The following is a 144179-nucleotide window of genomic DNA, read 5'->3' on the forward strand; positions in this document are numbered from 1 at the left end:
TAACAATAGAGCCATTAGCAGCAACGATTAGAAATAACATAGATATTCAAGGGATAAATATTGGACGTTCCCACTATAAAATCTCCCTGTTCGCGGATGATATAATTTTAACACTCTCGAGACCCCAAATTTCCCTCCCGAATTTACAAAAAGAGCTTTCAGACTTCGGAGCGATATCGGGTTATAAAATTAACAACGATAAGTCCGAAGCACTGAATCTCACCCTGCCAGAGCCAGAGATGAAACTTCTCAAACTAAATTTTAACTATAGATGGTGCTCCTCCTATATCAAATATTTGGGAGTAAAGATATCGAAGAACTACCATTCCCTCTACCAAAACAACTACCCCGCCCTCTTACACAAAATAAAATCCGACCTCGATAAATGGGGTTCGTATCAAATTTCATGGATCGGGAGGATGATCTCGGTGAAAATGAACATCCTCCCCAGGTTATTATATTACTTCCAGACACTCCCGATCCACATCCCTGGCACTGAATTAAAAAACATCCAGAAGCAAATTTTCCACTTTATCTGGCAGGGGAAAAAACCAAGAGTCCCACGTACGGTCCTGTTGGCTTCGAGGGGGAGGGGGGGCCTTGGGGTCCCCGACATTATGCGGTATTACCAAGCCGCCCAACTAAGACAGGTAGTAGTGTGGAATGCGGACCCCGGCCAATATTGCTGGCTAGATATAGAGATGCAATACGCCGGCACGCCTTCCCTGCCGACATGCCTTTGGTCACTGAACAAGGAGGATTTGCAGAAAAATAAATTCCAATTAGGACCAACGAGGCTCACATGGGAGATATGGACGAAATGCAAATTAAAATTTAAGCTCACAACCACCAAATCTCAACTTATACCAATCACTCAAAATCCAAAATTCCCACCAGGTTGCGAGCCCAGACAATTTGATCAATTTACAACCAAAAACATTCGGACGATTGCTGACCTCCTGAGCTTTGGAGAGTTCCTGAGCTTTCAAAGGCTACGAAGCAAATACGAAATAAGAGGACTAAATGTCTTCAAATATCTCCAAATTCGGCACTACGCACAATCAATTTCCCCAACGTTGGAATTTCCCCCTCTCACAAGATTCGAAAGATTATGCAAAGAGACAGCACACCAAAAAGGTCTCATAACGCAAATATACTCAGAACTAGAACGAGCAACTGATGCTCCGGTTCATGACTACATGCTCCATTGGGCAGCAGAATTGGGCACAGTTATAGACCAAGAGGATTGGGAAAGTATTTGGGAAGCAGCCTCAGGAACCTCCATATGTACCACAATCAAAGAAAATGTTTATAAAATAATGTTCCGCTGGTATCTTACCCCAGTTAGACTAAATCAAATCTACCCTCTGGCCTCCGATCTATGCTGGAGAGGCTGCGGACAAAAGGGAGACATGGCCCATATATGGTGGTCATGTCCAGAAATTCAGAAATACTGGGAAACTATACAAACTCTAATCACAGAGGTCACAGACCTCACAATACCCATTGATCCGTTGACCTACTTGCTGGCCAGGCCAATCGAGCATATTGACCGCCCAACAAGTAAATTGATCTCCTTCATTCTCACGGCGGCTAGATGTGCGGTGGCCGCCTCGTGGAAGAAAGTGTCTCCCCCCCCTAAGCAAATGGTCATAAAAAGGCTACAAGAAGTCATGCTAATGGAAAGGCTATCAGCCTTCCTCAAAAGGAAGACGGAGCCTTTCTATAAGATATGGGACCCGTGGATAACCCACATGCGGGACTAAAAAGGATCGCCCTGTACCACAAAATAGGGATTACATAGCTGACTCCCATGTAAGACTAACAATTGCTACTCCACGCTAAAGAAAACAACGAAGATGGATGGGCAACGCGCAATGGACCAAGGGGGTAGGATCTCCCTCCCCCCCCACCCCGCAGCCCCACCCCCCCCCCCTTTTTTTTTCTCTCTCCTTTCCCCCCCCATCCCCCCACATTCTGTTTCCACCCTCACGCCAACCCTACCGACCCATGTTTGAAGGTCGGGGGCGCGTTGAGCCTTTCCTTCTCTCTGTCCTTAAAAAACAAAGAAAACCTGTATTAGGCAACTTGATGTCTATTTTGTGTACAACGTATTATGAACAATGCCTAATAAAAAAAACTTTGGAAAAAAAAAAAAAATAAAGGTTCCTTTTTCTCTGGGTCCTTTGCACCCAAGCACACCAACAAACTTGGGTTCATCTGTTTGTTTGATTGTTTGAGTAAATTAATTCTAAAACCAAAATTTAAAAGCCAGCTCTAGTTTTGACTGCAACGCCTAGATTTACTAAGCTGCATTAAATCATGGCAAATATATGACGTTACCAAAAACAAGTCAATGGGCCCTCTCATTGTTATTTCTCAGGGGCTGATGTTGGTAACATCCAAAAGAAATTAGCGAGTAATTTTTTTGTTTGCTGTAGAGTCTACACATCTCTGACCCATAGAAGAACATGCATTACAAGAAAAAGACAAAAGCACCTGTATAGTGTAGTATTCACTTCCAATTCTGTTAAAAGTAGATTGCAAACACAGAGAAAAGGATTTGCATCAATAGATCCTTCACCAGAGTGTCCAGCGTATGGGATAAAGCAGCCCTTCAAACTTAGGCCCTCCATAACTTTGTGATCTGGTGTTAAGCCCCCTTGTTGAACATCTTGCAGCATGAAGACATCACAGCAGCATGTTTCCCAATGAATTTTGCAGCCTCCCACAGCTTCTGTGTGATATGCTACCAGACCCTGCAAAATTTGTACCCCCCCCCCCCCAAAAAAAATAGGTCCAACTGTGATTCCTCTACTTCTGCTGGATGGAGGTACTTTCAAGCTGTTCCTAAGGCCGCGCGCATGGTGAGGGCATCGCTACGTGCTCGCACATTCGGGACTCTTCTATGCTTCCTTATTGAAGGTAGCATAGTACTGGCGGCGATGTAGCGTGTCGTTGCTGCTGCAGTTTGGAGACAAGTAAATTTGTCTTTCCAGGCTGCAGTCGTCAGTTGGTTCAGCCAATCAGGGCGAACCAGCTCCGTGACGCATTCGCCACGTCCTCACCCCCCCAATCTCCTGCAGCCAAGTGCACAGAGCGCTGTGGTATTTCTTTAAAGACCTTTCACTGTATGCAGAACACTGTGGCCTGGGTAATTGGTTAACTGGAATATGGCCAGTTCCCCTACATGTGTATAAGTAGGAATGTTTTGTTTACTGTTTCCTCATTGACCGAGACATTTAAAGCTGCAGTTCAGTCAATATCCTGCATGTGTTTTTTTTCATAAATCAGTTCTGTAGTAAGAAAAAATACTTTTAGCATTTTCTGTTTTTAAAAAACAACGTTGAAAGACCAATTTTCTTGTATTCTATTTTAACAGCTATTTGCTAAGGCACTGCCCCTTCATGTCCTGTCACAAGCCCTGGCACACCCCTTTGTGAGCCCTGCCCTCCCTCTAGCACATGTCAGTGCAGGATTGCTCATGAATATTCATGAGCTTCCACTGACGGACTGAAGCAGAATATAAACAGATCCCTTCACTAATTATGTCACCAAATTTCGCCGATCAATACATGGAGAACGAATTGACCTGTAGCTATGCAGTTCTTTAGGTAATTAGAGATTGCCCACATGAAACTATTGAAGTAACAAAATAAATAAAAATTAAAAAAAAGACTGAACTGCAGCTTTAAATCATGAACATTATAGCAAGAGTTTAGCACAGCAGGGAAGGGACAGATTGATGGACTTCATTACATCCTAGAAATAAGTAGATTCATGTATGGCGGCTGACTTTGTACTCTAAATGCTTCACCAAACAAGGTACCTTGTTGCAAAAAAAATAGTTTATTTCAAAATACATTTTTTGTTTTTAGTCCTTTAAATGTTTCTACACAGCAAACATTTACAGCTTTTTTTTTCCACACAAGAAAAGTCAATTCTGTTTTAAAATAACACTAAAAACCCATCAGGTCACCAAAAAACTCTTAAGTTTACATATGTACATTTAAAGGCACTCTGACCTAATGAAAAACATTTGATGCCATTTTGTTTGGTGAAGGAGGCTGTATATAAAGTTTGTGACATGAACATAAATTGATGATAGGTGGAATGTGACAATACCTAAACGTGAAGATTCCATTCTAACCAGTAAGAAAAAATAAAGAGTTTAATGCCCACTTTACTATAGTGCTAATATAATGCTTTAACCTCTTTGTCTGGAGGGGACAGCAATACACTACTTTCGAATGTATTGCTGGCCCTCTGGCAGAAAAGGAGTTAAAGCAGCATCATCACAGAACGCAATCTATACCGAATGACAGTGGCACATGGCATCTTTCCTGTGGCTTTATACCAAGCTATTGGTCACATATAATACAAAAGAACATGAACAAAATATGTTCTTTGGCAGAGCCCAACAATGATGCAGAATAAGTGCCCTATGTGCTACAAGATATCTTACCGTACGTTATTCCCAACACTTTCACTTAGCATTAAAATGACAGATGTAGTTCCCATGAGACATTACCTCTGTACATTGTTACTTTTGTTAATATTAGCGGTGACTTAGACTTTAAAGGACAAACTCCAGTGTTTCTATCCCATCTGGTGGTGTAGACTTACCAATGAAGATTGCAGCAGCAAGGGTCAAAAACGTGCTTTACAGAAGAAAAAAATAAAATATTCATTTTTGTATGGCTGTATTAAAAAAAAAAACCACATATACATACATACACACACACACACACACACACGAAGCCACAATATTGCAGTGCATTGATCATCTACCATTGTATTCAACACAGCAAAACTATGTAATCAATGTCAATAAATACTGGTCTATTTTGCAGATTAGTTTCAGCATTAAATATAAAACATCGGATGCCATTATTCAGAAAATAGAAATTCAGTCTTCTTTTGCTCCGAAAGTAGTCTAGAAATCGTTCCATGTACATAGTTCTGTTCATTTGGGGACAACAAACAAAAGGTGCTGTGGCAGTCCAGCTGCGGGGAACCCCTGCTATACAATGCAAGGGATGATTACTCAAAGTCATCTTCATATTCATACTCCTCCAAATCTACATCGGATGTATGGGACGGCATCTCAAAAAATGGTCTTTTATCCACTGCGTATTTATGATCACTTGTCATCTGGGGGTCCAGGGGGTTTAGTTCGGCATCACACCTGAAACAGAAATGAACGAGTAATAAAACAATAGTATTGGCAGGATTATTTAAATTTTGTTAGTACTAATAAAATCCTGGCTTCTGGAAGTCAGCAGCTTTCATGTCACATCATTTTGATAGGATCCACCATCATGTATTTTTCATAAACCAAATATTAAAATGTATTTAAAAAAATTCCGCTTTTTAAAATCACTCAGTCACGAGTTGATTCTCCTCTGAAATTCATGCTTCTCATATTTTTAAAAACCCTCCAACACATTTAACTTTTAATATTTTCATGGTGGCCATATCATATTTAAATATACGTATATGCAGACAACTGCCCACAATTTAACCGGCCCCATGTTCACTTTGGTCCAAGGTAAAACTTAAATGTGGTCATCGTGATTTTTTTTTTCTTATAATAATTTAGCACTAGTCATTACAACTTTGAATCAATACCACGTTTGTACGTTTAATTATGATTCTATAAATAGTCAGTAATGAACACATTTTATGTAGAATATTCTGTGTAAAACGGTCTACCAGTTTGTAGAGGGAGAGGGTGTTGGCCGGTATTAAAGGGGTTGCACCCCATATGGCCACCCCCTGACCTCACCAGGGAGGCAAGGGGGTTAACTGGACTACGGTCCAGTAAGGTGGGTTACACCTTGTCATGTCATGAAAATGTATGTTCCCCTGTTCCCATGTTTCATTATAATTCTGTATTTTAAAGATGTTTTAAAGTGCATTTCTGTATCTCCAGTTCTGGAGGTCGCAGAGAGTTGATATTTGGCCAATATGTGGAGTCACTGTAGGCATTAAAAACTGGCAAATTTCAACCCACTGAGCCCACCAGAATGGAACTTATTAATATGTGTAGATATTAAAGTATATATATGGTATTTTGGATCTGATCTGAAAATGCAGACTCCGTCTGCTAGGCTAATAGGTCATGAAGGGCAGCCGGCTGATTGAACCTAAGCACCGTGATCAAAAGTTAACTGCCTGATTGTTTACACTAAGTACTAATCAACAGATCCTGCCACTCTAATTGTTACCTGAGGGTGGAGAATCATCAAACTGGAGTGGTTTATAAGTGTTATGTCTACACCTACAAACAATGCAGATACTTCATTTGGTAAACTGGTCGTCGCCCCTGATCTAATTATGGGGCTACCCATAGAGTCCCAGTACACATGGGCTAATTAGCTGGGGGGCATGGGTTAATCTGTGTCTCCACGTTAGGGATTGGATACCGATAATTGTTCACCAATAGTCTGTATTCAATGTTAAGAATAGGGTTACACAGGTATATAAACTGTGTCAACCCTACAGTTTTTAGTTCTTCTTCTGATACCATCTTGAATGTCACCGGATTGCTGGAGAATTGCTAGCTGATACTTCTCCATTACCCAACCCTAAGTAAGTGCTACCTTCTTGTCTGTTAATTGTACTATATTGCTGTGTTCACCTTATTTAAGGAATAAATTATATTTTATTATATCAAAGCCTCGTTCAGTTCAACCCAGATATTTGGTGTTCATTATATCTTGTCATAAGTTACCGTGACACAGTTGTAATGTTTGTTTTATAGTTTACATGTGTTCACCTCATTGCGCTGAAAGCCTAGTTCTACTTGGCAAATTATATTGGATTTCTTCCAGTTTTATGTAGCAGTCAAACTGTGGCAGAAAAGTAAAGTAGTGATACTCTCGCCCTCCAACGGATTTACAAAATGTACAGTTCTCTTCTTACAGACAGTTATTTTATATTGGCTTTGCACCTTTCCGTGCTTAGACCACAACATATTGTATGAAGCAAATACATAAAAAAGTTAAAAAAAAAAAATATTTTAGAAATTCTGCATGAGAAAAGAAAATGGAAACACTGGAAGAACAAAAACAGCAATGAAATACAAATAGTTACATGAGAAGCTGCATTTTGTTACCTAATTTGCCAAATAATTCAGACTTCACCAGTGAGAACCCTCTTTATTTACACTCCAGGGCTAGTGGGCAGTAATTGTAAGGGGGGCATTCACATTACATTCCACTTGCTGTGTGTAGGTTCGTGTTAAACGCCAAATCCCAAGAAACGTTAGGAGATGAGCATTAGCAGGGCTCGACAAACTCACTTGCCCAGGGCGAATGGATTTTGGGAGCTGGCGAGGCTGCCTCCTCTCCCCTAAGTGTCTGTATTGCTGCTACCGGCTGCCTGAACCTCCAGCCAATCACAGTGCCCTGTCGGCAACAGTCCTGCCCCCAGTGGTGACATCAGCGGGCTCGCCCATTCAAGGCCGCAGACAGAGAGGAGGAACCAAGCGTGTGTGGAGGCGAGAGATGTGCTGAGGGAGAAATGTAATGTGCAGAATGGGGGGGGCAGGAGGGGGAGAGAGATGTGCGGGGGGGGGGGGAGGGAAAGATGTGCGAGGGGGGAAAAGATGTGCGGGGGGGGGGGGGGGAGAAAGATGTGCGGGGGGGAGAAAGATGTGCGGGGGGGGAGAAAGATGTGCGGGGGGGGAGAAAGATGTGCGGGGGGGAGAAAGATGTGCGGGGGGGAGAAAGATGTGCGGGGGGGGAGAAAGATGTGCGGGGGGGGAGAAAGATGTGCGGGGGGAGGGGAAAGATGTGCGGGGGGAGGGGAAAGATGTGCGGGGGGAGGGGAAAGATGTGCGGGGGGAGGGGAAAGATGTGCGGGGGAGGGGAAAGATGTGCGGGGGGAGGGGAAAGATGTGCGGGGGGAGGGGAAAGATGTGCGGGGGGAGGGGAAAGATGTGCGGGGGGAGGGGAAAGATGTGCGGGGGGAGGGGAAAGATGTGCGGGGGGAGGGGAAAGATGTGCGGGGGGAGGGGAAAGATGTGCGGGGGGAGGGGAGAGATGTGCGGGGGAGGGGAAAGATGTGCGGGGGGAGGGGAGAGATGTGCGGGGGGAGGGGAGAGATGTGCGGGGGGAGAGATGTGCGGGGGGGGAAGATGTGCGGGGGGGGAAAGATGTGCGGGGGGGGGGAAAGATGTGTGGGGGGAGGGGAAAGATGTGCGGGGGGAGGGGAAAGATGTGCGCTATGGGGGGGAGAGATGTGCGCTATGGGTGGGAGAGATGTGCTATGGGTGGGAGAGATGTGCTATGGGTGGGAGAGATGTGCTATGGGGGGGAGAGATGTGCTATGGGGGGGAGAGATGTAGAAAGGGGGAGTCTGGGACGGGAGATTGGAGAAACTCCCTCCTCCCCCTCCTCTGAGCAGGGAGGATTTGTCCTGCAGCCTGGCAGAGGTGTCCCAGGCAGCATGGGCAGAGACTCTGTAGTGCCCCACTCAGGACAGCGATGAGGAGGTAGGAGACTGGAGCAGGCTCTGCCCCTCCTCATATCTCAGATCTGTGCACTCGGCTCGGGGCTGTCTGCTTTCCTTCTCCCAATGGTTCACTTTCTCCCTGTATTGTATAATGTGTCACTGGGGTTTTTTTGTTTGACTTCCGCTGGATCAATATACTGTTAGGGATATAGGATAAGGTATCTGTCGTCTAAATGTAATTTTTTTCCAACCTCATCAACTATGTAACAATGACTAATTGTAGAATTGTATAAATGTAAAACAATTAATAAACTATGTTATCAAAAACGAATGTTATTAGATTAGGAATGCATTAAAAAAATTAAATTGGGGGCGGGGCCAGGGGGGCGAGTAGCTTTTTTGGTCAGACAAGTAGCTTTTCTTCTAATTTGTCAAGTCCGAGCATTAGTATGGGCAATGTGACTCACAAGAGCCACTGGGACGTTTCTGTACATCTCTGCTGTCAAAATGTATATTTTGAACGTGAAGAAAGGTGTCGCTTGTGGATAGCATGTCAGTAAGAGACCACTTTGTTGCCATCAAATGATTGTGTCCTTAAAATTAAAGCTCATGCATAGCCCAAAAGCACAATCTTTTGGACAAATGTATTATGCCACATCCAAATTCTCCCTCCAGCAGAGGTAAATGAGAATGTTCACAGTGTTAGGACCTGCTTACTGTTCATGCCGTGATGTGGCTTGCAGGCTTATAACGCTTTGGCCAAAGGGTTTAACTAAACGACCCTTACGAGAATATTGAAGTATTTTACCATGTATTTTTGTCACATTGGATGTAGCATTGGGCATTTCTATCTTTTGTTGTATACAAATGTATTTGCCTGACTCCTACCTTACAAGACCATCTCCTTTATACATAAAAAAAAAAGTTTGAAAAATTACTCAAAATAGAAGTTCAAGTGTCATGTCTTGGGTGCTCATCTCAGGGAGAAAAAAAATACAACGATTTGACAACGTGGATTGAACACTCACCCAGCCATCTGGAACGGTTGGTTTATGGAGAACTTTCAAAAAAGAATTACAATATGGGAATAGTTTTATATGCTCTTTAGGGCATGTATAAAATAACTAGCAGTGGAGCGAGTAGATGCTCGTCTCTGGAATTCAATTCTTGCAGTAACATTTTGACTACAAAAAAAAATTAAAAGGTGGATGCGGGGAGTAAAGGAGGATGCGGATTAGATTTAGGCACAGTAGCCAAGGCATACATAATGAGAGAAATGTGATATCACTGCTTTGCGGCAAATATCTCTCCAAAAAAAAGCAAATTCCAGATACAAAACTATATTTACAAAGTGTCACTGTTCAATCTAGAAGAGAAGAAAGGCTCCCTGCTCAGCTTAGTCTTAATAGAAGAGAATACGTGTTAAGAAGTTAATAATGCACAACAAGAATCAAGTATTAGAGCAACAGGAGAGGAAAGCACCGTGTGCTCCACTCAATTACAAGATGGGATATGACTGGGTTGCAGACTATTGTTATCAATGCAGTTCTTTTTCTGCACAGCAATTTAAAGAAAACTAGTTAAAATTAATTACCGAGTTTTGCATAAGAGGTTGCTTTAAAGAGGCAAGTCAAGAGACACTTAAAACCAAAAATATATATATTTTTTCATTATATGCAACTTCTGATTACCTTTATTGAAAACGAATGACCTAAGCGGATGATCGATTTGTTCTCCTGTAATCGATCAGCAAAGATCCAGCTCCCCAAGGTCACCAAATGGCTGTCTTCCAGTATTAATCAATCCTTCAGTCAGTGTAACTAGGCAGCTACAATTTATTCTTATACTGTATTATTAAGGTAACTGTCACGTACGACACACCTGTGAGCACGTGACCTGCATACAGGACAAGGGTTAATACACTGCTCTCAAGCTGGCCCACTTTTCCCCTTTGCAAAGGTCCCTCAAATGAACAATATCTCCCATCAGTCCGTCACAATAGATCATGTCACGAACAGCACACAAGTGAGCATGTGACTTAGATATGCAACCAGGGTTAAGACACACGGCTACTCTAGCCAACTCGCCTTTCTCCTGCGCAAGGTACTTTGAATGAGTTCATATTAACCCCTTACTCAAATGCATCCAGATACATAGTAGATGAGGTTGAAAAAAAGACGTTCATCAAGTTCAACCGAAGCTAAATTTAGACGACAGATACTTTATCCTATATTTGTACTTGCAGTATATTGATCCAGAGGAAGGCAAACAAAACTCCCCCGTGAAAGATCATCTAATGATATCTCATAAGGGGAAAATTAAATTCCTTCCTGACAAATATTGGCATTTCAGATGACTCCCTGGATCAACAGCCTTCCCATGTTTACTTATTTGGTATATCCTTGTATACCTTTCCTTTTTAAAGAGATGTCCAACTTTTTTTGAAGATATCTATTATATCTGCCATCACAGTCTCCATGGGTAATGAATGCCGCATTTTAACTTCCCTTACTGCAAAGAACGCTTTCCTTTATTGCTGGTGAAATCTCCTTTTCTCCAACTTTAAGGGATGGCCCGAGTCCTTTTACTGCCCTTGGGATGAATTGTTTATTTGAGAGCTCCTTGTATTGTCCCCGAATATATTTGTATATAGTTATCATATCCCCTCTTAGGCTGCGTCCAGGGTTGCAGCAGCTGTGCGGAGGCGCGCTGAGGCTGAGGGAAAGCGGGTGCTTTCCCTGGCCTTGGGGCGCGCGCTGTCCTGGGCGTGTTGCTGGTGAAATTTCCTTTCCTCCAACCTTAAGGGATGGCCCGAGTCCTTAGTACTACCCGTGGGATGAATAGTTCTTTTGAAAGCTCCTTGTATTGTCCCCGAATATATTTGTATATTGTTATTATATCCCTTCTTAGACGCCTCTTTTCTAATGTAAATAAATCTAATTTAGCTAGCCTCCCATAAGTTAGAATGTCCATCCTCTTTATTAATTTGTTGGCTCTTCTCTGCACTCTCTCTAGTTTCATAATGTCTTTTCTTAGGATTGGTGCCCAAAATTGTACTCCATATTCAAGGTGTGGTCTTACTAGTGCTTTGTAAAGGGGCATAATTATGTTTACTTCCCTTCCATCCATTGCCCGTTTGATGCAAGATAAGATCTTGTTTGCATTTGCAGCTACTGCATGACACTGGACACTTTTGCTAAACCTGCAGTCTACAAGCACTCCTAAATCCTTCTCCATCAAGGATTCCCCAATACATCTCCATTTAATTTTTAAGTCGCCTTTTTATTCTTGCATCCCAAATGCATAACCTTACATTTATCTGTATTAAACCTCATCTGCCATTTACCTTCCCACGTTTCCAGTCTCTCCAAGTCCTTCTGAAGAGAAATTACACCCTACTCTAACTCTATTACCTTACACAATTTAGTATCATCAGCAAAGATGGAGACTTTGCTCTCGATCCCTACCTCAAGGTCATTATTAAACAAGTTAAAAAGCAGGGGTCCCAGTACTGATCCCTGAGGTACTCCACTCACGACTTTAGCCCTACCTGAAAAAGTTCCATTTATGATAACCCATCTGCCCTTTAACCAGTTTTCAATCCAGGTGCATATATTATTACTGAGTCCAATTTTCTTTATTTTGTACAACAACCTCTTGTGTGAAACCGTATCAAACGCCTTTGCAAAATCTAAGTAGACCACATCAACAACATTACCCTGGTCCAAATTCCTACTTACCTCCTCAAAGAAACAAATAAGGTTATTTTGGCAAGATCTATCCTTCATAAATCCATGCTGACTATTACTAATAATTTTGTTTTCCATTAGGTATTCCTGAATATTATCCCGTATTAAACTTTCAAGTAGTTTCCCTACTATTGACGTCAGGCTTACAGGTCTGTAATTTGCCGGTTGTGATCTAGTTCCCTTTTTAAATATAGGCAACACATCTGCTTAACGCCAATCTTGTGGTACTGAGCCTGTGGAAATGGAGTCCTTGAATATTAAATATAATGGTTTGGCTATTACTGAGCTTAACTCCTTGAGAACTTTTGGATGTATGCCATCGGGGCCAGGTGCCTTATTTACTTTAATTTTTTCAAGTCGCTTATGAACTTCTTCCTCAGTTAACCAATTGTTCATTAATATGGAGGTTGTGGCTTCCTCCTGCGGCACTACTATTGAACTTGATTCTTCCCTGGTAAACACAGAGGCAAAGAATTTGTTTAATACCTCAGCTTTTTCTTTATCTCCAATAATCTGCCTACCCATCTCACACTGAAAGGGTCCTATATTTTCTTTTCTCATTTTTTTGTTATTAAGGTACGTAAAGAACTTTTTAGGGTTGACCTTACTTTCTATTGCAATCCTTTTTTGATTATCCATTTTTGTTAATTTGATTGCCCTTTTGCAATTTTTGTTACATTCCTTATAATTCTGATACGATGTCTCTGTCCCGTCTGACTTAAAGAATCTAAACGCCTTCCTCTTCTTGTCCTTTTCCTCCCCTACCTGTTTATTTAGCCACATTGGTTTTGACTTATTTCTTTTATACTTATTACCCAAGGGTATACACTGATAAGTGTGCTTTTCTAACAATGTTTTAAAGACTGCCATTTATCTTCTACATTTTTCCCTGCAAAAATATCATCCCAGTGTATTACTACTAGATTAGACTTCAGTTTATTAAAATCTGCCTTACTAAAGTTTAAGGTCTTTGTTGAACCCAAGAAATCTATTTTTTGATAATTTATTTCAAATGAGACCATGTTATGATCAATGTTACCCAAATGTTCCAGGGCTTGAATATTTGTTATTACTTCTACATTGTTTGATATGACCAAATCCAGTACTGCCCCTCTCCTGTTGGTTCCTCAATAATTTGGGTCATATAATTGTCTTTAAGCACCCCCAAAAACCTGTTTCCTTTTGTTGTAACGCTAATCTCATTGCCCCAGTCTATGTCTGGATAATTAAAATCCCCCATTATGCAAACATGACCCAGTTTTGATGCCTTTTCCATTTGCAAAAATATTTTAGCTTCCTCAATCTCACAGATATTTGGTGGTTTATAGCATATTCCCACAAACATTTTCTTTATACTTTTACCTCCACTGCTAATTTCTATCCACAAGGTCTCTACATTTTCATCATTCCCTTCAGACATCATCCCTTATAATAGGTTTTAGATCCGGTTTAACATATAAACATAGTCCACCTCCCCTTCTATTTGTTCGATCCTTCCGAAAAAGGGAATAACCCTTTAAATTAACTGTCCAGTCATGAGTTTCATCGCAAACACACCTCTGTTGAATTATGATTTCATAACTCCAGGACAAGACTTGTATACCATTCTTTTCCCATTGAAAACCCACTTAAGCCGACCCCTGTCGTAAATCCACTGCTAGGCTGACTGTTTTACGACAGAGGGAAAAAACACAACGCATTAGAGACGTTTAAATTCTTCCCTCAATATATAAACGCACTCAACTTCATTTCTCCAATACTTAGACAGACGTGAGTCATATCAATAGATTCAGGTGATTATGACGGACGTAACCAACTTGCTCCAAAATTAGAGCGACAAATGGATCTGTCCCTGGCTACATCTTCCAGACCTCAAGTGTCTGGCTTCACTGAGTGTTTCGCCTTGCAACGATTACAGATATCTGAACGGTATACTTAAGCTCTATCCTAATCACCAGATATCCTAATTTTGAATAATTTCACTCTTTTGCTGAATACTTTCTTAGCCACGCCCCCTGAACCTTGCAGAACCCTCCAGAGAATGCTTTTGAAAGTACCTCTAAAAGTGTCCTGTTTACTTGGATGTCAGAGGGGCCATAAATGAATCCCCTCTCTGACAAAACAGATGCCCTTATCTCCAGATTCTAGCAGTCCTAAATCTAGGCCTGGCCAAGGGTTGAACAGGCCATTAAACATTTCTTTGTATATTAAAAAAAACTAAACGGTAACCATATTAACCCCTGAAGCACCAGATGTGATTAAAATACATAATATTCCCTGCCATTTTCATTACAGTAACATTATGTATTGTTACAGTTTGCAGCTCAACCTGCTGGGAATAGTGGCAACAAAATAAAAAAACAGGAAAGTGTTGCAAATATCTTGCACTGCTGGGGAAGACTGTTAAAACCTGCTTCAGAAATCAAAGGATGCGGAGTATATTAAAACTCATTAAAAATGGCACTAAGAGTTGAAAAAATTATGTAGTTAGTATTATTGAATACTAAAGAACTGATTTATTAAGAAACCCACATGTAGGATATTGCATGAACTGCTCCTTTAAATATGATTAAACACAACAATTTTAACCATTAAAGGCAACAGGTACCCAACAGGATGCTAATGTAGGTATAACACTAAGACAAGGTAGTGAAAGGGAAGGGAAGATTTGACATGCCTCTACTGCTCTAAAATGTGTTCATCTTACTCATCATTCCACTGATCGTTTACTGCCTCTTCTGCAACCAAGATGGCGTACTCTTCAGCAGCATACTTTTCCCAATCAGAAAGTTCCTGTCCTTCGTTTTCACCAACCTGGAAACAAAAAAGTATTGTTTAGCATCTGTTTCCTGTGGAAGGTCACTGCTGTCTCAAATATGCAGCCTGTTGGCCACCTACCCTCAAAATAGAGAAAGGGTCTTTCTGCTCATGGTCCAGATACTTTTCCAGATTTAAGAAGGTGTCAAAAAACAGATTTGCCTGCTTGCATTTCTTCAAGTCATGGAGAGTAATCTTCCCTGTGGAAAAGTTACAAGGATATTATATATTTAAACTGCTTGCAATTTCATCGGCATGCAATATAAAGAGAGAAAACTCTGGTAATGTTAACCATGCACCCAGTGTATGCTCCGCAATCGGAAAAGGTAATTGCATTTATCATGTTTAAGTGTTCATGCTACAGTGTTTAATGTTACATACCGCAACCTTGTGAGCCAACATCTCTTGCCTGCTTAGCTAAAGGCGCACTCAGCGAGACACACTTTTTTTTATAGTCCGATTGATGCAAGGGGCGGGGGGAGGGAGTCTCCAGAGCTGACCCGCTCCGGGGTCCCCTGCACCCCAAAATATTTACCTCGGAAGGGGGGTTCCAGTATCTCTGCGCAGTTTAAATGTCCCATGTCACGCAAGCCAATAGAAAGCTGCAAAGGGATGATGTTACGGCTTTCTATTGGCTCACAGGACATTTAAAGCCGTAATTTTGACGCCCCAACTGGTCTTCTCTGGGCTGCTGCCGGCATCCCCTCCTGGAGGTACGTATCTCGGGAAACGAGGTCCCCGAAACTGAAATGAACGCAGTTCAGCTATGGAGAACTCCTGCTTCAAACCCAAGAAGAAAAAAATAATCGTCGCCAGCAGTGCCTCTTTAATTGCCAAGACAGGACTGTCAGGAATCCACTTATTGGTATCCAGGGCAGTTGGGAGACTGAATTTTGCAGACGTACGAGCACTCGCATCGCAAGTTGAACGACCGCGGTTACACGGGGTAATCACTGCAAGCTGGATCCTGCCAAGAAAAAAAAAGGCACTTCAGAGGACTTTTCAATGCCAAAAACAGAGTTTTAGTAGTTGATGGATCCACTTTTAAAACTCTGTTTTTGCTAATGAATAGTCCTGTGACGTGCTGTGTTTTTTCCTTGACAGGATCCAGCTTGCTAGTGAATCTGGCCAACAGCAATTTTCTTTCTTTCTCCCATTTACAACTATGCATCTCCACACATACTGAGTCGCAATTCCAATGTGATAATTTCCTTCATCCCAAAATAGTGGTGGTTGTACACACATTGAACGTAATAGACCAAAACACTGTTCATAATAGCACATTTACCAATCTCTCCTCAATCAAAATTTTGAAATGAACACATCAAGTCTTCTGCAATTTATCAGACAGAGAGAACGACAAAGTCACACCTATGGCGTCCATGCTCTTGGACGGTCATTCAGGTTTCTAACATTTACAAAAATCATCTAAATGAGGGCCAACAAAAAGAATACACAAAAATAGAGCAGAGTCTGCAGAGAGTTCATAGTTAGTACCTTCACACTGGGGCTTCACAACATCCAGCATCTGGCAGAGGCAATCCTCAAAGCGTAAGGGGTCAATTCCCATGTTTTCCATTTTATGGCACTGCTCCTCGTAGAAGTATTCTAGCTCATACATTGACAGCACTCCATCACCATCAAGGTCCATGCAGCGAAACCAATACTCAATACTGTGTGTGGCAAACAAAGAATGTTACTAACTAGGGACATCAGGAGGAACAATTTTGGGGACAGAGAATTGCACTGGCAACAGTGTCAAGGATTCTAAAACCCTAAAAATACTAATACTTTTTGGAAGCGGCTCAAGATATTCGGTAAATCATAATTGTGTGCGTGTATAATTTGATTTATAGTGCCAACCATGTACGCAGTGCCTTACATTGGGCGGTAAATAATCTACATTACAAACAATAGGAATAAGCGTCACAGGCATATTACAAGATAAGGCTAAAGGAGACCCTGGCACAAAGAGCTTACAATCTAAGTGTTATGTTGGCAGGCTTAAGGACATTAGGAGTGAAAAGTGCATTATTAGAAGTGCAGGCGGGAGATCAAGCGCAAGTGAAGTTAATAGCAGAGGCGTAAAACATTTAATGAGGTGCTTCTTTTAATCACTGCACCACTCACGTCTTGTGACACACAGATACACACGATATACCATAGAAACTAAAACACAGACAATACATACTATTTTAAATGATGCCACGGTACAGTATTTGTTTTTGTACCGTTGATCAAATTATGAAGAGAATGTAAAAAATAGTAAAGGTCTTACATTAGTGCAGTGTTTTCCCTTTATTGCAACTCCTACATAATGTACACGATGGGAGTACACAAGGAAAGTACTATTACACCTTCAATGGTTTTTGTAAGTATCAATAAGCAGTAGCAGCAATGTTTAAATAAAATACAGAAAAACAGAATGTATCATTTTTACAGTACTGCTGTAACCCACCTTTACTATGTATTATTCGACAACAAATGAATAGCATATGTTTGGTACCGATGTGAGATTACATATTGGCACCTGCAAGACATGCAGTTCCTTATTTACTCAACACGTGCAATTTTATAAATATTTACTGTGATGAACTTCATGAGAACACTCTGCCTTTTTTTTTATGAAGAAAAGGTTTACTAGCTCACCTTGTTGGTGTCTTCTTGTCCTCTTCAGATAAGAGAAACCATACAAAATCAGCGTAAGTAATCTTTCCTTTCTGTTCTTTTTTGCCTCTAGAAAAATGGAGCATGGAAGTTTAAAACTTGTCATCTATTTAGCATTACAAACTATTGCCTCAACGCAAGAAACATCACAACATGCATAAATATTAAATGGGTCAAAAAGTAAAAAGACCACTTGAATCCATAACCAGCATCACCGAGGGCTTGAAATGCTCGGTACGTCTGCAGTAAACAGACAACTGCACATTAAGCACACAAATATGCTGCTGGGAAGCAAAATCATTGCATACATATTTTTTGTCAAAGTGTTATAATCCTATTTATGCTTTTAAAACATGCCACTTATGCATTGAACATGATCAATTTTAACAAGCATGTTTGTTGCTATAGCAACCATTTGCTAAGGCACAGCCCCTCCGTGTCCTGTCACAAGCCCTGGCACACCCCTTTGTGAGCCCTGCCCTCCCTCTTGCACATGTCAGTGCAGGAGTGCTCATGAATATTCATAAGCATTTCACTCACACTGGAAAAGGGGCGTTTATCAGATACCAACTTGTAATGACATCACCAATCTTCACTGATCAATCAAACGAGAACGGATTGATCTTCAGTAGGTAAGTTGGTATTACACACATTTAACTATTGAAGTAAAAAAACAACACTTAAACAGCTTGAAATACTTTTTAGACAAAACATTCTCAATTACCGTGTTACGGCGCCTGAGAATATTCTCTCCAGGATCCTACTCGATATGGCTGTGAAGAGACAAGTTAAACACATAAGTACACAACAGAATCATTTTGTATGTACTAATTTACACATCTGGAGTTTCTAATACAGAACACCACAAAGCCCGTCCCCTCATAATGCTGAATCCACGTATAAAGATTTGAATTTTCCAACTCCTCAAAAACGCCAATATAGCAAAGCAATTATTACGAGGACTGTCCTTTGTTCAGAATTATTGTAACAATGGTGACAGCAACTACACAAAATACACGTTCTTTACCTTAATATTAACTCCTTAAAATTGGGGGTAAAAAGAAGGTAGTGTATTGAGGGTAAAAAGAAGGTATATTGTGGTCAGTTTCAAATGGGAAGAGATGCGTGACATTTCTCTTTTGATAAAAAAGATGGTTAAAATGAGCTGAAAATAAGCGGTAATCGGTTTTAAATATTTAGGCGAAAAAGGAGAATATATCAGATACACCTTTATTTTACAACAAAACAAGCTTGTTTACAGCACCAAAAACTAATTTGAAGTGACAGGTTCTCATACCGTGATCGTTATGCCTGGATAGATCCCTCTGATCAATGTACAAGTCATGATCAGTGTCAAGCTCCCAGAATTTACAATAGATGACATAGAAATGTTCATAAGAAAAGTAATCTGCTGACTGATTAATATCTTCCTCCTCTAATAAAGCCACGTGCTGTAAAGAGAACAAAAAAATACATTGACAATCAGTGCCCTGTAATGCACACAGCAGCACCTCATCTCTGGATAAAATGTGACATACAGGAGGGTGCTTTGCAGGGAAAAGCCTGTACTTCTGAGGTAAATGCATTCAACCGCATACAAAGAGAAGAGAAATGCACTTTGCACACCAACAGTTGTGAGGAACTCATAGGCTAGGATTCACTAGGTTCCGATAAGGGATATTGGAGCTTGATCCAGAATTAACAGCTGTTGCCTTTAATTTGTGAATCTCCCCCATTGGGGCAAATTTATCAAGCACCGGTATGGGTTAGTGCAGGCGTTGCCGTGACGTTACCATGGCGTCGCGCCTCCAGCAGCCGGCTGAGCCAAGGTAAGTGCAGTTTACAGAGGCCTTCACCGCTTCCCCGACACTTAGCCTCGGGAAGCGCGCAGGGCCTCTGTAAAACCCGCGGCCCCCGCAGACAATCTCACGCCCCCCAGTTTGCGCACCACAGGGTTAGTGCAACAGATCCAGTGTTGCCTCCCATTCCCATATCTTGAAAAGTAACTTCAACATTTTAATGAGAAAATAGCCGTGATTCAAAATAACTTCTCTCCTTAGCCACGAGGCATTTACCAACCATTATGAGGTTTTGCATCCTCCTTCCCCTACTTCAGTGTTTTTCAACCTTTTTTTCGCTAGAGGCACCCCTAATTATAGTGCTCAGTTGTTGTCACCCCTACAACAGGACAGGGTCACAGAAAACGCAGGACAGAAAAATGGAGTGTCACACAAAACACAGGACAGACCAGATACACACACCACAGGACAGACACCAATCCTCCCGTCTCTCCAGCCCATGCTGCTAATTCCTGGCTGCCCGGCTTCTAACATCTCCTCCTGAGATCCATCTCACCTGCAGAAAATTACTTTTCCTGAGTTCCGCACATGTGATTCGACCAGACCAGGATCTGTTCACCATATAAAATATCCGCTGTACAACCTACAAGAACAATACAAACTGCAATGAGAATAAAGGACTGGCACATGAAGGATAATAATCACCGTTGCAGCCGAGACAGCACCGTGAAGCACGTGCTGTGAACACTATAGTATCTCAGCATACCTACGGACATATTTTATCCGCACAATCACTCTTAATGTACAATGTATATGGAAACCATTTCATAATAATACTTTGAAGCTGGGTTTGAAAGTCTCCACTATGCGCTGAAACATTTAGTACAGAATGTCCATAACCTATTCCTGGTACGGGAAGCCAGGCCTGATTTCAGGAAGAAGCAATGAATATGCGAGTGCATGGAAAAATGGATCTCCTTCAGACTTCCAAGCAAGAGTGTTTTTTTAAATAAACGAGCCACTTCTACTAAAAACAAATCTTGCCTGGAGGACTCAAAGAAAACTTTAGTGTGCGCTCAATTGCATCTTTTGTATTATTTGTGAAATCCAACAAAGAAAGTGTTACTACTCTACAGAAGGCAGATAAGCAGAGTACACTGTCATTTTTCACAGCATTTTTTTTTTTTTTTTTTTTTTTTTAAGTTCTCCAAAATGTGAAATGGGACAGCTGGCCAGGAGTCCAGACATGAGCACTCCTCAAATACACATGAAACTTCATTAATTCGTGCCTAGCTGCAGGGCTCATGGAAAGACCATTTCTGGCTTGAACTACAAAGAAATTTCCCCTAGCACTAATACTTTGTCTTGAATGTCAAACAGATGATTTAGTAATATGCAGATGGATCAAGTTACAATATACAACTGGTGTGAAAATAAAATTAACTGCCACTCGCAATATCAGTGGGTGTTTGGGCATTTCACAAATCATTTAGACAACTGGTTGTTATTCCCCTATGTTTTTTAGACAAGCAAGAGAGCAATTATATGGGGGTTGCTTACAGGAAATAGTACATGAAATGTAATAGTGACTTCTGCGTGTATACCATCTACATAAAAAAAACCTTCAGAAATCTAAACATACAGTACATGGCAATATTTTTATGATCAACACAGACATATCCGGTGTGTCAGGCATTGATCGTGAAGTGTGAGGATTCGCGAGAACGTCAAAGCTATGTTGAGAGGAGAAGAAACTAAAAACATTGCATTGTTCCATGTTAATCTGGTCATTGTTGAGAAAGGTATAGTATATCACTACTGCACAGCTGTATTCCTGTGATGGAATACTTCACAGAAAGACAAATAACACAAAGAACAGCTAGTTATAGCCTAATGCTCACGGCCGGCCATCATTAAATTGTTTTTCATTTATAGACACAAATGAATAAAAATAGGTATAGATTCATTAAAAAAAAAAAATATATGATTGGAGAGAATAAAGGCTGGGAAAACTTTCGCTATATGCATAATAATTGTTACTGTACTGAAGGTTGCCCACGGTATAAAACTAAAAACCAAGATGTTTTTCCATTTAAAAAATAATACATTTACAAAGGAAGTTGCACTATACTGGTTATCTAAAATCATTTTTTTTTTTTTAAAAGATCCATCATTATCTATAAAGTAATGGTAACCAAGAGATGCACGGGCAGCTCTGCAGGATTTTTTAAATCTCAGGCTCCCCACACACAAGCCACACACTCTGCGCTACCTGCACCCTCACCAAACACAAACTCACCCCTTTCTTATATGCATACACTTCATACTCACCCTTATTCATAACACACTCCATATTCACATCCCTTCCCCCCCTTGTCACAGAGCACCCTCACCCTCTTTCTCAAACTGCCCCCCTTCACATGTAGCACATTCATCACTTTCCTCCATCACACATGCCACATTCACGGTGGGAGGCAGCGTTCTAGCTTTCCTCGCTCTCCTCTGTGCTGGGCTGAGAGAGAGCGAGAAGGGGCAGATCATAGCCTCTTGGTCTCCAGACAGAGCGGGATGCCCCAGCTGAGCAGCAGAGGTCACGGCACCTTTGTTGATAAAACACTAAAACTGAAAGACAAAATCGCTACGAAGCTGAATCTTTTACGCAAAGGCAGGCTACACCGTTTACAAACAATATGTCTCATAATATTGAAGTGGATTAGCCGAAAAAAGAAACCGGCAATAAAAGAAGACCCATTCACATGTGCTCTTCTGGAGGCCAGATTTCTAATGCTGGTTATGCCACTTCAAGGTTGAAAAGCAGGAGTGGCCAACTCCAGTTCTCAAGGGCCACGAACAGGTCAAGTGGCCATTGAGGACTGACAGCCACTGAGCCACCTATGCTGAAGCAGGGATATCCTTAAAACCGGACCGGTTGATGGCCCTTGAGGACTGGAGTTGGCCACTCCTGTTGTACAGCTTAGAACATGTATTGCTGAATTGTTCCGACTTCTGCTTATTCTGGAACAATTTCTTGGCTGCTTCTTCATAGAATGCTTTAGATGGCAAAAGTCACCCAGAAGAAGCAAAAACTGTAGGTATTTTGTAATGAATCTCAATGCACCTCAGTCTATGATGCCTCCAGTATCAGAACTTTGTTTTTTGTATAGCTGCTATAGTATGTGTTTGATTTTATGAAGCACTATCCTTGAAAAGGTACCGCCTGCTTTTGACAATACGGTGCTCTGATCTCTCTAAAACTCAGTAGGTCTGACAGAACAAGCAAAGTACAGGAAATACTAGAGACCACCCAAGCAGAAATAAGAATGCTCAAAATAAAATAATCACTTACTGTGGTGATGTAGCGAGAATGAAATTCTGAGGCTTCCCTCAAAAATGTTAAGTGTGGATGGCTGTTCACCACGTCCTGTGTAGAAGAGTGGGAAATTAATTACTTGTACACAACATAATATTACACAACGTAGGGAACTTAACAATCATCAACAGCAGAGAGGTTCTGTGCAGGATAGTTCCAAAATAACATGACTACTTCCATGTTTAAACTACTTGTACGTTTTACCATTCAAAAGAAGAACAGAGAAAAGGACGACACAGCAGAAGGATAGCATATCCAATTTCCCTTTCTGCACAGCAAACCTAAGCCCATACTTCCAAAGCAAAATGGAGGAGTGCTATGACGTGTAAACTTTTCAAAAACATCCAACAGAAAAATAAAGACACTTGGAAACGGAGAACTCTTTCACCGCACAATGAAAGGTTAATGCTTACTTGTAAAAATGGAATGAAGTCCTCCTGCTCCAAATAAGTGCACCCAGGCTTTGCCAGAAGCTGCACGAACCTCACGGCGTCACTGTGACAAGTCTGCAAGATCCTAAAATACAGATGCACGAAAGCCACAAGGAATGAAGCAAAGATCTCAAGCAACGACATTGCCAATCATTATGGCACCATATTTGATTGTGAAATACTCAGTATTTTTTTTTTACCAGTTTGGACAAACGTTAATCTGTGGGAATCAGTAATAGCCATCTGAAGTTCCCAAAACAATAACTCACAATAAAAATGCACATGACAGGAGTTCAAAACAAACTTCAGATTTACCATTGCACCCTTATTGCAACATTATATAATGTGCATAAAAGTGAAGGAAAAAGGCGCAAGAACGTCTGAAAATATCCGTGGACAAACTAAATTATTATGTGAATAGTGATCTAAAATAGTGGACATAAGTAATAAAGAATATAATACAAATGTATGAAATAGTTGTTTCTTATTCGGTCTTTTGTTTCCCTTATACGGGTGCTGCTCCTTGACACTCCTTTAGGCCTTCAATACTGCAAACACACGGCAAAAGAAGCGCAATTCAAAGGGAAAAAGAGAAATGCAGAAAACGATCTAGTGCAGATTACTTGTTAGTAAGGGGCAACCCTACTTCAAACTGTAGGTGACACATTCACATTTTACAGATGGACCTAGAGCCTTGTAACAAGGGTGTCCTGATCTGAAGTGTGGTATGCAATAGGAGAGAAACAAATAGTATAATACTGGTTTAATATTTATGGTCTACCCTCAGACATATGTAACTGTGCATCCACCACCCGGTGGGAGATTTCGCCATTACTACATATGTGGTGCATGATACCTGCTGGTAAACAGGAGGGCAGAGTCGTCCGCAGATGGTAGTGGGGACACAGGATCAGGTTTCTGGGGTACATTACCCACATATCTTTAGCAGTGCAGCACCTCCATATGCCGTAGACTCCAGGGAACTGAAAGTGATCTCCCACGGTAGAACCGATTACTGTAGTGACCACGGTTATTCTAACACAAACCAGTGGCAATCGCCAAAAAGACCCAGGTACACCCAGGTACATGCCTTAAACTAGACCCAACATTTCTGCATTGATTAATGGCCCATCAGATTAACAACAGGGGTCCCTGGCAGTCCCATTCAAACTCAATGGGACTGCCAGGGACCCCTGCTGTGTTAATCCTATGGGTCATTAGTCAATGCAGAAATGCCTTAAACTAGCCAGGTTACACCCAGAATGTAACTGGGCTAGTTTAAGGCAAGCCTTAGAATACTCGTGGTCTCTGTACCTCTCCCCCAGTAAGATCACACACCAGGCAGGAGGTATAATAACAGGAACGGTTTATTCTCTTACTCTGTGCAGCACAGTACACGGCAGGATTCTGCCCAATACAGCAACTGTCAGCTACTCACTGAAGGATGGTCCCTGGACCTTCACTACAGGCCAAGGGCACCAAGCTCTGTGTGACCTGCCCCTCTCGTAGGTAGAGGCACTCCCGAATTTGGGGTGGCACTGCCCTTAAGTACAGCCATGAGGAGGGCACCAGGTCTGGCTCATGAATGGTCATGCCCAGGCAAGATGTCAACGGATAGCGCCGTCACTCAAGTGCAGCTCCTCGGAGGGGGAAGACTCCATATCAACTACTGGCAACCTGATTGTACGAGGGCTTACTGCCAGTACAGGGGCAGAATAGTAGCCATCAGGTGACCTGGCTTCACATACATACAGGCCCCACAACAGGCTGTGCCACCGTTGTGCACTTGCTGACCCCCTGATTGTGACGTCACTTCGGGTTCTCGCGACGAGAGACAGCACAATCAGGGGAAACCGAGTTATGGTGGCACCTGTTTTTATTACATGTCTGAGTAGACATCGGCTGAATTTGTCGTTTACATTTTTTTTTATAGTATTATGCTATTATTTCTCTCTATCCTACTGCATATCACACTATGGAGCATGAAAGATTTGCAAGTGATAAGACACCTTTGTTACAAGGCTCTATGTCCATCTGTAAAATATTGTGAATTAAAAGAATCACATTGTCAGTATACTTAATTCAATAGGAATACTGAATACTACTAGGTAATTAAAATGTTATGTAAGTGCAACCAGTGCATGTTCATGAGCACTTACTTCCTCCACATAGCAACAAACTTATGGACAGACACGTATCCTGTCCTATCTCCGCCAGCTCCATAAAACAATGGCGCTTTCCAATAAAGAGGACAGTCACAAGCCTTAAAAAAACAGTAAGAATGTAATATTAGTAAGTCACTGGAAAAAAAGGATAGAATTGTAAAGCTAATATTATACACAGGTTACCGATGAACGAACAATTAATTCAGCATTTACGCAGACAAGACCCATCATATTTTGTCAATTGAATAGCAGAAACCCCCACAAAGCAGATAACGATCATATGCAGGCTATAAAGCATACAGTCTTCTGTTCAGATCCGTTTACCAATTAAGCGGTCCTAGAAACTTACAAACCCAATGTCAAATAGGGTCATGAAGTCATAATAATGGTTCTCAACTTGGTTAAGGATCCCTGTCATATTGTGAGATTCTGAGGAACCCCAGCAGCCCTCTCTAATAGCGCGTCTGAGATCAGATGCATTTTAAGAAGCCCCAACCCTCTCTAATAGAATGTCTGAGATAAGATGCATTTTAAGAAGCCCCAACCCTCTCTAATAGCGCGTCTGAGATAAGATGCATTTTAAGGAGCCCCAACCCCCTCTAATAGCGTGTCTGAGATAAGATGCATTGTAAATTCTTCTGTATCTGGTACAATTTTCAAATATGATCTGAAAATTGCAGGGAACCTATTAGGGGTGCTCAGGGAACCCAATGGTTCCTAGGAACCACTGTTAAAATACTGTAATAACGTAGTAGCTGTATCTTTATCCTTTGTGCCACGGCTTCGGCCCGTAATATCGATGGACACTGGCATGTAAAAAAGACATTGGGGGACAGAATACTTTGCACAAACCTGCATCATGTTCCAAGGTTTTACAAGTTATAGGAACCACAGTAAATTCCATCAGGAAGTATCAATTTTTTTTCCACCCTAACACTTGCTCTGCGATAAGAAACCCATGTACCGTTATGAAAACTGAAACACTGCAATTACTGCAGCACAGTGTATTGGCAGATGAAAAATCATGCAAATATGTAAACCCATACTGATAGAATAGTTATGGAGCGCTCTTCTTAGAATACTTTGAAAATATTGTAAACTCTGCATTTCTATGCAAAATTAGTTATAACAAAGTTAGTATACCAAGTTCATAAATGACAAAATGGACTTGTTCTTGCATTATATGTTTGAAGTGGCCATTTGGGCTGAAAATTCCCACTGAACGCAGGGATTTTTTTGCACTTATTCACTTGTATTTTCAACAAAAACCATTACAATTCCAGTATTTTCTTGATCAGCAAAGGTAACTTTGTATATGCAGGACAGTGTTAGCAGTGCCAGGAGAAATAGCATTGACACACTTTGGAATGATAAGAAAAGGCAATTTGTTTGTATCACTGTACTTATGGGGCGATGGCTGGTTCGAACATTTATTTTAAATATTTTGGATGCATTTAGTGTTCTTATTGAGGCAATGTTTTACCAAAATAATAATAATAAAGTTTTTCATATGATACAGTGGCCGAGGAGTCTACAGTACAATTCAGCACTGAGGGCGTCCCCTAACGTTATTTTGTAATCATCAGATGTAATAATGTAATGATGGCAAGTTACAGAACAGGTTTTAAAATGTTGGTGTGAATCCGCTTTGTTTTTTAAATACCACGCGCTCTTTATAACAAAATAACGCATTACTGTTACACGCGGTAAGAGGAGGATTCGTGATACAGAGGATTAGGGCAGCCGAGGCGTTCCATTGTTTTGACAATATCTGAATTAGGAACTTTTACACACCGATAGTGTATTCTACATTGGATATCCAGAGACTTGGTCATTTTGTTACGATTGCGCTTATATCCACATAGATACGCAAGGACACAGTTCAATCAGTGGTTATTAGCAGATATACTGCATTTTAAATTGTGTGTGTGGTCACTTTCGGATACACCAACTGTTCTACACAGGCATTCAACCCACAATAGTTAATACACTGCAAAGCTACCTTAAGCCCCACTCAGGACAGGGAAGAAGGACCAATTCTACCCAGCGCACTTAATTTTTCAGTTTGTTTTAGTAATTACTGTTACAACCCTTGCACAATGGGCATTACTCAACCTATACAAACTTTTTTTCATTGTAATACGGAAATCTACATGCCACGCTATTGCAAAAAAGCATTTTATACTTCCTCCCTCATACGCCCTTTCCACAATTTCATTACCGTTCAAGACTCTTGCATACTTCCCATAGAAGTAGAATGATAGTTGAGCCACTGAGTGAAAAAAAAAAACCTGCACAGCCTCTCAAACTGAGAAACGCAGAACATGGCAAACAAACCAAATCTATTTTCATCTTGTACCTATAAAGGCTTTGGAGTACTTCATTTTGTTTAATCACAAGCCACATTTATAGAAGAGAGCATGTGGGGACAGCAGGGGATAAACTAGACGCCTTGCAGAAGAAACCAAACATATTGCCCTTTGCCCATATATGGACTTTTGGATTCACATTGTCTAATACAATTTCATGATACAAGGCAGGCCAGGGCACGTACTCCTAAAGCTACCAATCACTCACACAAGCTGTGCTGGTCTACACTCTCCTGGAAATAAGTCCCACTAGGGAATTCTGCCATCACCTGCTTAATTAAGCTATTATAAAATGTTCATTGAGAGATATACCAGTACAAAAAATTAAAAAAAATAAGATAAGCTCTCCCGTGTTTTGCATTAGGAGATTAAGACCACTACATGTGCCACGCGTAGCAGGAATGCATCGTGATTTTATTTAATAGGTCACTTCATTTTTATTTTGTATCTCTTCAAATTCTTTGATTAAAAATACTCCTAAATAACACCTAGATTTGTAAGAAATGTAATTTTAGTACCCAATGGTCTTACTTTTTTCTTTTGAGCCAATGGCAAAACAGCACTTAAATAGGTCAATATAATTTGACCAAAATGGTGTGTGCTTTCCAAAGTAAACACCTGGAGATTTAGATCTTTGACTTTGGTTAAATTAAGACGCTTAAATTGTGGAATAGTTTTTTTTTTTCTCTCATAACTGCTCTGAGAGTTATCTTAAAAAGTTACAAGTGAATGGCTTCCGTTATCTTAGTCATTGCTTTCCATGTGTAGTAAACCATTGCAATGGTCCTGGAGTATAAGAACACCGAAGGAAACCAGCGATCACAAATTCTATTTCCAAGCAAGATGCTGTGGGAGTCCGCAACTTAAACAAGTACGGAATTGTTGGTTATTTAATACGTTTGCAGAGGCAAATCTATGCAACACATGTGGTAATAAATACAATTGGAATCGCACAGCTGTAAACAATCAGTCCTATAATAATATTGGTTATACATCACTTGTACATTACCATGGCAGTGCGATGTATTTGTTTCCAGAAAATAAGCATAAACCAAAACAGAGCCCATACTCTATATTGTCCAAAGTGGCTGTTCGGCCCGTTTCCAGACGAAAAACCCCATTGTAGCCAAGGGGGAATTTTCAATCAATGGAGATTTTCGGACAAAAATGGCCCAATTGGCTGCTTTTGACTATATAGAATTAACCCCTTAATCAGAAAAAGTGATAGAAACAATACCTTGGCTACTTTCCCCATATCTTCTGAGGTTGCTCTTTCATTTGGGAAGAGAGAAAAAGCCTTCTCTATTTTAGAAATGACTGCATCAATGTTGATGTTGGCATTCGGGCATCCTTTAGGAAAGTAAAATTTTGGAATGCTTTGGCTTAAGACAGGCGTCAATGGCTCTTCCTTCTTTGGCTGGACCTAAATTATAAAGAAAATCCATGATTCATCATATAATGAAGACAGAACAAAGACAACAGAAAACCACACTTGAAATCTATACACATTTCTTACGAAACAGTGAAAGACCGATAATAGTAGTAGAACTAATCTTTTTATTGCCGAACGATTAACATATAAATAATTGTGACTGGTATACTTGCATTACTCAAACGCCATGGTGCTGTGGAGATAAAACACTGATGTATGGATTTCTGTGCAATAACAAAACAAGCCTTTTGCCAATATAACTGCTTAGATCAGTGTTTCCCAACTCCAGTCCTCAGGGAACCCCAACAGGTCAGGTCTTTAAGGATATCACTGCTTCAGCAGAGGTGGCTCAGTCAAAATGACTGAGCCACTGATTGACCCACCTGTGCTGGAGCAGGGATATCCATAAGTGTGTAAAGACCATACAAATTACAAGATGAACAATATACAATAACACTAGTACAGTAGGTGAGGATCCCGCTACAATCTAAAACCAAGGGAGAGTGCAAATATAAGGAGACGGTATGCATGTTTAAAAGAAATGCTGGGATGCACTAAGCAACAACTTCAGAATTTTGTAATTACAGCATAAAATATAAATGGTAAATTCACTAGTGTCTAAAAATAAGATTGATATATTTTACTTTATTAGCATATGCTTCTAAATCAGAGGAGCTATGTTGTAAAAGAGTATTTGAGAAAGAGCTCTCGCAAGAAGGCAGTCAGAAACCCCCTAGATGCAGAACGCAGAATAAAAGGTGGCCTGTACGTATGGACAAACTGCAGAGGATAAAGAGGCAGGAACATGCCGTTCCATTACCCAACGTAAACAACCACTGTAAGAAACTTTATTTTGAACTTTGTACATGTAACAGTTCAAGAAAGGGAGTCAAGGCAATGGTGAAGTTCAACACGACAACCTATTCAAGGAAGCCATAAAGAATGAATAAGCAGCCAAACACGGAATGGGACATTTGGTCGCAGCCGTTACGCCGCAACCAAATGGCCACCGGCACTTCGCCGTGACTCACCACACCGCCCTGCCGCTGGACACTTAAGGGAAGTTTAATTACGGTTTAGGGTAGGGAGTTAATGCACAGGGTTTTAGTGGTTTGGGTAGGGGTTAACGCACGGGTTTTTGTGGTTCGGTTAGGGGTTAACGCACGGGGTTTTAGTGGTTCGGGTAGGGGTTAATGCACAGGGTTTTTTAGTGGTTCGGGTAGGGGTTGTAGGGTAAGGGGTTGCGGTGAAGCGAGGGCCTTTTGGTCATGTTGAAACGGCTGCGACCCAATGTCCGAGACCACCAAAACAACATTTTAGAAACCATACATACAAAATAAACCTGCCCCCCGGTACTTTTGGGTGGATCAATTGCTAAAACCGTTTCAAACATGAGACAAGATTTTTGTGTTTTGACCTTACGAACAAGTGTACTGACAACCATGTAAAATGTAACTAAAACAAAGCCTTCACATCACATTATTTAAAAAAATTTTTTTTTTTAAACTAGATGTTACCTTATATATCTTCTTAAGCAGTAATAGTTTGTTTCAGGTTTTATTAATTACACTCTATAGCAAAAAACCATGAGCGATAATAAACCTTTTATTTCATCCTTATGAGATCTATATTTTGATACCCCCCATTGTAAAGATCACATTAATTTACTGAAGGTTATGGTTTATTTTGTATAAAATCTGATATAGGTTATTATAGGGGTGGAGGAAACAGTCTACCTGCCAAAGACCAAGCAAGGAATGAGGAGGGAAAAATGAGGGGGGATTTTATTTTTATTCTTTTTTTTAAAGAGGCACTATACATATAGTAAGAAAAAGTACAGATGATTAGGGAACTAAAACAAATAATTACACTTTTTTAGGCTCAGAGCCCATACACTTAAATGGAATTTCAAATGAAAATATTAGCAATCTTACTTTGGGTATGTAATTCTATAGGGTAGGAGGAACATCTAAAGGCAAATTCCCACAATGGAACCTTAAAACATGGACAAGATATGGATGACAAACAAAGCCTCTGAGATGGGAATGTGTCCTCACTCTAAGGGCACCAACTGCACATTGCTGAAGGATGAGTGTTGGTTAGCACTGTCCTCCCTAACATCAATTATCCTAATTTGCTGGACTTTTATAAAGGGTCAAGAGGTTACAGGTGCAAATTCAGCAGGCGTTGGCTGTGTAGACATTACATGGAGAGTTTTCACTGCCTTTAATATATACACACTTTAACACACAGATTTGTGCCGAATAAAATGTGTACAGAATGCAGACGTGAATGCAGCTATTTAAATATAAAATCACAAGTTGAGGTTTTTTTTTGTGTCTTTGCTTTAGCAGGAAATGAGATTAGACTCAAACTAAATTTCATTGCACAAACCAGAAACGCATGACAATTATATCCCTCGCTACGTTTCACATACACATCTTAAAAACAACTGCGCCTATGTTTTTTTTTTTTTTTTTTTAAATAACAGTTTCCTTTCTGGGGACCCCCTGGTTCTATACCTGTATAAATAAAACGTTTAAAATCTCTCTCCTGCAGAAACAATATGGCTACCAAGTTTTGTGGAATCTGCGGGCCGATAGGAAGATGCAACATCAGCTAATGGATGACAACGGTGGCCATGTTTTCTCCATGAGGGAGCACAAGCATCTAAAGCGATATTCATCTCGGAAACCCGGGTGTCCTTGGAGCTGAAATTAGCGCCGTTCAGCTCTCGAGTACCCGTTACAAGCTTAGCACCATTTTGTGGATCTGGGTCATTGAGCTATACAGTTAATCAATTCTCTATTCTGAGCTGGCTGCATGAAAACCAGCATTTTCTCCGACTGTTCAAGACCTACATGCATTAAATAAGTCAAACGTGTTTTAGATGTCTGATATGAAGCTACTTTAAAGCAGTGTTTTGTTTACATTGGAGAATAAAAACCTGTAAAACAGGCGTGAACACTTAATTAGTCCTGTATTTGCTTGCACCATGAACTTTACATTTTCTTTTCATTTAGTTATGGCGACAGTCAATTTTATAAAACATTTACTTTATAATTAAAAAAAAAATGAACATTACCTGGAGCTCAGAGGACCAACGAGTTCCTCAGATATTGGCTGTTGTAGCCCCTGGCACGTTTTGATAACGTGTGAACGGTTACTACATACAGAAACACAGATAGCATCTCACTATGCATAAGCTTCTGGATAGCAAGTGTTTACATATGCTTTTCTAGGGGAAGCCAAACAGAACTACATTCATAGCTTGTTCAAGAACTTTATCTTGGAGGAACAGCAGTGCGGATTAGAGAGACTGCTTTAGGCAGGTGCTGCTGGTGATCTTTGTGTGGGATCTAAACCACAGAAACCCCCTCAGGCTCCTCTCGTCCCCAACCTCAGCAGGTTGGAGGACAGGTCCCTGGCATGCCGAAGAAGGGGCTGTACTGGCTCGTGCACTATATAATGCCTGTACACAGGGCCCCGCACTCAGGCACCGGTACCATAGATCAGGGGAGCGCAAATTTTTCCTGCTGGGCCCCCGTGCCGTTCTCGCGCGCCCCCCCTACCTGGTATCAGCGACAAATGACGCTGCGGGGTCATGTGACGTCACCCGTGGCGTCATTTGACGCGTGTTGCCATGGTGATGCATCACAGCCGGCTGAATCCCGGTAAGTGAAGTGTTGCAGAGGCCTCACGCGATGCCCCGGCAATTCATGTAAATGTCGTGGGGAAGAGCGCGGGGCCTATGCAACCACCCGCGCCCCCCCCCAGCAAAATCTCCCGCCCCCCAGTTTGCACACCCCGGCATAGGTGTTGCCTCTGCACACTGTGCCCCTGGTCCCCTTCCACCTATACAAGTAGTCCAGCTCCTAATGTAATGCTACAATTGATACAAGTAGCAGAGTCTCACAATCTGTCTCTCTTTGCCCACTCACTGCCCATTCTCCTGCAGTCACGGACCCTCTCTGCCTCTCATACGGTATACACATTTTATTCTGGATTTAATATACATAGAAAACAACAAATTAAAATACAGTAAGTTTCCCCTCTCTCCCTTCCCAATAATATAAAATAAATGTAAAATTGTTATTAAAACTGTCAATAAAATACAAGTAAAAAACAATAAAAAATAGTAAGTCTTGGGGGGGGGGGGTTCAAATACACACACTTAACCCAATGGGACAGGTGCGCAGGTACTAATACACAAATGTCGCACAGGGACCTGCATATGTTAAGCCAGGGACAGTAGGAGGCAATAATAAAAGCGCCACTAAAAATGTACAGGAAAGGAAGAGGTCTCATAAGTGTTATAAGTGAAAGAATTAAAAACAGAGGGTCGTCCCCTTTTCAACACGACACTCCATCAGAGAAAAAAAAAAAAATTAACGAGAATAAGAAAAAACCTTTTGATGCGGTCTTCAAAAGTGCTCGTGGTTAGTGTTGATGTACAGAATTCTTGTGAGAAAGTAAAGCGGAATCTTCCTAATTTGCAACAATGCAGAATGTCCAGCAGATAAATGGTATCAGTAGTGCTTGGACAGTTAAATGGGGAGACAGGTTCAATGCATACGTAACAGCTGCCGGAATCACTCTGTTTTCCCATTTCCAACAGACCCATGCATGGGACATTTGCACAAATAACAGAATAACAATTAGGATACTTTTATTTAGTAAATATCACTAAATCAACATGCAACAGAGTCCTGACTTCTAACCCTAACGCAGCAGTCTATGCCGATCGCCTTGTTTGTGTATTAAGATTTGCTTACTTTCGAAGATATGTTCTCTTCCTTTCCAACACTTTATTTTTTTTAAAATTTGATGCTTGGTTAAGTATGTATGTACATATACGTATACACACACATACGTATGTTTGACATTTTATTTTTAACGTAGTATTGAGGCAGGGGTCTCCATGAACTTCAGCTCGGGGACCCCCTACTTCTGGAGATACAGGCCTCTGTATGGGGTATCCGCTGCGCTAGCAGGGTTCATGTAATGGCAGAGTTTGACTTTATCCGGTGAGGTTTCCTATTGTATACAGAAATAGGTTGGAGAGAGCAACCCAAAAGACACCTGACTGTACTCAGTATAAACCATGTTTTTGACTCCGATATGGTGGCCGGAAATATTCAATCCGTGGGACAGTAGTATCCCATATAGCCACTCCAGTAACTATAATAAAATATTTTATTAGGTATAAGTAAACAACAATTCAAACACACACATACATATAAAAACAATTAAAATAAAGAAAGCTAATACCGGACATATACCACACTTTCCCTTACAAGGGCTATGATTTCCTGTTTAACCCTTGTGAGATAGAAATACAGCATGTTATCAATAGTAGTCAGCGACTGACAAATTAGTCTCTAGATGGCATGGCATCTATAATCTAATGATAATTAGCACCGGATATGTATTGTCAGTTGACGCTGTATCTTCAGACTAATAACTAATGGATAGCATATTAATCTATTAAATACCATTAGACATGCGCACGGTGACAACAGGAATATACATTGTATACATAGCCAAAGCAGTGTATTAATATACAAGCATACATTATTGGATCAATATCCCTGGGAGCAGCTTCAATGTGGCTAGGACACACGCAAGTAGCCTGTTAGCATGTATTGCTCAGAGGCTCTCTGCCACACACTGAAAGTAGCTTGACACGCCGTGTAGCCACAATGGTGTCACTATTTGGATCAGGTTGTATACTCTTCACTTTATTGTGATCCGTTATCCACACATGGGTATGTTTTTACTACTCGGTACACTCTGATCAATTGTATCCTACTCTAGTGAAGCAGACACATTATACAACCTTGATATTTATTGTGGCTACACGGCATGAATAGCTACTTTCAGTGTGTGGCAGAGAGCCTCTGAGCAATACATGCTAACAGGCTACATGCGTGTGTCCTAGCCACATTCAAGCTGCTCCCAGGGATATTGATCCATACATGTACGCTTGTATATTAATACACTGCTTTGGCTATATATACAATGTATATTCCTGTTATCACCATGCGCATGTCTAAAGGTATTTAATAGATTAATATGCTATCCATTAGTTATTAGTCTGAAGATACAGCGTCAACTGACAATACATATCCAAGTCTCGTGTACTAAACATTGCACACAGGCTATACGGTGCTAATTATCATTAGATTATGGATGCCGTGCCATCTAGAGACTAATTTGTCAGTCGCTGACTACTATTGATAACATGCTGTATTTCTATCTCACAAGGGTTAAACAGGAAATCATAGCCCTCGTAAGGGAAAGTGTGGTATATGTCCGGTATTAGCTTTCTTTATTTTAATTATTTTTATATGTATGTGTGTGTTTGAATTGTTGTTTACTTATACCTAATAAAATATTTTATTATAGTTACTGGAGTAGCTATATGGGAAACTACTGTCCCACGGATTGAATATTTCCGGCCACCATTCCAGAGTCAAAAACATGGTTTATACTGAGTACAGTCAGGTGTCTTTTGGGTTGCTCTCTCCAACCTATTTCTGTATACATTTCGTTATCCCTTGTGCACCAATTTACCACATTAGTTCCTATTAGGATTAGGAGAGCATTGGGTACCCCCCTTGTCTGAGGTTTCCTATTGGCCTGTAGGAGCTTAAAAACCTTTGCAGCGATGCTGGCACCCCTTAGAGATCTGCATCTGAGGAAGCAGGGGGTCCCCGGAGATGCGTTTAATGCGATTCAGCTTTGGAGGCGCCTGCATCAAACAATACATTTTTTTAAGAGCATAAATTGCTCCTTTAAAATGTCACACAGCCCATTGCAGTCTAAAGGTTACTTACCATAATAAACATGATTTTTAATCTATAGCTTCCAAGGATAACACTAGAAAAGCAATACAACTTTTTTTTTTTAATAAAAGGAGCAGGACAGAACATTAGTTCAGCTCATGTAGGCTTCTGGGGAAGGGGGGGGGGAAAGAGGGGGAATTGCCGCTTTAAGACCATTCAGCTCCACAACAACAGATGGAAAAGAGTTCAGCCATTGGCAGCAAAAGCATGATAGTAATAACAAGCAGACGTTACGGACGAAAATAAGGGTTTGCATATGAAAACTGCTTTTCAAGAGAAACAGTCATTTGAAGCAAAAGATTATTTATTTACAGGTTATGTCAAACGTTAAAGACGTCATAATAATAAAAACAAGAAAAAGTGAACTAGTGGCAGTGACATGTAGTTTATGATTCATGCTTTTATAGTGTGTGTGTGTGTGTGTGTGTGTGTGTGTGTGTGTGTGTGTGTTTGTTTAAAGGTGAAGTACATTATATAAATTATTGTTAAAGTTGAAAAAATCTAATTTTACAGAACACAAGAGTGATTATATTTTTGTAAGACAGTTATTTATTTCTCATTTACTTCAGCAAGTTTGCTTTTTTGTGTGCCAAGTCAGACTACCTATTTAAGTCAATATTTGTTGCTTTTACCTCTTCAGTAATTAAAATGGCTCCATTGTAGAGTATAAAGAGTCAGGCTGCGTCCAGGGTGAATGGAGCCGGGCGGAGGCGCGCTGAGGCTGAGGGAAAGCAGGTGCTTTCCCTGGCCTTAGACCACGCGCCGTCCGGGGGGTGGGAGTGCCGTGACGGACCCGGAGCTGGTTCGCCCTCATTGGGCGAACCGCTCACGTGACAGGCCCTGCGCTCCCTTGAGCGCTTGAATTTAACATTTTGCTAAGACTTACGCTTACACATCCTTGCGGAAGCGTGTGCGAGCCCCTGCTAAAGCCGCTCTCATTGCGGCTGCAGGGGCTCATTGCCGAGCAGCAGCGCGACTCAGCACGGGTCAGCGCATAAGCGCTGACCATGCCCGAGGCCTAAATGTGTGAAGACCAGGTCAACTTTAGGATGCAAAGATTCAAAATAGACCAACCTCGAGATTAATGTAAAAACTGAAAAGATGATGTTTGCTTAGAAAAAGCAGAGACTTCAACTGGGCCCTCTAGTGGTGTTAAATACAAACCGCTTTAAAAGGGGAAGTCCATTGTAAGACATGTACAACTAAGGATAGTTGCATCTTTAACAGGTGAAATGCAGCCGATTAGACATCAGAAACAAATGCTTCAGGAATATTTTTCAGAATCAGTAGGCTCTTTGACATGAAGCCATTCCTCAAAGCCTCAGGTAAATAGTCATTACAGCTCTGTTTGTGTTTGACTAAAATGATGGCATAATTCTGATCCGTTTGTAATATATGCTTAAATGCATCAGACTTGGAGAAAACCACAAAAAGATACATTTTTTTCATGCTATAACTAAAAGTTACTTGAAAGTTGATCAAATCCAAGTTGTACATAAAAAGAAAGTAAAACACTTGACCCACTATGCGGGATTGCTGCAATGAATTAAGGCAATGGAGAAAATACTTGCTTCCTTAATCCACCTGTCAAAGTGTAGCTTTTGAAATATAGGTCCAGAAGGCTAAACTCTGAATAAAGTCAAAACTACAGGAAATTCTATATTTAATATTCAAATTTGGGGAAAGTTAAGGGTCCCTTTATAAATCCAGTATTGCAGAGAATTCATTGGGAAAATCACAATGGCATTTATTTGAAGAGGCTCTGAAAATAATGTTTGTGTAATAAAAAAAAATGTACTTGGGTATTTTACGATACGAATGCAAAAAGTACAATATAAAAGACTAAAGTAAATGGGGCTTCCGGATAAAGAGCAGCGGGGGAAACGTCAGAGCTGCACGATTACAAGGACGATGTATGTACAGTATGTATGTCTTTATTTATATAGCGCCATTAATGTACATAGCACTTCACAGCAGTAATACACGTGGTAATCATAAATAATATAAATAACACAAAGGGGAGAAGTGCTTCAGACAAACATTTAGGAAAAGGAATGCTCCGAAGAGCTTACAATCTAATTGGTAGGTAGGAACGTACAGAGACAATAGGAGGGCGTTCTGGCAGGTGCGCCTGCAAGGAGCCAAGGATTATGTATGAGGTGTTAATTATCAGCCATCGAGCTACTCATATGCTTCCTTAAGCAGGTGTTTTAAGGTGGGTAGAGAGGGTGCTAGTCGGATAGAGGGGAAGGGCATTAAAGAGGTGTGGGGCAGTCAGTTAGAAGGGTTTAAGGCAGGAGAGGGCTTTAGAAACAAAAGGGGTAGAGAGAAGACATCCTTGAGCAGAACATAAGAGTCGGGATGGTGTATAGCAGCGGTGCGCAAACTGGGGGGCGCAAGATTATTTAGGGGGGGCGCGGGCTGCGTGCGGGGAAACCTGGGGGCGGGCAGAGCTGTGCACGGGCGTCCAGAAGCTCTGTGCTGAGGCTGCTTCCAGTTCTCTGCTGTGTCTGCCTGCAGAGGGGGCGGGGCCTGCAGAGGGGGCGGGGCCTTGCTGCGGGGCCTTCCCTGCACACAGATAAGCCCCCCTCCTCCTGTCTGTTACCCGCCCGTTTTCCGCAGCACATGGGGGACCTGAGCAGGCTTAGTTACTCCCTACCCCCACCCACCAGAGGTGTGTGTGATTGAGTGTGTGTGGGGGGTTGTGTGTGTTTGTGGGGTTGAGTGTGTGTGGGGTTGAGTGTGTGTGTGTGGTTGAGTGTGTGTGTGTGTGTGTGGGGTTGAGTGTGTGTGTGGGAGGGTTGTGTGTGTGTGTGGGGGGGGGGTTGTGTGTGTGTGTGGGGGGGGTTGTGTGTGTGTAGGGGGGGTTGTATGTGTGTGTGGGGGGGGTGGGGTTGAGTGTGTGTGTGGGGGGGGGGGTTGAGTGTGTGTGTGTGTGTGGGGGGGGGGGGGGTTGAATGTGTGTGTGTGTGTGGGGGGGGGGGGTTGAGTGTGTTGTCATGATTGTGTGGGTGTTGTAAATGAAGGCAGCGGTGCACAAACTGGGGGGGCACCCCGGGCGCAAGATTTAGACGGGGCGCATGCGGCAAAACCTGGATGCGCAGGCGAAAAAGATGTGCGCGGGCAGCCGAACAGGATAGTGCAGGTGGCGGCCACGTGATTCGGAGGTATGAGGGAGGAGTGAGCGCTGTGATGTCAAACGCCCCTCCTTCCGGTGTCTGCCCTGCAATAGCGCTGTGTTCCTGCTCTCCTCCACTGGCAACCTGCTTCGCTGCGATCCTCTGCAAGTGAGAGGGTAGGCTGCCACTATATCAATCATACTATGAATGTACAGAAACAATGGGGGGGGGGGGAAAAGTGAAAACACTTCCCCGCTCGTGCTTGCAAACTTATGCAGGACACCCTGCGCTCATGCTTGGAGAGTTGGTGATGTCACTGCTTTAAGCGGCAGCGTGGACGCAGCCTAATTTTGCAAGAGCGAGCTGTTGAAGTATGTAAGTATTTAGACTGTGATAATAGTGCTGGCGACGCGACGTCGCCCGCAAAAAATGCATTGTCGCCGCCGTGTGCTCTTATAGTAAGTGCGACAGGGCGACGCGATTTTTTGAAGCCGGCAATATTTGATTATTCAGGGACAGTCGCCTCATGTGACAGCCCCTGAACCAATCAATGGCCTGGTCGCCCGCGCCGCCACAAAGCGAAATACAACTTTCACTAGCGACGACGGGTGACGTCACGCGTCTCCGTCGCGGGCACTATACGAGCGGCCTTAGACATATTTGTATTTACATTGTATACCGTTTAATAAAGGTTTTTTTTTTTTCATGTGATTTTGATTACATCAGGCAGGGGGGGCCCGAGAAATTTCATGAATAAAAAGGGGGGCTCTGCTTAAAAAGTTTGCTCACCCCTGGATATAGCATGAAATTAGGGCTGAGATGTAAGGAGGAGCAGAAAAGTGGAAAGCTTTACAAGTGAGGAGGAGAATTGAGTGGGTGATATGGGATTTGATAGGAAGCCAGGAGAGGAATTTCAGCAGGGGAGACGCTGAGACAGATTTAGGAAGGAGTACAGCGATTCTGGCAGCAGCATTTGGGATAGATTGTAGGGGAGACAGGAAGGCCGGACAGCAGGAGGTTACAGTAATCGAGACGGGAGAGAATGAGGGCCTGAGTCAGAGTTTTAGCAATCTAGCAACAGAGGAAAGGGCGTATCTTTGTAATATTGTGGAGGAAAAAAACAACAGATTTTAGTTACTCTTTGAATGTGAGAGAGGAGTTTAGTGAGACCCCTCGGCAGCATGCTTGGGCTACTGGGTGAAGGATAGTACTTCCAACAGTAATGTGGAAGAAGGAAATAGTGCCAGGTTTGGGAGGAAGTATGTTGAGCTCTGTGATGTGATTGAGCTTCCCATACTAATTACCCAGTTAAGCTTATAATACTACTTCACTATCCTACCCATTAGCATTGTATTCTTTTTCCACACTACTAAATTGATGCTTATATTGGATTCTTATTCCAAAAAAAAGTTTGACCACTCCATCATTATGCAATCTGGATGCATACCTATCAGACCATAATGTATGTGTATCTTGTGACATTGTTGGTTTCCCGGTAATCTTAAAATAGTCAGGTCACCAGTGAACAATGTGTTGGGTATTTTGCACCTTTCCAGAAAGGCAGCTAAAATGAAAGAGAAACTCCAGAATTTCAGTCTGAATATGGGTCATGCATCATATAAAAACACAGCAGATTAAGCATATTCTGCACATTGAATTGTGCAAGACAATGCATGAAAGCAAAGTACTGCATAAAAAGACATTAACTGTTTTTATTATGTATTTAATAGTGCATTGATAATTTGGTACAAATAGTGAATACTCAACTAGACAGATTTCTGGGAGAACCTTTTTTTTTTTTTAATGCCAGTGGGAATGTTGTCAAGACTGCATTGAAACTCCCAAGCATGCATTGATACTCAATCTAGCAAGGCATGAGCATGGTTAAATCTAATATCTACATGCATCATAGAAGTCACACACTGGAAATCAGACCTATAGTGAAGTAAAAAAAATAAATACTTTAAATGTATAGGTCTGCATGACCTTGCCATAAACCCTGATATCTGGTGCATCCCTACAGAGGCCTAAGGCTGCGCTTATAGTGCCAGCGACAGCGCGGCAAAACAAATTACCGCGGTCCCTTGCGCTTATAGTAAGCGCGACTCGACAGCTTGGTCGCGATCGCTGTCAGTCATCTCAATTTGATTTTTCCAGCGACCGTAGCAGCACTATAAGCGTAGCCTAAGAAGCATTTACATAATCAGGCGGTGGGCTACTTTGAGAAAAAATAAAATAAAACACACAAGACAAACTTAAGCAAAATAAGCTAACCTGGATTTGCTGAAAAGCCTTGAGTCTCTTTTTGAATCTGGAAGGCAAAACAAAATCACATCCACGAGCCAACAATGCCAATTCCTTCCTTAAATCCGGGTCTTGCCGCAGGGAGATCTCTTTTATCCTCATACTTCCAGATTTCATATAAAATCTTGTATGTACAAAAGGTCCCAACGCTTAGAAACTCCCCCCCAAAAGAGCAATCCCTAGTTCTCAAACAAATCTGCCACTTAAAGTAGTACAAAGCAGCAGCTCTTTACTCCTGCAGTTAGCTGAGCAGCAGCACAGCTTGAGTCTGCTGCTCCATACATTCAGGGAAACTTGTCTATAACTAGAAAGACAGAGCTTGCAGAGTCACTGAAGGGGACTGCCCTTTACAAAAGGCATTCCAGAGGCTCAACAGCACGAGCAGAATGAACCTGTTGCTTGAAGAGCAGACTCTGTAAGTAAGCTTCTAAGGAGAGAGCGAGAGAAAAAAAACTACACACGGTCCTGAAGGGATGTAAAACGAATACAGCCAAGCTCGGAGGCTCAACTGCGTTTTCCGGCTGTCTTCCCAGTCTGTCAAAAGTCAAATCGAAAGGCCCAGTGAATGAAGTGTCCTGTGCTGGCTACAGGCGCTCCCCCTAGTGCATTTACATTCCTCTTCCCTCGAATGTGGCCTCTATCACATTAGCAAATATGCAGCAACTGATAAACCAGAGAGGGACAGGAGAGGTATGCAATCAGCTAAATCTACAGTAGGCTAGCTGTCAATGAGGCTTCTGAAATTTTGTATATACAGTAGGAATTAATGGAGCTTCTTGTAACCCAATTCATAAAAAAAAAAAAAAATCATACGTCAGAATGTAGTATTTTGCAATTATTGCCAATTCATGCTAGACACAGTAAGGTCTCGGCATGTTTTTTAATGGGCCAACATAAAAAATACATAAAACTCTGCTCTCTGGAAACACGACTATTATGGACACCCTCTGTACTGCAATAAAACGTAGGGAGCTTTTACATTCGTCAGCAAACAAACCCTGCTTCAAAATAACACAATTTTGGCTCTCCTATTTAACTAGATTTAAAGCAGCAATGCCGCCTACTCTGAACTTTCTTTTTCTTTGAACCGGGCTCACCCAGAGCATAGTCAGGCGATGTTGGTTACCGAGAATGTTTTTGTAGTGTGAAAATGTTTTCATTTTGTTTACATTTTCAAACCTAAAAACAGCTTTGTAAAGGACAAGAGATCTGTTAAAAAAACAAACAAATATGCAAAAAGCAAATTAGTGCAGGCTGCTGCTTTAAAGTCAGTTGTTAGACAAAGCTTGACAATTGCGGCCTCGGGCATGGTCAGCGCAGGCGCGCTGCTGCTCGGCACTGAGCCCCTGCAGCCGCAATGAGAGCGGCTTTAGCAGGGGCTCGCGCACGCATCCGCACGCTTGGGGAAGCGTGTGTCTCACGGAGGTTTCAAATTCGGCGTACGCCGGAGCGCAGGGCCGGTCACGTGAGCGGTTCGCCCAATGAGGGCGAACCAGCTTCGTGATGTCACTGGCCCGCCCCCAGACCCGCCCACGGATGGCGCGCTATGTAAGGCCAGGGAAAGCACCGCTTTCCCTGAGCCTCAGCGCGCCTCCGCCCGCATTAATTCACTATGTCACAGGCCTAACACAGCTTCATAATTGAAATGGGTAACAAAACTCAGGAGTCCATAAGGAGTAGGTGAAATTGTATACATTCAGGAGCTGACAATCAAAGGACCTTTTCACAATCCAGATCCACAGAGCGCCATACGTCACATTGACCAAATTGGTAACAAGTTATATTCCCTGAGGTTAGCACATATCAACAAAGTTAATTACTGTATATACAAATACAATGGCCGCTGTTGATCTGATTAGTACAGGCTTAACATCACATTAGGCTGGGACCATGGTGCCTTCGCCCGTGCGGAGGTGTGTGCGGCTGTGACGTCACCCGCTTTAAGCGGGCGAGTTTTTCGGCCATGGTACGTGCGCCGTCCGTGAGCGTGTCTAGGAGCGTGCCAGTGACGTCACGGAGCTGGTTCGCCCGCATTGGGTGAACCCCTTATGTGACCGACAGGTCGCTACAAGAAATCAGTTTCCGCCACATGGATGCGAACACTGCCTTAAGGCAGTCTGTTCGGTCATCGTGCGGACGCGTCCGCAAAGTCTGCGGTACCATGTCCCCAGCCTTACTGTAGTGCAACCTTGCATTCACTTCCAATTACGTAAAAGGAAGTCTTTGCCTTACTCCTCATGTGAGAAAATCCTATAGGCTTCTGGAGGGATTGCTGCTTTAACTAAAGTAAAAAAATATCGTGAAGGGGAGGAAAGTTGAGGGAAATAACGATATATTACTTACAATCATACCCAGCTGTGGTGTTACACCCATGGAGACCCTGTAAAACCCCCTTGGGGTTTGGATATGGGGAAAAGAGTCTTCTAATGCTGCACTATTCAAAGTCGGTTTCATCACAAGACATCATATTGATATTAGCTTTCTTAGTTTTTCTGCTAATAAAGCATTATTAATATGAGGTCTTGTGATGAGACCTACTTTGAATAATGCAGCATTAGAAGACACTTCCCCAGTACTACTATTTATGGCAGAAGTGCGACCACAGATTTTTCTTCAAAGCCAGCACTAGCACATACTATAGTCATCCAAAAAGAAAAAGGAGCGCAGCAAGATCAATATTTACCTTTACTATGAGGGTTTGGACATGAGTATCGCAAAGTTTAGCCGTTTACCTTAACGGACCTTTGTGGATATACCCTATTAGGGAGATCGCCTGTTGCATCTATGATCACGAATAGCGGTTATAGTTAATGCAATGCTGTATTCGGGAGAAAACAATGTTACGTGATTAGCATTTGAAGATACAAATTAAGGCATAATGTAACGTTAACTTGGGCTCAAAAAGAGCTTTGTGGCTTTGAAAGTGTTAACACCTGTCACAGAAGAACACCTGAGATCAACTAAAATTATAGTACAGCAATGCTCGGGACATTTTCCTCCCTTAAAATCAACATGCTGTAGTGCATAACAAACTGAAGGCATTTGCTCTGGGTAAATACAAACGTAACCCTTTGTTTGCCAGAAGGACTGCGACACTCTGGCAAATTGTGATCACGTGACCACTCCTCAGATCCTTTCATTCCCAGCATTACAGATTGTGTTTAAAACTAGCACAATAAGGGACATGATGTAGCCACATCATCATGAAGTGCTGAAGAAAATGACCCCATGGACGTAGTGGCAACATCTTGGGGCACGCAAAGGGTTAACAAGTGACAGTTCCACCTACGAAGCCCGACGTCTGTACACATTGTTAACCCTTTCTCATGCTGATCATACAAATCTGAGTCAAATTCGCCAGCAGTGTGGTTTTTATTTTGTGTAATAAATGTGGCTATTCTAATAAAGGAAAGCCAGGCCATTGTCCCATCGTCTTGATAAATATTCAGGGTAGCCCTGTATATTCATCCTATCATTTATCTGGACAAAAATATATGTGGAAACGGCGCATCACCTTTATTACGGTGGAACTGTTTGAGTGTTTATGTAAACGGTGTATTCCTCGGTTCCTGGGCATACTAGGCTGGTAAAACACTTGCCCAGCATGCACGACCAGGAATTTGGATTCAGCTGGTCCCAGGAGGAGGTTTTGGACAATGGAGGGTGGCGATCAGCAGCCCCCCCCTGGCTGGGAGCCGTTAGTCAGGTAATCATGGCCATTGTCTGCCCAGAGAGGCGCCGATCTCCTCAAGAGACTAGACCGTGTGCTCAGAGAAATTCACACCACTTGCAATTTTAAAATGTAACTTTTAATCATATTTACTTAAAACATATATTACCGATTGTGTGTATAACAGTAAATAAAAAATAAATAATTAGTAAAACGATATGCGCATGAACGCCTTATTCCACTCAGATATTATTATTATTATAATGTTTGCTGAGATAGGAGATAAATTGCGTAATTCAGTGAAGATCGAAATACCATCAAGGAGCCAGAGCAAGATTGGACAATAGTACACCAAGGGATTATTAGGATGAAAAGTGAACTAAATATAGGATTTAGTCAATGCTGACTTGAATAACAATAGGTGTAGTTAATAAATAGGATTATACCATATCAACCCTGTTGTCAAACCAAAAGGGTGGAAAGAGAGGAAGGTAGATTTATTGTATAGAACATTGTATATTGAGCTATCTATTATAGCTTCTACTATCTGCTTTAGCTTTCTGTTTACGGGCATTTTACAACTCGCCTATACCCTATATATATTTAATATATATTGGAAGGTAGTATACTATATCTACCTTACTCTCTTTTCACCCCTTTGGTTTGTCAACAGGGTTGATATGGCATAATCCTATTTATTAACTACACCTTTGTTATTCAAGTCAGCATTGACTAAATCCTATATTTCAGCGTTTCCAAAATGGTGGGTCGCGACCCGGCACCGAGCCACGGAACCAAAATTGCCGGGTCGCAGCGAGGCTGGCCGTGCGGTGTGTCCTCCCCACCCCATTCTTTGGTTATTCTTTAAAAATAAGTATATATTTCAGTGACCATCACAGCCATTTCTCCAATCCTACCAATGGTGAATGAGAATGTTGCATTTAATGCATAAATAATAAAAATACTTCCGTCCTGTAATCGAGGTATTATACAGGTCAACAATTTATTTACATCTCAAATGTACAAATTTGTTAAATAAGCACCCTTCTCATTTCCTTTTACAGATAATTACCACTTTCAGAGACAATGGTGAAATTATCCTTCCTCACAACTTCTATTTCCCCCTTCTTTTCTTTCCCGTTTTAGCTAAATGATTACTATGGTTATACTCTCAAGCCTGCGATATTTATAGGGAAGGCAGGCGGAATGCAATTTATCTCTTCCCACCTGATCAATGACATCACTTAAGGGACATCAAACATTCCTAGTAGCTTTGTCATTCGAAAAGTAAGGGGGTAATTAAAGTGCAGTCCAACAGATACATTATCATTCGTTTTGTTTGATCCTATTATGTTAAGTAGGTGAAAAGAGTAGCTTGAAGTTTATGGTAGTATATGCAGCCCTGATCTTTGGAACAACGATATAATTTCTGTTCTCTAATTGTTCCTTATAACAAGGGAGAGGGTGCACATAAACCAGATAGTTGTTTGCACAATGAAAAGGCAAACACCCAGTGGAAAAAAATAGACTAAAAATAGACTAAAAATAAATCCGCAAAATACAATGTTAAACATTTTTTAAACAAAAGGAGTCACCAATATGTGCTCCTAAAATATGGAACTGTCACACACTAAATATATTAGGCAACTTTGGTCCTGATGCATCCATCTTGAGGCTACTCACACACTGTAATTGCAAATGAGAAAATGTAAGTTCTAAAGAAATATAAACTAAAATGTTTTCCATAAATTTGGTTTCGCATAGCGCGAGAGCAATCGGCACTTTAAAGAAACATTCCCGACTATGTTTTTGTTTTAAAAAGACCTAAACTAGGGGGTCCCACAGAGCTCACTGGTTGTCCCCTGAATTCCAGGACCTCTCCCCTTCCCACCAAGGTTTCAGGGATGTGTGTACCGGTTCTATAAACATGGCCGTCGGGGTCACCAATAGAAAGACACTATGACATCACAGCTTTTCTATTGGCTGCCAGGCCGAGTCCTGATCCCAGCAGATATATTATTCCCTATCGGGAACAGGCTCATTGCTTTTGAACCGGGGGGTTCTTAGCCTTTGTGGGAGAAAAATAACCAGGAAATGTTGCATAGTGGATTAGGTTGAAAAAATACATATCAAATTCAAACTACAGTATGTTAAGTTTAGACGACAGATACTCCCCCTATATTTGTATTTACGGTATATCAATCAATCAAGAGGAAGGCAAACAAAAGCCCCCAGTGAAACATTATCCAATAATATCTCATAAGGGGAAAAATAAATTCCTCCCTGACTAGTAATTGCAATCAGATTTCTCCAATTTCTCCCTTGGTCAACATCCTTCCAATGTTTACTTATTTGGGATATCCATGTACAGTATACCTTTCTAAAAAGATACCTAACCTTGTCTTAAAGATATCTATTGTATCTGTCATCACTGTCTCCATGGGTAATGAATTCCACATTTTAACTGCCCTCACCGTAAAAATAACATTTCCTGTGTTACTGGTAAAATCTCCTTTCTTCCAATCTTAAGGGATGACCCAATGTAATTTATACTGTCCTTGGGATGACTAGGTCTTTTCAATGTTCTTTGTATTGACCCTGAATATACCGTATTCTCCCGATAAGGCGACCCTGAATATAAGGCGACCCCCTCGATTCCAGCCTTTGTTAATGGTAATAATAGGCAATATGCCGCCTGCTGTGTTGCTGCCATACACACCATTAACCGTCAGATCGCTACTGTGTTAATAGTTTACACAGGATTGAAAGGAGTGTGAGCGCATGCGCAGACGGCTACTGTGTTGCTGCCTTACACAGGACAAGACTGTCAGCAGCAAAATGTGCGGAGCCCAATTATAAGGAGAGTATCGCGTTTCCAATTTAACTTTATTGAAAAAACCTTGGCTTATCGGGCAAAATCAGTACTTGTAAATAGTTATTATATTCCCTCTTAGAAACCTTCTTTTAATGTAAACAAACCTAAATTTAGCGAGTCGTTCCTCATAAGTCAGACCGTCCACCTGATTTATTAAATATGGTTGCTCTTTTCTGTACTTTTTCCAATCCCATGTCTTTTATATTGAGTAGTGCCCAAAACTGTACTCCATATTCAAGGTGTGGTCTTACTAATGCTATATACAGTGGCATAATTATGCTTCCTTCCATCCATTCTCTGTTTTAGGCTAGATATGTTTTTTGCCTTTGCAGATACTGCCCGACACATTGAGCACTATTGCTAAGCCTGCTGTCTACAAGCACTCCTAAATCGTATCCATTAATAATTTACCTAATTTTGTCCCATTTAATTTATAATTAGCCGGTTTATTCTTGCTTCCCAAATGCATAACCTCACATTTATCCGCATTAACCCTCACCTGCCATTTCCTGGCCAAGTTTCCAGTTTACCCAAGACCTTCTGTAGAGAAATCACGTCCTCCTCCGATTCTACTACCTTACATAATTCAGTATCAAAAGCAATGGAGACTTTGCCCTCTATGCTAACCTCAAGGTCATTAATAAACAAGTTAAAAAGCCGGGGTCCCAGTACCGATACTTGAGGTACTCCACTCACAACTTTAGCCCAACCTGAAAAAGGTTCTATTTATGACAACTCGTTCAATGTAAGTGCACATATTTTTACCCAGACCGATTTCCTTTATTTTGTACACCAACCTCTTGTATCAGTGTCTGAAAAGCCTTTGCAAAATATAAGTAGACCAACTGCATTGCCCTGGTATAGATTCCTACTTACCTAGTCAAAGACGCTAATCAGGTTAGTCTGGCACGACCTCTCGCTCATAAATCAATGCTATTACTAATAATGTATTTATTAATTTATTATCCCTTAATAAGCCAAGAAGCTTCCCAATTATTGATGTCAGGCTTACAGGTCTATAATCCCCTAGTAGTGATCTTGTGGCTGAGCCTGTGGAAATTGAGTCCCTGAATATTAAATGTAATGGTTTGGGTATTACTGAACTTAGCTCCTTAAGAACTCTTGGGTGTATGCCATCGGGCCAGGTGCTTTATTTACTTTCATTTCTTTAAGCCACCTTTGCACTTCTTTGACCAAATGTTAGTTCAAGCTGCAGTTTATAAAAAAAAATAAAAAAAATCCCATTCAATATCTGCATCAATACAATCTGCACACTGACAAATGATTAGCTAAGCTGCAGATCGATCCGTTCTCCTGTAATCGATCGCTTGCTCCGGGTTATTTAATTCAGTTCTTGCACAGCATTGTGGTCAATGTAGTCCTGGAATATGATTGACTGGGCAGTTTCTAGATACGATTGGTGCTCTGCTAGAGAGAGGGCGGTGCTCAAGAGCCTGAGTCCATCAGAAGGGGAAGGGGCTGTGACTTTGGAAATGCTTACTACATTAGAAACATTAAAAATGTCGTTAAAACATTTTTTATTTTAAATGCTACATGTATTTTCTCATAGTACAGAACTGATTTATTAAAAAAAAAAAAAACACACATGTAGGATATTGCTTGAACTGCTGCTTTAATATGGAGGTTGTGGCTACCTCATGTTCCAATATGTTTGCAATTGACTGCTCCTTGGCAAACAGAGGAAAATAATTTACCTTCTCTTTATCTCCAATCATTTACCTTCCTATCCCACACGTTTCTAATCTTTTTGTTATTAATGTACTTCAACCCTAAAAAGTTAATCTCTATTGCAATTTTTTTTTTAATTTTTGCTAATCTGACTGCCCTTTGGCAACTTTTCTTACATGCCTTATAATTCTGATACGATGCCGCCTCCCTTCTGACTTTAAGAATCTAAATGCCGGCCTCTTCTTTTCCATTTCCTCACTTACCTGTTTATTTAGCCACATTGGTTTAGACTTGTTTCTTTTATTACCTAAGGGTATATTGTATATTTATATCTAGCAATGTTTAAAAATTGCCAATTTTTCCTGCGAGAACTTCATCTCTGTGCTAATGTTAGCGTAATTGTTCGTCCCATTGTTTTTAGACGTTTACTAGTATTATCTGTATTTAATATGGGTGCATCCCTGCTAGCTAAACTCCCTCTCGCCCAAGACTTGCATTAACCTTTTTAAGCTTCAACTGTATCACTGGTGCTGGTATTTCTGAAAATACTACCCTGGGAGGTCCTTGGCTTAAGTTTTCAGCCTAGATTTCGTAGTTATTTTTTTAGGACCCTCCATATTTCCTTAACTTTATCGTAATTGGTGCCAACATGCACCAAGACCGCCAGGTCATTTCTAGCACCTCCCAACAGTCTATCGCAATCCTTGCACCCGGGAGGCAAAACTTTGACTCATGCAGTCAAGATAAGACGTCCCCATCTACCTTCCTAAGAAATCGAGTCCCCTACCACACAACCTGTCAAGGTATCAAAGAATCTAGAGTCTGCTCTGGGATATAGGGACCAATTCCTTGGCTGCTAAAGGAATCAGTCTGCCCCAGGCTTGTCATTCCTGTCCCAACACCCCCAATATCTTCACAATGCTTCTTTAAAAAGTGGTGCAGGAGGCGGCATGGGTAAGTAGCCCAAGTCAGATATATGAGTACAGGCATAGAAAAAATACAAATGTTACCTCTGGCACCTAAAGCTGTGCCGCATATGCTGGCTGACAAGCCCTCCTTCCTGCGAATGCTGACAGAGCTACACTGGAGGGGGAGGGGTGTGTCTCACGGAGCTGCCACACACTCCTCTCACTCCCCCCACCTTCCTCTTCCAGCCATGCTTCTTTCTTCCTAGGGCTAGGACCCCGGTGCCTGCTGCAGCACGCTCTATCGTGTGCACTGCAGGGACAAGAACTGTCCCTCAATGGGGCCGGGCTCACTACCTGCCTTGGCCGTTGCGTTGTGCGAGCAGATTTGTCTGAAGACAGGAAAACCGTGTTCAGGACTTGCAACGGAACGGTAGCCACGCCGCCAGTGGTTCAGCCAGTGAAAGCGAACCTGCCGGGTGACATCAGGGCCGCGCCCCCTGCCCGTCTTTCCCCCTGCAGCTCACTGCAGACCAGGGATCACAGCTGCACTCGCCGCCAGCCTGGTAGGCGTGCATGCAGCGCCGACACCGGCGCCTCGGCGAGAAAGGAAGAGCGTTAGGGAGGTAAGCTCCGTGAGACAGGCAGCAGCTGCAACAAGAATACACATCTTATCTCCCTTGACAGGCATGGACTAGAGGATCAACCTGTGAACCCCAATATCTAGCTTCTCCTGGGACACCCCTTCCCCACCTATGGTTGGGCAATATACCGGTATTCAGTAACATGATTATTTTCTGGATTGTCGATATGGGAAATTACCTATTATCGCGATATTACGGAACGCTGGTGGCCAGAGGTGAAGCTATGAAGCTGCCCATGTGTTGTCTCTTCCAGAGTCCCCCTCCCTTCTTGCTTCTTAACGCTGACTCAGAGTGAGAGGGAGCAGATTTGGGGAACATGGGAAGAGAGCATGTGAGTAGCAGGCTGCAGCAGGGAAAGGTAGGAACCTCTCTCCTTCCTTTCGTTAGGCCCTCCATTCTCTCTCTGGGGCCCTTAACCCCTTCCTCATATCAATACAAACCCCCAAGATGACTACCTCACCCAAACTCCCCCTGGGGCACTGTCATGGGAGAGGGGGTTTGGCTTGGTATTAAAGGGGTTGCACCCCAATTGGCCACCCCCTGCTCTCACTTGGGAAGCAAGGGGTTAACTGGACTGCGGTCCAGTAATGTGTTTCACCCTGCTTCAGAATCACAATGTATATTCCCCTGTAAAAATGTATTGTTTATGTTCCAGTGTTTGCACCAACACATACACCAGGATTGATGCGGGAGGGAAAGGGTTAAGGTTAACTTAGTGTTTATAGCCCTTTGTCCCATTTTTACCACCTTTTCAGGCTCCAGTTTGCAGCCTCCCATAGGTCGCCATTGCAGCTCGATTCATTCCAATGGCCGATCTGGCGGTTTTGGACCGGTTTAAAGCAAAGTCCAGCAGGTGGCGTCTGAGAGGAGCGGCGGTTTCCCATTGTAAGTCAATGGGGCCATTGACTTCAATGGGGATTCCTCGACGCCGACCTCCAGGAACAGGTTGGCAGCCATCCAAACCGCAGACCGCAAGAGCGGAAACATTTTCTAAAAGAGAGCTTTGATCACTGTTAGTTCAAGTTCAACGACAAGTGGCGTGGGAAACTTAGGTTCTAGGTCAACCAGAAATAAAATTCTTTTTGCCCCTAGCCCCTAGGAGCCCCCACACACGACCCCCATCAGGTCCGGGATTGAGGGACCCCCGTAGAGGGTCGCACTCATGAAGCGGGTCGCGCCATTGACTTTAATGGCGGAGCGGAGGTCCCATTGAATCCAATGGCGGCGCGCGCCCATGCATTGCCTATGGCGGCGCCGGCCATTGATTCCAATGGGGAAAAGCCGCATGGCGTTAAAACGGCTAAGTCCGAAATTGTGAAAAGTGTAAGTCCATATCCCCGGTTCTGGAGGGACCAGAGGGCTGGGATTTGGGGCGCATGTAGCCACGGTTCCGGCATGAATGCATGTCCATTTCCAGTCCTCTCCGACCAACCAGACGGAGTGTGGTCAACTGTAAAGGTTGGTGATTTTTCCCATAGACATCAATGGCGGCGTTCCTCCATTGAGAGGCTATGGCGGAGAACTCCCATAGACGTCAATGGCGGAGTTGCTCCATTGAACGCCTATGGCGGCGGAGCCCGTTGATGTCAATGGGGAAAGAGTGAAAAACAGAGATTCATTTTTAAAGGGAAGAATCCTGTATTAAAAAAGTGTTTTAAACTGCATTTGTGTATCTCCGGTTCTGGGGGTCGCAGAGGGCCGAGACTTGGCCACAATGGAGAGTCACTTCCGTCAGGAAGAATTGACAAGTATCAGCCCACTGGGCCCAACAGGAACCGATTATGTTGATATGTGAAGATATTAAACTATGAATGGTATTTTGGGTCTGGGATAAAAACTCAGAGCCCATCTGGTATGGTAATGGTCAGGATGGCAGACAAGTGGTCTATCATAAACCCTCTGATCAAAGGTTGACCGTTCTGATTGTATACAATAGGGCAGAGGAACAAAGGGTCTGAGTGGTCTGTAAGTGTCATAATTCACATTTGCAGATAAGAGAGTTCCTAACTACAAAGGAATCTGCTAGACAGCCAGGCGCCCCAAGGTTAAGGGATAGGACTGAGATTGCATATAAACGAGGCTCAGCCCATACCCATTGTCTTTTGTGCCATTTGGAGATTGCTGCATGAATTGCTAATCGTGTAACCAGATTACTTCATCATTCCAACCCTAAGTAAGTGTATATTTTGCCTGTTTTTTGTATATCTTGTGTGTTCACCTTTTTCAAGGAATAAATTATATTTGATCATATCTAAAGTCGTGTTCAGTTCAACCCAGGTATTTTGGTTTATAATACAGCCTCTCACAAGTTACCGTGACAGGCACTTAACACCTTCCTCTCCCTCTTTTTCTCCCATGTAAATAGAAAAAAATTATTTGTTTTGAGAACACATTTTATTAAGATTTACTAAAACATTTCTAGACTTATTTTAACAAATGTATCACGCTGTATAACATTATCGTGGTGAAATTTTTTATATCGTTCAACCCCATCCCCACCCCAGGATTGCCTCTTAAAAACACTCTCTTTCACGGTCTTGCCTCTGAGAAACTCCCTCCCCTTGCTTAACAAACCTCCTAAATATCCCAAACCCTCAATCAACAACCCCACTATCAATATCCCTTTGCTCATCAAATCCCTTAAAAGCGCACCCTAAACACCCACCCTACACTCAAACTTCTGGATTGTACATCTTCCATTTTTGTTATATCTCCATTCCCCACACAATAAACTGAAGAAAGACGAGTGGCCGCCATCTTAGACAAGTTATTGTTTTCAATCTTCATAAAACAGGTAATAAACCTATAGAATCAAGTTATGGCTCCAACACCAAGCCACCTTGATCTTGCCCTTCTACACGATATGGCTATCTTGGGTTGATAGAGTGGCAGAGAAGAATATTTTCCAAGAGATTTAAACAAGATCGGAAGAGATTCCTTGGTGGAAAAATATTTTGCAGTGGTGATAGCTTTGGTATGGCATTAAAGGCTTGCTTGATTTTCTGCAAAACAATCCCAAGTGACCATCATTAGGCAAGTAATAAAGTTCACTAATAAGTAGTAGTACTTTAGTAATGTACCATGTTTTGCAATCTTTATTACTTGTTTTAGTGTCCCACTGATTTTTGCACACTATGAAGCCCCATGAACGGCAGAAGGGACGACAGATACTCGGTGACAAATAAGTGTATATGTTACCACAATTTTTGGACTATTCTGATTAATTGTGCATTTACATGTGTGTACATAGAACTGAAAGAAAAAGTAAATGCTCTTGCTCCTGGTTACTATAATAGGCATTTAAAGACCCCCTTCATGCTCAAGGTTACAGGTCAGTGTCGTCTTCGATTTAAAAGACTTCACATATCTACTTACCATATAAGGGGGGCTCCTCATCATAGATTAAAAAAGGAAATTGCTTATGTCATCAACACCTCTGAGCACCAGTCTATCCAATACAGACCACTATGAGGCACACTGGAAACTTTGGAACAGAACTCACACAAATCAGTATGATACCACTTTCTTTTCCATGCTGCAGTCACAATGCTGGTGCACTATACACTACTTTTACCCTGCAATTTCCACCAGCAGCATAGTACCATAGGTCGGATAACTTGACTACCACACACCCGATGCCCAAAATACATTTGTACTAATGATTACAGATTCAGCTGTCACTGCAGACTTCCAGCTTTTAGAGATGGGTTGGAAATGACAATACCCAGGTATAGAAAGACAAATGAATAGAGAGAGAAGAGAAAAAAAAAAAAAGAGGCCCCCATAGTTACAGGGGGATCTAGATCTTACCCAAATGATCTGGGGAGGATGCCGGGTGAAGCCTCCAATAGAAATGTGTACCCAATGTGGGATAAAGCGTAGCGAATGTTTGTGTGAAATACAAGGATAATAAGGTTATTTTGTGGTATGTGACCTAAAGCACTGTAACAGGTTGACATGAATCACTGAGCTAATGATTACCAGTCCTGTTTGGCAAATGGAGTTGGATTCCTTGCACCAAGCTGCAAGGGACACAACAATGTAGTCAAATGTGGTGCACTAGCAAGAGTAAATTACTGGTTAAACATAAACAAGTCCTGCTGATAAAAGAAAAAGGTCTGTAGTTGCAGCCCCAAAAAAACAAAACCACTCCAACGACAGTACCACAAAAAAATGTTTTTGGGGGGGCTCTGTTCTATGGGATCTCTTTGATTCTCTATTTGTCTCGTTCCCCAAATCAGTTTGATTTGAAAAGAAAGTTGTTTCGTTCCAGACCTTGTGTTTCTCCCTAAAAAACAGGCACCGGGGATGTGCATCTTGTATTATCAATCCTACATGTTTTGGGAATCGCTCCTGGGTGCATGTCTGTATGGGAAGCCTCTTCTGACCGAAGAGTCTAAGAGAGGGGTCTTTCCATACAACCCCTGATGTTCTCATAGGAGGACTGATTGTACTTTCTATTTGTGGTGGGTGTGTTCAACCCCAATTAGTGTGTATCATTAAAATTATGTCGCTTAGTTGTCTGGTCAAAATTGGGGGCGCGTTTGTTTCTTTGCAACGGTCTACTACTCAAGTGTTGCCTTTGTGTATTTCTTTGTGCAGCCCAATTACTCTGGCTATCCGTGCTATAGTCATGCAGATCTCTCCGAAGTGTTTTACTCTTATTGCCAATTCTCACTTTCAAATGTTTCCATTCTCTTATTGGTTACTTCTTTATACTCCGACTTCTCATTAAATAATTTGAGTTCTTCTTGGAGCTTATTTATGTCTCCCCCTAAAATCTCAATTTCTCTCTCTCTAAAATGTAATAAGTAACCTAATTAGGACAAATTAACTCATACCCTGCACCTCATTCCATGTTTTCGGAAAATCTTTGAATGTTTTTTTTCCTTAAATTAATATAAGTCCCCTACTCTACTACTACTCCCGAAGCCCTCGTATGACCTGTATTCTTTCTGAGAAGACCTTGGGCCATGAAGAAAATATCTGTAGGTTTTGGGGGACCTGTCTTGGGGTAAGGCTCTTGCCTTCTCATCTAACAACTTTTCCACCACTTTATCTAGTTCCACTCCAAATAATTAGCAGCCTTTGATAAACACGGAGTGTGTTCTTACAGAGAGACGCCAGCTATTCAAGACTTGAGGTACAATGCCCTGCGTGCCGCTGTTGAAGGCGTCATGCATTTAGCCGTTAGGTAGGTGGACTCCATAGATGCGTCACAAGTAATGAATGCCCAGGCGAATCAACAAAAATAGTTGCAAAATTTGATGTCTGGTAACTTTTGTCATTAAGCCTTCTTCTACCTGGGTTACCCGTGCACTTAGTGACATGGTAACGCAAGCGGACGAGATACTCTGCTTGCAAAGTGTCCCTGCCATCAAATACTTTTCTTAATGCATATCCTGCTCTCTTATCCATTGGATCCCAGAAACTTCCATCGTTTAGGGGAATGAATGATCTTTTGGATAGTCTTGCAACTGGTGAGTCTATATTTGGAGGGCTCTCCCTAGCCTTGGAATCCTCTGGATCAAATGGATACATTTGGATAAATTGTCTCGATAAGGATGGTCTCTTATATAGATGCTCCCAATCCTCACTAATCCATTTTTTTGATTGCTGTATGCATTTTGAATACCGCACATTTTAGGGACAGTTCAACGGCACATAGAAACCTGTTTACCATATCATGCTCTTAAAGATGACCGAAATGCACCAACAACCATTTGGCTGCCAGAAGAGGCGGCAACTCATCGCTGACATAAAAAGTTTATATGCTTTTCTAAGGAAACAAGTTGGTATATTCTGTCCAAGATGCTGAAAATGCCAACATGAGAAAGATGCATTACTAGATTAGCATTATGCATGTTTTAAAATAATATATTATAGGCTACAAAGGATTGTAACTGGGGGTCCTCCATTTTCTGCTCTAAGAACCCCAGGTTCCTCTGATATTTACAGATTAAATTACCGGTATTACTTCCTGCTTTTAAAAATGCGATTTAAAATATCCATCCAATAGGCAGCTGCTACCAATGGTGACTCAGCTTCCTATGTGCCTGATATTTCGCATCCATTTTATTTTCCCAGGAGGACATTCAGTGTTTATCAATGATCTTCCCACAGCTTGTAAGGAAGCCTCAATACACATGTATGCAGATGACACAATCCTATATGCACACAGCCATAGCCTACCTTACCTTCAACACATACTTCAGTCTGACTTTTTGAGACTCGAAAACTGGATTTCCCACAACAAACTGTTTTTAAACACTGACAAGACTGTAACAATGGTATTTGGGACCAAGACTAAATTTTTAAAGCTTCTAGCGACTGAGCTCCAGACTAGAACTAACACTAACACCACCCTAACCCCTGTCACTAGTTTTAAATACCTGGGCATATGGTTTGACTCCCACTTAACATTCGGAATGCACATTGCTACCCTGACAACCAAGACCTATGCCAAACTAGGTGTACTTTACAGCAGGGGAGCGCAAACTTTTTGTGCTGCGCCCCCCTGTCTCTCTGCCCTCGGCTCTCGCGCCCCCTGCCTTCCTTCAGCCGCGTCAGATGACGCTGCGTGGGCGTGTGACGTCAAGTCACATGGTGCCGCGGCGTCTATTGACGCCGCGTTGCCATGGCGACGCAACACAGACGGCTGAATCCCGGTAAGTAAACAGTTGCAGGGGCCTCACGCGATCCCCCGGCATTTAATTTAAATGCCTGGGGGAAGAGCGCGGGGCCTCTGCAACAGCCCGCGCCCCCCCCAGCACAATCTCCCGCCCCCCCCTGGGGGTCGCGCCCCCCACTTTGCGCACCGCTGCTTTACAGGAACAAATCCTTCCTAAGTCTGCTGGTCAGAAAGTGTATCGCACAGCAGATGCTAATGCCAATTATTGACTATGGAGACATAGTATATGGCTCGGCACCTCAAACCCACCTTAGCAAACTTGACACCCTCTACAATTCAATTTGTCGTTTTGTTCTCCAATGCAACTATAACACACATCACTGCGAAATGCTCAAAGAACTAGATTGGTCATCACTAGAGTCTAGGCGCAAAGTACACCTTTCCTGTCTTGCCTTTAAATTCTTTAAGGCAAGCTACCCAGCTACCTGAACAAGCTCCTCACCCCACCACATGCAGCACCTATCACCTGAGATCAGACTCCAAAAGACTGTTCATGGTCCCAAGGCTCAACAAAGTATCCGGCCGTTCCTCCTCTTACCATGCACCCCAAAACTGGAACAACCTACCGGAGACTCTCACATCCACCACCAGTTTAAGTTCTTTCAAATCTAAGGCTGTCTCACATTTTAATCTGGTCTGTAACTGTTTCATTCGCCCATAACATATATTTTCTTTAACTGTGCATGCAAAGTCTTGTATATAATGTTCATTTATGCAACTGTATTTGTAACCTGTATTATTTGTCTTAACTCTGTGCCCAGGACATACTTGAAAACGAGAGGTAACTCTCAATGTATTACTTCCTGGTAAAATATTTTATAAATAAATAATCAATTTAAATTTAAACCTGGTAACTTCACCTGTAAGCATCTTGCTGTCATGATAGCTGCTAGGCTGTCCCTCTGCCGCGTTATGCAACGGTACCTGGTGTGCGCGCAGACCCCTGTCTGCGCACCTACCTAATAATACACCTGCAGAGACATGCCTCCGGCACGTCGCCATGGCTCCTACTGGCAATGCACTCGCCCCACTACACGCGCGCACGCAGCGCGGCAGCTGATCCCAAGAAAGGCATCAGCTATTTCTTCCTCCTATCGGTTCGTGGTCTATGTCTGATGTCACTCCACTGCTGCCTCCCACCTCCTTCATTTACCCTGTCTGTTCCTGTGCAAGTTGCTGAGCATAAACTGATGTTTATGTGCTGTGCTCACTGCTTCCTGAGTTTCGCCTGTTCTTGCCTGACCTGTGTTCTGACCCCTGTTCGTACCTGGGCCTGTCTCTTCTGTACCCCTGGACTTCGGCTTGTTATTGGACCCCCACTCTCTCCCCGACCACGGCTTACGGATATCGACTACTCTTCTCTCTCCAACCCCGGACCATGGCAAGTACCACGACATACCCGAAGTCTCCTACCCTGACCCGGCTACACAACTCTGACCTCCGGACCTGATCCCGTGGTTGTAGGGTGGCGGTTATATACATTCCCACCTCAGCCCAGCGGTCTAGTCCAGTTTGTGGTGAGCACACGTGACAATTGTGAACCAAAGGGTTGCCAGAGCTGAAAATAGGACGTATTTGCTGCTTTAACCGCTTCAGTGCCCTAATGATGTATGGTGCACATCAAGAAAAGTGGCACCCCAGGGGCCTTGATGACACACACCATTGGCCTCTGCGCTAAAAAAATAAAATAAATTATGGCTGTACATGATCGGTGCTCCATTGCGTACCACACTGCCCATCACATTCGATCCAACGGACCTGGACAGAAACAGGTCCAAAGAGTAGTCACGTAATTCAGAAGTGCCGGATGGTCCATGCTCACGGGTTGTGGCATTACCCACCGGCACTGAAGGGGTTAAAAAATAAAATTAAAAAAATTATAAAAAATATTTTACCAGGAAAATACATTGAGTTATTTCTCGTTTTCAAGTATGTCCTCGGTACAAAATCAGTTGATAACATACCAAGTTATAGTCACAAACATGTTTAAAGTAGGATACAGACAAAGTCTTTAAAGAAGTTAGAGGAAGTGGCTTTGCGATATGAAGTAAATTGTTCCCGTAGTGGGATGTTCGGTAAGTGAAGGAAGCGCGACCGCATGCCAGACTAAACCTCGGAAACCATAAGCAGGTACATTTATTACTTTGCAATAAGTAGCATATACAGCTCTATAGTCTACATAAAGTATGTCCACAAAACTAATCACAAACATAACAGGCTTTCTTTTATTTTATAATGTGGCAACACTCAGATTAATGTGAATTCAGCAACTGCATGGAAAAAAAATTCCCACCAGAATGTAACAAACACGGGATCTCGCCGTACTCTTCTTCAGAGCTCTCGATACAAATCTAAAACTCATACTTGCTCTACTACATCTTTACAATAATGCATCGCTGAAAACAAATCTGTGCAGCCAGTCAGGAGTCATTCTTTCAAAAAGTTAGTTTAGTTTATCGACTATATGTTTTTACCACCTATTCTGCCACTTAGATATTACTAGCATTGAACACATACTCCTGTCAAATGAAAATGGCTAGTTCTGCAAGACCTTCAACAAAAGCCAGGGATTCATAGTCAACTGTGTACTTTACACTATTCAAGCAATGGCAATTTAAAATAATTTAATTTAAAATAATGTTTTTGTTTCACTTGTGGTGATAAGTAGGTGCTAGAAGTTACTGTAAAAAAATTAATCACAACTAGAGAAACATTTCATGCCATTTGCATTTCCCACTATAAAAAAAAATGCCATATTTGTCATAAAATATATTTGTGACAAGTTAAACAAAAAAACAAATAGAAATCTAAAAAACACATGCCAGCATTTTAATCACAAAACCCAACAAATCTAGGTTTGTACAAAAAAAAATGGTAAATTTCACAACGATTTCTGACCCGGAAAAGATCCTTAAAATATTTGCGAATTTTCTAATTTTATTCAAAAATCCAAAATTGAACCCGTGAAGCAAAATAACACATTTGTCGATCTCCAATTATGACATCCTTCCTAATAATTACCACCACAACTATGTATTACACCTTGGAAGCATCAAAAGTAGGTAAGTAGCATTATGCACGATGGGGTAAATAGATGGGTTTAGAGGACTAGGTTCCCATATTTTTACACGGTCTAATGTTGGAAATTACCTCAGATAGAGAAACCAGACATGACTACCGTTGCTGGACAATAGATTACATTGTCAATCCAATTAGTGAAAGTTTTTGTTCTCCCCCCATCGAAAACTGCAATCATTTATCAAGTACGATAAGAATGTTTTCATGTAACTGAATAGGACTACATATTGAGGACACATGATCTCTGCTTACAATAGACATTACAGCCCTTCAAAACTATTATCCCACACAAGGAAGGAATACAAGTTATTACATGCTGAAACATCAGAAGGGGCCACACACTAAATGTTACACTACCAAAGGATTTTCAGGTTGAACCTCTGCATGAATACACACACAAAGCTCGCTAAAGGGTGCAAAAAGCATAAAGCTCGCTAAAGGGTGCAAAAAAAAAAAAAAAAAAGAGAAGATGAACAGGAGCTCACTAAAAGGAAAAAATATAGAACAAACAACAAACCATCATATAGGAGCCCCCTCCGAGGACCATATTAAAAATCTAATATGTATAAAGGCACGCCTCAAAACTTCAATTAGTAAACACCTACCGGGATAAAACGTGATGAGGGATCCATAACCGCCGTAGTCCAAGTGTTCACGGATTATTCCCATCACAACCTCAGCACTAATATATACACTAGTGATGTACCGAGCACCGGGTAATAACTCGGTGCTTTTTCAGCTACCCGGGCATTACCCAAACATGGCAGCAGGGGGCAGGGCCCGGTATTGGGTATCAACCGGCACCGGGTAATGTCAGAGTTGCTGAAAATACTTCATCACTTACCTGCAGCCGGCGACGGAAGGTGAGGAAGACCGTGGCGACATCTGGGAGCAGCAGCAGAGGTCCTGGAGGCGGTGGCAGCAACAGAAGTCTGTATTCAGCCGGCAGGAGCAGCAGGAATACAGCACACAGCTGATACCAGTGTGAGCCGGGAGAGCGTGCCTATTGGACAGCCGGCTCCTCCACGACTGTCCAATAGAAACACTCCTGCTTCGGTCACATGGTTCCCAGCCTCACACTGGTATCAGCTGTGTGCTGTAGTCCCTCTGCTCTTGCAGGCTGAACAAGGACTTCTGTTGCTGCCACCACCACCAGGACCTCTGCTGCTGCTCCCAGATGTTGCTGTGGTCTTCCTCACCCTGCAGGTAAGTACCGTCTGGGTAACTGGCCAGGTAAAATGATTAATTTTGCTTGTGTACCCGTTTTTCAGAAAACGTAGGACCCGGTACAACACTAATATACACATCAGGGAATACAGCAACAATTTACTTATTTCACCCAACCTTTTGGGTGCCGTATAGACATAGCTACTACGTCGTGGGTTCTGGCACACCAGGGATCCCATGACGTACAGTAGTAGCTACGTCATAACCTAACCTGCACGGTTTTGTGGGGGGTGGGGGGGAGGGCTTGCGCTCTGAACGCGATTCGGCACTTCAGCTTCATCTTTGGTGACAGAGCGATCACATGATTGGGAGTGCCGGAGGGGCCATGACACTGGGGCTGGGGTCCTTCCGGCACTCAAATAATTAAAGCACTTCCACAAAAACAAATCCAGACCTTGTTACATTTTATATACATATGATCTGCCAAAATTAGTTTTGGAGGAGGAAAGGTGAACTGATCCCTTCTCTGTTCCAAAATGACTAGTTTGGGAGCATCATTTAAGGGATCCTTTATTAGGACTGCTTAATACACAAAACACTGTGAAAATACATACCAAACTGCAATAATTTTCTGCTGGCTTGCAGTTTTTCTATATGGTAATGTTTCCTGCTGTCAAGTCAAAGCAAATCTGCCCATATATCATGCAGTAGGTGGTTATTCTAGAAAATATGAATGATGGCTATCTTTAGTGTCTGGTGCCAGTGTTACACCAGCTGTCAAAAGCAGAGGCAGATGGATGACGTGAACTGAATTTGTAACTAATCCTTTCAGGAATGCATTTGTATCCTGGAATTTTCACTAGGTTTCCTAAAATAGAAGATTACTATGTGAGGAGCAGCCACAACTTCAATTCAAGAGCCTCAAAGTGCCAGCACATGCAGTTTTATTCTTCAGATCACAAGGCAGCGGTTTTTGTCTAATTACAGTTGCAGTACTATCCTGTAGACTCATGTTCTCTCCAAGTTTTTCCACTGAGGTCACGAGAACACTTTCCACCTCCTTGATAAAAAACGGCAGGCAAAATATATGTAATTATGGTAATACAGTCAGCACCACTTAACCAACAACTTTAAATACCATTAAAACTTTAGGAAAACAAAAATAGGAGGTTAATTCAGATATTTTCGGTCTTAAGTTATGTGTGTTTATAAAAACACTGCACATTAAAAGCGCAATTGGGGAAGATAAAATTAATTTACTCTGTTTATATATCTTGTGGTTATAAATGTGATGTCTGCTGGCCAACTGACATTTATATTTAGATGTCCAAAACTGATTTGGCTGGTCCTGCATTTAATAAGTGGTTAAACAATTGCAAGTTGGTCCTCTCAGGAAATTACATGTTTGAGTTTGCTTAATTAAAAATAAAAAATAAAGGGGGGGGGGAGGGGACCACAACTAAGCATCTATAGATTTCATATTTTGTACAGTACTTAGTAACTCATCACTCAGGTGCTGGATATAAGGAAACCACCGGGCTAAGATTTTTTTCAAAACGGACTTTCAGGTAGTATTAAAGTCCTTGGGTAAGCCTAGTGATCCTTAACCACTTCACTGCCAGAGTATTGTCATGAGTATGGCCAAAACAAATTTTCACGTTTTTGGCATGTTTTTGTTAACCAGGATATCTGTGTTTAATGTATCCAAGAAGACATAAAAACTCTTCCCATTAATACCACCCATGAATGCATAACTATATAAAACTATAGAAAATGGTAAAAGTCTATAATAATTTAAAAAAAAAATTAATTGCTACAACAAAAGCTATAGAAAGTTTTCTGTTCTGAAAGAAACACATTATTATATTTGCTGCTTTTATGAACAATGTTTCTACTTTGTAACAAGTACCACCAACAAAGATTCAAGACAGTCTCTGCCTCCCAACAGCAACTAATCCAGTATGAGAAATGCATGCCTTTGAGACTATGCACACTTGGGGGAAGAAACAGAAGGCAGGCTCCCTACCACTGGTCACCCCAGCAACCTGCTCTAGTCTCCAATGCAGAAGGAGCAGAGATGTTCCTGGCATGGATTGCAGAGTCTTCCCGCTCTCAATAGAGTGCCCTACGCCCCTCCTGTGCTAACCACTAATTGCTGGAGCGGGACGGTATTCACCAGCGCGCCGGCATTATGCAGCTCACTGGAGGGGCGGGTAGACACTCCTACCCAAAGCTACAACGTTCCCGGGAAGTTAGATTGAAGTTTTCCCTAGAGCCCATTGCAGAAGCTAAGAAAATGTTTAACTACAAAAAAAAAAGTTTCTAAATTGCAGGACGTGGCAAGATACTAACCTCATACGAGTTAAAAAAGGTATAGGCTTCTGGGAGAGAGTCTCTGCTCTAAAGCAGCCTAGACACCTAAACCTGGGTGAAGGAAGATGCAGAATCGGTGGATCCATTTCAAGTAACTTAAGATAAAATATGCATGAGGGTGTTTTGCAGGCCTTCTACAGGTCCACACACACCTGATTGATTCCCTCTATTTTGAAATACAGGTAAAAAAAAAGGGGGGCAAAAATAAACTATTACCAAATACTTCTAAAACATAATATTTTTTTCATTTTAAAAGTTTCGCGTTCTGGTAAGCTATATTGGTCCTGGAGAAGTAAAGACTTTTATATTGTATTGTAATACCTCTTATTAGACCAAAACAACAGTTCACAGATAAAAGCTTTGTGCACATTTTTGGAACCTCAGAGGTCCCTTCATCTATGAAGAACTTATGTTGGTCTTGTAGCAGGAATCATAACAAGTCTCTTTTTTTTTTTCCATAGAAAAAAATGTAAACAAAACAGAAATGGTAAATTGAAACAAAAACCACAAGAAAACTACCCTGTATTTGCCTCAGCATTACCCAGAAACAGACGTCTTGCGTTGTGTCAGGCATTATTGCATGACCTATATTCATTTGTGGTTAGAAAATTGGAAGTAATTTGCTTTGCTTAGCAAAAATGATTTGTCAAATGATAGCTTGGGGATAAAAGCAATTTTAAATCCTATTCATCACTCTGAAGATCCACAACTCTCCCTCGTTGTGCTTTACAGGTTGCCTGAGAGCATGCTTTTGAAACTGGGAGTACAATGTTTTGCAGTAGTACAGTAGCTGAAGACCGAAACAGAGACTTTTCTTTAGACATTTCTTGTACATAATTACAAAACCCTAAGTGGCGGCCTTAAGGCCAAATCCACCAGTTTAACCAGTCACACAAAATTACTCAACTTCTAGTCACAAAAAAAACAAAAAAAAACCACACACCCTTCTTTACAATCAATCAATATATATAAAAAAATAAATGACCTGTATTTTAAATACAAACACATCGTTCCTCCTTTGTCTACACAGCTATCTTCCTTTATACATGTGTTAAATCAACATTCCCAGTTATTTCTTGACTTGACTACGCTGGCATAAAGAAAACGTATATTGCTTCATACAATGCACAAAGCTGATAGAAGTGAACTTGTGGCTTAGTATACAAAAGGTCCAGAGATCAAAAATCACAATGAAAACAGAACAGTTATATTGCTAAAGTTCAAAAGAATATATCTCATGAATAGAAAAATGCTAATTTCAGCAGATGTTATTTTACCAATGTGATTCCCAAAGATAAGTTTAAATCTATATTCAGTGTTACAATGGGCACCAAGCCAAAAGTGTATAGATAATATATAGACCATGAGAGTCAAGTATTCTTGTCAAGACATGGAAACATAAAAAATACACAGAAACATCTTGCTCACCAACTACAAAAGGATGATATCAACGGTGCATAGGGAAAAAGTCGTAAAGAAAACACTGATAAGTGAGAGGTTGTCACTAAAGGTCCCTATAAACTGCACTCATTGTAAATTGTGATTATACATAAAGTACCAGTTAAATAACTAGTGGGAACGCGACGGATAACACTTGCAGCTTCTGATTTTGATCTATACTGAAGACGTGTGAGCCACTTAGGACGTCTATCCTACTGGTGTCTTTGCAGCATTTCACATCAGGTTGTATGCTCTCTGCCTTATTACAGGCAACCTTGTTCCTAACAGCAGTCTCATTCACTGTTGTCTGTGTGGGCATTTGTTCAGTCCACTTTACAATTAACCCCTTAGGTCCACTTTGTACCATCATTATGATGGTTACCAACCTATAAGTGACATTAACTGTTACTTCTGGATATGCTTTATTTTGAGCTTTTTTGGGGAACTAATTATTATTGTGATATGCTGCTATTCTGCAGTGTTTTGTGGTGAAGCTAATTAGCAATGTTAGTATACTTTGGACACTGGCCCCTTATGTTCTGACGGGGCTTTACACGTGTTCATACTAGCACTCTTATTTACCCTATACTTTCCGTCACGGGGACTCTTTTAGTTATAGTTAGTTGTCATTTTATGCATTTCGTCATTTTTTAGCATGTAATAAAATTGTATATGTTCATGTTGTGTTATAGTTATGGTTATGTGGATATTTCCCATTTGGTCTGCAATATTTTCGAATTAGTGGTACTAGTTATTTAACTGGTACTTTATGTATATATAATCACAATTTACAATGAGTGCAGTTTATAGGGACCTTTAGTGACAACCTCTCGTCACTTATCAGTGTTTTCTTCAAGACATGGAAACACAAGCAAACACGTGCATTTGCACACATTCAATAAATCTATATATTGCATAGTTAAATTTAAGCCCACACGGTGCTGGTCAACAGCCAGCGTGAGTAGTGCAGCATTCCAGAAGCCATTGATTTTGTGCAGAGGAAGTACTAAGCATATACAGTAAGTAGTTTCCAGATACTGCATGACCATTAAGGATCAACATGCATTTACATAGGCAAGACAGAATGTGGACTTAAAAAAACAAAAAACAAGCTATCACTGAAAGCAAAAAAAAAAAAAAAAAGTGTTAGGATCAAGAAAACATGCAAACTGACTCCCCTAAACAATTTTGATCATCACAAATATTTTGGTGCTTTTATCTTTTTTTTCCTCTGTATTAATTACACGTTGAATTTCTCAGGTGCCTCTGAATGGGAAAATGTTTTATTTCCCATTAACCCCCTCCATGCCCTCATCAGAAAAACAATAAAGAGAAGGGAAAGGGGAGAGAGAGGGCTCTGGCTTTGCAATATACCAGGACATCACACAGAAGTAGCCAGAAATCAAACCTCATCCCTCTCTTTTCCGTTCCGCTATGCCAAGTCCAACTTAAAAAAAAACAAAATTAAAAATACTTCTGGTGTTAGACCTGAGTAAAAAAATAAAAAAATTAAAATAAAACACACAATGCCATCAATTACAGATGTAACCCCTTAAACAGGTCACTGGCATTAATTACTTCATTTTGGTCCAAAAAGAGATATCCCCTTTAAATGGGCAATCCCTCACAAGACCAAAAGTGAACTAATTATAGTGACATGTTTTAACAGGTCTTATCTGGATGAAAAAAGCATGTTTGTATCCAAATCTGACAAGTCATTTTGAATTATTTTTAAACTTTAGACTTGGGAAAGGTTTAATTTTCTCCGGCTTCTGACTGTGTTCTCAAGTACAGTCAGCCCCGCTCACTCTTCCCGTCTCCCCTAAACATAGGTTCCCCAAGGACAGGGTGGGCTAAGGGTAAAGAAAACACTTTGACAAACACCTATTCAGAGATGCCCAAGAAAGTCAGCTTGTAACCCAGATGCCACAAACGAAATCAGGCAAACATTTGCTATTAATATTGTTAATTTTGTTTAGGGAAGCCAGTTAACCAAAATGCAACAGGTCTTTCTGTCAGACTGTGGGATTGCACCTTTAAATGAAAGTGACGATCAGCACATCACAGTGTAAAACACTAGTTTGCATACATACCACTTTTGTGCCAGTAGACCTTCGAGTTCTAGGAGTATGTCCACTCCTTGGACTTCCAAACATGCTTAGACGAAGAGAAGAAGGAGAATGAGATGGGGGACTACATGAAGTCAAAGGTGATCCAGACAAATCATCTAGCACAGTCTGGGTTGAATGCAGATTTTTTTTGCTAGAAATAAGCTGCTCTGCGTCTCCAGGGTCCTCCGTGCCAATAGAAAGTCTCTCTCCATTCTTAGTCCTTCTTAAAAAGTCCTTCAGTAGCAACTGTGTTGGTGTTTCGCTCAACCAACACAGGAAGACTTCATCTACTTTCATTTTTAATACAGGCAGGAGAACTTTGTTCATGGGCATGATGAATGTTGCTACTCTTGTCAGAAAAGGTCAGACCTTTCAGAGAATACAGCCTCCTTGAGGGGTGTTTCAACCTGTCACACAAAAAAAGTTGAATATATTAGCATAAACGCAAACAATACACCTTATGCATTTATGATCCTTTTTTTTTTTTAAATGCTTATAAAAAAGGTGGCTGTCATTTAGAATAGGCAACAGGAACCTTCCTCAATACGTGAAACAGAAATGTAAACATTTCCTACAGGGAAAAATGGTGTGTGGAAAGCACGTGCATTGTGGGCCTCGGGCATGGTCAGCGCTTAGGCGCTGACCCGTGCTGAGGAGCGCTGCTGCTCGGCACTGAGCCCCTGCAGCCGCAATGAGAGCGGCATTAGCAGGGGCTCGCGCACGCTTCCACACGCCTGCGGAAGCGTGTGTCTTAAATATTAAGTTTCAGAGCTCGCCGGAGCACAGGGCCGGTCACGTGAGCGGTTCGCCCAATGAAGGCGAAACAGCTCCGTGACGTCACTGGCCCGACCCCAGACAGCGCGCGCTCTCTAAGGCCGGGGAAAGCACCGCTATCCCTGAGCATCAGTGCGCCTCCGCACGGGCGAAGTGTCTATGGACTAAGCCTAAGTCTTTGTCCCCGCTGGCGCTGAGCTTGCTCATGCTTGGAGAGCTCTCCAAGCATGAGCGCAGGTTGTCCTTTAAAATTTCGCAAGCGCTCGCGGCAGGGGGGGGGGGGGGGGACACGAGGCAAAGGAAGCTGAGCGCGCTAGAGTATAAAAATTTTGTTTAGCTAAGTGCAGAGCGCTGGTGAACGTGTGCACGCGCATATGCGCGCATCGCGTGAGCGGGGACCTGCATATATATTTATATGCAAGTCACCTCGCCAAGCACCGCCCGCTCAGCGAGCTCAGAGCTAGCGGGGACGCAGCCTAAGTGAAACCATGCATTTTTGTTTCCTTAACGTTTTTTTTCAGGGAAATTGTAATTATACTCAAAAGTCTTTAATTCAATCAAAAAACATCAAAATACAATTTCAGTGACAAAACACTAAGAAGTTTTTTTATTAATCATTAGTTAATATATTATAATCTATATAGAATTCATGTGTTATATGTATACCTTGCATCTTTTTCACTTTTGTTTATTACAGTATTATAAGTGGTATATTTGTAGAGAACAATTGTATTTGCAGTTACTGGCAATTCCTCAAATATAGTGCATATGTGAGTCTCTGCGCATGCGCGAGCGACGTTCATTTCTGCGCATGCAGCACAATTCACTTATGACACTTCCAGTACACATAGTTTGGCGTCGACGTCACTTCCATCACCATGAAGGAGATTTGCCCAAGTTAAATTTTTGTAGGTGCCACCAAAGAAGTTTGACTTCAAAAGTGTACATTTTGTTTCATTAATATGTTTCCAGGAATCATGGAGCGATAGAGTTGCATTGGTTGAAAGGCCGCGCTTATAGTGCGCGCGACATTGACGGGTGACATCACCCATCGCCACTAGTGAAAATTGTAATTCGCATTGCGGCGATGTCGCGGGCGACCAGATCATTGATTGGTTCATTGATTGGTTCATAGGCTGTCACGTGGCGACTGTCTCTAAAAAATCAAATTTACCCGGCTCAAAATGTTTGGTCACTCCTTCGCTGTCGCTCTTACTATAAGCGCTTGCGACGGAGTCAATGGATTTGTTTCGGAGCGGCGTCGCCAGGCACTATTAGTGCAGCCTAAGGCTGCGGCCAGGGTGACTATAAGCGCAGCCTAAGGCTGCGGCCAGGGTGACGCTGAGGGGCTTGTGCTTAGCGTGATGAAACACATTTGTACAATGTGTTTGTCCAGCGTGAGCGTGAGCGCATTGCACTCAGCTGCTTGCAAAGACAAGTAAATTTGTTTCTGCCGCGTCATGTGAGCGGTTCGCCCAATGAGGACGAACCAGCTCCGTGACATCATGACTGCACCCCCAACACGCCCCCCAAGCGCGCAACGGGCTGGCCACAAATCCCCCAAGTAAAGCTGGCATTATACAAAGCTCTGGCGCAGCAATGATAAATACCTTTCTCCCTATGACATTTTAACCAGTGCTGACACGCGTGCACACGGCAGACAGCATTCGCGCAACAGCTGTGTGGAAATACAAAGAATACCGCTGTGATGTCATGGCCACGCCTCCTAGCCACACGTCACAGTTTGGCCTGTAGGCACTAAACGCATGATCCACGCTGTACGCGCACACACGCCTGCGCTTACTATAATACATGCCTTAAATTAGCGCAGAGCTCGAGCGTCAGCGCGCTCCCATTCACCCTGGCTGCAGCCCAAGGTCTGTTCTATAGTGCCTGCGCTTGCTGCGCCGTGCGCGCGGTATTTATAGTTGGCTGACGTTAGAGAGGGGAGTGGAAGCGGCCGACAGGGGGGAAATTGAAAAAAAGAAAGCATTCGCGCCGCTACCGCCGCTGAAAATGTAAGTGTGTGTGTGCGTGTGTGTACAACGTTATTAAAAAAATATTTACAGGATTTATTTGAAAACACACACACACACACACACACACACACGCGCGCGCGCGTGTGGCACGTGCACGCGCCTTCACACAGGCGCGCGCACGGTCACACACACTATATAACAGCCCTAATGCGTTTCACACCCTTGCTGGGCGCTTTTTCAGAGACCAACAGTAAGTGAAGTCATACATACATTTATAGTGCAAAACGACTGTATCAGAAAATTAGACTCCATATCAAAAACATAACAAGTGCATATTTAAATTATTGACCAATGATTAGAAATATTCTAGTCGGACAGTTCCTTAGCATTCAGTGGAATTGCTCTTACCGGAACACATTTCTGCCATTAGCAGAAGAGCCCAGGCGTGCAGTAGGTTCAGATACAGAGGGCTTCCAGGGTGGATGGGAAGGGCGTCAAGGGTTGGAGAAAACAGATCAAAGGGCATGTAATTATGACAGGGATCACTGACAAAAAGGTGCATTAAAATTACCCTTTTTGCTACATTGTGAATTTTCCAATCATTTGGTGTGCTTGGCTGCCTTTTGCATATTGCTACTCCTTGACCAGAATTTCTTGCTTCTAGCACCCATTTTTTACTCTCCTTGGGATGCCCCTTTTTAGGGGCATCCCAAGTTGCTTTAACCGATTCTCCTCTTTCAGCAACAGCTTATAAGGCTTGTTTTATAGTTCTTGCTGCTGCGCATGCAGGCGCGTTTAGTTGGTAGGCTGCAAGCGGTGTCTGACATCACAGCGTTAGGCTTTGTCCAGGGTGGCGCCGAGCAGGCGGGCGTGCTCATGCTCGCCACGATGAGACGCATTGCGACAATGTGGGTGGCCAGCGTGGCACTTAGCTGCTTGCCGAACAAGCAAATTTCAATTTGCTGATTGCAAGCGCGTCACGTGAGCGGTTCGCCCAATGAGGGCAAACCAGCTCAGTGACATCGTGGCCGTGCCCACAGACGCGCATACACCTAGCCACCACGAAATCGCCCGGCCGAGCAGGGCGCAGCGCATGAGCACCAGCGCGCCCATTGCCTACCTGGCCGAGGCCTTAGGCTTGGCTGACTGGTTCGCAGCGTGGCAGCAGCAAAAAAATACTATTTTATTGTCATTTCCCTGGTCTGCCGCGCCACCGCTCACGGCCCTGCGCGTCCCTAGTATAGAAACGTCTGGCTAAAACACAGCCAATTATAACTGACGCGCGAGCGCGCACTATATTACAGGACATGGAGAAGACACTCCGAGCGCCCCTCAGTCAAAACTTGCTCTACGTTTTCCACTTCCTAATAACGCATCCACGTGCAAGTGACCCCTGTGTGTGTGTGTGTGCATGTCGGCGTGTCTGTCTCTGTGACACAGGTGCTGGCTTCCATAGCAGCCGGCGGCACGGTGACGTCACGATGCTTCCCCGACACTGCGCGCGCGCCCTCGCTGCCATCGCCTCGCGCCTGCACGTCTGCACCCCATCTCGCATTGGGCTGGCGGGTGCTGCAGCTCCCGACCCCGGCACCATCCCTTCATCTCCGCTCCCCTATACCCCGTACGAAAACCTTTGCACCATTAAGAGCGCTCTGCGGAAAGTCCCAACAGAAAGAAAACCTACTTTCAGAAGTCGGTTCATCCACAGTTTAAACACGAAATACCACCATGTAATGGTTGGCGCCGCTCAGTGCTGGCTCCTAGAAATCTCGCGCCTTTGCCAAGTCTCGAGCGACCGAGCTATCGCGTTATTGTGACGTCACGGCGGCAGCCTTCAACAGACTTGCAGAGCAACATCACCAAGGCAACCGCTTCTCCCTCACAGGCTGAGGAGTGACAGCGTGGTCCAGTATAACAATACACAAGAAGGGCTGCTGCCAGCAAGACCACGGCCAACAATAGCACCATCTCAATCATAGAAAGGCAGAACCTTGGGATTTTGTCCTTTTCATATATATATTTGTTGAATTCTTTTGCTCTAGTTTTGCAGCAGGGAGGCTTTAGTGAATAACAACTCCCTGTAACTGAGAAACAGAGTTTTATAACGTCTAGCTTCTGCAGATCCCATAATTACACCGGTAAGGATACGCTTAAAGTGCCAGTGACGGTAACGTCAGGCTGCGGTCGCTGGAAAAATCAAATTGAGATGACTTCCAGCGATCGCGACCAAGCCGTCGCTCCGTTGTGCTGCACTTACTATAACCGCACGCGACGGCAGCAATGTATTTGTTTTGACACGACGTCGCCGGCACTATAAGCACAGCCTAAGTTTCTGACACTTCCATACTGACCCAACACATAAAATCCTTATTTAGAGAAAAGGCAGGTACAAAATGCTTCATTTTTTTTTTGTAGGGAGTTTATATTAACACCATTTTCAGAAAATTATAAGGAAATCTCCTCATTAAATAGGAATATGCTGCTGGGCAAAATATTGCTTCAAAATTAACCTGGCTCCCTCAAAAGAGCAAGTGATGATATAAGGTGTCACGGAAGACCAGAACTTATCACCCAGATCAGGCAAAACATGAATAAACAGTGTTTATTCTAGCCACAGACAGCAAGCACAGCTCAAAATCACAAACAGAGCGTACATTCACCAACAATGAATTCAGGTGAAATCCTAGCTACCTAGGTGCCAGGCACCACTTCCAAGGCTTACCATGTTCCACTTCTACTCCTGTGGGGATAGAGACTGTCCGGACCTTTCTGGTGCGATTTGCGGAATAGCACTTTCAAATCTCCAGCTGAAAATCCTGCTCTCCACTTCTTCGGCTCAGCTACAGTCCTGGATCGCAAAGCAAGTTCAAATTTCCTGCTTTTCAGAGCTCTCCTATTCGTCTTCAGGTGTCCGGCACAGCTTCGAAGTACACCACTAAGGCCTTGCCCCCGCTGCCTACTACAGCGCCCGCTGTGGCGGACGCTGCACGGACTAGAGCCCTCCCCTCAATGGCGCCGGGGCCGCAGCGCTGGGGCGAGAGTTGCTCCTGCTCTCATTAGAATTGAGAGCAGGACTCGCGACGAGCGATAAAGCACGCCCCCCGGCGGTTCAGCCAATGAGGGCGAACCTGCCGGGTGATGTCATGGCCGCGCCCCCGTCACTCCCCCGCCACACCCCCTCCCCTCCCCACCGGTCTCTCTTCCTGCAGTGAGCTGCAGACCGGTGAATCGTCTGCACGGGCTGCCAATCTCGCGGGCGGGCGTTGCAGCGAAGTTACCGGAGCCTTAGCCTTAGTCAGTTTACACGACAGGCTCAGCATTAACCTCTGGAGCGCTGATCGGGTCCTCTTTTTCTATCTTCCCCTCTGCCATAAGAAATCATGGTAGAGGGGCTGGCAACCATGAGAGCAGATTTAGCTCACGGACCAATCAGGAAGCGAGGGCTTGACTCCATGGACAATTCAGGGCTGAGGGCGGGTTTTTAGAGTTAAAGGGCTTTGTGGAGGGAAATTCAAACAGGACAAAGAGCGCAGCACAATGAGCACAGCACCTACCAGGGGGACTTGGCAACGGCTTCCCCTCCCTCTGTGCTGGCACTGTTCTGGCTGGGGAGGCAGCAAATGGCTCCGGTCTTCGGGCGGATCCCCCCCTGGCCCGATCTCCGCCCCAGGGTAACATTTCCTTTGTCCCCTGCCCCTCTCCTCCCCCTCCAGACCCAACAGCAGCCATTATCTCTGCTCATGCAGGCTGCACAAAATGTTTCTCAGCCCTGCATGTCCAGAGACTCTGGCTCTGCTTTATTGTTGCACAAATCAAATTTTATACTTTATTACACTTACACAACAGGAATAAAAGAATCACGGTACAGGTATGCAAGGGCTTACATAGTACATTAATGCCTAGTAACCCTGGGGTCTGGTAGCCAGATGAGCCTCAGGGAAGGGAGGATGGGCCAGGGAAGGGAGGATGGGCCAGGGACTGGGCTTAAACTTTATTATACATGTCCCTGGGGCCCTTTCTGTCACACCTTCCCTCTATGCCAAGAGCTCTGAGACAAGACACCTCCAGGGTTGAACCTCAAGATCGAGACCAACTGGGGCTCCAGAATCCTCCTCTGCCCAGGATACCTGGTAGCAGAAAAGCAAATCCAAGTCCTCTGGGGTTGGGGTAGCAGGATCGGGACTACACAGGGTCTGGATGGCACCCATGATCAGTTGGCATCGCTGGTGTGCCTGGGTGAGCCCTTGACTGATGCAGACGGAGGCTCAGGGGATCAGCCTGTGCGGCTGGGGAGGGGATGCTGGGGGGTTCGGGATTGAACTCTCACAAAGCAGAGCCAATCACCCCAGAGATGGAGTGGGGGTGGGTGGGGTTACAGCTGCGATGGGTGCTGCTGGGCGCTCCTGGAACCCTCAAGAGTACTTGATCAGATTGCAGCTGAGCAGGATGTTGGCATCGATACCAGGCATCACACTAACCTTACGGATACCGCTGTTCATGCTCCTAGGTACACCCGGGCAACCTATAGCGCTTCGCCGGTTCCGTTGCCACATTGACCTGCATCTTTTTGCTGGATAGCCTTTTCTCTGGCGTGATCAGGTCCAGACACCCACCAACGGTTGATGACCACAGGTCGCAGAAGATGCCGGTGCAGGTCCTCGGGTCGCAGGTCAACTCAGCACACGCTGTACATCCCATTAACCATGGTGCCACTCTGGGTCTTGCCGAGATAGTCGAGGCTGAAGCGCCATCCATTACATAGGAGACGAGATGCCTGGGTGAGGAGTGGGGTCTGCTGGCCACAGGAGCAGTGGGGCAGTCCTGCCTCAGGTGGATTGTGTGATTGCAGCCACAGCACTTGTTCTTGTGGATGAAGTTGGTCTGCCGGGCTCAGGAACTGGGGGGCGTTGTGACTGGTTTCCAGGCAGGAGCAAAGGCTCAGAGAGCTGCTGTGGTTGGAGAAGCCGGCACATCAGCGACAGGAGCGCTGGGGCGATCAGCGGGGCTGGCAGAGTTGGGGTCGGGCCACCATGTATTCATGTATTCATCAGTCATTTTGGCAGCCAGCTGGAAGGTGGTGGGCTTTCGTTACCCACTCTTCAGGGCGGCATTTAAGTAAGAACTGCTTTTCTTATGATCAAATCCACAACACCTTTAAATGCCTCACTTCCCTTAACCTGGCTTCTCTGCTGAACATCATAAAGTATGGTAAAAACCCTGTGGACTCATGCCTAGTGCATTTGCAGGCGTGCACCAAGTGCTCCACATGTTTACTCTATCCTGTCTTCTCAGGGTCCCGTTCCAGTAGGGCATCTCTTTCAGGATGATAGGGGGTCGTGCGGAACTTCTCAATGTTGAGTAATTTCAGCAGCTCTTTGATAAGTTTGCTCTTGAAGTCACGCCCCTGGTCCGAATGCATTTGGTTGAGTAGCCCGTAGTGGACGATGTACCTCTCCTATAGTACCTTATTTACAGTGAGGGCCTTTTGGTCTTTGGTGGGGAAGGCTTCGGCGTACCGGGTGTAGTTGTCAGTTATCACGAGCACATTCCCGATACCCCTTGAATCTGGCTTAATACACAGAAAGTCCATACATACAAGGTCCATAGGACCAGAGCTGTTTAAGTGGACCATTGGGGCTGCCCGGGTGGGCAGTGTTTTATGCTGGATACACCGCAAGCACCTTCGGCAGTGATGTTCTACCGATTCCCTCATATTGGGCCAGAAGAACCGGTCTCGTAGTAATCCAAAGGTCTTGTCCACTCCCAAGAGCCCATGGTCAGCATGCAGGGACCTTAGGACCATATACTGCAGTTTTCTTGGCAGGTCCAGCTGTCTTCAATCCGGATCATTATGATGGGAACCACCCGATAAAGTAGGCCATTGTCTATTTGGAACTTATCGCATTCTCTCAGTATGATAGCGATCGTGTCTTTGGGGGCATGCTTAACTAATGAAGGATTCTGGTTTTGAATAGTCCGACGTACGGCCCTAGCCACCAGGTCTCGCATCTGCGCAATGACGAGTTCCTTCCACCTTATTATAGTGTCCTTGAGTGACGTTCATGGCCTCAGGACGGCAGTAGGCAGCGGGAGGTGTCCCTGATTGACATCCCAACGAATCTGCCTCATGTAGTTCAGAGAAAGCTATGTTTCCTTCAATTACTGCAGCTGTGGAGCACATAGCCTGAATCCCGGGAGCGGGAATCTCTTCCCACTCCCCGTCGTCAAGGTCTTCTGGACAGAGAGTTGGCTCCCACGTTCAGGGGGCCCGGCTTGTACTTTAAGGTGAAGTTGTAGTTGGAAAGCATGGCCAACCACCTGTGACCAGTGGCTTCAATAAGTTATTCAGAACTTTGGCAATACAGGAGTACCCTTCCAGAAAACTTCGGTAATAGCCGCAGAATCCAAGAAAGGACCGGAGTTCCATTACATTGTCGGGCCGAGGCCAGTTCACCACTGCTTTCACCTTGGTAGGGTCCATTGCCACTCCGTCTGCGTAGACAATATGACCCACATATGTGACTGAGGTCTGGCAGAATTTGTACTTGTCTAAGGACAACTTCAGACCTTCCTTCTGCAATCAGTCCAAGACCTTCAGGAGGTGCTCCTCGTGTTCTTCCAATGTCTGACCGAAGACGACAATGTCATACAGGTAGACCAGACACTCTCTTGGGTTCATATCCCTAAAGGTTTTGTCCATCAACTGCTGGAATGTGGCGGGCTCCGCAAATGCCTTGAGGCAATCGGGTGTACTGGTAAAACGGGCAGACGAATGCCATCTTCTCTTTGATCGTCGGGGCTCATAGGAACTTTATAGTATCCCTAACGCAGATCCAGTACATTGAACCATTGTCTGCCTGACAGGGCACTGACTATCCTCGGGTAGTGTATATTGGCCAGGAACCGTGCGACGGTTCAGGGTGCGATAGTCCACACATAGGCACACAGAACCATTCTTCTTCCGCACCACCAGGATGGGTTAGGCGTAGGGGCTGCGGGACTCAGTCACGATGCCAGCTGTCTCCATCTCTATCAGGATGTCCCTAACATCATCCAGATCTCTTGAAGCTATACGTCTGGATCTTTCTTGGAACGGGGTGGAATCACCCAGCCTGATGGTGTGCTGCACGCTTTTTGCTACAACCCACATCCATTTCACTGGTGGAGAATTATTTATTTATAAAATATTTTACCAGGAAGTAATACATTGAGAGTTACCTCTCGTTTTCAAGTATGTCCTGGGCACAGAGTATACTTCCTTGCGTTCAGTCAACTTGTCCTCAAGCTGCTTCTTCCATTCTGGGGGCAAGGGCAATTCTCCGAAGTCAATGGGTAATTCAGATGAGTCTTCTCGCAAGTAAGCAGCATTTACGTGAACCAAAGGTTCCACGTGAGTGACCGGGTATATTTGGCCCAGTATTTGACCGGTGTCCATGTGCACAGGATGAGGCGACATATTTTGGATGGATGCTACAAATCGCAGAGGAATCGTAGATTTCCACTCCACTTTGGGCACCAACTTCCATCCTCTTATCTGGTCATCTTATATGGTCATCTGCGGCCGTAGTTTCTAGCGAGAAGTACCAGTCTCTCTCATCATGAGCAGGGTAGTTCATCGTAACTCTCACATGTTTTACTCCCCCTTCTCGAGGTTGTAAATTTGTCCAAACTGATCCTGAGCAAAGATTTGGTAGCACTCTTTCTGGAGGGAGACAATGGTAGTTCTCCAGCTTCTTTAAGGAACCCCCTGATCAAGGATCGCACCACATCCGCATTGGTTCCTAATATGATGGGGGAATTCAGATGTTCCCTTGGTTAAGGACACACTAGTGCTTCTACTTCCATGTGGTGGGTCCTATTCGTATTGAGTTGCAGTATGTCCATCCTCACTCGAATCATTCCGTCTATGGGATTGTCTTGACTGCTGAGGTCCCATAACACCATCTTCTCCGCCGACTGCAGAGGCAGATATTGGAGGTGAAGATCATAGAAGGACCCGTAGACTATCTTTACTTGTGAATCAGTGTGTTGCAGGGCTGAGGCATAGATTCCCTGAATCAGTACCTGTACTATAGCGGTAGGGCCCACTCTACTACAGGCCTCTGGAGGGTACTCTGTAGAGATGGCCGGCTGTTCTTCCAAGTGTGTGATGAATGACTGTAGGAGTGGGATTTGCCAACTGCTTGCAGTCCCTTGCTATGTGGCTTTTCTTATTGCAGGTATAGCAGCGAATACCTCTGGCCGTGCCTGCGCTTGATGTAGTGACTGTAGAGGGAGAGAGGGGGTGGCCCGGTATTAAAGGGGTTACACCCCATTTGGCCATCCCCTGACCTCACCAGGGAGACAAGGGGTTAACTGGGCTGAGGTCAGAACTGTGATTTAACCCCTGTTATGACATGTAAATGTGTATTCCCCTGTTCCCCTGTTTTATTGTACCATCTGGTTTAATTAGTGTCTGCATCACACACACACTAAGATCCATCCGGGAGCACAAGGGTTAATAGTTGTTTAGTGATTATAGCCCTTTGTGTAATTTTCCCGCCTTTTCAGGCACCATTTTGCAGGCTCCCATAGGCCGCCATTGGGGCTCCATGTGTTTCAATGGCGAATCTTGCTGTTGAGTCCTGTTTCCTGAGAAGACCAGCAGATGGCGTCCGAGAGGAAGAGCGGCGGTTTCCCATTGTAAGTCAATGGGCCCATTGACTTCAATGGAGAATCCTCGAAAGAGCTTTCCAGGAACGAGTTGGCTGCCATCCAAACCGCTTAACCGCAAAGCGGATACATTTTCAATAGGAGAGCTTTGATCACTTAACAAGTCAAGTTCAACGACAAGTGGCGTGGGCATAAACAGTTCTAGAGCACCTAGAAATAAAATTCTTTCTGCTCCTAGTTCCTAGACCTCCCCCCACTCGACCACAACCGGGTCCCCGTATCCTGGACCCCCGATAAGGGTCGAACCGAGAAGAGCGGGCCGCGCCATAGATTCCAATGGCGATGGCAGAAACGGCTCAGGAAAACGGCAAAGTGTCAAAAGCTGAAATTTGGTAATCCATAGCTCTGGTTCCGGAGGGCCCAGAGGATCAGGGTTTGGGGTATCTGTAGCCACTGCTCCGGCATCGCTGCAGAACCATCCTTGACCATCTTGGACCAACCCGACGGAGTATGGACCCCCTTGAAAGTTCGGGACTTTTCCCATAGACTCCAATGGCGGCCAAACCCCATTGACCGGCTAGTGCAGAAAACCCCCATTGACTTCAACGGCGGCGTCGCCCCGTTGAAAGTCTATGGCGGCGGATTCCCATAGCCGCCAACGGCGGCGGTTTGCCATTGAAAGTCTATGGTGGTGGAGCCCGTTGTTTTCAATGGGGATTTTGTAAAAAAACGTGATTTAATTTACAGCGGAGATTTTTGTATTAAAATGTGAAACGGTTTTAGGTGTATTTGTGTATCTCCGGTTCCGAAGGTTGTAGCAAGTCGCAAATTGGACCATAGGGTGTCCCAGTTCCGGCATTGAGAACTGGGAAGTTTGGACCTGCTGGACCCAAAGGAACCGGATATTTTAATATGTTTATGTTTTATCTTTCATACTGTGTTCCAAGGTATGGGTAAAACCCAGAGGAAATTCCTTTGCATACCAGGGTAGCATATGGCCAGAAAGGCGACCCAATGTCTAGGACTTAAGTATGGTTCAAAGGATTTTGTCACCTCCACTGTTTGCATGAGGGTGGAGATTACTCAAACCAGAGCAGTTTTAAAGTATTCCATTTCACACCTCACAACAAAGCATATCCTGCCAGGAATTCAATCTGGTAGACTAGCTGGCCTTCCTGATGCAGAGGAGGGGTTACAGAAATGAGACCTCAGAGCTCTACTGTGCATTTACCAACTAGCAGGGGGGCATGTGTCAAAAAGTGTTCCCACGTTAATGAGTGGCTAAAGTTAATTGAAAACCAATCCACTGTACTCAATGTTAAGGATAGGGCACAAAAGGTTTATAAACTGTTGTCCACCCTTTATCCTTTGTCTTCTGATATCATCTGATTGTTACCTGATTTCGAGAGAATTGCTATGCTTCATACTTCTCATTCCCCATCCCCAAAGTAAGTGTACTTCTTGTCTGTTACTGTATTATTCGTGTGTTCACCTATCCAAAGGAATAAATATACTTTATTATATCTAAGCCTCGTTCAGTTCAACCCAGTGATTTGTGTAACCTTAATACCTGTGACAGGCTATCGTCACAGTGACTGGTTTCCGGGGGAACCTTGGGGGTGGCGACAGGGTCTCCTGAAGAGGGCTATCTTCGAAACCCTGCGTGTCGTTAGACTTCTGGGGTGAGGTCCCCTTATGTTCTCCTTTGCGAAACTCCTTGGCTTCTTCGGGGTATGCAGCAGTGCATGAGCCTCGTGCACTTTCACCTGACTCAATAGCCCCGCAAACGTAGGTGGATTCCCTTGCATAAGAGCACAATGGATCATGATGGCTATATGATGGGTAGGTATCGATCCCCTCAGGAACTGTTTGCGGCAGAATTCATCCACATCAAAAGCTGAAATGAACTTGCGTGAGCGTAGAGGCCATAGGCCTAACTGGATACGGTGGATGAAGGCACAAAGTACCTCCCATTCTTTCTGTCGAAGGCCATAGAACTTAGACCAGAGCTCACTTTCATCTTCCTCCAGACCATAGGCCTGAGCTAAAAAGTCGACTAACACCTGTGCCGTGATGTCCGCATTCTGCTCCCCGGAGCATTCACACTATTGTGGAGGTTGGGTTTTTTAAACATTCCACTGTCCGCTGCTGCTTTAAAGCTTCGGGGCAGGACCACTCTTCTAATACTTGTAAGGTATGATCCTTCCACTCCTCAAAAAATTCTTCCCCCGCAGGTGTTGGCGACACTCCAGAAAAAGTTTTCAACTTACGGTAAGGGTGCGCCGGGGACGACTGGCTTAGGTTCCCTGCCAGCTGCTGTATCGCTTCTGCGAGTACTTGATCCCCAGCCAAGCTGTGGGACCTGCGGCGGCTCCGACCGGACGTCGGCTACCACCGGACGCGGCACTGGCCTGACGCGTCTACTACAGTACTGGTGCTATCAGTTGGATGTACAGAAGGCCTGAGCCTCCGCTCATAGGGAGCCTGGGGTGATTGTGTGTTCTGTATATCTCTATATGGTGCATCGCCTCCACCTATGAGGATCCTGGGGTAAAAGGATTGACTCCTCATAGGACTCGTATACCTAGGGTATACTCCAATAACACACTCACAATCAATAAAATATAACTCCTTTACTGTGGTCCCAAAGAAAGTATAACATGACACTTACAACCCAATGCACAGTAATACAATAGTAACAACAATAGTCCAGGGGTAGATTGCCCAAAATAGTCCCTAGGGTACTCGGGCACCTGTGACCCAGTGTCCTGCGGCAAATCCCTCCCAATGTGTGTGAGGGCAGTGCTACCCTCTCCCCTTGCGTTGGTGCATAATACCTTCCTGGCTTAAGGTCCAGCCAGTCCACACTTCCACCAGGAGCAAGTACAGCAACCGTGTTCCACGTTGCGGGGTCTCCAAAACAAGCCCCTCACACCTTAGGGTCCCGGGTGATGTATAGTCCGCAGGCCACAGTGGGAAGCCTCCCTCTGGGCTTCGGTCTGCTCCGATTGGTTCCGTTGTGCTCTCTCTATCTACATGAGCTCCCTATACTTAAGGCCAGCCCTGCGTGACACTTGTATGCAGTGAGGGGAATCTATCTGGGGCCTAGGGGCAAGTTTGGGCCTAGTCTGGGAGCTTGGCAGGCTCAACGGACACTACCTTCCTCTTCCCTGGCTCTGACAAGGTCACCCCTGTCCCGTGGAGGATATCCTGTGTCACTCAGCCCCTTCCTTCTGGCCGCGCCAATCCGAAAATGGCCGCCGCATTATGCATTACAGTGTTAGGAAGGCCATGCCATAACATGGCTGACGCAAAGCTGCTATTCTCCTGCACTACGGAGTCATTCTGTCACCCATGAGGTGAGAAGGCGGATCCCTGCTACATAAGGAACCCCAACCCTTTCTAATAGCGCATCAATGCAAGTGTATGCAGTCTATGCAGATGCACTGTAAGGTACCCCAACCTTCTAATACCCTCTCTAATAGCATGTCTGAGATCAGATGCATTGTAAGGAACCCCATCCATCTCTAACAGCGTGTCTGAGATCAGATGCATTGTAAATTCTTCGGAATTTGGTACATTTTTCAAATGAAAACAAATAAACAGAGCCAGATATCCATCCTTAGAGACTTCCACTCAGTTTCTGCATCTGACGATGCTGCGACCCCACTTTCAGTTCAAGCATGCTTTATATCAGAGGGGCGCAATCTTTTTTCCCTGCACCCCCCTGCTGGCTTTCCCCCTCTCCTCGCGCTCCCCCGCCCTCCCCCTCTTACCTTGAATCAGATGTCCTGGCATCATGACATCACGTTGTCATGGCAATGTGATGTCACATTACCCTGTGGCATCAGTTGATGACGCGTTGCCATGGCGACGTGTCACCAGGAGCATCTGAATAGAGGTAAGTGATGTTTACAGAGGCCCTGCAGCTCCGCTGGTATTAATTTAAATGCCTTCAGGAAGCGCATGTGGGGCCTCTGTAATCCCCATGCCCCCCCGCAGCAAATCTTGCACCCCCCTGTGGGGCGCGTCCTCCACTTTGCGCACCGCTGCTTTATATCATGCATTCAAAATATTGTAATGTAGTATATAAAATATGAAACATTTTATGCCAGCCTTATGGCTCTAAAGCCTTTTAGAATAGTCCCTCGAATAGTCCCTCTTTGACTCCCTTCGGCCACCCACGGAATGAGTATGAAGCTTCAGCATTCTCAGTGCCCACACTGAAACTCCTTCAACCAGGTTGTTCTTCCATGGCATACTTCATCACTTCTGACCATACTGAAGCTACTGTTGCCATCTTGGGTACTGGCGTCCTGCCTATATAAAGGCAGGACTTCCTCCAGGAAGTTGGCAGAACATGGTTTCAGATTGCTCCAGTGAGACACCTGCAATCCTGTTCGTTTGCACCCGGCCTAGACTCCAGCCTGTGACCTCGATCTTGCACTTCTACTCCGACCTTGACCCCAGCCTGTGACCCCAACTATTCTCAATTCAGGACTCTATCTCTTGGTTCAAGGCAGTGATTTAATATCCTACCTCAGCCCTGCAGGCCGCTTCCTGTTTAGAGACGAGCATCGTTACAAGGAGAAAGACCCAACCTGGATAGAGACATTACTGGACTTGACAATATTAAACTGTAGAAGTAATGACAAATATTGAGTCCGGAAACATTTGGAAACTGTGATAATAACATGATTTCATTTCAAATAAACTATCAAAAACCATATTATATGGGTTCAACAAAGACTTGACATTTTTGGAAGGCAGATTTTAATAAATTGAGGAATAATCTACAAGAAATGAATTGGGATGAAGTTTTTGCAGGGAAAATGTAGAAGATAAATGGGCAGTCTTTAAAACATTTTTTTTTTTTAGAAAAGCATGCATATCAGTGTATATACCCTTGGGTAATACATACAAAAGAAACAAGTCTAAACCAATGTGGCTAAATAAACAGGGGAGGAAAAGAAGAGGCCGGCATTTAGTTTCTATACACTTGGCTGACTATACAGTAACCTATCCATGTATATATATTTTATTGCTATTGGCTCTTTGCCTTAACATTTTCAACAGTACCTAGAGCGTGCTACCATGTATAAACATAGGAGGCCACAGTCTATCGCTTACTACTGTGACCATTTGCTGGTTAGTGTATGTTGCATTTTGCCAACACACCCTATGGCTACTGATTGTGTTACTGTGTGTGTACACGACTGAGCAGTTTACACCAACATATCACCATTTGGGCACGTTTAATTGTTTATAGGTTTTATCACTGTTTTCGTTTTTTTATCTACTCCCTTGTTTTATATGGCTTATTAAAAGTTAATTTTTATCTCTAATCACCATTACACTACACAGGGATATGAGCACCCACAACTGAGATTACTCTTTCCTTTGTTTAGTATATACTGGGTCCCTATCCCAGAGGTGCATCTATCCCCCCACCCCTCCTCCTCCTCCTCCTTTCCTCATACTAGGCAGAGTGAAGGTTCCTATAGTGGTTTATGAACGATAGGCAGCAGAGAGTTGTTATAAATGGAAACTTTTCAGGATGGACTAAAGTTGTAAGTGGAGTACCTCAAGGTTTAGTACTGGGGCCACAGCTTTTTAAACTTGTTTATTACTTACATTGAGGTTGGCATAGAGAGCAAAGTCTCCATCTTTGCTGATGACACTACATTTTGTAAGGTAGTAAAATCAGAGCAGGATGTAATTTCTCTACAAAAGGACTTGGATAAAATGGAAACATGGGCAGGTAAATGGCAGAGGAGGTTTAACACAGATAAATATAAGATTATGCATTTGGGAAGCAACAATAAACAGACTACTTACAATTTAAATGGGACACAATTAGGTTAATCAATAATGGAGAAGGATTTAGGAGTGCTTGTAAACAATAGGTTTAGCAATAATGCTTAATGTCAGGCAGTAGCTCAAAGGCAAATAAGATATTATCTTGCATAAAATGGTATGGATGCAAGGGAAGAAAGCATAATTTTGCCACTTTAAATGTAGGTAAGACGATACCTTACATAGGAAGTTGTGAGGAATCCGTTCCTGGGTTTGACGGGAGCTCACTCTTGCAGAGCTGGTGTGCTCTCAAAGAAACCCCCCCTTGCAATTGCATGCACTGTCACCTGTGTTTGCAATCATGCTGCTCTGTCTCTCTGCTCTGGCATTGGAAGAATTCCCACACACCCCTGTCTTGGGATTGGCTATCTGCCCTTCTTAAACTGGCCTCTTTCTCTAACTCTTTGCCGAGCATAATTCAAGTTCACTTGGATGTAACAGTGTTTGCCACACACTTCCGCCTTGGCCTTGTTCCTGGAACCTGCTGCAGAGGTCTGCTTCCTGTGCTGAAGCGCTGGATCCCCAGTGCTGCTCTTGCCTTTTTCCTGGAACCTGCTGCAGAGGTCTGCTTCCTATGCTGAAGCGCTGGATCCCCAGTGCTACTCTACCCTGTTCCCGAGACCTCCTGCATTCACCCCAGGCAGAGGTCTGCTTTCTGGTACCTGTGCTGAAGCTCTGGATTCCCAGTGTCTAACTTATCCTGTTCCTGAGACCTCCTGCATTCACCCCTGGCAGAGGTCTGCTTCCTGGTACCTGTGCTGAAGCGCTGGATCCCCAGCACCAGCCTTGCCTGTTCCCTAAGGCCTGCTGCCTTCTCGCCTTGCAGAGGGCTGGTTCCTGGGGCCTGCTGTATATCTCCATTGCAGAGGCCGTGTCCTGGTCCCTGTGCTGGAGCGCTGGATCCCCAGCGTTAACCTTCTGCTTTCTGTTTCCTGAGGTCTGCTGCATTCCTGCCTTGCAGAGGCCTTCATTATGGGCTGCTCCCGCTCCTCGCATATAGGCCATTCCCGCAATACGGCTGCTACGCTGAAGCGCTGCGTACCTGATTCCTTGTTGCCAAACTTCTGTCTGGATATCGATTACCCTGACGTCTCCAACCCTGACCCTGGCTTGTCTAAGGATTACTCTACATTCTCCAACCCTGACCGTGCTACGAATGACTACGAAGTGCACAATCCAGAACCGGCTTCGTGGTCTAAGGTCGGTGTATTCACATCCCCACCTCAGCCCCGCGGTCCGGTCCCGGTTTGTGGCGAGCACGACCGCTACAGAAGGACAGTTTGGGGCACCACTCCATAAAAATGACATTATGGTGCTAGAAAAGTACAGAAAAGTGCAACCAAAATAAAGGGATATAAGGTCTGACTTATGAGGAAATATTAGCTCAGTTATATTTGTTTACATTAGAAAAGAGGCATCTAAATGGGGATATTATAACTGTTTACAAATATATTCAAAGTCAATACAAGGAACTTTCAAAAGATCAATTCATCCCAATGACAGTACAAACGACATGGGTCATCCCTTAAGGTTGGAAGAAAGGAGATTTCACCAGCAACAAAGGAAAGCATTCTTTTCAGTAAGGGCAGTTAAAATTGTGGAATCCAATACCCATGGAGACTGTGATGGCAGATACAATAGATATCTTTAAGAAAAGGTTAGACATCTTAAATTTTTTTTTTAGAAAGGAAACGTATACGGAGTAATACCAAATGGGTAAACATAGAAAGGATGTTCATCCAGGGAGAAATCTGATTGTCATTCCTAGAGTCGAGAAGGAATTTATTTTTCCCCTTTATGAGACATCATTGTTTTTTGTGTTTGCCTGCCCCTGGGTCAATATACTGTAAATACAAACATCTGGACATATATCTTTTTTTCAACCTCATCTGCTATTTAACTACATGTAACTATGCAACTATGGAAGAGCAGTTCTTGCTACACGCATGCACTAATAGGAGATAAGAGTGCAGTTAAAGGAAGTTTAAACCTGCACAAGTTTCATTTTTATATGCTTAATAATTCACTTTTAAATATAATTTCCAAATACACTTTAATGAAATTCCCACAAGCAAGTCGTTGCTATTGCTTCATTTCGTTCCTGCAAGGGCTTTGATTTTTAGGTACAAGTCTTTTTTGTAGAATTTTATTAAATCTGAGGGTAAGTAGGTATATTAGCTGATTTGTGATATCCCATTTTATTTTCATATGAAAATTGTGATGCGTTTGCACTCTTGTAAAGTTGGTATAAAATAAGATTGATTAAAGAGAAAAGCATAATTTACTCTCACTGTGCAAGGATAATGTGTGACAGGACGGGGTAACCAGGCTATATAATAAAGGTCAAGCCCATTTGGTTATCCCTGCTCCTTGTATAAGCGTCCCAGTAACATTGTATTATTGCATTGTACTTTGTGTAATAAAACCATTTTTTGTGTTTTCCCCTTTCCGGGCATGCCATCAAGCAGCGATTGCTAGTGTATGAGTTTCAAGGTTTTTTTTGCGGAGGAACCGGTGTCAGAATGTTTGTATATCCAGGTCAAAGAAATGAATTCTTAATCCCTTAGGTGCTCAATAGTTTTGCAGGTGGTGCTGTGAGCCTTGGAAAGAATAATGTCATGAAAACCACACCACACTGCTATATGAAGCAGCATGAAAGTATAACCTGATGTCTCTCCCAGCGGCTGGCTCAGAATGAGCTCCAAAAACGCCGAGATAGAAAAACTCACGGTTAATAGGTGGTGTGGTGAATGGAATCTTGGTTGTGGTCTTCCGTGCCTCGGTATCTGCTGTCACGGTGGGCCAGATGTAGTGGCCTCGGCTCCCGTATGGAGCGTGGATGATTCCGCCGCCAACCCTCCTGCAGCAGAGCAGTCGCGGAGGGTGGTCACATGACCGGCGGCTCAAGCGTCGCTTCAGAGATGACGAGGAACAGCGTGGGACCAGCGTGTAGGCTCAGCACCAACCCGGCGTGCCTGCAGTGAGTCGTAGATAGAAAAATCTTCCCCCAAACAGGACAGGTAAACAGCAGCACAGCAATGGATGGAGAGAGGCTGGTGGTCAGTTAAAAGAAGACTTTATTCAAACAGCGTGCTGTCAGGTCCTCTGACGCGTTTCGGCCCGTAGGACCTTTGTCAAAGGTCCTACGGGCCGAAACGCGTCAGAGGACCTGACAGCACGCTGTTTGAATAAAGTCTTCTTTTAACTGACCACCAGCCTCTCTCCATCCATTGCTGTGCTGCTGTTTACCTGTCCTGTTTGGGGGAAGATTTTTCTATCTACGGTGTCAGAATGTGCCTAGCGGGTCGGGATCCAAAGTTACAGGTTCCCCGACAAATGTGCCCGGGAATCATGCCTGATTCTCGGATACATGTAGGCACATTGACCCGGCAATACCTCCCCTTGAAAACGTAACCACGACTCACCACTAGGCTGCCCTGTTTCAGCATAACTCTGAAAGGAGAATGAGGCACAGGGATAAATGTGCATCTTGAGCTGAGGGAATCCCTAGATTAAGGGGGGTACTGTAATGGAGTGCCCACCACAAACAAGGTGTGACAGCGAGGCCGAGGTGGGGATTGTATATAACACCAACCCACAGTCACGTGAGCACGTCTGAAGTGTAGATAGGTCAACATAGCCGGGGCGGGGTTGGAGAGGTATGGATGGTCAGAGATACTTGCCGAGGTCGGGGTTGGAGAGATGCGGATCGTTGAAGGTACTTAACCATGGTCAGGATTGGAGAGGTGCGGATCGTCGTAGTACTTTGCCGAGGTCGGGGTTGGAGAGGTGCGGATCGTCGTAGGTAGCCGAGGTCAGGAGTTTAGAAGAGCGGAGTCCAGAAGAATAGCCGAGGTCAGAAAAAGAGGAACTAAGAACCGGAATGCAAGACAAGACTGTGGAGGCAAGGGTAGCAATGTACACTTCGCACATAGGAAGGTTTATGCTCAGTCGATTTGCCAGTGGGCCGGCTGAGCATATATAGGAGACAGAAACCAATGAGGTACAGGCTGGAGGAGGCGCGTCAGCTGAGCGCGATAGGCTGATACGGTGCAGGAGACAGGTATGGGGAGTTTCCCAGAGGCGAAGAAATGACATGGCTCATGCACACACTGACCGCACACCGCATGTGCGTGCTGCGCACTGATGACGTTGCCGCATGGGCAGAGTCTAGAGGCAGGCCTGGAGAAAGTGGTATTAACCTCCGCGCGGGATGCGCGCGCGCCCCTAGCATGGCGGCTGGTCCCAGGAGCAGGAAGAGGAGCATCATGGCTGACGGAACGAGCGGGGAGCCCGATCTCGGGTTGGGGTAAGAGACGAGTGCGCCGAGCGCGTTGAGATCACGGATCCTGACAGGTACCCCCGCTAGTGCCAAGGTGACCCACAGACAGTATATGGTTTGTGGGTACCCAACCATACATAAGGTTGGGGGGACTCTGAGAGTCCAACCTGAGTCAAAGGGAAAGCATTGGGGGACATCATGTAGATAGAAATAAAAAGAGTACATTTTTCACTTTACTGTTCCCTGCACCCAGAGACTCAGAGTTTATTAAAGTATATTTTAATATGTTTTAACATTTGGAGCCCATGTCCAAACAGGCAGCCTGAGCAAACCTATAGGCGCCGGTATGTCTGCTGGACATCGGAGTTCAAAGTAGCCAGAGGATGCTCAGAGTTGTGAACAGCATTTGGTTAGTGGGGAAAGGCGGAGTACTAGGTCCGGAGATCAGTGGCAGTCCTCCGGGATGCCACTTGTTCTGCCAGACCTAGGGGCGCCTGCCCAGCGTGTGGCATTGGGATAACTGAGGGGAGATGTGGCAGGCTTGCGTGTGTCCCTTGGCTATTTCAAATTTTCCGCTGGCCCGGCTTTTCTACCTGGCTTGGCTCTGATTGGCTGCTCGAGAAAATTCCCATGAGCTGATTGGCTGATTCGTAGCGGTCGCAGCAGGGATTTCATGGTGATTTGAGTTCCAGGAGATTCTCGGCTAAATCCCTGTCAGGGTAAACTCTCCCATAGACTTCCCTGCACCTAGGAAAGTCTAGTTTTCGACCCCAGACCCCCAGTAAGTGTGTCTTTTCGTCTGTATTTTGTGTTTCACTGTATGTATGTGGATTTAAGCCGAATAAACTACAATTTATTTCTCTACCTTGTTTTTGTCAATGAATATCCTGGTAAAAAGGTGTAAATAACCTGGTCTTCTGTGACATAATGAAATAGATATTTTCTCTGTAAAAAAAATAGTATAATCTACTTAATAGAAATAGAGCATATGATATGAGTTTTAATTATTCAATTTCTTTGCTCAATAGAAATAGTGAGCTTGGTGTCTCAAATGTCAAAGATTTAATTTACATCAGTTCCTATGAAGTGTGTATTTTAAGCTACTTGCCACTGCTTTAATTGAATCAAGACCATTATTTGTAATTACATATTGAGCTTGCTATGTATGTGTGCGCTCAATTTGCCCTCAAGGCTGCTTCAATTTTTGCGAAGAAGGTTTATTTAATGGGTCATAATCCTTGATTGGCAGGCTATACTGTTATGCAGCAATGTAGAAATTAGTGCTTAATTACATTTCTACTTGAGATTTGGCAGGACCCCTTCCTTTTAGAAAATTATTTTGCACCAGAAGCCAGTAAACGTGGACATACCCCGAATAGCAGCCAAGCTTCAATTACTTTTATTTTTTATTTTTAGGACCACTATAAAAGACAAACATTGTCTTAATGCATTCAAAGTTATTGTTTAAAAAAACATTTAAAAAAAAATAATATAACCTTCAACATTTTATTTTGGGTTTTCGTTACTATTTAGTGCAAAATACATTTGTACTTCAATATTAGGTGATGCATTTTTTATGTATACTAACAATTTACATTTTAGGACAAACTTTCAAGAATTATACTCTTCCCCAGGTCTAGCAATAGCAATTTGCAAATAGAACATTGAATAAACTTATATACGTTTAAGGTCGTTGGCTGAGGTGAAAGTGAAAACATTTTTTCTAGCGTAGAGGTACTTAATTATAAAAGACACAGACAAGAGATATTTGTAAAGTGATTTAAGATCTAGACTTAAACCAGCTGTACTGTCTACTCAACCCCTCTTGCTTTTACCCATGGAAACAGGGGTTGAGGGTTCCCTGGATCTAAAACAAGTTAATCTCAGCACCCAGTGATTCATTTACCAGTGTTACCTCACAGGGATTTCAATTAGCTGTCCAAAAGGAAGCCAATGATGTTACAGATTCCTATTGACCAGTTGGAGAGATGAGTGAGAGGCTCATCTTATAATTATATCGATTCAGAGCGGTGGTCTCTAACCTTTTGTCACCTGTGAGCCACATTCAAAGTTAAACACATGTTGGTGAGCCAAATTAATTGTATGGAAGCCCTGAACATTAAAGTAGACTTACTCCTGAATGGGATATCTGAGACTGCATATCTGCCAGATTTGGGAAGCCTGGAGTGCAGTAGTTCACAGCAAGACTCATGAAATCACTAAGATTATCGTCAGTTAAACCATATCTGTACTTGAATTTTAATATTTTCATTGTTGAAAATCCTGCTTCGCAAAGGTAAGTAGACCCAAAACAAGAATTCAATTGCTGAGAAGCACCTTACAAGAGAGGAGATTTTCTTGCTTCCACTAGTGTCTATTAGTCAGTTTGGATTTGCATTTTTAATCTTTTTTCAGAGTAATTCTCCATTTCAAACATAGACGTATTTAGTTTGAACATGTTTTTAAATGAATTAGCAATTTCACAAACATTAATTTCAATGAATGAGTTAAGAGCTGAAAGTAGCAACTGGTTGGAAGATGCTAAAGTCAGCAAATTATTTCTCAAAGTTCCTTATTATTCAAAATGGTCAGTATGATGAAAGGAGCAGCATGGCACCCCCATAATAAAGTTGAAGCCCGCCTACTACCCTAAAACCATCAAAATGGCTGCCCTGTCAGAATTGACTACCCCCAAAGTATGGAAAGGGTGAACTAGCACTACTCTTGTGTCAAGAGTAGTTAGGTTCCTAACCTAGTTATGTTGAACATTGTTTGTTAAACCCAAGTTTATTTCCCCATAGTATGAATATAGAGAGAGGGGATGCACATTGTTGGGTGTTAGGAAGCCTTGAATCGCCAAGCCGGAACATTGTTCTCACCGCAGCATCACGGCGCCAACCTTGTTGGGGCGGCTGGGACTCCAAATAGCTACTTGAAAAGGTATAATAGCTTAGTTGGTGCGATTTTAATTGTCCAATTTAGTTTTTTCCTCTTCTCCATTACACTCCCCTTGGACGGATTACAGTTGTAAACTCTGCCCCCACCTGTGATTGGCAATCTGCTTCTGGCTCGTGATTTGTGCCTCACATATGGGCTCGCTCAGACAGGCTGCTGCGGGACCGTCGCATCGCGTTCTGTCTGAGCTTGCCCTTAAAGGGACGTTCCTATTGGGTCTTGAGGCCCTTCAGCTTTTGGAATGGTATCCCGGTTACTATAATCGAGCTAGACGATCAAAGTCTCCTGAATTGTGACAGGATTCAGCCAATGTTCTGGAAATTCTGTCAGAAGGTCTCAGTGTCTAGAGAATTCCTGGATATTCTGGAGACCTTTGGAGGTCCACTTGGACTTTCACCAACCCAGGGTAAGCTAGCTTCAGCAGCCTCCTGCACCTAGGTAACAAAGGGTACATTTTTTTGTATATTTCCCCGACTGCTATTATTATCTATGTTGCCTTTACCAATTCAAACAAATCCCTCAGTTTATTAGCCCTTATGTCCTGCCTAGTGTGTGCTACCATCCCTGGGTGTGTCTTGTCCACCCAGTTACGTGACAGTCAGTGTAGGCATCTGATTCAGAGGTAACTTGGTCTTCTTTGTATTTCTTTTGTAGACTGGGGAAGTGCTGTGCTGGAAGATACCTTTTTTTCAGTTGGTATAACCACATTTTTTTTTGTTTTGATTTAAATGCATTTATAAATTAAATCATAAGTCAGTATATTCCCTTCACATTGCAGCTCAAGAGTGAGATCATTTAAATTGGTAATTGTCAGTTAAAAATGCCAGATCTCTCAACCATTGAGGAAAACTGAATTTGGACTAAAACTCATGTTTTTCTTCTGAATACTGGAGATATTTCATGCATTAGAACCTGCAACAATTGAAGCAATTTCCCCCTGCCCAGCCATCTTACTTCTGTATATTATAGTAGGTCCTTCTACTGTGATTCAAACGTATCCAGCAGTACTGTACTTTAGAATGCTTGTGTTGCAGTGAGCTGGCATGAATTGAATTTACAATTTTCACAAACAAATTTAATAACATTTTAGAAATCAATAATCTTTGCACATTGGTGAATTATTCAGTGATAATTCAGGAAACTCAGGATCTTTCCGGCATACTGTAATACAGTGAAGGCAAGTTTTACTCAGGAGCATGATCAGTTGTTATGGATACAAGTTTTTGGAGAGGCACAAATATTTATTGTACACAAATCTTGAAAAATTGATGAATGTCTGTTCCACATTTTCCCCCTTGAAGTAATATAACCGCCAATACATCTTCTTTTACAATTTGTATCTGTAAAAATCATGCATATAGAAAAATTTAGTTGGGTAGTAACAACCACAGCAAGCGATTCATCAAACAGCAAAATGAAGAATCCACATTTTTCCAAATCACCTTTCATTTGATGACAAACACATTTTGAAATTGAAATTTATAATCCAACCAAATAAATTGGCCCTCCCATTTGGCCATAAATAAAGTTGCATAAGTTGGAGCAAACCTGGTGCCCATGGCTGTCCCCCTAATTTACAAGTACAAAGTATCATTGAACCAGAAAAATTGTGGCTCAAACTGAAATTTATAGTATCTATTGAATTAATTTGTACATGTTTGATATCGGCATCTTATTCTAATAAATATCTTCCTGCTTTACAGCCTTGTTAGTGGTCTATCACTGTGTAAAGTGATGTCACATCACATGTACAGTATATAGTATATTTCTATCTTTCCACTTCAGATCCTGTAAACTATTTAGGACTTGGATGGTGTCTTTCAAATATGTGTAGCGGGGTACCCCCTGGCTACTAAATCTACCCAATGGGCTGGCAGTAAACCCTGGTATTCACAGGTCTGCCAGTAGTTATCATGGGGTTTTTCCCCCGTCATCCTTGGTGCTGCGCTTGAGTGACAGCAGGGGGTGGCATATCCTGTTGTGGCTGGGCCAACGGGATGCCCGCCCTCTGGCTGTACTTAAGGGCACGGCCACCCTAAAGTTAATTGGTTGTTCCTTCCCCATGAGGAAGGCAGGTCACGACTGGGAGCCTGAGATTGGGGCCGACCCATGTGCTCTTCCCTCCGGGGAGGAGTAGAGTGACTATACCTCTGCCTATACCTCTGCCTCTTCCCCACCTCCGCTAGGGAGGTGAGGAAGAGCTAGAATGGCTGCGGGTGCCCTAGGCCCATAGTGACGGTCCAGGGACTATTTCCGGTGAAACCTGAGAGCTGATATACGAGACTGTGATCCGGCAGGTGACGGCTGAATACCTGTACCTTACTGCACTAAGAGTAGTAATAAACCCGTTCCTGTTTTGCAATATACCTCCTGCCTGGTGTGTGATCTAACTGGGGGGGGGGGAGAGTTACGATTCTACCGTGGGAGATCGCCTCCATATCCCTGGGGCCTACGGCAGATGGAGGCACTGCACTGCTAAGTGTTACGTGGGGTATGGACCCCAGGAGCCTGTTTCTGTGTCCCAAAGTTACCGCAGATGACTCTGCCCTCTTGTTACCAGCAGGTATGCAATACCAACACCCAGTAATGGCCCCGATCTGCGATTGGGTGGGGGGAACACCGTTACATATGATTTTAGTTGTTTGACAGTTTACATTTTTTTTTTAATACTCTATATGCATTGATAAATCAGAGGTTAGAGACTGTATCCCCGATACTGTTGGTCTTCCTGGGGGGTTAACTAGATATTTATGTTCTTTTGGCAAGTAATACCAAATGGGAATATTTTAATAAAAATAAAATAAAATGTGTCCTTAAGAATTTCTTCAAGGCCCAAATGTAAAAGATCTTCTAATTGTTTTAAAAAAAACCTATGTTGAATTTCTATCTAGTATTTTATATTAAAAAGCATACACACTATATTCTCTCCATTCCTTCTCTGAGAGATATTCCTCTGCCACGATCTCAGTGAGACAGTGTGAAGAAGGTGAACAGCCTACCTTATGTGCTGGGATGTACCAGTAACAAGTTTCTCATACGTGAGTTTCATATGTGTTCCCATCTAGATTTTCCTCCAAATTTACTAACATAATGCAGTATATTCTGCTTTTTCCCTTTCCACCTTTTTTTTTTTTGGAGTTTTTTTATTTAAAGATATTTGTGATACAATGCTTCCACTGCAGCTAGGGATTCTGGGTTTTAACACGCAGATGAGCACTCACAGTGTGCCCCTTTGCTTCCAATCTGTTTATAACATGGATCCATATAAGCTTTTACCCGCCGTGTTACGCAGCTTTTATAGCACAGCCTGGGTTAAAGAAGTGCATGGCCAGAAGACCTACTCACAGACAGCTCTTTCCACCTTTTGAGTCTCATCAGTGTGAGGATGGTTACTGACCTTGCAATGTGAAGCAGTAGTGGCCACAAACCAGATACTCAAAGTAAGGTATGGGGAATGACAACCCCCTCCTCCCCCATAGTGCAACAAATAAAAAAAAAAGAAGCAGCATATTTTGTTCTGTTAAAACATATCAAGTTGCATCAATTTCCCAGCAGCTGCTTACAAGAAAGTACTCATGCCTGATCTTGATTGAATAAAAGCCTCACAGCCCGAATAGCAAAATAAGGAAGCTAAAACTGTACTGATACAAAAGTTAATTTCATATAGCTTAATACTGAATCTGCTTGTACCTGCTAATTATCATTAAAACACTGTATAGAACTGAACTCGCTCTAAGGCCGCGCTTATAGTCCCGGCGACGCGACGGCGTGATGCTATCTGTCGCCGTTGTAATAGCGATTTCAGCTTATAGTGTAGGAGACAAGAGACGGTGACTGGGGGCGTGGCCGTGAGCGGTTTGCCCTCAATGCCGGGGGATTGCGAGAGGCCTCTGTAAGTAACTTACCGGGATTCTGAGGAGCTGCAGGGACGCGTTGCCATGGCAACGTGGCATCAAATGACGCTGTGGTGCCATGCGGAGTGAATTGTCTGAACCGCTCACGTGACGCTGACGTCACGCGGTGGTCGCCAAAAAAAATCAATTTCCATTGACTTCTAGCGATGTTGGTCGCTGTGTCGCGCCGTCGGGGTCGCACCCACTATAGGCATATGCGACGGATTACATAGACTTGTTTTCGCTCTACGCAACGTCACTGCCGCTGTAGCCGGGACTATAAGCACAGCCTAACGGATACGGGTGTCAAAGGATTAAGCTTCCATGGAAGCTAATAATGACAACAAGGTGTAAAGAGAAGTAGAAAAACATTGAATCCAATTAAGGACCCCTCCCTTCACATAAGGGTTTGGGCACGGATTAACAAAGACAACTAGATGTACTATATTCATAAAGCACATTTCAACCATTGTGACCCTCATTATTTTTATATTTTTTTATTTATTTATCATATTCATGTATTAAAATACCCACTTTTGACTTTTCACTGTAATTAGTACCTTCAATAATACTCTACTGTATATAATATGTATAAATTCCTATATATCCAAGATTGCTTGGTCCTCTACATTTACTTAATATACATATTTATCTGGATGGGATTATTCCAATAGAGGTATAATTAGGAATGCACCTGTCTAAAAGGATTTTTTTCTCCTCTTTATACCTTGTTGCTATTTATTGCATGAAGCTGGGACATACAGAGTAACATGTTTAAACAAAGTGTTATAGTAAGGTTAATTACATTATCAAAATACACTGGAAATATGTGCTGTACATAATCATTGATCCTTGTGATGCACTATAAAGACAAAGCTGAGAGCAAAACCTTTATAAACAACTCGGCCTTCCTGAATAGGACATTTGGTCGCTGTCGTTTTGCTGGAGAAAATGACCAGCAGCGTTCAGCTGCAGACGGACCGTCCGCCACTGAAAATCCGCCGCTGGACAGTGAGGCACCACCCGCTTCTAACATAAGGTAAGTTTTAACAAATAGGGCACAGGGTTAACGTTACGGGTTTTAGCAGTTAGGGTAGGGGGTTAGCTTTAGGGGTTTTAGTGGTTAGGGTAGGGGTTAAGTTAAAGGGTTTTAGAGTAAGGTGTTTTTAGGGTAGAGGGTAGCATTACTATTAAGGGTTAACCTTAGTGGCTTTTAGGGTAAGGGTTAAGGTTAGGCATTTACCTTAGTGGCAAAGGAAGTGGCGGATGTATGTCCTGGCGGGGAGATTAGTTGCGGCCAAGTACAGGCAGTCATTTGACTAATAGGGATATTGACCATTACTGTAGGGGGGGGGGCTGTTTTGTCGTGGTAGGTAAGGCCTTCCGGGGGTTGAAGAAGTTAACCCCTTCATTACCGTAGAAGTTAGTAGTTGGGGTTTATTCGAATGGTGGCTGTAGCATGTGACGCCTTCCCTTTTTTGGAGTGATGTAATGCTACCTTATAGGGAGTGATGCATAAAGTACATGATTGGATGGTTTCCCTCCCTTTAAGGTGGCATCACATCCCACCAAAAAAGTGAAGGCATAACATTGTACATTCACTAATCAGATTGGGGGATTTAGCATGTGATTCCATCAAGTTTGGTAGAGAAGTCATTCTCTTCCAAACCTGATGCCTAGACACATGGTACATGTGTACACAGTGACAATCAATGCATTTTTTGGCTGTTTTTTTAAAATTTTTATTGTAATGTATTTTATTTTTGATTTTGTAGGTTGCCCACTTGTTGCCAATGTGTTTATCTGTGCCCGTTTGAGAGTATAGATAGCCACAGTGACAATCAATGCATTTTTTGGCTAATGTTTCTTTTTATTTAATTGTAATGTATTTAATTTTGTATTTTTATTATTTTAGGTTGCCCATTCATTCCCATTGTTGTTATCTCTGCACCCATTGAGGGCATAGGTTACCACAGTGACAATCAATGGGTTTATTGCCTACTGTGTATTGTAATGTATTGTCAATTGTATTTTATTGTGTATTTATTTTTATTTCAACACCAATGGTCAAAAGCGCTATTAGTCATATTTGGCTTTTTCCCATTTGTATGTGCAGTGATGGGTGTAGATGCGGTGTGGGATAGGGGTAGTTGCCCTGGGGAAGGTGGTTAAGCCTCCTGGGTGGGTTGTGGTGATGTGTGGGGGGGTTTACCCTTTGATTACCATAGCGTTAATAACCGCTAACGTGATTAAGGGGTTACAGGTCAGCAGCTAGTTTTTTTTATTTTACTGTTCGTGCCATGGAAGAGGATCAGCGGTACAAGGAGGGCGAAGATGAAGATGACCTTCATCCTGGCAGGAGTAAGTTCAACTTTTATTTACTATTTGGTGGCGGGCAGATGCACAATTATCCAGATCTGGATAATAGGGCTTGTGCCCATTATGGTATGTGTTGGGAGAGGGGTGTTCTTGGAGCTAGAGGGGTTGGCTAGTAGGGTGCCCATTGATTGTCAATGTGGCTACATGTGCCCCTGTTCAGGGTTTATTTTAATGTACAATATTGCAATGTCAATTTAATTGGATTGTGGTTTTTTTTTGCTACACAAATGGGCAAAAACACTATTAGCCATTTAGCTACTAGTGCTTTTGCCAATTTGTGTGTGTGGTGAAGTGGGTAGAGGGGGTGGGGGATATGGGTAGTTGCCCCATGGCGGGTGGATAGGGGGAGGGGTTAACACCTTAATTACCATAGCGGTTACAACCGCTAAGGTAATTAAAGGGTTAACCCCTCCTGCAACCCCCCCCCCCACGGGCAGCCTAACCAGCCACCCAGGGATAACTACAATACATCCTTCACCCACCCCATTAAAGCAGCAGTAACCCCTTAATTACCTTAGCGGTAGTAACCGCTGCGGTAATCTAGGGGTTACTGGTGTTTTAATGGTTGGGCATCAGCCCTTTTTTCCATGTTGGTGAGGAAGAGGAGGAGGATGCCTTCATCCTGCCAGGGGTAAGTAAAACATTTATTAATTTAATGTGTATTTTTACTGTATATTTGAATGGGCAAAAGCACTGAAGCCATATTTGGCTACTAGAAAATTTACCCATTCCTTTGTGTGTGGGGGGGAGGTTTGTTGAGGGTAGAGGGGGTAGTTGGCCCAAGGTGGGTGGTTAGACCTCTTGGGTGGGTAGCTGGAGGTGTTAACCCTTGTAATTGCTGTAGCAGTAGTTACCGCTAAGGTAATGAAGGGGTTAACCCCTCCCGCAACCCTCCCGGTAGGCCTAACCATCCACCCTGGGGCAACTACCCTGTTAACCCATCTCCTATACCCCCAACAAACCAGGTACTTTGGGTTAGCCCCTTCATTACCTAAGTGGCTAGCCAATAATGTAATGAAGCTACTTTTATTATAATTTTTAATTACATAGTATTGAAGCAGGGGGTCTCCAGAGCTACAGAGTATTAATTACAGCCTCTGGGACCCCTGCTTCCCAAGCTACAGGCCCGATACAGGGTGCCGGTATCTCGTTCAAGTTTCATTCTCCCGCGTCACGTGACTGGGATATTTAAACTTGCAGGAGGTACCGACACCCCTGGGGCCTGTAACTCTGTAAGCAGAGGGTCCCCAGGCTGAATTAATGTGGATCAGCTCCGGAGACCCCCTGCTTTAATACAGTGTAATTAAAATAATAATATAAGCAGTGTAATTGCCTGTTAGAGTTGCGCAGAGAGTGACGGCTTCTGTCTGCTCTCACTGTGCAGCTCTTTCAGACTGGTGCAACCCGGTTGGATTAACACAGCAGGAGTCCCATTCAGAGGCCGGAACCCATAGGCAGCATAATCCTCATGGGCAATTCCCCCCTGCTCTGCACTTCACTGTGATCACTCCACATTTGCTCCACGGTTCACTAGCACATGTTACGGAGCAGGGTGGAGATAAAGCTGGCTGTATCCGTATATACATATACTGTATATACACTGTGTTTAGAAAAAACAGGAACCCTTTGAATCTTTCGTCATATCTTGCAGAAAAATCACTGAATGTTCATGAAAATGTGAGCAATTATAGGTCTGTCACGGTTGATTATTCCATTTAAGAATTATTTTATAATCTAATAAATATTCTTGGTAATTGGTGACGGTTTCATGACCTCATCAAGTGTATATTTACAAAACGATGTTTATCAAAGAATATAAGAACGTTATAAAGTTCTTGAGACAGAGCAAGAATGATGGTGCAAAACGCTTACATAAAATATTTCCTGATAAAGTATGGTCGCTAGGAGTACTGAAAAAACACATTCATATCCTTCAGGAGTGGGAGCAGATGGATAAACACGTTATCGATTATGCAATAAGACAATGGCATTCTCGTCCTCGGGCGTGCATTTTAGCAGAAGGAGGACCTTTTGAACGTACACTTTGAACTCAAACTTTATACCACTTTTTGTGCTTCAGATTAGATTAGAACAGTTTAATCTACATGACAGATCTACAATTGTGCACATTGTCATTGGGATTGAGCGAGAAATATATCAAATAGGATGAATGCACATAGCCTGGTGGCAGATATGGAGAGTCAGATAGCTATAAAGTTTAGACAGCAAGTAGACGAAGAAAGAAAGAGGAGAGTGGAATGCTGGAGAAGAAAGTGTCGGGAAGAATTGGGGGCATCATAAGTTATTAAATGAAAGATGCGGCGAAGAGAGAGAAGGGCGGGAGGGAGGAGTGGGGAAAGATAGAGAAAGTGGAGGAGAGAGAGAGAAGGGAGAAGCGAGAGAATGTGGGGATAGAAAGTCAAACCTGCTATTATTGTGCAGAGGACGAGGTTGTCGCATGAAGCGCACATGCAGGGCTACCGACAAATTTCCAGTGGCCCAGGACTAGAGTTTTGACCAGGTGCCCCCCCTCCCGTGTCAGAGGTCTTGCGAGCCACCCCATTTCACACCTCCTCACGAGCTCCCTCCTTTATTCCCCACCTCTCCCAATGTATTTCTCTCCTCCCCATCTCACTCCCCTCTCTTCCTCACTCACTCTCCCCTCGTACCCATCTCTCTCTTCCTCATTCCCTCTCTTACACCTCCTCTCTCCTCTCATTCTCTCGCCCCTCAATCAATTGCCCATTCTCACTCAATCCCAATTCCTCAATCCCCCCTACTCACACTCATTCCCTCCTCCCCCCTTGTGACACAAACACACATACACAATTCCCCCACACCAAATACATACAAAACTCCCCCCAAATACATACAAAATACACCGCCAAATACATATAAACAACCCCCACCCTCCCAAATACAAGCAAAAGACTAAAGGAGGCCCACAGCCGGGGAGAGCTGGAGTCCGGTGGAAACCAAGGACTGGCAGCCAGACAAAGAAGTTGGGCCCAACCTCTGCCTGGGCCCTACTTCAAGCACCAGTCTTTAAGGCTCCCAGCAGCCACCGGATCCGGGACACTTGTCCTGGCTCTCTCCCCCTGTCGGCGGCCCTGTGCACTCTGGATCAGCCCTAGTTTTAAAAATCAAAAAGGTGGGTGTTGTCTGTAGAAACCAATCAAAGAGAGGGAACACTGCGAATCATAGTAATATTCCCATCACTGGCTCACCAGCAACAATTTCAACAGCAGTAGAACTTGGAGTTGGGAAATCAGGGCCAAATTTTGTCCTGAACCAGGTGAGTTTTGGTTCTAAGAAATAATTAGTTCTGCTCCCGGGACACTGTGGTTCAGTTGTTATCGCAACATATTGTGTTAACAGAAGCGTTAAAATCTGTACCTTCTTTTGACACTGCCTCAAGCAGGACATAATTTAAAGCAGCACTACAGTTTACACTTTAATGTTTATTTTACTTCTTTTTTTATTTTTAGGACTGAGCAGGAGTTTTTCGGAGCTGCATTCCTTTCAGCTCTGGGGAACCCCCTGCTTCTCGAGATACTAAACCCTGCAGGGGCTACCGTTATTGCCTTCACTTTTAACTGTCCCTCGTTACGTGGCCCAATAGGAAGCGACAAGAAATGTCCCTTGTGCGGTATATTAACCCCAACAAGCCCCGTTGTAGCTACTACCCGCAGAGAAAGCGGCAGCCCCTATGGATGTAAATATACTATAATTCAAAAATAAAAGAAACATAAACTGCAACCTGTAGTGTTACTTTAAACACACTTTTCTTTGCCTTAATATCCAGAACCCATGTTATTATTTCCAGTCAAGAATACAATTTTATAATGCACATTTTTCAATGTGGAAAAATATTGCAGACCAGTTTAACCCTCTGAAAAAATGTAGGTATCAATGAGTGGTCTCATTCTTCCACCTAGTGGGCATTTATTTGTGTTCTTCTACAGCTGCTTTTTTGGAACTTCCTAAATCTATGCTGATAATGATGTCAAATAACAGCTACTTGCCACTTACAATCTACATACTGCATTCTCTTAACATTATGTCCTAATTTGGTGATATGTTAGTCATTAAAAAAAACATAGGTAGGTGAATAATTGCTGGATATTTTTAAATGTAGACAAAAAAGACTGTACATCAAGCTGATTGATATATAATAAATATATATCAAACAGATAATAAAAACATGTTAATGCCATAATGTACTGTATTATACAGTATGCTAGGCATTTGAAAGTGAAAACATATTTGATGTTGATGTCACATTGTAAGAAACCTTTTTAGAATGTTTGCATTTTTATTTTATTTTTGATGCTATAGCACAGGGGTGGCCAAACTGACTGGCAGTTTAGAGCCAGACTTTAACTGTCTCAAAGGTTCGGGGAGCCACGCCACCCTCGGCGCGCTCCCCGCTCACCCGCTCCGGTGGCCAGTGCTCAGGACCACGACGACTCTGCCCTCTCCAATCCCGGACCCGGCTAATAGTACCTGCAACATTCCCTACCTCTCCTCGTCTGACCCCGGCAAGTATAATGACGATCCGCACCTCTCGAACCCCGACCCGGCTATTCCAACGTACTCTACACTCCAGACGTGCCCCCGTGGCTGTGGGTGGGGTAACATCCTTTCCCACCTCAGCACCATTGTCACGCCTTGTTTGTGGTGAGCACAGCGTGACACTCATTGTCCAAGGGCCACAATAAGAAAAAAAAAATCAAATGAATACCTGTATACACTGACACAGAGCATAATCTGACCGGGTCAGTGTGTAGTGCCGTCAGGTTATACTATAAGTATATAAGTATATAGCCACCGGCACTACACACTGACACAGGGTATATATCCTGTCACGGAGTACAAGTGAGAGGGGGGAAAGAGGGGGTGACACATGGGGAGGGGAGGAAGAGGGGGTAACACATAGGAGGGAGAAAGATGGGGGACACATGGGAGGGGGGAAGATGGGAGGATGCCAATTTTATGGGCTTTAATGAAGTATGTATAGTGTTTTTTTTTTATCTCATAGGAAATAATAATGTCTGATTATTACATGAATATTATTTGACTAGTAAGGAAAAAAACATGACGAGTAAAAATATTTTATTTTTTTTATCAGTTTTGCCAATTGCAAAGGGATTCAAACAAAGAGTGGCACCAACTAACATCCTCCTAAGATTCTAGTATGGCATTGTATAGGTGATTGTATATGTTACATAGGGCTCTAGGGTGATTTCATAACATGTGGGTAAGGAGGAACACCTGTTATAGCAACCAATCAGATTGGTACCAGGTACCCCCGCCTTTTGTGATTACATTAGGTTGGAGAGCACCCACTTTTGTGTGTATATATATACGGAAAAAGAACTTTAAGCGCTACAGTGAAAATTACCTATTGTGCATATTACCACAGTGTATAATTATCAATTGCATACAACATCAACCAATATTAAATAGATAAGGTGGAGGTGCACCCAAAATTACCTGTCTCTAAAACAAATGCAGCCAACAAGGTCCACGACCCCAAAAAGTGCAGAGTAGAAGACTATATGGAAGAATGACCTAGGAGCAAATGAAAGAACAAGGGAGAGGGAGGAAAGAAAACATAGGGTAGCATGTCTAATCAGGCGTCACAAACAGATGGTGAGAGATACACTCACCCTTAGGTGGTAAATAAGAGCTTTTATCCACACAATTGGGATCTGGAACTGTGAAGTTAATTCTAGTAGATATGTCAGCTGCCTTCTTTCTTGATTGAATTTTGATCTCGGATGAATACCATATCATGAGGATAAAGTGGGAACATATATAGTGCAACACAGTTTTATCACAAAACCTAAAAAACACACACTCTGTAAGTGTAAAAACGGGCAATTGGAGAGATTTTAACCAAACTGAGTCTCTAACATTCAGTTTGTGCCCCGACCCGCTGATGTCCAATAGTATAGACCTGATTTGGAGTCCTTTCCACACAGTTTTGCTCCATGTACCGGCGTCTGATCACCGCACACTTCCGCGTCACGTGCTCTGCTCCAAGTCTCGCGAGATTTCGCCAACTCTGCTCACTCGCTCTGGAGCTGATCTCATCCGAGGGAACTCCTCAGCTGGGTCTCTCTCCACGTCTCGCCTCTCACTGTGTCGCCGCCAACAGTAATCACCCAACGTTTCACCGTTTCTTGAAGAAGCCGTATCTGGTGAAACGTTGAGTCTGCTTATCCTGTTCTGTGCTGTACTGGTTACAATGGGGACTTCCTTCTATTATACACCTTGGAGGACTGGCATATACCCGAGAGGAGTAACCACCAGAGTCATTTCTCTATATTGCTGATTTTTCAGCTCCGTTTGTAAGTGTGCATTCATTGATCTTTTAAGTTTGGCATTACATTTTTAATAGACTTGCACTATGGGGCACAAGCTTCTCTTTTTTCTCTTCTAATATATATATTAGTCACCTCTATAGAGAGGGTGGGGTTAGGTGTGTTGGGGGACAGGGGGAAAAGGGTGTGGGTGATTGGGTAGTGGCTTCAGAGAGTATGTGTTTAATTAGTCCTCACAATGGGAAGGTGATGAGGGGTTAACCATTTGCTTGCCTTAGTGCTTAGTAAGGGAATAGTTATTTTGCCTACATGTATAAAGTGGCAATTACAGGTAAACCCCGTTATAACGCGGTCCTCGGGGTCCACCCCGAGACCACTGCGTTAGTAACGGGGTCGCGCAAAAACAAAATGGCCACCGCATCGGCGCATCATCACCCTCCCCCCCGCTGCACCCTTCACCCCGCGGGGCAGGAGATGGGAGCGGGGATGTCCCTCCGGTCCCCGCTTCCCCCTGTCACCGCGTGACAGCCCGCGGGGCAGGAAATGGGAGCGGTGATGTCCCTCCGGTCCGCGCTTCCCCCTGTCACCGCGTGACAGCCCGCGGGGCAGGAGATGGGACCGGGGATGTCCCTCCGGTCCCCGCTTCCCCTGTCACCGCGTGACAGCCCGCGGGGCAGAAGATGGGAGCGGGGATGTCCCTCCGGTTCCCGCTTCCCCCTGTCACCGCGTGACAGCCCGCGGGGCAGGAGATGGGAGCGGGGATGTCCCTCCGGTTCCCGCTTCCCCCTGTCACCGCGTGACAGCCCGCGGGGCAGGAGATGGGAGCGGGGATGTCCCTCCGGTTCCCGCTTCCCCCTGTCACCTCGTGACAGCCCACGGGGCAGGAGATGGGGGCGGGCATGTCCCTCTGGTCCCCTCTTCCCCCTGTCACCGCGTGACAGCCCGCGGGGCAGGAGATGGGAGCGGGGATGTCCCTCCGGTTCCCGCTTCCCCCTGTCACCGCGTGACAGCCTGTGGGGCAGGAGATGGGAGCGGGGATGTCCCTCCGTTCCCCGCTTCCCCCTGTCTCCGCGTGACAGCCCGCGGGGCAGCAGATGGGAGCGGGGATGTCCCTCGGGTTTCCGCTTACCTCTGATCCCCCCCACGTGCCCGGTGCTCCCGCTGCCTGCATGGAGGTGGTAGCAGGGGGTTTCTTCTCCCCACCGCTGTCCCCGGCGCTCCCGCTGCCTGCGTGGGAGGAGGGGGGGAGCGGGTGGTGGTGCTGGTCGCAGCCTTTCCTCTGTTCCGACCCCCCCCGTCTGTGTAGAGCGAGAGAGAGTGTGTGTGTATGTATATATGGGAGAGAAACTGTGTGTGTGTATATGGGTGTGTGTGTATATGGGTGTGTGTGTGTGTGTATGGGGGTGTGTGTGTGTATATGGGTGTGTATGTGTATATGTGTGTGTGGGTGTGTGTGTGTATATGGGTGTGGGTGTGTGTGTGTGTGTGTATATGGATGTGTGTGTGTGTGAGTGAGAGTGTGTGCAGTAAGCAGTGTATGCAGTGAGCAGTGTGTGCAGGGAGTGTGTGCAGTGAGAGTGTGTGCAGTGAGAGTGTGTGCAGTGTGCAGTGAGCAGTGTGCAGTGAGAGTGTGTGCAGTGTGCACTGTGCAGTGTGTGCAGTGAGCAGTGTGTGCAGTGAGCAGTGTGTGCAGTGAGCAGTGTGTGCAGTGAGCAGTGTGTACAGTGTGCTGTGTGCAGTGAGAGTGTGTGCAGTGAGCAGTGTGAGCAGTGTGTGCAGTGAGAGTGTGTGCTGTGAGCAGTCAGTGTGCAGTGAGTAGTGTGCAGTGAGCAGTGTGTGCAGTGAGCAGTGTGTGCAGTGAGAGTGTGTGCAGTGTGTGCAGTGTGTGCAGTGTGTGCAGTGTGCAAAAAAAAAAAAACGGGAGCCACGTGAAAACCGCGTTATAACCGATTCGCGTTATAACGGGTCGCGCTATAACGGGGTTTACCTGTATATACATAGGCAACGTAGGCCTAACACGATCCTGGGATAGATGATAAAAAATTGCATACAGGTTTTGTGGTAGCCCAATACTGCCAGAAATCAGAGTTTAATGAGTAGCATTAAAATGAGTAAAAAGGCGTTATTTACTCATGGTGATGTTGAGCTCTGATATATCTAAGCACACGTTACATATGCATTATTTTCTGTGGTAAGAACTTAGCAGAGATGTCTAAGATTTCCAACTCAAGCTGCTCGAGACTGCAAAATGTCCCGAATTAAACCCTTTGTGCTTTTTACTGAATTTCACTGAATTTAGTGCTGGACTAGTGTGAAGATACGTAAACGTGAGACACCCACCCAAGTCTCAGCCACAGGCAGGTGCAGTTTCACAGTGCATATCATAAAGGGCCGTATTTACTAATACATGGTAGGCCATAATACACCTTATAAGCCATTCACTGGTCTTACAGCACGGTAAGGTGTCCAAGACCTAGCAATGGCCTTCCTTCCTTCATCCACAGAAATCTACAACTGTATCATTGCATCATGGAATCCTTCTTAACACTCCGGAATAACTGGTAATTATTTTGCTGTCATCATTACCCTGTCCCTCTTGATCCCTTTGCTGGTATTATTAGGATATTTTATTAGTATGGCACTGACATATTCTACAGCGTAGTCCAGTGTGGGAACGAGGACAATAACATTATTTGACAAAAGAGTACATACAGATGTAGCAAAAAGTACTGTCCTCAGCGCTGCGTATGAACAACAAAAAGCCTGCAGTGCCGGGGACAGTGACTGCCGCGAAAGAGCTGTGGGGGTCCATGCTTCTGAATTGAACCCCTCCATTGTTAATCCTTTGGTGCCACGGTTGCTTGTTCGTGGCATCGAAGACAGTAAATCTTGCTAAGCCAAACTGAAAGAGTAAGGAGGAGCTCCCAATCTAAAAAGAGGGAAGTGAAGATTCAAGGAGTAGCGTGTGAGTTTCTCAGCAAGGGTTTGACTATCAACACCAGGACTCACAGTTCTAGGATCAAAATAAAAGAAAGCGGTCAGGAGACTATTGTATAGGTCTCCTTGAAAAATCTTGCAACACATTGCTTTGCAATTAGAACCAGCTGGGATTCAATTGCTGCTGCACTATGTTTCAAGCATTTTATAAAGAAGGATCACAATACAATATTATTTCAGCAGGGAATAATCTTTTAAATGGCATTCAGCAGCTTCCACTGGAAGTGAATGCAGAACTGACAAATTTAGCTAGAGAGTATGTTAAGTTAGGCAGTTTAGAAAGCATATAGCAGCTTGAAATGAAGAAAGCCATTGTAAACTATTTCTCAATAACGTATGAGGGATGCTCTAATAAAACTTATATTACGTCATTTTGTAACTGATAAATTAAAACAGCTGCTGAATTTCATCTACCGTGTTGGCAAATGTACCAACACGTCTACAGTATATCATTACCGAAAGTTACATTAATTACAAGTCCAGTGCTTGAAAGTACTGTAAGGATTTTTATCAATGATGGTACATTTATAAAAATAGGGACGGACACACTGCCATAACTCACTCCCATTAGTCCTCAAAATAACAATTTATAATGAGTGTAATGGAAACGAGAAAGCGATTGTGTTATGTATGAATTATGGTTATGTGCAAGTGTGTGAGTTAAAGAAGTAGTTCCCCCTGCATGTTTTGTTTATTTAACCTCACTATTTTTAACATAGATGTAAAGCAGAGGGTTTCCAGAGATGACCCATGGTCACTTTAGCTCTGGGAAAGGCCTGGCTTCTAAGATACTTACCTGGGAAGTCACTGCTGCTATCATCCCCTCACTGCTGGTAGCATCCCCTCCACTGCTGTAGCATCCCTTCCAGGGGAAACAAAATGGCATTTCATCTCCCGCGTTACACAGACCAATAGGAAGCTGCATAATCACGGCTTGCTATGGTCCCGCGTGACACAAAGATTAAAATACCAGGAAGTGACTGCCGGCACATTCCCCGGTAAGTATCTTGGAATCCAAGGGGTCACCGGAGCCGAAATTAACATGGTTCAGATCCAGGGACCCCTAACTTTCCACCAGAAAAAAAAGGAGAAGGAAGCAAAGAGGGAACCGTTCCCTTTTTTTCAACTTTGTATTTTTATTTCTTTTGTAAAACAACAGCAGATAACATTACAGAATTTTGAAATATACATATAACATTGGGGAGGGGGGATTGAGGGATACAAAAGAGAAAAATGTGAGGGAGGGAAGGGGGAGGGGTGGATAGGGACATGGCACAAGATTTTTTTCAATATTATTATTCAATACAACATTATTTTAATCGGCTCTTCTATATTGACATCACAAACTATCATCGGAGCTGCTACACTCATTACAGCACACAGAAGCCGATAACCTTCCTGGGGCTGTGTGACAGGGTAAATAAACGTCACCAGCCATATACCTGGCAGACCTATGTGTAGGTCTGCAGTACAGCAGTGAAGAGGTTAACTTTCAGCTGAGTTAATTAGTCTTAGCCCAGCTGCCTCATCAAGGTGTTTTAAAACCCCCAGGCTGTACACACATGCAGGCTAGCTGGTCAGGAGACAGGAGTGAAATGCTGAAGTAAGACTACTGCTACAAGGTCTGTTTTAAAAGTACATGTTTGATAAACTGTCTGTGTCCTGCATGCTGAAAAGAAGCTGTCTTGTTTTTCTATGCTGAAGAGAAGCTATTTTGTTTTTCTATTCTGACAAGAAGCCGTTTTGTTTTTGTGTGCTGTAAATTTTAAGGCTCAATAAATAAGCCTTATCAAGAAAACCCGCATGTAGTTGCATGTACCCTGTAACAGGCTGCCAACCACAAATCAACATTCTGTAGTCTAGAGTTCCAGATCCTGCCCTACAAGCCCTGGTTCTGCCATTCTATCTAGCCAAGGTCCCCAAATATTTCTGAATTTGTGCATAGATTCTGTTAAATATGCTGTCCTTTTTTTACGTAACAAAGTGTTAACCACTCTGTTAATTAGGGGCCCGTTCTTTAAAGATCGTGTGTATGCAGGCAGACACATTCAGTTTTATACTCCCCCTGTAAATCCCCTGAACTCAAGTAAACGGAAATCTAAAATATCCCTTAATTTTCTCCCACTTATGCCTGATAGTGCAGTCATTTTTATATGTACAGTATGCAGGTGTATAGTACGGCATAAAATTGTACAACAATGAACTGTTCATATGAACTATTATTGAGACCTAAACGTTTTCAACTTTGTCATTAAATCATAAATAAAATCCTAAATGAATTTCCCTTTACTATTACCATTGCAGCAGGATATACTTTATGATGTAAAGATAAAACAGATATAATCAGAAGCTTGGTTCTAAATAATTGTTCAAAAGAAGAGACATGAAGGGTCTAGAGACTCTTACATCACTCACTCTATTACTGGTTTAACACAGGAAATTATCATTTATTTATTCACCAATCTCAAATGGGATTGTTGGAAAGAGGCCATTTGTGTGGCAGATAAAAAGGCATTCAACATGAAGATGTCATTAATGTTAAAAACTAAAGTCCATCTATTCCAGTTATAACTATTTTAAGTAACATTTAGTCGTGTGATTGTCTTCAATTAATCCCATTAAATAATTTAAAAATAATGACTGATATGGTAGCGTATATGCGAGACCAAGTTGGGAATTCTTTTTTGCTTTCATTCCAATAGAGTACATTACAAATAGCTAGATGTTGTCATAGTGCATTCCTCTTTCAATACCGTTATGAATGCATCCAATTTATATAAACCATTTATTTTTTATTTTCTTTAACGGGACATTGTGACTCTGTCCTATACCCTGCCCAACGTTCACATTCATCACAACCTTGTTCTGGAATCCTTTGATGATGTATATCCATGCGTTTTCTTATGAGTTAGAAATAATATTAGATGTTGCTTAATACATCAATTTATGATTTTAGTAACTTAATGAAACACAAAAGCTTAACATTATGTTTTAACTGGGTCATAGACTTTGTAGGTAAAAATATAGCGAAATAAATTTGGGCAGGCTTTTAATGTGACAACATAAGTGATTTTTCACTTTCTCAAAATGTCACCTGTATCGTAATTAAATGAAAAAAAATAGTATACAGGCATGTAACAAAATATAAGTATAGTATTAAAATGGGTGCTCAGCTATAACACCCATGTATGTACATACTGTATTTATACTCTTATCACAAAACTCTCAAAAGAAATAGCATCACTTTTAAATGGAACATAAATAGTATTTAATAAAGCGTCAAGAACATGAGAGTGGTTCACATGATGGCAGAGGAAGCAGAGAAACATTGTTTCAATCCCATTATGCTTGACTAGGGAATTGTTTTTTCTGATTCCATAATGTGATTGAAATGTTGATTCTCTGTAACATATGCCATCATGTGAACTACTGTAATGCTTTTAATGCTTTAATATGTATTATTGACTTTAAACTCTGAAGTGCTGCAATGTTTTTTAAGGCCAGTTGAAAGATGGCGAGGGCTCTTAAGACCTATCTGTCAACACGTCCATTCCTGATCTGCAAGACAGAAAACAAAGAGTGACAAGAGCCTTAGACTCTTTGTGACTGGGTTATGTTTGCCAGAGGGCCAGCACCATCCAGGGGCCTGGGACCCATTCTCCAATACAAGGCATACGCTGTAATGACATCCTGCACTGGCTGCCTGAATAAAGATCCATTTTATATACTCCTGCTTAAGTAACAGTCTATTGGGTAGGAGTATTAGAGATATCTGTCGTGGTGGGGACTGTCTTCAGGATTCCTGCAACTGGAGGCGCTGATGACACCAAACTGAGAGTCTGAGGATAACCAAAAGCCTGTCCTGTTTCCCCTATATCATTGTGGGAGCTCATCTCTCCTGTACCCTCACAGGTAACCAGCACAACACAGACCTGTAGCCAGGGCAAGATCTCCCAGAGGGAAGGGGGAGGGGGGGGGGAAGCAGCGCTACAAATGGAGGCCCTGCTGAGATGCACCAACAGGGCAGGCTTTTAAGGACAGTGCAGCTGGCAACCCAGGACCCTGGGCACCCATTAGAGTTAAAGAAGGGGGAGACTTTCCCTGATGCGACACCAGGGAGGGGGCTAGCCTGGACCCTTACCAAAAGAAGGACTATGTTGGGGCGTACCCTGAGGCCATGATACCAGGGAGCGTGAACCCTTCAAGCTGCCTAAAGGAAAATATTAGGGCCAGGGCCCTTTCAGTTGTTGCTGGGGATCCTGAGTATCTCAGAAAATGTGCCTATGGGGGTGCACCCTGTGGTAAATGTTCCAGGGAGTGTGGACCCCTCATCTCATTCACAATAGGGATGGGCCCCTTTCAGTTGGTGCTGGGGGACCCTGTGTACCTAAGTCAGTAAGGACTGTTCTACAATTCAAAATGTAAGGAACGGGCCCCATAGGCGTTGCCAGGGACCCTGTGTACCTTTTGTTCTATGGACTGTGCTGTGTTCTCCAAAATGGAGCCTACCGCATGTTCCACGTTATCAAAATGGGGCTCCCGCCGAAACCACGGGACCACATGGGCTTGCAAAGGAAGTTACAAGTTTCTGCAAAAATTTGTTGCAAGCTACTCGGCGGCAAAAGATAACTCCGCCCATCACTGCGACTGGCTCAGCCGGAGCCAGGTCACTCCTTGAACCGCTCTGCACTACTCTGTATTCCACCTAGGGGAGGGGCAACATCCAAGAACCAATAGGAGACCACCTCTGCCGTGGGAGGAGTACACCACACCCTGCCTTACTTCAGTTCCACGAAGCTGAGCTAGAGGTAAGAGCTGCCTAAACTGCTGCTTATTATTCTACCTCATCAAACGAAAATGTCTGAGTTGGAGCTGACAAACTACTACCTGCCAGGGGGGCTACCTGGTAGTTACTATCAATGAGCAACACCACCTGCGATGTGTGTTCCCCAACTGTCGGCTTTCAGGAGGCAACACCAGCCCCACGAGCGGTGCCAGCACTGCGTGGGGCCCTGTACATGCGGCCTGCCAGCCATGTGCCAACTCCTGCTGTGTTCCAGCCAATAGACCGGGCCTCCACACCAGCTGGTGTGGCCCCAGCGGAGTTTCCGACGCCAGTCTACGATTGGGTCCGCATGCTGCTTGGCGCGGCCCCTGCAAAGTTCTACCATGGCACAGATATCAGGGGCCCGTGTACCTTAGCTGCAGCCCCTAGTTCGGCCTACAATTGGCCCCTACTGCCGATAGATGTGGCCGGTGCCAACCTGTATGCGGCGGAACCTTTGGTGGGTCCGTGGGCCAGTGGGCCGTGCTAGTGACTACCCAAGGTGCCAGCGTACCGGTGCCGGAGACGACCCCCGCTGTGATGCTGCTGACGGTTCAAGGACCGGAACCTGTGCCTGCTGACAGGGAGGGTGAGTTCACTGCCCCGGGGGTGCGGGGTGATCTTCACCTACACGTGTTCTGCGGCAGAGTCCTGATCCAGCGGCGTCCATCCAGAAGGCCGTGGTGCTGTTGGAGCCCTGGAGGAGCCCCATGCCCGAGGAAGATGCCCGCACTGTGAAGATGAAAAAAAGAAAATGTGTTACTAGCGCTAATGCAAAACGAAATAACTAGTGAGATTTAAACACTAAAAGTGTATTTTTATATAAGTGTATAAATTATATAAGATAGACTGCCAGGAAACAATGACCAATCAGATCATATATGGCACAAACAACAATAAATATTCCGGCGCCAGTCTTTGGGTATAAATACTAGCCCCATTATACTATATGCCCCTGAGGAAGTGAATCTTTCACGAAACGCGTAGGTGGATTCTGGGAGTTTGAACAGATCTGCAGCATACCGAGCAGATCAGTGCTGTGCACAGTGGATAGCAGGAGTCACTTCCGATATGCGGGCGCAGCTTGGGGAGCGCACGAGGCAAGTGTGTGGGACATTACATGCATGGCGGCGTCTGCTGTGAGCTATTCTCTGCGGAGGTGGTGGTACTTGCAGTGGTGAAGCAGGAGTGGCGGTACATGCGGCAGTACCAACACTCTGGCTGTTACATCGCAGACACCCTACTCTGAGACCTGCTGTCTGGACAGAGACAGATATTATCCACAAACACCTGCTTGTATCCTGCTTGGTGTAACTAGGATTCATTTTTTTCCTCCCCCAGACCAGATTGTTCAAGTCACCATTCCCTGTGTATGTGACATTTTGCATCTCTATATTTTTTATTAAACAAGTTGTTTTTTAGGTCATCATAGGTGTTGTTTAGTTTTTTGTTAGGTTTAGGGTGTATGAGTAATTACTATTGTTTGTCTTTTATGTTATTGTTTGTATTGTTCAATCAACAGTTTACACTATGATCGGTTTTGTGTTTGTCTATATTTATTTCCACATATTGTGAGACGACCTTCAAGATACATCTGAAGGATCAACAGGTCAATGGGACTGGACATTACGTATGGTCAGAATGACTAATTTGGTGTTTGGATTTATTGCTGGCGCCGGAATATTTTTTGTTGTTTGAGCCATATATGGTCTGATTGGTCATTGTTTCCTGGCAGTCTATCTTATATACTTTAAGATTTTTTGATATTCATTTTTAGTGTTTAAATCTCACTAATTATTTCGTTTTGCATTAGCGCTAGTAACACATTTTCTGTTTTTCATTTTAACACTTTCATCACACGTGTAGCTGCTTTTGCTTTTATAATCACTAGATTAGTTATTAAGTACATTTAATTCAGCACGTCAATATGGACACGTTATTGTATTCAAGATCACATAGGAGTTTTAATGCTGATCACATATTTAATGATCCTAATTATGTCCACATGTCAGAATACTTTATTCTGTTATGGGCATTCTGGGTTCTTTAATCCTTTGATGTGGGGTTTGATTTATACGATGACTCAACAGGGCTGGACATTACGTATGGTCAGAATTACTAATTTGGTGTTTGGATTTATTACTGGCGCTGAAATATTTTTTTTTGTTTGCGCTGTGAAGGACCCGTCCAGGGTGAAGCCGCTGGAGTCGGATGGGTGAGGCTCGTCTGCGGCCTACCTAAATAAGGAGCCATGTGGGGCCTTGCTTGGTGTGCCGGGGGATGATGCACTTCCGGCGCTGCCGGACGTGATGTCATTGCCACAGCCGAACTTGTGCCTGCCTAATGATCCTGCGAGTACAGCCATCCATGATGATGTCGTCAAGATGGCGGCCGCGCAAGCTGCGGAACCCGAGTCAGGTAAGTGACGGATAATTCACAACTACCCCTGCCCCACCGAAGACCCTGCTCTGAGGAAGAGGTCGTTGGACCCTTGAATCCCCTCGTGCAGCCCCTATATCATCCCCTAGGGATCGTGGCAAACCCAAAATTGCCAACCCTGGACTGGTCATGGACATTGATAGGCCCAGTTCACCGGCCCCAGTTGCCCATGCCCAGTGACCAGCCCCTGTCACCAGCCCGATACTGCTATCTAGGGGTAAGGGTAAATCCAATCCAGAGCGATTTATCCAGGACCATCCTAGGCCTCGAGCCTTGGCCTGTAGTCCCACTGTTTCAGTCCCTGCTGCATCCACCTTTGTACTGTCCTGTTTTTCCAGTGATAATCTGTCAACCGATTTAAGGGGCTGGGACTTTGGGGAAAGTATTCTGGAAGCCAGGGTCATATGTAAGATGATTTAGCCCAGATTGCTTCAACTCGGCCCTCTTTTCAAAGCACAACAAGGTCTGTATCATTTCTTCACTTTATTGAGGGAAAGCAGGGTAAAAGACAGGCACTTGTGTAGAGATGTTGATGTTTAAATAGTGTCTCTCTGTGGGTGCCTTGTAGTTAAGGACAGGTGAAAAGGGTAATCCTACCAGTACAGCAGTTACAGCAGGGTACTCACTCATCCAGAGGTGATGGTGGAAAAGGAAGTGAGGGGCAAGGGTCACACTAAAAGTGGAGTGAGACTGCACTAACTGTCAGCAAGGACAGGGGGGAAAATGGGAAAGCCCATTTACTTGGAGGATCTCAGAGGCTGCAGTAGCAGTTCACTGATTACATGCCCAGAGGCAAGAAATGCAACATTGTTGCATATCACACAGGCACAGTATGTGTGTGCAAACTCCATGCAGCTGAAAATAAGAACTGACAGGCAGAAGCTGCAAAGGAGAAAGGGGGGTGAATCAGAAATGCAGTTCTTGTTCCATGACACTCCCCGTCTGGTATCAGGAGATACCACTATATAACTTGAATATGTGGAACATATGTGAAATGCATAACAAAAATAACATCACATTCTCAAACAATGCAAGAGTCCATGTCCACATAGCGATGTGACACCGGCCGGTATCACTGGTATCAAGGTCCCTTGGCCAAGGTTCTTTGGCAAAGGATGCAGGGTGGAGGCACAGCTCCAGGTTTGCTGGTTGCACCACAATGTCTTTGTGTAAAAGTCTCTGGCACTGTTTCCTTTTAACCTTGTGAGAAAACAGTCTTTTTGTCTCTGTAGTTTTACCCACAGAGTGCATCCCCTTGTAGGTATGCCAGTCGTGGCAGCCTGTCGCTCTATCGCCTGGCGTTTGGCAGAAGGAGATGGCTTTTGGCTTCTTGCGGAAGCGGAACAACACTCCTGGAAGACTGGTTGTCGAGTCTAGTCCAGTAAAGAGGGCGTCGTTCAGGGAGACTCCCTGGAGCTGAGCACTGGGGCTGAACACTATCCGGATTTGATCGAGTTCCTGAAGGTGGTAGGCCCCAGATGATTGGAGGTACCGGAACGCTTCACCTTCCTTCATTAGAGGTGCTGGCTTTGCGTGGCCGGTAAGGAATATCTTCTGGATGAAGGCCACAAAGTTGTTTTTGGTCTCTGGTTCCCTTTGTAGTTCGCAGAGGTGCGAAGTAAACCTAGAGATGGCATGTTCTCCATTGTTTGGGAAGCGCCTTCTTGGGGAACGGAATGGTAGCGGGTTCGCCCAACTGCCAGGTCCATTTCTGACGAGCTCCTTGACCGTTGACATCAGGAATTCTCCATCTCCTTTGTGGTCTGGAACGCTGTGCACCCTAAGTCATTGGTGCATTCCTCTTGCAAGAGAACGTTTCCACGTATTTTGGTGATACGCCTTTGTATCTCTTTGTTGATTGCCCTCAGGAGGTTGTTCTCTCCTTGGACATGACGAAAAACAGTCTCTTTTGCCCTAGTAAATCCCTTTATGAGATGTCTCTGTGATTGTCTTTTTTTAGACGTGTGAGAGGACAGTCTTTTTGACACTGTGGCTTCACCTGTAGGGCGCAATCTTTTGCGGTTATGCCAGCCGTGACAGCTGGTTGCTTTGTCACTTGATACTCTGTGGAGAGGAACAACTGTACGTCTTAGTCTTGCCATTGCTCGTGATGGGATCTTCCGCTTGTTTGTCTTTTGGACGATCCCTTTGTTGGTCACCTTTGGGAGGTTACTTTCTTCCTTCAGTGGAATCGACTCATCGTCCTTGGTTGTCTGAACCGCTAAGCATCCAAGGCCATTGTCACATCCCCCCGATGCAAGGATGTTTTTGTTGACCTCAGGGGTATGACCTTGTCTTTTCTCTTCACTTGGCCCTTCTGTCACTTGGAGATGGCCAAGACATGGTTCAGAGAGATCTGTGTGCCCACATTCTGTTACCACCATTCTGCGGGCATCCACATAGTCTTGTCCGTGCTCTTTGTCAGTGCACGCGTTGCCCACTATCACCCATCCTAGGTCAAGTCTTTGGGCGCATGGCGCGTTGTGGGGTCCGTTATGCTGTTTACGGACTTTATGCACCCTCATGATGTCCCCAGCAGTAAGATCTTGGCGCCTTGTTCTACCGGCAGGATGTAGTTGGCTATACCTCTGAGGTGCGGGTAATGACGTGCCACGTCTGGTGTGGGAATCTCGTCCCTGTTTGTAGCCATGTGGTTGCACTCGATGAGTGTGGGAAGGGGCATGTTCACTTTGCCGTCTATTTAGCATATCGTGTAGCCATTTACTCTTCTCCCTGTAGTCTCCATTCGCCCTGCACACGTTCTGAGAGTGTAAGGAGAAGCGCTGTCTTGTATGTTAAAGATGTCGAAGAATTCTGACCTGACCAGCGATCGGTTGCTCTGGTCGTCGATGATTGCATACATCCTTTTATCTCTTTGGGGTTGTCCCTCTGGGTGCACTGCTACCAGACATATTTTAGAGCAAGATCTACCGTCGTTTCCTTCTCCACATACCTCTGTGCATTTGGACGCTACCGACGTCGTGGGGGGTGTATCTCCCACTTCTTCCTCCCCGCCCTGCTTTGTCGAAGGGTTAGGGGCTTTGCTTGATTTGGGCTTCATAGCTTCCGGGTGTAAAGCGGCTATGTGCCTGTCGCTATCGCACTCTGTGCATTTGATTTCTTCTTTACAATCTTTGAATAAATGAGTTGTGGAAGCACAACATTTGAAACAAGCTCCCCATTCCCTGAGTAAGTTCTTTCGCTCCTCTATGGGTTTCATTCTAAATCCGACGCACTTGTTAAGCGGATGCGGCCTTTTGTGTATAGGGCATTCTTTGTTAAGGTCCCTTGGTTCCTCGTCTCCAGCGACCGACTGATCGGGATTAGTTTGGGTCGTGGGAGGCACGTTCGTCCTGTGGACCGAGATGGGTGTTTGGGTGTTACCGTATCTCGCCACTGGTCTCTCAGTCCCAGAGGGAAGGGGGGTGGGGGGGGAGGGGGGGTAAGCAGCGCTACAAATGGAGGCCCTGCTGAGATGCACCAACAGGGCAGGCTTTTAAGGACAGTGCAGCTGGCAACCCAGGACCCTGGGCACCCATTAGAGTTAAAGAAGGGGGGAGACTTTCCCTGATGTGACACCAGGGAGGGGGCTAGCCTGGACCCTTACCAAAAGAAGGACTATGTTGGGGCGTACCCTGAGGGCATGTTATCAGGGAGCGTGAACCTTTCATCAAATACAGACCAGTGGTTGGGGCGTACCCTGAGGGCATGATACGAGGGAGCGTGAACCCTTCAAGCTGCCTAAAGGAAAATAGTAGGGCCAGGGCCCTTTCAGTTGTTGCTGGGGACCCTGAGTATCTCAGAAAAGGTGCTTATGGGGGTGCACCCTGTGGGAAATTGTCCAGGGAGTGTGGACCCCTCATCTCATTCACAATAGGGATGGGCCCCTTTCAGTTGGTGCTGGGGGACCCTGTGTACCTAAGTCAGTAAGGACTGTTCTACAATTCAAAATGTGAGGAACGGGCCCTTGAGGCGTTGTCAGGGACCCTGTGTACCTTTTGTTCTATGGACTGTGCTATGTTCTCCAAAATGGAGCCTACCGCATGTTCCACGTTATCAAAATGGGGCTCCCGCCGAAACCACGGGACCACATGGGCTTGCAAAGGAAGTTACAAGTTTCTGCAAAAATTTGTTGCAAGCTACTCGGCGGCAAAAGATAACTCCGCCCATCACTGCGACTGGCTCAGCCGGAGCCAGGTCACTCCTTGAACCGCTCTGCACTACTCTGTATTCCACCTAGGGGAGGGGCAACATCCAAGAACCAATAGGAGACCACCTCTGCCGTGGGAGGAGTACACCACACCCTGCCTTACTTCAGTTCCACGAAGCTGAGCTAGAGGTAAGAGCTGCCTAAACTGCTGCTTATTATTCTACCTCATCAAACGAAAATGTCTGAGTTGGAGCTGACAAACTACTACCTGCCAGGGGGGCTACCTGGTAGTTACTATCAATGAGCAACACCACCTGCGATGTGTGTTCCCCAACTGTCGGCTTTCAGGAGGCAACACCAGCCCCACGAGCAGTGCCAGCACTGCGTGGGGCCCTGTACATGCGGCCTGCCAGCCATGTGCCAACTCCTGCTGTGTTCCAGCCAATAGACCGGGCCTCCACACCAGCTGGTGCGGCCCCAGCGGAGTTTCTGACGCCAGTCTACGATTGGGTCCGCATGCTGCTTGGCGCGGCCCCTGCAAAGTTCTACCATGCCACAGATATCAGGGGCCCGTGTACCTTAGCTGCAGCCCCTAGTTCGGCCTACAATTGGCCCCTACTGCCGATAGATGTGGCCGGTGCCAACCTGTATGCGGCGGAGCCATCGGTGAGTCCGTGGGCCAGTGGGCCGTGCTAGTGACTACCCAAGGTGCCAGAGTACCGGTGCCGGAGACGACCCCCGCTGTGATGCTGCCGACGGTTCAAGGACCGGAACCTGTGCCTGCTGACAGGGAGGGTGAGTTCACTGCCCCGGGGGTTGGCTGTGAGCCCTGCCTCTCTTAGAGATTTGAGGACAGCTTTCAGCCTATTTAGATGGGCCCGCCAGTGTTTACTATAAATGACAATGTCATCTAGGTAGGCTGCGGCATATTTCCTATGGGGCCTCAGTACCTTATCCATGAGTCTCTGAAATGTGGCTGGGGCTCCATGCAGTCCAAATGGCATTGTCACAAGCTGGTATAAACCCATGGGAGTGGCAAAGACTGTTTTGCATTTGGACTTTTCCTCTAAGGGTATTTGCCAGTATCCTTTTGTCAAGTCCAGCGTGGATATATATTCCGCGTTACCAAGGGCGTCAATTAATTCGTCCACCCTTCACATCGGATATGCGTCAAACTTGGATACTGCATTGACCTTTCGGAAGTCCACACAAAATCTTACCTTCCCATCGGGTTTAGGGACCATAATTAGTGGACTACACCACTCACTGCATGATTCCTCAATCACTCCTAAGTGTAACATTTCTTGTACCTCTTTCTCTACCAGAGCCCTACGACTTTCAGGCAACCTATAAGGACGGGAACGTACTTTTACCCCAGATGCTGTCTCGTTTGCATGGGAAATTAAGTTAGTTTGTCCTGGTAAGTCAGAAAAAACATAATGGAATTGTGTAATTATTGCTAACAAGTCCCCTTTTTGTTCAAAGGACAACTGTTTACCCATTGGGATTTTATCGTCACTCACGATGTTCTCCCGTGGAGGCTGAGGACTCAAGTCTGTTTCCTCCTCCACCGGGTGGATGAATAGAGACCGCTGCATCTTCCAGGGTTTCAGCAAATTCACATGGTAAATTTGTTTACCCTTCCTGGACCCTGGTTTAGCGATCTCGTAATCCACATCACCCGTACGGCGGAGTACTTTGAGGGGGCCCTGCCATTTGGCCAGGAGTTTACTCTCGCAACTGGGTAACAATAACATCACCTGGTCTCCTGGGTGAAACACTCTCATGCGAGCATTCTGATTGTAATGTCTCTCCTGACTGTCCTGGGCTGATCTAAGATTCTCCCTGGCAAAATGGCCGACCACATCTAGGCGCTTCCTAAGGTCTAGTACATATTGCAGGGTATTCTTAGAAGGGGACTGCTGTTCCTCCCAGGACTCCTTTAGGAGGTCTAGGATACCCCGGGGTTGCCGGCCATAGAGCAATTCAAATGGAAAGAATCCCGTGGAGGCCTGGGGAACTTCCCGCACTGCAAGCAGCAGAAAAGGGAGAAGTTCATCTGTGAATCTACAAATTTCCTCAGCATCCCTTTTAGAGTTCGGTTAAATCTTTCCACCAATCTGTCAGTCTGTGGATGGTCGACCGATGTCCGAACAGACTTGACCTCTAGTAACTTTAAGACATACTGCATCAGTTTAGCCATGAAATTTGTACCTTGGTTTGTCAACAAAACCTGGGGAAGTCCAACCCGTGAGAACAGTTCCAACAACTTGTTGGCTATTTGCTTCGCCGTTGCTGTTCTCAGGGGGAACGCCTCAGGATATCTTGTCGCATAATCAACTATTACAAGGATAAACCTGTGTCCTTTCGCAGAAGGTTCTAGAGGTCCTACCAAGTCTACCCCAATCCTCTCAAAGGGAACTGACACCAAGGGTAGAGGAACCAAAGGGGCTGGTTTTTGTACTTTGGACTAGTTAGCTGGCACTCCGGACATGCCGCACATAGCTTAGCAATATCACTATGCATCCCTGGCCAATAGAATCGGGATGAAATACGGTCCAATGTTTTATCCCTGCCCAGGTGACCACCCCAAGGGACAGTATGGGCTAGAGTGAACACAGATTTAACAAATGCCTTGGGAACCAATATCTGTCTGGTGACCTCCCCTGTTTGTGTCTGCCTATTCACCCTATATAGGATATCCTTTGATAGCTCAAAATGGGGGCATACTATCACCCCCTGTGCATCTAAAATCTGTTTATCAATTTTCACCACCTTTTCATACTGTCTAGCAAGGACTGGGTCTTCCCTTTGCTTCTGGCGAAAGTCAGGGAGGTACAGGTCTGGTAAATCTCCAGGGCCCATATCCCCCTCCTTTTGGCCACCCCCAGCCATCACTTGTGACCTCTGACTACTAGAATGGTCACCTTGAGACCCAGATTTCTGCAACCAGTCCTGTTTGTTCGAGCGTCTTTGCTTCCGAGTCTTTTGAACCCGGTGTCTACTGGGAAAAAGGTCTGCCGAGAAGGGGAACAGTTTTCCAGGGTTCTCCTGGGCCCTAGAAGGAGGCTCCTCGTTAAAGACTGGGCGATTAGGTCCGAAAAGAAAGGCCAGTCCCGACCGAGCACAACGGGGGCAGGGAGCCAAGGAGCGACTCCTATTTCGAGGTAAGCCTCCTGACCTTTTACCTGTATCCGGATTTTGGCCGTCGGATAGCGTTTTACATCGCCGTGTATACATTCTATGCTCCATGGGGAGTCAAAAGAACACACGTTAGGCGGTAACAGTTCCTGGAGGACCAGAGTTTTCCCAGAGCCCGAATCTACAAGGGCCTGGACGTTTTTTCCCCAATCAGGGCTGTAAGTAGCCAGGGCTTGTAATTTTCCCCAGTAAAAGCCGAGGCGACGGTTCTGCTGAATGAACAATCCATCTGTGGACAGTCCACATACCGGTGGCCTTGTTCTCCACAGGCGGAACATGGAGAGGGTTCCCTCGCAGGAGGGGGCTGTGGATAGCGCTCCGCTGGACAGGTTACTGGAGACCAGGCATCTGGTGGGTCCTGTGGGCGACGTCCTCGGAAGTTCCTCTCATTTTGCGACGAGCCGACATCCGGAAGGAGATGAGGGTCTCAGCGGGGACCAGCATTTGGACTCCGTCCTTGCTGGAACGACTGCTCCTTCCGTTGGACTTGGCGTTTGCGTATGGATGGGCCGTAGGTTCCCCATTGATCCGACCTCCCTCTTTGGGTGTCTGCAAGTGCCGGTGGAGTCGGGTCCAGGACACTCGCCTGCTGCTCAGCCCCAAGGAAGTTCTCCACGAGTCGGACCGCCCAAGCTAGGGTTTCAGCAGCGTGGCGTTTTATCCACGAGCGTGCGGAAGGGGGTATTATTTGTAGAAATTGTTCCAAAACCACCTGCTCAAGAATTGCCTCCTTAGTGCACTCCTCGGGTTGTATCCAGCGCGTACACAAGTCCAATAACCGCTGAGCGAGGACCTGGGGTCTCATCTTAGCGGTGTACTTCATGTTCTGGAACTGCTGCCGGTAGGTCTCTGGGGTCAGACCTAAGCGATCCAGTATGGCGGCTTTTACTTGGCAGTAGTCCATTGCCTGATCTGCTGGGAGACCCTGATATGAGGCCGGGGCTTCTCCTATGAGGAGCGGGGCCAAAGCAGTTGTCCAGCGATCTGTAGCCCAGCCCTGAGCTTCGGCAACTCTTTCAAATGTCAGTAAATAAGCCTCTGGATCCTCGTTCTGCGCCATTTTCCTCAGGAGTATCGGGGGTCTGTTTTCAAGTTCTGGACTGGCAGACCCCTGGAAGTGGGTCAGCAGCTTGGCTATTCGCTCCTCCTGTGCTGCCTGCTGCTGGGCTTATGAGCTGGGTTTGCTGCTGCAATAGTCTTTCATCTCTCTCTGCTTGCAGCCGGGCCTGCTCCTGCATTAACAGTCCCTGCTGTTTGGTCTGCTCCTGCATTAACTGTCCCTGCTGTTTGGTCTGCTCGCACAAAAACTCTTTAAAAAATCTTCCATTTTTTTCATTCTTGTGTATGTGTGTGTGTGTGGCCCTTTAACTGCAGGGGCGTTTCAAAATCCATCCCACTTCTGACACCATATGTTGCAGGGTACATGCAACTACACACGTGGGTTTCTTGACAAGGCTTATTTATTTAGCCTTAAAAGATAAACAGCACACAAAAACAAAAATAGCTTTTCATCAGCAAACAAAAGAAAAAATGGCTTTTCTTCAGCAAACAAAAGGAAATGGCTTTTTCTTCAGCAAACCAAACAAAACAGTTTTCTCTTTAGCAGACAGTCTATAAATAAGGTAGCTACCCTTTTTCTATGCAGGGGACAGACAGTTCCTAATTCATCTACTTGGCTAACAGACCTTGTATCAGTAATCTCGTCAGCAGCTTACTCCTCTCTCCTCAACAGCCAGCCTCCATGTGTCTACAGCCTTGGGTTTTAACACACCTTGATTAGGCAGCTGGGTTCCAACTAATTGTCCTGAGGTTCCCAGCTGAAGTTAACCTAGTCAGTGCTGCACTGCACACTAGACATAGGTTTTCCAGGCATATAGCTGGTGGCTTTTATTTACCCTGTCACAATGAGTAATTGCTATTGTTTGTCTTTTATGTTATTGTTTGTATTATTTAATCAACAGTTTACACTATGATCGGTTTTGTGTTTGTCTATATTTATTTCCACATATTGTGAGACGACCTTCAAGATACATCTGAAGGATCAACAGGTCAATGGGACTGGACATTACGTATGGTCAGAATGACTAATTTGGGGTTTGAATTTATTGCTGGTGCCAGAATATTTTTTGTTGTTTGAGCCATATATGGTCTGATTGGTCATTGTTTCCTGGCAGTCTATCTTATATACTTTAAGATTTTTTGATATTCATTTTTAGTGTTTAAATCTCACTAATTATTTAGTTTTGCATTAGCGCTAGTAACACATTTTCTGTTTTTCCCTTTAACACTTTCATCAAATGTGTAGCTGCTTTTGCTTTTATAATCACTAGATTAGTTATTAAGTACATTTAATTCAGCACGTAAATATGGACAAGATCACACAGGAGTTTTAATGCTGATCACATATTTAATGATCCTGATTATGTCCACATGTCAGAATACTTTCTTCTGTTATGGGCATTCTGGGTTCTTTAATCCTTTGATGTGGGGTTTGATTTATACGATGACTCAACAGGGCTGGACATTACGTATGGTCAGAATTACTAATTTGGTGTTTGGATTTATTACTGGCGCCAAAATATTTTTTTTTGTTTGCGCTGTGAAGGACCCGTCCAGGGTGAAGCCTGTGGAGTCGGATGGGTGAGGCTCGTGTCTGCGGCCTACCTAAATAAGGAGCCATGTGGGGCCTTGTTTGGTGTGCCGGGGGATGATACACTTCCGGCGCTGCCGGACGTGATGTCATTGCCACAGCTGAACTTGTGCCTGCCTAATGATCCTGCGAGTATGGCCATCCATGATGATGTCGTCAAGATGGCGGCCGCGCAAGCTGCAGAACCCGAGTCAGGTAAGTGACGGATAGTTCACAACTACCCCTGCCCCACCGAAGACCCTGCTCTGAGGAAGAGGTCGTTGGACCCTTGGATCCCCTAGTGCTGCCCCTATACCATCCCCTAGGGATCATGGCAAACCCAAAATTGCCAACCCTGGACTGGTCATGGACATTGATAGGCCCAGTTCACCGGCCCCAGTTGCCCATGCCCCGTCACCAGCCCCTGTCACCAGCCCGATACTGCTATCTAGGGGTAAGGGTAAATCCAATCCAGAGCGATTTATCCAGGACCATCCTAGGCCTCGAGCCTTGGCCTGTAGTCCCACTGTTTCGGTCCCTGCTGCATTCACCTTTGTACTGTCCTGTTTTTCCAGTGATAATCTGTCAACCGATTTAAGGGGCTGGGACTTTGGGGAAAGGGATGGTTTGTCTGATGAGTCAGAGGGAGAAATACTTGCTTCTAGTCGCATACCAGTGATAGATCCCCTGGATCATTCAGGTCTTTTAGGGAATCATCGTTATCCAAACAGTCAGCTACATGTGGTGTGTCCTCTCAGTTGGACACTAGGTCCGGTAGTCCAATTTTAGAACATCAGTCTGGGGAGCCCCTTAAATGGTGGGACCCTACAGTATGTTTTAAGGCTACACCGCCAATATGATCAGGACACGGCTACTGCTGGTGGATGGTCCTGAAGTAGATTACTAGTGGGAGGAAGGTCAACTGATACCTGAGAAAATAGCTGAAGCCCTCCGTAAAAGGGTGGGAGAGATTAATTTAGTGGTAAGAATACCTAAGGGACCCTCTATTTTATATCAGGATTTAGAATTTAGCGAACCTAAATTTTGGGTGCTGCCCAGCAAAGGAACTGGCTGCAAAATATTAAAATTCAGTAGAGCTGACAGGGCCATACTACACAGGTACCGTCAGTCTAACGGGTATGAGTTCCCGTATGTCCCGAGCCGATCATGAAAGAAATAGAGGACAACTGGCATGATTGGCTCAAGCATCCATCTTATCTCCATTCCAAAACTACTGAGAAGAGATTCATCAATGAATCCAAAATATGTTCCATCATAGAGGAGTGGGTAGGTACCTGCATTTATAAGGATAGGGTGGAAGTCAGACAGAGGCCTGGTTCTCCTAATGTGTACTATATCTGGACCAAGATGTTTGATGGTCGGGTGGTAAAGAAACCCGATCCTAAATACTATAAGTAGGGATTCTATTTTTCCCTTGGAAGAATTGTTCTATCATCATCTCTGTAAACAGTGGCTGGTATGGGTCTCTAGTGTCTGTATACTGTATTATTGGTTATGTTGTGACATCTGCTGTAACCTTTTTCTGTATTGCAGGCTCCAGGTTACTGGATGGTGCCCATATTTGATTCCAGTGAGGACATGGGAATTTCACCTAAGGGGAGAGTATAGCCATGGCTGGTCCAGATTATCTTTCTGCCTCCATGTCACGTAAGCCCTGGTAGCTATAGGCAGTGACAGGATATCCTGTGGGTTTACCCCTCCTCATGCTGCCTCTCTGAGTGACAGGGGTGGAGGTGACTGGGAGTCTGTGAACAACCAATCCTGGCACAGACCCTGTGCCCTCCCCCTCTGATCCTTAAGGAGGAAATGTTCCAAATTGTTTCAGTCCAGCTCAGCCCCTCCTGGGGTGAGACATTCTTCCAGCTGCTTCTGAAGCAGAGATGCAGCCACGATCTGTGCAGAGCACAAGGCCTCCATATTGCCAGAGGGCTAGCACCATCCAGGGGTCTGGGACCCATTCTCCAATACAAGGCATACGCTGTAATGACATCATGCACTGGCTGCCTGAATAAAGATCCCTTTTTATATACTCCTGCTTAAGTAACAGTCTATTGGGTAGGAGTATTAGAGATATCTGTCGTAGTGGGGACTGTCTTCAGGATAAATGAATCCTACTGCGACTGGAGGCGCTGATGACACCAAACTGAGAGTCTGAGGATCACCAAAAGCCTGTCCTGTTTCCCCGTATCATCGCGAAAGCTAATCTCTCCTGGACCCTCACAGGTAACCAGCACTACACAGACCTGTAGAGAGGGCAAGATCTCCCAGAGGGTAGGGTGGGGGTGGGGGTGGGGGGGTTTAGGTGGGGTTGGGCTGAGGAAGCAGCGCTACAGATAGATAGAATTTAGATAGATGTGTTAAACAGTTTCCTGGATTACAAAATGAAGGATTTGCAGTACAGAGACAAGACCACGTTTTTGTTTTTTTTCAGGCCTGTGTTACTGCAGTATTATGGTCCTTTGCATTTTGCACAGTGAGCACTAAACATCTCTGCATGTGGCCTAATTTATTTGTAATTGAATCTGCATTTTTTCTTTAGAGGAAACAAAATGAAGGAGGCTGACACATGTTAGCTGTAGATCAGAGGTGTTTAGCTCACTTTGAAAGCACCGGTAACCACAATGATCTAGGAAAGAACAGACAAGTCCCCATAGGGAGGAGATAGGTTGACAGGACAACACTAGAAGATTCAGCAGAATGTCTGTTTGATTTGATTTGAATTGTAAATGCAATTGTTTTCCGTCAAAACATCTATTCTAAAAAATGAAATGTAAAATCAGTCAAGTAAAGATCAAGTAATCATTTATGCGAGGGCTTCACTTGAGAATATTGCTCTCGTTTAAAAATGTATTGAATTTGTAAAGGCAATAATTGTGTCATAAACTTTACAATCAGTGATTAGTATACTCATATAATGTACCTTTGGAAGCTTTTATGTTAGAAAGGATTGTATTGTACCTTGAAATACAGTGTACTTATTTGAATCAGAGAGATTGGGACAAAGTAGGAAATGGTTCTACAACATTTCTTCAGAACATCTTGTAAATGGGAATATACTGTATTTTTCACAGTCATTTGTTTCTCACTCTCAGAGCTTGAGAAAAGACCTTGTGGTCTGAAACGTACGTCGCTCTGGAGTTTTGGTGTTTGCCTGATGATTTATTGAGATTAAATAATCTTTTCTCTATTGAGTGTGCTGCGGACTTCCTATTTTTGTATATGTGTGTGTATATATATATATATATATATATATATATATATATATATATATATATATATATATATATATATATATATATATATATATATATGTAGCGGTCATGTAAAATGGCTACAGTCATCTCTCCTGCTGACAGTAAGGCCTGGTAAGTTGTGGGCATGCCAGCAGTAATTATGGAGGTTTGCCCTCACACCCTGGTGGGGTGCCCTGTGTATGGATGGGAGTAGTCACATGCTCTGACTCCATGGTTAGTGATGTCAGAGGTGTGTCAGCTTCCAGAGTGTACATAAGGCACAGCACTGAGTCTAAAGTTAGATCTACGTTCAGCTCTGCCAAGAGGAGGGGTTCTGGCAGGAGTTCAAGTTCTAGTACTAGCCTAAGTGACTGAGAGTTATGTTATAGTAACCACAGAGGAGACTGTGTCCAGGGACCTGGCACAGGGCAGTGATCCCTGCGGGGATAGGGAATCCCTGTCTAAGGAGAGATACACCTTTTAAAGGAGGCACAGAGACTGATCATGAGTGGCTAAGAATCTACTGCGAGGGGCAGCTAGCCCACTCAGACAATAAAGATGTTCTCAATCAGAAACCCTCTCGTGTACATGTGTGGCGTGAATGTACAGAGAGGAGCACCACGGAGGAGTTCCTCAACAGGACCATCCCCATGCGGACGCAGGGACCCTGATGAGGTGGAGGCGCTGCACTGGAACTAGGTGAGACTCAGCACACTACCTCAGCTGCCTGTCTGGACGGGTCCTCCCCACACACCATCATGCGGGAGACTCAGGAGTCCTGTTGCCAACAGGTGCACCACCAGACACTACCACACTGTAATGGGGGCCGGTTAGACCACAGGGGCCAATGTGAGATTGGGTGGGTCAGGCCGGTTCAGAAATACCGTTACATTTGGAGGCGAGCTGCTGAGATCAGATCTGTCATCAGGACAGGCTCTAGCTAGGCACACTGGGAAACAGGGAGAGAGTCTGCTGCCACTCTGTGCTGCGTAGGGACGGACCTAGGGGTGGTCAGGGGGCTGACGGGATATTGTCAGTTCGCAGGGACAACCTAGGGGCCTGAAAGGAGTGAGGGGTCTGGAGCTGGGTTATAGCTGACCGAGTCACTTTGAGGCAGTGCTAGTTGGTAGGACGCCAGAAGGGATAGCCTGTTAACTTGGTCAGGAATCCTGGAGAGGGTCTGCGCTAGGCTGACCAAGAGAGGTAGACGCCCCAAGTACTGCATGGCAGAGCCAGAGTACTCTAGCCCATTCCAGACACTTACCATAGGGAGCACAGACTGGGAGGAAGGAGTCACAGCAGACACTGAGAGAGTGAGCCTAGCCTGAGGTAGTGCAACATGAGTCCAGCCTAGATCAGGTACACATGTGGTGGTGCATCTGAGCAATCTTTATTGTACTGATGTGGAGGCTGCCCCGCAGAGCGGAGCCCCATGTACGATAACTGTTACGAGAGAATGGAGGATCCGCGTGGTGCGGAGAACACACAATGGCGACCAGAGGCTGATGGGGAAGGCACCCGTGGCGTGCGCCCCACTGAAGAGCAAACGGTCGCCGAGTTATCTTTAACCAGTCTGCTCTGGAGCGGAGCGAAGGCCGTGGCTGCCCCGTTTTTATCCTGTCTGGGACACCGAGGGGCCACCCTTGAAGAGTGTGAGGAAATTGTAATAATTGGGGGAGAACCCCGCGAGGAGAGCAAACAGACTGACTTTTTGGGCTTAAAAGCCAACCAAAATGGCGGTTCCCGCTTGCTAGGGAAACCGCATGGGACAGTCACAGAGAAAATGGCTGATGCAGAACTTGCAAAGAGCTGGCCGGGAATGGCGCGAACAGCAGAGCCCCGCCCTGATGGGGGGAATGGCGCGAAAGCTATGGCTGCGCCTGCATGGACAGTGACTAACTCAGCCCCTGTGCTGAGTCAACCGCTTAGTCTATGGGACCCTCCCCTGATTTCCACTAGGGGGAGTGACTTTCAACTATGGCCTGTGGGAATGCACCCACTGGGCCCAGGGACTGATATCCAGACGGCGCCACTACAAGAAGTAGTTCCGGCCGCGGAAATGAGTTGCAAGAAAGAAGGATATTTTGCACGCAATGCTGCTGCAAGGAGAAGGCGCGAACTAGCCGCGGGAAAAGAATCCAGCTCTGAGGAGGAAACTGGCGCGAAAACGCAGACCGCGCCCACCAGGACTGAGAGAGGCGTGGCCTTAGTTAAGGGGCATGATGTTCCCCTGTGGGACCCGCCCATAATTGCAAACCCTGGGGGCGGGTTCCAGCTATGTCAGCGGAAGGAGGAGCCGAAGCAGGAAGTGGCTGGCCCAGAAGCTTCTACCGGTCAGTTGCGCGGAACCACTGACCTGGAGAGACCCACACTGAAAGTGGTCCCCACAAAGAGAATGGCCTGCCCCTCCGCTGTGGGAACTATGGTCTCCACCCAGCCCTACTCAGTACCCGGCGGGCTACTAGTAGTAAGGGTGGCTAACACCGAGACGGTGGTCGGGCTCTGCCTGCAATGCGGGCTGCCCGGAGGCACGGTCAACACGGCGGCACGTTGCCCACATTGCGGGACCCTGTACTTATGGCCTATGCCAACATTTATACCGATACAATCGGCTGACCCCCCGGGGGACCAGGCTAGGCGAGCCGCCGAGTCCCCTGGCGCACTGTGGATAGGACGTGCGAGTCCCGGAGAAAGGGGACTGGAGCCGGTCAAGTCGGCTGGGTCGGCCGCAACCGAGACAGTCGGGTCACCTCCTGACCGCACCGAGAAAGGAGAATACTCGGACGAGGATCTCAGTGACCTAGCGGAGGTGACATCGAGGCCCAGGATAGAACCGGGGAGGACGACACCCCGTGGTACCAGCGGCTGTCAGAATGACAGGACGTCCCCCGCAGATCGGCGAGCCGAGAGACGGAGTCCCTCCGCCTCAGCACGTGGCGGCGACGGACGAGAGACGCCGGCACCCCTGCGGACGGGTAAGATGAGTCCTGTCACTTACCTTGCCCCCGCAGACGGTGTATTAGTAGAGAGGCCATGCCAGGCCGCAGGCGCACGTGGAGAGACGGCATCACTTCCGGTGAAGACGACGGCGGAGCTTCCGGATGTCGTCATTGAAGAAGAGATCCCGAATGGGGGTCCAACCCGCGATGACGGTGTTTCCGGTTCCGGGGAGGACATCACTTCCGGTGGAGACGGCGGAACCCCTAGAAAGAATGCAGCGACGCTTCGGCGATCGGGGGAAGGTCCCCGATCACCTACAAGGCCCAGGAGTTGGATGGGCGATCCAAGGACTGAGGAGGGTGAGGTATCCTCATTGGACCAGTCTACGGACAGCCAGGAACGGGTCGTAACCCCGTGGGGTCCAGTCTCTTGCCCATACGCCCAATCCCACGCCCTAGCTAAAACCCCTGCCCCAACTCCACGGTCCCCGGGTTACCCGCCTAGCCTGGAACGTATGGACATGGAAGAAGTGAAGATCATCGGGAAGCGCAAAGTCATGTAAAACAGAAACACATTTCCTGATGGTGCAGTATTGTGATAAAAAAAAAAAAAAAAAATTTTTAAAGTGCGGTGTGCTAAGTACTCACAAGTGTATGGTGAGTGTTGTTCCCATAAAGGTATCTTTCAGGGACAGCCTTTCTACCCATGGTAGAGGTGGGTAGGTGTATCTAGGTGGATACTGAGGACCTTAGGTAAAAAATGAGGAAACAGACATAGTGCAGACTGTACAAAATATCTATTAAAATTGGTAAGTGGATGTACAATACACTCACAATGTATAAAATAATATCAAGCGTTTCGATCACATATTGGATCTCTGTGCAAAGCAGCTGTATCAGTCCCCCCTTCGCCTCGGCGTGCGTTTCACTGATGCGTCTCACCCAAACCGGAAACCGGAAGTGACGTCATCTGCGCTTGGCTCTCTGGGGAACTTCGATCCTTTAGTGGTCTTCTCTCATCAGGGTTCACTCTACGCGTTTCTCCGTATTGCGGTTTCATCAGGAGTGTAATCTGACATGTTCTAAGAGACTATTTATAGGCTGTGCTAGAGTCCCATTGGCTTACATTAAGTATGGTAATCAAATAGCATAGCAGCAGCAGACTTGTAGTTAACAGCAATTAAGACTCACATCACACATATGTGAGTCTTCCAAAATGACATAAAAATACATAAAATTACATAAAATTAAGTACATATGTTTTAATAAAAACTAAATGGCAAACATCTAAAAATACATAGATTAAAATATAAAACTTAAATATGAATCGCCTCATTACAGCTAAGATAAGCAATTAACCTCTTAATGGACTGAGCTAAATGCAAGTATTGCTAATGATAGTAAATTTGGCATCTAGTGGGAAAGAAGAGAGACATGTTAGAGTCAAAGAAATGGTTTTATATCGAACTCTAGATTTAAGCCTTGAGGATGAATTGTTTTTAGCTCAAACATCCAAAAGGACTCCCTTTTAATTAAATTTAAATCTCTATTGCCCCCCCTCCAGTGGGGCAACACTTGTTCAATGGCTTTAAATGTAAAGCTAGCAGGATTAGAGTTATGTTTTAATAAAATATGTACTTAATTTTATGTAATTTTATGTATTTTTATGTCATTTTGGAAGACTCACATATGTGTGATGTGAGTCTTAATTGCTGTTAACTACAAGTCTGCTGCTGCTATGCTATTTGATTACCATACTTAATGTAAGCCAATGGGACTCTAGCACAGCCTATAAATAGTCTCTTAGAACATGTCAGATTACACTCCTGATGAAACCGCAATACGGAGAAACGCGTAGAGTGAACCCTGATGAGAGAAGACCACTAAAGGATCGAAGTTCCCCAGAGAGCCAAGCGCAGATGACGTCACTTCCGGTTTCCGGTTTGGGTGAGACGCATCAGTGAAACGCACGCCGAGGCGAAGGGGGGACTGATACAGCTGCTTTGCACAGAGATCCAATATGTGATCGAAACGCTTGATATTATTTTATACATTGTGAGTGTATTGTACATCCACTTACCAATTTTAATAGATATTTCGTACAGTCTGCACTATGTCTGTTTCCTCATTTTTTACCTAAGGTCCTCAGTATCCACCTAGATACACCTACCCACCTCTACCACGGGTAGAAAGGCTGTCCCTGAAAGATACCTTTATGGGAACAACACTCACCATACACTTGTGAGTACTTAGCACACCGCACTTTAAATTTTTTTTTTTTTTTTATCACAATACTGCACCATCAGGAAATGTGTTTCTGTTTTACATGACTTTGCGCTTCCCGATGATCTTCACTTCTTCCACGTCCACGGGATCGAGAGAACGACCCCCCCTCTGGGTTAAGCGGCATTCACATGTTTGTATTAGTATCACCTTAATTATTTTATATGCACTTGTTTATATAGGAATATAATTTTAGAGCGCCACATTGATATTATTTTTTCCAATTGGAACGTATGGACATACCTTTGGGGGGGGAGGAGAGACGGACTGGGGAAAGACAGCGCAGTGGCGCTACGGAGGGCGATTCTAGGGGGGGGGGGAGAGTTGAGAGTGGCTGCGGTAGGCCGGTGGTTGCCCCCTGCAGTTCCGGCGACGGTGAAAAAGGCTCCGGGATCTTCTAGGTGGTCTGTACCGCGATCTGAACGGTCGTCGCGGGTATTCTCTCTGGATGATGATAGGGAGTCAGGGGGGTCCCATAGATTTAGAGAGAACCATTGGTGGGCCCCACTATTCGAAGGGTACTCCGCATGGATGGACCGCACTCGGTTTCTCATCCGGCGAGAAGATGTAGTGGATTACTGGTGGGCTGTGGGGGAATTCACACCTGAACAAAGGGATAGAGAGTTGCAGGAGCGGTGGCTGCAGATCGAGAATAGGAAGATAGAACTTATGGGTCCTAGCATCCTATCAGACCCCGTGGACCCTGACGAGCCCCTATCATGGGTGTTACCTGGGAGGGCAGGTAAGGCTGACCTGACCAGGATAAGTAGGGCCGAGAGGACCATAATGGCTCGGTATAAATCATCCCACGGGTTGGAGTACCCGTATGTCCCTGAGCCTCTCATGGATGAGATAGAGGACAACCGGGATAGGTGGGTTAGGGAGGCCATTGAAATGCACTTAGTAGGAAGAGGGAGTTCCGTGATAGGGAAGAAGGCCGAGGAGCGCATAGACCACTTAGTGCGGGTATGGGGCATAGGGAGAAATATTTACAAGCACAGGGTGACATATAGGCCTGAGAGGGGACTGCCTAGGCACTATCACGTCACGGTCATAGACATGGGCGGTAGAGAGGTCAAGAAACTTGACCCAAATCACTATTTTTAGGGGGTACTGATACATTACGCGGGTTCGTGGCTGCTGGTCGGGGCGGGCTTGGCGGAATGTGCTGTAGTCATTTTTGTTATACACCATGAAAATTTGTATGAAAAGTTAACCAATTATGTGTTGTATTTCAGTGCTTCCTGGAAAAGGGTATACAAATTTAGGTCCCAGCGAGGACGATGGGATTCACCAGGGGGAGAATGTAGCGGACATGTAAAATGGCTACAGTCATCTCTCCTGCTGACAGTAAGGCCTGGTAAGTTGTGGGCATGCCAGCAGTAATTATGGAGGTTTGCCCTCACACCCTGGTGGGGTGCCCTGTGTATGGATGGGAGTAGTCACATGCTCTGACTCCATGGTTAGTGATGTCAGAGGTGTGTCAGCTTCCAGAGTGTACATAAGGCACAGCACTGAGTCTAAAGTTAGATCTACGTTCAGCTCTGCCAAGAGGAGGGGTTCTGGCAGGAGTTCAAGTTCTAGTACTAGCCTAAGTGACTGAGAGTTATGTTATAGTAACCACAGAGGAGACTGTGTCCAGGGACCTGGCACAGGGCAGTGATCCCTGCGGGGATAGGGAATCCCTATCTAAGGAGAGATACACCTTTTAAGGGAGGCACAGAGACTGATCATGAGTGGCTAAGAATCTACTGCGAGGGGCAGCTAGCCCACTCAGACAATAAAGATGTTCTCAATCAGAAACCCTCTCGTGTACATGTGTGGCGTGAATGTACAGAGAGGAGCACCACGGAGGAGTTCCTCAACAGGACCATCCCCATGCGGACGCAGGGACCCCGATGAGGTGGAGGCGCTGCACTGGAACTAGGTGAGACTCAGCACACTACCTCAGCTGCCTGTTTGGACGGGTCCTCCCCACACACCATCATGCGGGAGACTCAGGAGTCCTGTTGCCAACAGGTGCACCACCAGACACTACCACACTTTAATGGGGGCCGGTTAGACCACAGGGGCCAATGTGAGATTGGGTGGGTCAGGCCGGTTCAGAAATACCGTTACATATATATATTTATATATTTATATTTATATATGTAACCATGCTGTAAAATGGCTGCAGTCATCTCTCCTGCTGACAATAAGGCCTGGTAAGTTATGGGCATGCCAGCAGTAATTATGGAGGTTTGCCCTCACACCCTGGTGAGGTGCCCTATGTATGGATGGGAGTGGTCACATGCTCTGAATCCATGATTAGTGATGTCAGAGTTGTGCCAGCCCCCAGAGGACACATAAGGCACAGCACTGTTCAAAAGTTAGTTGTTAGAGGAGTAGAGTTCAGTAGGTTGGTGGTAGAAGGAACAAGTCTGAGCGCAGACTTGGAAGAGTACCGCTTATGACACTGTGACCAGGGACCTGGCACAGAGACTGTCTCCCTACGAGGAAATAGGTGATCCCCATTTAAGGAGAGGCTACCTTTCAAAGGGAAGTGCGGTGAACATGAGCGGCTGAGTACAACTACTGTGAAGGGCAGCTGGCCCGCCGCAAGCAATAAAGATGATCCTGTTAAACTATACCCTCGTGTGTCAGTGTGGAGTGATTACACAGAGGAGTGCACCACAGAGGAGTTCCTCACCAGGACCATCCACAAGCGGATGCTGGGATCCTGATGAGGTGGAGGCGCTGCACTGGATATAGGTAGGACTCAAGCACACTACCTCAGCTGCCTGTCTGGGTTGGCATTCCCCACACAACATCATGCGGGAGACTCAGGAGTCCTGTTGCCAACAGGTGCACCACCAGACACTACACTGTAATGGGGACTGGTTAGACCACAGGGGCCAATGTGAGATTGGGTGGGTCAGGCTAGGCCAGAAAATCCATTACATTTTGAGGCGCTGCTGAGATATACTTGTCAACAGGACAGGCTTTTTCTAGGTCACTTGGAAACAGGGAGAGTGTCTGCTGCCACTTTGTGCTGCGTTGGGACGGACCTAGGGGTAGTCAGGGGGCTGATGGAGTTTAGTCAGTTCGCAGGGACAACCTAGGGGCCTGAAAGGAGTCGGGGGTTTGGAGCCGGGCTATAGCTGTCCTAGTCACCTTGAGGCAGTGCTAGTTGGTAGGATGCCTAAAGGGATAGCCTGTTAACATGGTCAGGAATTCTGGAGAGGGTCTGCGCTAGGCTAGCCAACAGTAGGTAGACGCCCAAGTACTGTATGGAAGAGCCAGAGTACTCTAGCCCATTCCAGACCACTTACCGAAGGGAGCACAGACTGGGAGGAAGGAGATACAGCAGACACAGAGAGAGTGAGCCTAGCCTGAGGTAGTGCAAACACGAGTCCAGCCTACATTAGGTACACAAGGTGGTGCATCAAGGTAATCTTTATTGTACCAGTGTCGTAGCTGCCCCGCAGAGAGGAGCTCCAAGTACAATAATTCTAAGTACAGTGAAGAAATGGCGACCGTTAGAATGGAGGATCCGCGCGGTGCGGAAGGTCCAAGATGGCAGACAGAGGATAATAAAGAGAGCGCACATGGCGTGTGTGCGGCAGAGCCAGCGGCAGAAGGAACTTTTGCAAGCATGCTGTGGAGTGGTGCTAAAGCTGTAGCTGCACCGTTTTTGTCCTGTCTAGGGTCTAGGGGCACGACCCCCGAAGACATAGAGGAGGACATTGTGATAGTGTGCGATGGAAATGGTGAAAAAGAGGTATTTGCTTGCCAGCCGGTGAGCGCTATACAAAGAGCTACATCGGTAGCTGAAGTAAAAGAACATGCAAACCAAGATGGCGGTTCCCGCTTCCCTGGGAGACCGCGTGGGCTTGCTGCAGAAAATTCTGCAGTTGCAAAAGTTGCAGACAGTTGGCCGGGATTGGCGCCAAAAAAAGAACCCCACCCTGTTGGGGGTAATGGCGCGAAAGCTGTGGCCGTGCCCTCCAGGACTGTGAAAGGCGCGGCCTCAATTAAAAGACATCCTATCGAGCTGTGGGGCTCGCCCATAATTGCTACCAGTGGGGGCGGTTCCCTGCTGTGTCAGAGGAAGGTGGAGCTGATCAAGGGAGTGGCCGGCAACTCAACCCCTGATGGTCAGTTGCGCGGAGCCAGCTTACAGAACAGATCGTTGCTGCAAGTGACCCCTACAAAGACTTTGGCCTGTCCACAAGAAGTGACTGCCATGGTATCCACTGAGCCATACTCAATACCAGGAGGCGTACTGGTGATTCGGGTGGCGGGCACAGAGACTGTAGTGGGCCTATGCCTACAATGCAGGTTACCCGGCGGTACCGTGAGCACGGCGGCGTGCTGTCCGCAATGTGGCACCCAGTACCTGTGGCCGATGCCCACATTTGTGCCATTTCCGAATATCGAACCCGCGGGGGATACGGCTAGGCTGACCGCCGGGTCCCTCGGTGCACTGTGGAAAGAAGGTGCAGATCCCGGAGAATGGGGATCGGGGCCGGTTGTTAAGGCCGAGCCCGAGGAGAAGGGAGCGGTCGGTCAGCGTACCGATCGAGAGACAAAAAGGCGGTCGCCATGAACGGTGACCCCGAGCAGACGGGAGGCGGATTCCTCCGATGAGGAACCCAGAGTACCGTCCGGTGCGGTGATCCGGCCTGTAGCAGTATCCTGTGGAGAGAACGGGAGGAGAGTGCCACTTACCGGGAGTATCGGTGAGAGGAGTCGGGTGTCGCCAGTGGAGCGGAAGGCAGAGAGACGGAGCCATTCCATTCCTGGGACCGGCGGGTCCGGCGGTGACGGGCGATCCACGCCCACCCTGCAGAGCGGTAAGAGCAGCCCTTGTACTTACCAGGCTCCGGTGACGGCATCCGTGGAGGAGAGGTGGAGTCAGGCCCAGGCGGTGCACGAGAAGGCGGCGGAGCTTCCGGACGTTATCGTGGAGGAAGAGATCCCGCATGGGGATCCATCGCAAGATGGCGGCGTATCCGGTTCCGATGATGACGTCACTTCCGGCGGAGGTAGCGGAACGACCGGAGAGAGAACCACAACGCCTCGGCGATCGGGCAGTGCTTCCCGATCACCTGTGACCACCAAGAGGAGGAAGGCTGTGAGAAGAGCCGAGATGGGTGAGGCTCAGCCAGCGGAGAGTCCTCGCAGTGATAATGGACAATCCCAAGGTAGAGAGCGGATCGGAACCCCGCGGATACCATATGCCCGTCCTTACACCCAGGCCCATGCCATAGTTTAAACCCCTGCCCCTGTCACTTTTTCCCATGGGTCCACGTCCAGTTTGGGGATGTCGGGAGGGTCCCAGGGAACCGGTGAAGAACGGACTGGGGAGAGACTGGCAAATTACACGTCTGACGATGGGTCGATGGGGGGTGGATATTCGGGGGAGACCTCGGAGTCCAGCTGGAGACCTAAAGTGGCCATAGTTAAATTGGAAGTGAAGCCAAAACATGAGAGGTGGTCTAACCCCCGATCTACAGGGACATCGGGAGTGTCTTCCTGGGGGGACATAGAGGAGGGAGATTCATTAGAGTCCGAGCCTGAGAAGGTTAGGGAGACTCGGTGGTGGGCCCCATTATTCGAAGGTTATGTGGGGTGGATGGACCGCACTCGGTTCCTCCTGCAAAGGGAAGATGTAGTGGACTACTGGTGGGCCAGAGGGGAATTTACACCGGAGAAACATCAAAAAGCGATGCAGGAGCGGTGGTTCCAAATCTGCCACGGCAGTATTAAGCCCAAGGGTCCTAGTATATTGAAAGACCCCGTAGACCCAGATGAGCCCCTGTCTTGGGTATTACCAGGGAGAGCAGGGAATGCCAACTTGACCAGGTGCAGCCGGGCAGAGAGGGCTATTACTGCCCAGTACAAATATTCCCATGGTCTGGAATATCCCTACTTCCCAGAACCCCTCATGCAGGAGATTGAGGAGAATAGGGACAGATGGCTACGAGAGACCATACAGGAATATATGGCCAATAAGGGGGTGCCATCAAGGGAGCTAGAGCTGAGGAGAGGATAGAGCACCTTATGCGGGTGTGGAGCATAGGCAGGAGTGTCTATAAACATAAGGTAGTGTACCGGCCTGAGAGAGGGTCGTCGCGCGACTATAGCGTGACCGTCCTGGATATGGGGGGTAAGGAAGTCAAGAAACCTGATCCTCGCCACTATTATTAGGGGGGAACAGGATGGCTGTTGCGCAGGCTAGTGGCTTCTGGTCAGGGCTCGCTTAGCACAATATGTTGTGAATCTGTAATGTTATACTAATTATGTGTGTCATCCATTTTACAGTGCTTCCTGAAGAAAGGTACTTCAAATTTAGGTCCCAGCCAGGAACGGTGGGATTCACCAGGGGGAGAATGTAACTATGCTGTAAAATGGCTGCAGTCATCGCTCCTGCTGACAATAAGGCCTGGTAAGTTATGGGCATGCCAGCAGTAATTATGGAGGTTTGCCCTCACACCCTGGTGAGGTGCCCTATGTATGGATGGGAGTGGTCACATGCTCTGAATCCATGATTAGTGATGTCAGAGTTGTGCCAGCCCCCAGAGGATACATAAGGCACAGCACTGTTCAAAAGTTAGTTGTTAGAGGAGTAGAGTTCAGTAGGTTGGTGGTAGAAGGAACAAGTCTGAGCGCAGACTTGGAAGAGTACCGCTTATGACACTGTGACCAGGGACCTGGCACAGAGACTGGCTCCCTATGAGGAGATAGGTGATCCCCATTTAAGGAGAGGCTACCTTTCAAAGGGAAGTGCGGTGAACATGAGCGGCTGAGTACAACTACTGTGAAGGGCAGCTGGCCCGCCGCAAGCAATAAAGATGATCCTGTTAAACTATACCCTCGTGTGTAAGTGTGGAGTGATTACACAGAGGAGTGCACCACAGAGGAGTTCCTCACCAGGACCATCCACAAGCGGACGCTGGGATCCTGATGAGGTGGAGGCGCTGCACTGGATATAGGTAGGACTCAAGCACACTACCTCAGCTGCCTGTCTGGGTTGGCAATCCCCACACAACATCATGCGGGAGACTCAGGAGTCCTGTTGCCAACAGGTGCACCACCAGACACTACACTGTAATGGGGACTGGTTAGACCACAGGGGCCAATGTGAGATTGGGTGGGTCAGGCTAGGCCAGAGAATCCGTTACATATATATATAGCAACTGTAAATATTCCTGTATATTCATTTGCATGTCTTAGACAGGTCTGCAACCCTGTCTTTCACCATTATCACCCAGCAAACAGCACTTCTACTGCAGCAAGGGATTCTGGGAAATGGCATGCAAATGAGCACACAGTGCCACTTTTTATCTCATGCTCACATATACATACATACATACATACATACATACATACATACATACATACATACATACATACATACACAGTGGTGTGAAAAAGAAAGTACACCCTCTTTGAATTCTATGGTTTTACATATCAGGACATAATAACAATCATCTGTTCCTTAGCAGGTCTAAAAATTAGGTAAATACAACCTCAGATGAACAACAACACATGACACATCTTCATAACACGAACACCAATTGTTGCTATATATAAATACTGGCAATCTCTGTCTGGACTTATATACAAAGACTGGGACACATCCCGAAGTCGGCTACCCAGACTTTGAATCCGCTGCTGTCCTGGTCCACTGCCGATTGCTCCTAAAGGAATCCTTATTCTGATCTCGAAGTCCCTACAGCCGGTTCTAGTAACCTGTTGCCTATCTCTATGCCTGTTTTTTTCTTCCAACATGTGAGTGGGCATTTGTCGTCCCCTTTTTAATAAATTTTTCCCATTTTCTAAGTTTAATGCACCATGGAGTGTGCGCTTTTCATGTGTGTGTGCGTGTGTACACATACACACACACAGGAACACTACTAGCAACCATGGATGCAGAATCACTTTATACAAACATCCCCCACAAAGATGGCATCCTCCGGATTTGGACCTCTGGTGAACAGGACCTCATACAGTTTCATGAGAACTTCAATACATTCCACCCGACCATCAACCTCAAACTCACCCATTCCCGGGCGAAGTATATTTCCTAGACACCAACATTACTATAAAGAACAACAACTACAGACTGTATGCTGCAAACCTACAGACAGAGCAGCTATTTGAGGGACAATAGCTTCCACCCCAAACACACACTAAACATGCAACCATCTACAGTCAAAGCCATACGATACAACCGGATATGCTCTGAAACAGCAGACAGAGGCCAGCGGATTACAGCCTTAAGATTAGATTTCATAAACTGTGGATATAACCACAGAATTGTAGACCAGCAAATCTACAAAGCCACCAGGATACCAAGAAGTGATCTCCTTGAATACAGACAGAAAGAGACAAGCGACAGGATACCTTTGGTGGTCACATATAACCCACACCTAGAAGCCCTACGCACGATCGCCAGGGAACTACAACCCATTCTTCAGGAAGATATAAGACTGCAACAGGTCTTCCCTGAAACACCCTTATTATCATACAGACAAACTAATAATCTCAAGAAAATGATGGTGAGGAGTAAAGTATTCAACAGTACAACTGAATGCGGGACAAGACCATGCCAGGATGCAAGATGCAAAATCTGCACAATGCTCCACACAGTGGTCACAATACAAATACCACACAGGAATCCGGAGCACAAAGTCAGAGGAAGGTTCACCTGTTCCTCCAGCAATGTCGTGTACCTCATCATGTGCATGAAATGCCGAGGGTGCTACTATTACATAGGTGAGACAGGACAGGGTCTAAGCAAGAAAATGAATCTGCATCGCCACAGCATCATACGCGGAACAAGAGACAGTCCTGTCGGCGAATATTTCTCTGATCTGAAGGTGGCCATACTCAAAGGTAATCTTAGAACTCCATAGAGAGACAGTTGCATGAATACAAATGTATGCAACAGTTTGGGACACTTAGCGATGGCCTGAACCGAGACCTCAGCTTCATGAGTCACTACCCTGACCAAGAGAACTTTCTTCCCATGAATGCTAAAGGACATGTCTATACATGCTGCGCTTTATGAATGCATATACAGCTGTCTCTTAAACATACAAATGTACAATGTAATTCTATCCCTACATACCAATAGGGACCACATAGTATCTACACACATTAATAGTAATGCAACACCCTCTTACATTTCTACACCTCCCCACACCATTGGTATACACTCCCACTACACACACACCTTTTGTAAAGCGCTATATACACTGTGGGCGCTTTATAAATGTATATTTACACACACACACATATACTCTTACATCACTTACATTCAGGGACCATTTAAGACCTGAGGTCATAAATCGCATACTGCACGTGGGTGGGGAGGGCTGCATGATACAGTCTAGGATGCACTGTTTTTAAGTAAAACACCTTTTTTTTGCTTCATTCATTGTAACATCGACAGTTATGGGTATGTATGTATGTCTTTATTTATTTAGCACCATTAATGTACATAGCAGTAATACAACTGACAATCATATAAATAACAAATAATACAAATAACAGATCATGGGAATAAGTGCTTCATACATAAAAGTAACATTTAGGAAGAGGAATCTCTGCTCCGAAGAGCTTACAATCTAATTGGTAGGTAGGAAGAACATACAGAGACAGTGGGAGGGAATTCTGGTAAGTGCGTCTGCAAGGGGACAAGTTTATGTATCATGTGTATAGTATTATCCACAGTGCTACTCATATGCTTCTTTAAGCAGGTGTGTCTTAAGGTGGGTCTTAAAGGTGGATACAGAGGATGCTAGTCGGGTATTGAGGGGAAGGGCATTCTAGAGGTGTGGGGCAGTCAGTGAGAAAGGTTTAAGGCAGGGGAGGGCTTTAGATACAAAGGGGGTAGAGAGAAAACATCCATGAGCAGAATGCAAGAGTTGGTATGGTGCATAGCGAGAAATTAGGTATAAGATGTAACGAGGGGCAGAAGAGTGTAAAGCTTTAAAAGTTAGGAGAATTGAGTGCGAGATGCGAGATTTGATGGGAAGCCATGAGAGTGATTTCAGCAGGGGAGACAGATTTAGGAAAGAGTAGAGTGATTCTGGCAGCAGCATTTAGGATAAATTGTAGGTGAGACAAGTGAGAGGCAGGAAGGCCGGACAGCAGGAGTTTCAGTAATCAAGACGGGAGAGAATGAGGGCCTGAGTCAA

General features: G+C 44.6%; 1 protein-coding gene across 6 annotated transcripts; it reads right to left on the reverse strand.

The window, feature by feature from the left end:
• Nucleotides 1-3830: 3830 nt before the first annotated feature.
• On the reverse strand, nucleotides 3831-72710 carry LOC142489585 (serine/threonine-protein phosphatase 2A regulatory subunit B'' subunit beta-like). 6 transcript variants are annotated; one of them, XM_075590609.1, is made up of 14 exons: nucleotides 72611-72710; nucleotides 68156-68580; nucleotides 29065-29250; nucleotides 25453-25556; nucleotides 23276-23378; nucleotides 22839-22913; nucleotides 20049-20135; nucleotides 18991-19144; nucleotides 18418-18466; nucleotides 17676-17762; nucleotides 16524-16699; nucleotides 15108-15226; nucleotides 14917-15023; nucleotides 3831-5188 (listed from the first exon to the last, which is right to left on the reverse strand). In XM_075590609.1, exons 2-14 carry the CDS (start codon nucleotides 68504-68506, stop codon nucleotides 5044-5046), a joined length of 1743 nt encoding a protein of 580 aa, XP_075446724.1. In that variant the 5' UTR covers nucleotides 68507-68580; nucleotides 72611-72710; the 3' UTR covers nucleotides 3831-5043. The 6 variants fall into 6 exon arrangements, with proteins under 6 accessions (XP_075446724.1, XP_075446725.1, XP_075446728.1 ...); XM_075590610.1 differs by lacking the exon at nucleotides 72611-72710 and adding an exon at nucleotides 71335-72407; XM_075590613.1 differs by lacking the exon at nucleotides 72611-72710 and adding an exon at nucleotides 70558-71005.
• Nucleotides 72711-144179: the final 71469 nt, after the last annotated feature.

Source organism: Ascaphus truei, chromosome 3 (assembly GCF_040206685.1).
Source record: "Ascaphus truei isolate aAscTru1 chromosome 3, aAscTru1.hap1, whole genome shotgun sequence".
NCBI lineage: Eukaryota > Metazoa > Chordata > Amphibia > Anura > Ascaphidae > Ascaphus > Ascaphus truei.

Bases quoted from the DNA above. Each gene is read 5' to 3' on its own strand.
- LOC142489585 (XM_075590609.1), bottom strand. From the start codon at position 68,506: ATGCCCATGAACAAAGTTCTCCTGCCTGTATTAAAAATGAAAGTAGAT. The intron at 15,227-16,523 runs GTACTAACTATG...ACTTTTCCACAG, and splicing joins TGTGAAGCCCCAGTGTGAAG to GGAAGATTACTCTCCATGAC. The intron at 5,189-14,916 runs GTAAGATGAACA...TTTCTGTTTCAG, and splicing joins AACGATCAGTGGAATGATGA to GTGTGATGCCGAACTAAACC.